General features: G+C 44.5%; 1 protein-coding gene across 1 annotated transcript; it reads left to right on the top strand.

The window, feature by feature from the left end:
- Positions 1-101,514: 101,514 nt before the first annotated feature.
- Positions 101,515-139,635, top strand: BRD7 (bromodomain containing 7). The gene is made up of 17 exons (XM_065898713.1): positions 101,515-101,813; positions 102,241-102,449; positions 115,055-115,184; positions 115,535-115,592; positions 118,269-118,413; positions 122,183-122,293; positions 126,744-126,928; positions 127,919-128,042; positions 128,703-128,778; positions 131,264-131,371; positions 132,130-132,265; positions 134,384-134,495; positions 136,074-136,130; positions 138,167-138,278; positions 138,577-138,720; positions 138,937-139,080; positions 139,407-139,635. Exons 1-17 carry the CDS (start codon positions 101,765-101,767, stop codon positions 139,460-139,462), a joined length of 1,956 nt encoding a protein of 651 aa, XP_065754785.1. The 5' UTR covers positions 101,515-101,764; the 3' UTR covers positions 139,463-139,635.
- Positions 139,636-144,179: the final 4,544 nt, after the last annotated feature.

Below are 144,179 nucleotides of genomic sequence, written 5' to 3'. Positions count from 1 at the left end.
CCGGGGCTACAAACCCAAGCTTCGGGACCCTGAGGTGTATTGAGCTGATACCTCTCTCCCTCTTTTCCTCTGCACACACACGCGCGTGTGCACACACACACACACTCACACACACACACACACGGCCTGAAGCAATCCCTAAGATGCCCATCAGCCCCAAAACCCACTCACATCCACTTGCCTGTGGTTGGAACCCATAGACGCAGAGATGGGAAAGTCCATACTTGGCACCAACCAGGGTTATTTCTCTGGCACTCTTACCAAGTTCTGCAGGCCAAAAAAATCAGTAAAAATATTAAAACCAGCTAACATTTATTGAGCACTTCCGGTGTGCCTGGCACTATACTAGACACCATCTATTTACCATTTCACCCTCCTATCAACCCTAGGAGATGTGGACAGGTATTGTGGCCACGTCCCAAATGAGAAAACGGACATTAAAGTGACTCTGCCTGGGTCAGGTCGCACCCAGGCAGCCTTGCTCACTGGCTAAGCTCTAACCACTGCACATTATGCCATTTGGGCCAGGCCAGCTTTCTGGAGGAGACAGGACACAGCTAATTAATTTAATACGTGCACAGAAAGAAACTGAAACTTAGAATGAGCTTCCCTGGGCTTCCCTGGGTTTCCCTGGCTTTCCCGGGGCTTCCCTGGTGGCGCAGTGGTTGAGAGTCCGCCTGCCGATGCAGGGGGCACGGGTTCGTGCCCCGGTCCAGGAAGATCCCACATGCCGCGGAGCGGCTGGGCCCGTGAGCCATGGCCACTGAGCCTGCGCGTCCGGAGCCTGTGCTCCGCAACGGAAGAGACCACAACAGGGAGAGGCCCCCGTACCGCAAAAAAAAAAAAAAAAAAAAAAAAAGAATGAGCTTCCCTTACTTTTGCTCCTTGGCCTCCTGACTATGGGGTCAGTTCTTGATGGGAATTCCATCTCAGTGTTAAGACACACAACTCTGCTTAATCTCATTCCCCAAGACACATCAGCCTAATGAAATCTTCTCTTTCTATAAATGAACATGTCGAGGAAACAGCTGAGAGTAAATAGAGTTGCAGTGTCTCCTGTTTAGACGCCATTGACTTTCAAATCAGCTTGCTTCTCCAGCCCCCATGGCAGAAACAGAGTCAAAATGCAAATGTAGCATAAACGACTCTATAATAAATGCTCATTCAACATTTATTCTTTCTCAAATCATCTCTTAAAGCCCTTTCATGCTAATGTCTAGGAGATGTGACATTAGAAAAAGTGCTTTGACATGCTAAGGGGCTCCAAGATTAACAAAAAAAAGAAAGGACAAGATAAAGCTTTTGGAAGACCTATTTCAGAGGAATTATTCCTGCCTTTGAAAGTGTTCCAAGGTTGCTGCACATTTCAGCTTGTTGGCATACATGTAAATGAAGTGCTACAAAAGTCCTCGGCTAAATTCCACTTGAATGAAAGCTCCCCGCCGCCGGCACAGCGACAGGGAGGGTGGCCAGACTTCAGGATGAGCCCTGAAGGGGGCTGGAGGGGGCTTTCTTGCCCTGAAGGCAGAAGGAAGGCAGGCTCTAGCCCAAGCCGTGGATAAAAATGTCAGGGTCCAGCTCGGTTGGCATGGCCAGCTCCTGACTGCTTCGTTGAGGAAGCCACATTTGCGTCTTTTATCAAACAAACGATCCAACCCACCAGCTTTGCCTCTCCCTTGTGTTTCTTGAGTGACTTCTGTAACCAATCCGGGCTGCTCTTAAATGGAGATAAAAAGAGAGCCCACTTAGAGAGGAGGCAGTGGCATAACTCACCAGGAGTGCTCTGTGGAGTGTCTGACACTTAGTAAGAGCTCAAGGAATTGTTTGTGGTTGATGTCATTACGCTGACTTGCAAAGCCCTGCTGAAGGACACATTGGAGGCAGAAGAAAGAGAAAAGAGCAGGGAAGGAGAAGTAGGAGTGTCACCGACAAAGTCACCAAGACCCAGAGAGGCTCTGTGACTGTTCCAGGGTCCCCCAGAGTGATGGGGTCACAGCCAAGTCTGCCATGTGGTCTGTCTTGCTGCCCCTCCCCCAAGCCCAGCTTGGGCCCATCCTTCCGGCACAGCCCTCACACTTGCTGAATTTCATCTCCTAGAGTCACAGCGTCTTCTAAGCAGTTCCACTGAGGATTAGACTTTGAATTAAGGGCCTATGTGACAATCCTGGACACCACATTTCAGAGCAAGTTGGATGCGCTGCGAACATCATTCTTAATTACTGGGGTATCTTAGAGTTTCCTGGAGTGGAAGGGAAGGAGTTTTCACTGAGCATCGGCTTTAGGCTGTATTGTGTCCCCCAAATTCATATGCTGAAGCCTTAACCCCCAGGACCTCAGAATGTGACTGTATTTGGAGACAGGGCCTTCAAAGGGGTGATTAAGTAAAAATGAGGTCATTAGGGTGGGCCCTAATCCATATGACAGTGTTCGTATAAGAGGGATATTTGGACACAAACATACGCAGAGGGAAGCCATGTGAAGACGCAGGGAGAAAGCAGCCGTCTATAAGCCAAGGAGAGAGGCCTCAGGAGAAACCAACCCTGCTGATCTCAGACTTCCAGCCTCCAGAACTGTGAGAGAATAAAGTTCTGTTGTTTAAGCACCCAGTCTGTGGTCCTTTGTATGACAGCCTTAGTAGACTTGTATAGCATCTTCGAAATAGGTTGTATCGTTAACGTAGGCAACAGCCCATCGATATTGACATTTACTCTCATTTTAAATACTTCTACATTATTCCAGGTGGACAAACTGCTCTAACCATCCTAAAATGTCAGTGGCTTACCACAGAAAAAGTGTATTTCCTACTCACAGGGTAGCCCATGGGGCCGTCTGTGGGTGGGGTCCCCCTGTGCAGCTCTCCTTCCGTGGTGACGGGGGCCAACCAGGCTCCTCCCGTCTTTAGTGGCAGATGGAGAAAGATGAGGAAGGATCATGCCTGGGAGGGCTTAGGGAGAAGCTTGCAGTGGGGGCATCACCTCTGCCCACAGGCTGGAACTCAGTCCCACAGGTGGCCCTAACCACCCAGGAGGCAAGGAAGTGTGGGCGAGCTGAGTTCCCAGGAGGTAAAAGGGAACCATTTAGACCAACTAGCAAGTCTCTGTTTCAAGGAAAACAGATTGAGAGATTAAGTGACCTGTCAGAAGAAACAGAGCAAGTTGGCTACAGAGCGAGCCCCAGGACCTGCTCATCGGAGACCTCATCACTTTCACCACCACCATCCTCAGATCCTCAGCAATAACAACAGGCTTTTACTGAGCGCGTACTATGTGTTGGATGCTGTTTGGGCACTGAGACTCAGCGCTGTTTAAGACTCAAGCACGCTGTCACTTAGGGGAAACAAGCTATACTTTGCTGGGAAAGAAAACACCAACCAGACCCAACTCTGGTTAGGACAAAGTGAGTACTACAGATGGCCAAGCTCCCAGAAGCCTTTGGGAAGCTAGAGACAGGGGTGCTCACTGAAGGATGAGGAGCTGATCTGTGCAGGAAGAGGACTCAGGAGGATGGATAGAATAAGGCTGGGCATTCCAGAGAGGGAAAGTGATATGTGAGGGCACAAATACCAGGGGCCCCCTGAGGAGGGTTTGTGGGGTGAGAGTTAGGCTGGCAAAGTAGGAGATACCTGGTGGCCAGGGTCTCGAAGTTCAGGGCTAAGTTGTGCGGAACAGTGGAGAGGTTTGGGGCAGGAGTGTAGAAGATGTTGTTGCCACCCAGCCCATCACTCTGGGTCTTTCCAGCTGCCAGCACCCACATGTCTTTCTCTGATGGACAGAGTCCCACACGTCTACTCCACCCACAGGACAGCAGTGCTGGGAAATTACCACAACCCAGGAACAAGCTCTCGAGCTCTGTCAGAAGGGAGTCGGTGTATCAATACCCCAGCTCCCTCATGCCCAGGGAGGCGGGGTGATTCGGAGGTGGGGTAACTCATAGGTGCATGTTCTACACTGGCTCCCAGGGCTCCGCGGCAGGGTATGCCCCAGTTGGCCTCAATGGTAACAAGCTCAAGAACGTGGCTGCCTTCCCTCTCTCATCTCACTATCCTGCCCCTTTGCTGATGCTTCCTGGGATCATCTTCCAGACGAACTTTTGGCAACCAAGCTGACACAGGTATCATGTGATTCTGTCATAACTAGAGTAGAAATTGCTGGCACGTATCCAGCAGGTGACAACCTACCAACCTCATCCCTCATCACAGGAGCCCAATGTGGCTGCAGAGGTATGATCGGAGGAGGGGATCCTGAGACTTTTTTTTAATACTAATAAGCCAAGAGCTTTACTGATGCAGGAGACACTTTACAATGAACCCAAGAGAGCCCACCGTCTCTGGGATGACGGGATGTCTGTACAAACTCTCAGGGGGGTTCCACTTAAAAAAAAACACAAGCTCGGGCTTCCCTGGTAGCGCAGTGGTTGAGAGTCTGCCTGCCGATGCAGGGGACACGGGTTTATGCCCCGGTCCGGGAAGATCCCACATGCCGCAGAGCGGCTGGGCCCGTGGGCCATGGCTGCTGGGCCTGCGCGACCGGAGCCTGTGCTCCGCGGCGGGAGGGGCCACAGCAGTGAGAGGCCCGCGTACTGCAAACAAAACAAAACAAAACAAAACAAGCTCTCCCTTTTACCACAGCTCTTGGATTGGCACCTGCCCACATCGTCCCTGCCCCATTTTAAATAGGCAGTGCACCCAGGTACAACTGACAAGCACTGGCCAGGCACTCCGGAAGACAGTCACAATGTCAGAGGGGACCCTGGGGCCTTCCCAGCCCCCTGCCTGCCCATCTGCTCAGAGCTACCCATTTCCAACTCTCCCAGAGAACGTCACCATGACTTAGTACCTCTGGGGGGCACCCGCCTGGTCTCTCCAGCCTGGAACCTGTCATCTATCCAGCAGCTTCTAGAGGCCCAGGGGTCAACCATGTCCACAGCCTTCTCCTCTCCTCCCACTCTGGACCCCTGGAGCATCTTGAGTCTCATCCCACCTCTCTCCCACAAGATTCTCCAAACACTCAAGTGCGAGCCAGCACACACTTTACATGCAAAGTCTTAGGTCTGCCAAGAGTCTCACCTGGGAAAGACTTCTCAGGGCAACCCTGCAAGGTGTCTCTGGAGCTTTCATCACCCCTGACTCTCAGTCATGTTGAACTGGCCCAGCCTGAGACGGTCACTCTCCCTGGATGGGACCAGCCCTCCTCTGGGCATGGGGTGGCTGGCAACACAGGAGCTGCTCAGGGGTTCCCTCTTGGGAAAGCTTGATATGGGCTGGGGCACGGGGACCGTGAGCAAGTAGAGCTTCAGAGGAGCGCTTCCCCTTCCTGATATAGATACTGTGAAGTCAAAAACAGGTCAAAAACTGTCAAAGGCACATGGAATCAGCTACTAAACTGTGAAACCCAAGCCACAGTTTTGTTTTACAGTGGAAAAATTGCAAGTGGTTTATCAAGAGGGGAAATCACATTTTTTATTAAAAAAAAAAAACCAAAAAACTATATGCCCAGGAGTGGTTGGCTGGATTCCCCAGTGTCCCAGGATAAAGCAATACGACAGAGCTCGCTTGCCTTGGGACCATGAGTGAATGGCTCATGTGGATTAAATCCCCCATCCTGAGATTTTTTTTTTTTGCTTTCTGTTACATCTATTGTCTTTGTCAGGGCTTCCCAGAAGCAGACCCTGAGACCAGGATTTGAAACACGGAGTTCATCTGGGATGCGATGCCAGGAAGCACCGGTGAGGGTCGGGGGATGGGAAGCAGAGAGGGGGAGGAAGCCAATCGGGGGCGTAATGATCACCCCTGTGCCTGCCGCAGCCACCGGGGCTCACTCCCCCCTGGGGACTGCAGAAAGATCACCCCAGGCGTCCCACCAGAGGGGTGAGAAACTGTCAGTCATTGGCTGAAATCTGATCCCAAGGATGTTGATTCCATCCCACTTCCTTTTTTTCTTTTTTCTTTAAATTTCTTTATTATTTATTTATTTGGTTGCTCCAGGTCTTAGTTGCAGCAGGCAGGCTCCTTAGTTATGGCTCATGGGCAACTTAGTTGTGGCATGTGAACTCTTAGTTGCGGCATGCATGTGGGATCTGGTTCCCTGACCAGGGATCAAACCCAGGTCCGCTGCATTGGGAGCTCGGAGTCTCAACCGCTGTGCCACCAGGGAAGTCTCTCTCCCACACTTTCGTGAGGTAAATCCCAGCAGCCAGAGGAAGCATCCAGAAAGAGCCACAGGTGATGACACAGGGTCATCTTGAACATGTGCAGCGTTGGGGGATTCAGAGCTGAGCACCAGCCATATCTGTCACACCTGTGGGGTTAAGGACAGGCTTCTGTTCTCCCTACAGGCTCATCCAGCTCTGTAACTGCTGCCAGTACATGGGATGTGTGTACAAACTTTTTACTATTAACACGTGAAATCTGAGGCCGCCCCCTCGAATAAAAGCTCAATTCTGCAGAGGTGGGCTTGGGGAAGGGCTTGGATTAGGGGTGGGTAGGGATGGGACAAAGAATCCTGCACTGCGTAAGGTAGAAGTAACCTAAGGGACGAGGATCAGACCAAGACATGCGGGCCCCTCAGGCAGGCCAAGAGAATGTGAACATCTATCCGCTCTTGCTTAGCAGAGAAGTAGCACTCTGTGTCAGCCAACCTCAGCCTCTCTCTCCTCGGCCATTCCTTCAAGCAATTCAGCTCTGGCCCCAAACTTGCACCTTTGTTCAGCCAAACACAACCCTAAAGTTAACAGAACTGTCCACCTTAGAAAGCAATTTGGGGACCATCACTTGTTACTCAAGCGTGCTCCTTAGGACCTTCTGTGACCCCCAACTGGCTTAACAGAGAATTTCTTCCACCCGTATTCAGTACACTCCCAGATGATGGGGCCTCCCAAATATAACTTTTCCCAGCTTGCTTCATTTCCAGTGACTCCCCTCCCCACCCCCTGCCACTTACCCAAGCCCTGTTAGGAATCATCTTGTCTTCATTTTATAATAGAGGAAACAAAGACCCAGAGAAGTTAAGGAATTTGTCTAAGGCCACACAGCAGGTTAGAGGCAGGCCAGGCCCCCCAACTCTGCACTCAGTACTCCTACCAAAGAACCCATTCAATGCCCTACACCTGGCTACATATGGCCAGCATGCCCCTCATCGGCACTTTTGGCCTCCAGGGCCCCAGAGCCGGCTGTTGGGAGCTCTGGTGAAAGAGATCAAAAGTGGGTACCAGATTCTGAGGCTGAGGCCCTCACGGCCAACACTGAGCATTTCCGCCCATGGTACCACCAACCCCGCTAATACATATTTTATGGGGCTGTTCTCCCTTCCTTGCAAACGATGTCATTAATCTGTTCCCTGGCTGTGTGGAATAACATCCCTCAAGAACAGACCGCTTTCTGAATATTTTATCATTTCTCATTCCTTCTCCCCAAACTAATATATTTTACAGTCTACCTCCTGCAGGAGAACTATATTGTTTTCTCCCAGTGCCCGAGAACTTAGACACAGAATCGTGCATAAATTAAAAAAATACATATATATGCCTCGCTCTTGATGATGAAAGTGAGAACCAATCAGTTATCAAGCTGTGAAGGAAGCCGAGAGAAAGATTTGCATATGGTACAAAAAAAAAAAAAAAAGAGGAATAAAACAGACTTCACCCCCAAGAGGGACCAAGTGAAAAAGAGGCAGGCATCTCTTCTCTAACAGGTAACCTCAGAGTTTCCGTGCCATCCTGCCTGCATCTGGCAAATCTCAGCAGTGGGAGAGCAAAGAGTTATTTTGTCAGCAAGGTCAAAAACTTCCTACTTGGAGATCCGAACTGAAGAGACCGAAGGTCTTGAAAAGTTTTACGGCGCCATTTTTATCAGCCTGCAATATTTACTGCAACGAGGATTTGAACATTCGTGTGGCCCTTCTGTTTCCTTGTTTATTATTCTGTTTTAATTTTTTTAAAAATGGTTTGTGAGATGGTGACCCCCATTTACAAACGAGGGCAGACAGACTTAGAAAGGGGAATACACTGGCATACAAGTAAAAGAGTTAAGGAAAAAAAGTTATTTAACAGTTTGTCCCAAGGCCATTTTAAAGAGAAATTTTTGTTTAGGAAAATATCTTGCTGGGGTAGTTTGTGTGCAAAGGTGGGACCTTGGCACGCATGCACGGAAGATGGTGCTAAATTCAATCACTCTATGTAAGGATTTAGAAGGGATTGAGGGTGAGCTGGAGAAAAAGTGGGGCTGATGTGGCAGAAGCCCAGATAGAGTGAAAAACTTCTACAGGGGCCATGGCTAAGGGGCTTTTCCAGATAAGGATGACTAATATTGATTTCAACTTGTCAGTTTCTGTAATGTACCCTTCCTCCTCCTGAAAATGCCAGCCAGCAAAGTCGGCCGTGCAAAGGAATGACTTGTGTGAGTGGCATTTGGGGGGATGTGGGGAAAGAGTTAGGGTCCACTTCAGGGCTAGTACAGGGCCAAGAAAAGAAACAGCCCCGGGGGAGAGAGGCGAGTGAGAGCAGAGGTTGGGGAGCAAGGAGTCAGGACTAGAAGTAAAAGCACGGGCACCTAGGAATTTGCAGGAATCTCAGGAGGGCGTGGTTGCCCACCCACCCCGCCTCCAGGATGTGAATGCAGGATTGGAGTCTATGTTATATCCATCTTGTAAACGGGGTGCCCTCTGCTGACATGTGGGTTTCACGGAGGTGAATAAAGCAGAGTCTCAGCTCAAAGGAGCTTACAGTTTACAGTTTAAAAACAGAGGCAGGTGCAAGGCCAAGAGATATCATCCATGCAGGTGAGAGGACTTGGCCGGGGACTCCACGCTGGTAGGAAGCAGAGTGAGGGTAGAAACTGCCCCCAGACTCCCGAAGCAGTACCCCTGCCCTCACCCATCTCCCTCTCCCCAGTGAAGGCGGCCTAGGTCCAGTCTTGGCCCTTAAAAGCCTTTTGTATCTAAAGGCTTTTATGAATTATTATGATCTTAATATTTATTTTATTGTCAATGAATTCCACGTGAAATAGGTCAGGACACCTGTTCTCCAGGCCCAGCTCTCCAATCAGTTGACCTCGCGGTAAACAATGAGACTGCTGCCCCCATCCACCTCAAGTGGTCCTGGTCAAAGTGGTCTGACCTGCTGCCCTCTCTTCTGTGGCCCTTGTGAGTCCGTGGCTTCAGCGACAGTCACAGCTCTTGCAAGAGCCCCTGGCCAGTGTCCCAGAGCTTCGACCACATGGATCGCAATCCCTCCTCCCGGGTACACACACCTTCCCAGCACTGGCCTAAGCCACATGGCAGTGTCCTCCCAGTTTGTCTCTGGGGTCTGTAGGGGCAGACAGCAGCCACGGACCCATCTCCGAATGGACATGTGGGAAACACTGAGCAGATGCAAGTTGTCCTCATTATTATGGAAGATCACAAAAATCTTCACAACAGGTGCCCTTTGTTAAGCATTCATTCTGCAGCAGGCTGTAGGTGTCCTCATTTGATCCTCACCGTAAGAATTAAATTAATGATGGTAGGTACCATCATTATCTCCATTTTATGAATAAAGAAATGGAGCCTCAGAGAGGTTAACCAGTTGTCCAAGGTCCCATAACCGGCCAGAGCTGGGATTTACACCCCAGCTGTCTGACTACAGATCTCTCACGCTCTTCGACACACTGAATTATAAACACTCCCTGGGGTCCTTCACCTGAAAGAACACAATAAACATGGGTTGGGCTCACTTGTCCTGAAGTGTTGTCCCTCTACTAGGGGCAGGGTCTCTGTCGCCTCCCCAAGGTGAATGCATCAGAGCTCCAGATGGAAGGACAGATGGGATGAAAGGAGTAGGTCCCAGCGGTACGGCCAGGTCACCGGCTGGATTGGCTTCCTGGTTTCCCAAGGCCGAGGTCAGCGTGAAGAGGCTGGTGCGTGAGGGAGAAGGGAAAGGAAAAGGAGCGGGGAGAAGCAGGCAGATCTGGTGAGGAGCGCCTCAGTCCCCCACCCCCAGATGGCCCGTGCGGACCCCTGTGCCGAGGCCCCCCTCTCACACCGTCTGAGTTATCCAGGCGAGGAGGCCGCAGGAGCCCAGGAGGTCTATGATGTCTGGGGGTTTCATGACCGCTTAGGTGGACCGAAAGAGAAAAGAATTTCGTTCCACCCGCTTATCTCCTAACCTTATAACTCAGGATTAGCAGATCAAAGGCGGATTTGGCACAGCTGAGGGACAGCAGTGGCTTCAGGGAATAGTTTGGGCTCCATCCTTCATGATCAAATGAGCTTAAGTCATTGATAAATAAACGGCGTTTTGAATTCCTCTAATTGGGCGTGCGGGTCATGCCTGAGCCACACCAGCCCGGCCGTCCGGGCAGAGTTAATGAGCTAGAGAGGGTCGTGGGAGGAGCCAGCCGGTGGCCACGAGGAGGGGTTCCAGGGAGCACCCAAGACACGGGCAGGGGTCCCAGGACCGCCCTCCTCAAGAAGCCCAAGAGTAAAGGGCATGCATTCTGGAGCCAGGAGAGATGGGTTCAAACTCCCAGCACTGCCACCAACAAGCTAGGTGAGCTAGGGGCGTGGGGGAGGGGAGGGTCCCGTGACCTGTCTGCACCTCCATTTCCTCAGCTGTAAGATGGGGAAATGACCCATTTAACAACCACCCTGTGTTGAGGAAGGCGGCACTCAACCCAGAGCCCATGCCCCGAAGCACGGCTGGGGACCAGCCCTGGAGGGTATATGCAGCAAGGAGCGGGGCGTGGAGTCGGAGCACAAGGCCCAGAGCTAAAGCCGGTTCCCCCACTGCCTGGCTGAGACACTTCATTACTCTGTGCCTCTGTTTCCTTTTCTGTAAAAAGGTTGTCGTGGGTTAAAGAGGAGTTACTGCATGTAAGCGCCTGAACGCTCAACCAATGGTTGCTGATACAGTCTCAACGCTGTCTGCTCAGCGATATTGGTGACCTTGTGCCTGTTGATCCCAGATCCTAGCCTTGCTCCATATCACGGGAACTACATTTCCCAGACTCCTTGGCCATCTGGCTTCTGTGTTGGTCTGGCCAATGGGAGGCACTGCAGAGAGTGAGAGGCGGGAAAAGCCAAGTTATTTCGCCCCTCCTCCCCCACCTCTGTGTTTCCTGTGGTTTCTCCAACAGAGACTGTGCTGGGCCTCTGGTCCCACCCCCATCAGACAGTCCCCGCCCAGATTCTAGTTCCCACCCCAGCTCCCAGGCTCTGCCCCCATCCCTGGGGTAGCAGCAGCTTCCTGCTGCTGCTAGGCTCCTGGCTTTCTTATTTTTCTCTGCTTGGCTTCTCAGCTCTTACATCTCTTGTGTAATCAACTCCCTCTATTGAATTCTGTCTCGTTGAAAGACCTTGAGAGAATTTTGACTTGTATGGACCTTGGTCACCCATGCAGGGTTAATTCAGCAACCGCTCTTGGTCAGACCCTAAACATGAGACATTTCAAACCAAAGCCCTGCCTCCCACTCAGTCTGTCACCAATCTGCCAAATGGGGCAGGGGACTCACCAGACCAGCAGTGAGCCCATCTGGTCACTAAGCACCTTCATATCCGTGAGAGCTTGTGAGTGGAGCTTGAATGACTGTTCCTGCTGACAGATAGGCAGATGGAGGTCTGGGGAGATAAAGTGGTGGAATAACGTGAACTGGAACAGAAGGAGCCTGGAATAGAGTCAGCACACTGGGGACTGCCCCTGGGGCACCAAGTGGCCTTGAGTAATGCCCTCCTCTCCCTGGGCTTCGGTTTCTCCACCTGAGAAATGAACAGCGTAAAAGGGGTGATCTCCACTGTTCCTTCCATTTCCACATCTAGTAGCTTCTGATTATTCATCAAAAGGAAAGAACATAGGAAAAACACCTCTGAGCTGTGGGGTGACTCTTAACCTAAAGAAGCTACCAGGTCAGGACTCAAAATGTACAGAGAGCACTGCTTTGGGTCCGGCAGTCTTGGGTCTGAGTCCGGCTCTGCTGTAACTCACTAGGTGGCCTAGAGCAAGTCAGTCTCCTCTCTGAGCCTCAATTTCCCCATTACAAACATGAAGCCCATAGCAGTACCTACCCCAAGGGCTGTGTGGATTTAAAAACTGATGTGCACGAAAGCACTCAGCACAGAGTAGGCGCGCTCAGTAAATGCCAGCCACGCTGCGGCTGAAAGTTAGTTGAAAGCAAGGCGGGGTGGGGGACGTGGAAACTTGACAGGAAAAGATGTTAATCACCTAGGATTCACCGACAATCTACCCTGAAATGGACACTCTACCTGCTGGGGACATCGCCCAGGAGGAAGCTGGGAGTGATGAAAGCTGGGCACCCCTAGTAGCCAGATTATGTTTTGCAGCAACAGAGGAATTTCAAAAGGCTGACAAAGGTTACGTCCTCTCACACAGAGCCTCTGACATATGCTTGCCCCTCTCCCCAGGGTTTAGCCTTACCCAGAGCCAACACCTGGAAAGGGAGGGCGTGAGCTCCCCGTGGGAGGTGGCCACACAGGTGTCAGGAGGGTGGTCTGCTTTAGCTGCCGCACAACAGACAGCCTGGAGCGACGAGACCCCAGCCCCGCCCCCAGTGGAGGCCTGGCTTAGGCCAGTGCCCTGTGCTGGGCACGGTTTGGGTTAGCATTGCCTAGGACCACCAGGCAAAGGAGAGGGTCCTGGAGTGGACAGGTGGGTGACTAGCCTGCTTCTTTCAAGCTCCCAGCTCACTCACGTGCTCTGGCTAAAAATAATACCTCCCCAGGTGACCTGCTGTTGCTGGCATGGCTGGACCATGCATAAAACATTGGCCGGTTGGGTTTCCTCCTCTGAATGGCTTCATTCAGAGAATGCAGGGGTGAAAGGCTTATGGGAGGGATCACTTGGCTTCCTGGAGGGACAGAGCGCCCCAACCTCTGCCTGGGCCCCCAGCCTCCCTGCTCTGTTCCTGGCACCTTGGCCCCCAGTGGCAGCCAGCACAGAGGGCTACCAGGTGGGGCCTGGCCGGAAGCAACTCCCTTCTCCTAATATCCCCCCGCCTCAAGGCCTTTTTCTAGACCCCCTTAATGGAGAAAGAGGACCAGCCCTGGGTTTGAATCCTGTTTCTTCCACATTCCAGCCATGTCAAGTATTTGCGTGTGCCTTACCTGGCAGGTAAGGAGATGCACTCAGAGAGGTTGAGTGAGTTGCACGAAGACACACAGCCAGCTGTTTGACTCAGAGTCATTTACTGCTGTGTCCTTCAGTCATGGTCCAAGGGCAGAGTGGTTCAAAGGAATGGGTCATGGAGGAAAGAAACATCCAGGGGAAGCTTGTCTGAGCTCTGTGCTTCCTGAAAAGGATGGAGTTAGGGCTTTCTCATAAAAATGGTTCACTGGCTCCTTTCTCTCTCCCTCTCTCTCTCCTTTTCTTTATTTTTTCCTTTCTTTATTTCCTCTCTTTATTCACTCAACAAACATTTCCTTATAAATCTTTTCTTAACAATAAAAAGCTTACGCTCATAATAAAAAACCTTGAAGTTTCTAAAAAAGTAGAGTTAAAAGAATAAAAATATCCCATAATCCCTCTGTTCCAGTTATCTAATCACTATATAACAAACCACCCCAAATTACTGGCGGAGAACAACCATTTAATTATGATCACAGATTCTGTGAGTCAGGAATTTGGACAGGGTACAGTGGGGATGACTTGTCTCTTCTCCGTGATGTCTGAAGCCTCAGCTAGGAAGACCCAAACAGCTGGGGACTAGAATCATCTAGAAGCTTCTTCATTTGCACGTCAGGCTCCTGGACTGGGATGAATCAAGTGCCTAGTCATGGCCTCTCCACGTGGCTCAGGCTTCCTCACAATATGGAAGCCTCAGGGTTGTTGTACTTCTTACTTAGATGCTCAGGGCTCCAAGAGAGAAGCTTCTAGCAAGTGAAGGGAAACTGTATGGCCTTTTGAGACCTAGTCTTGGAAGTTACGTAGTGTCACTTCTGCCGTTTTCTAATTGGCGAAAGCAGTCACAAGTCCACCCACGTTCGTGGGGGAGAAGTCTCAGGTTCCTCTTCTCAGAGGGAGGAGGTCAAAGAACTTGAGGTCATGTTTTAAAATCACCCTCACTGAGATACCAGACACTGATATCACAATGTATTTATTTCCTTCTGGGTACTTTGCTGTGGGTAGGTGAATTAACACTGGACAATTTTGTAACCTAATTTCTTTTTTCAACTTAACATTGGAATATGAGCATGTTCCCTTGTCATTAGAAACTCTTTATAAACATTTTAATTTTTCAGGCTCTTAAACAAATGCACCTTCATGGTTGAAATTTTTTTAATTGTGAGCAGTCTAAAAGAAAAAAACTAAAAATCACCACTATCTCACCTACTACGTGTACAGTTTTATCATGGTCTGTTCAGGCTGCTATAACAAAATACCACTGGGGCTTCCCTGGTGGCGCAGTGGTTGGGAGTCCGCCTGCCGATGCAGGGGACGCGGGTTCGTGCCCCGGTCCGGGAAGATCCCACGTGCCGCGGAGCGGCTGGGCCCGTGAGCCATGGCCGCTGAGCCTGCGCGTCCGGAGCCTGTGCTCCGCAGCGGGAGAGGCCACAGCAGTGAGAGGCCCGCGTACCGCAAAAAAAAACAAACAAACCACTGACTAGAGAGCATATAAACAACAGAATTTTATTGCATGGTTCTGCAGGCTGGGAAGTCCAAGATCAAGGAGCCACAGCACAGTCACCCTCTGGTGAAGTCCTGCTTCCTTGTTCATAGTCTGCATCTTCTCGCTGTGTCCTCACCTGATCTAAGGAGCAAGGGATCTCTCTAATGTCCCTTTTATAAGGCACTAATCCCATTCATGAGGCCTCCATTCTCATGTCTTAAGCATCTCCCAAAAGCCTACTTCCTTCTACCATCAACTTTTGGGGGTTAGGATTTCAACATATGAATTTTGAAGGGATACATTCAGACCATAGGGAGTTTTAATCCCGGTTTATTTCCACTTAACATTGTAGGATAATCAAGTTCCCACATCTTTCTTTTGCAGCATCATTTTAACGGCTCCTTCTCATTCCACTGTAATCTAGAATTGACTTAAAAGATTCCCACTGGACCGGAGGCTGTTTCCAATTTTGCACTACTGAAAAGGTCAGCGCTGACATTTTGAGCAGTAACCAGGCACTGTGATGGGTACATTACAAATGTCGTCTTCTCAACTGCCCCGGGATCATGATCCCCTTTTTACAGCTATTAGGAGCAATAAGACCTAATATTTACTGAGCACCTGTTACGGGCCCAGCATTCTTCTGAGCGCTTTATTGGCTGACTCACTTGAAATCCTCACTACAACTTACGAGTTAGGTGCCCCCCCTTCACACCACAGACAAGAAAACTGAAGTACAGAAAGATTAGTAACTTGCCCCACGATGCCACAACTCGTAGTAACTGGCAGAACCTTGGCCCAAACCAGATCTGAAAGCACTGCACTGAAGACGTCAGGACTGGCTTCTGCCTGGGAGGGGCCCGCCCTCGCCCTGAGCCAGGAGGAGAGAGGGTTGGAGCCCCGCCTACCCCAGTGTAGGAGGAGAGGACAGAGACTTGACCCTTCCTGGGCATCTGGAAAGAGGCTGGGAAGTGTGAGCGTGTGGAGGGCTGTGTCCAGCTCAGCGTTTTTGCACCTTTGGTGGCCTTAAGGGTCAAGAGCCAGGCGCAGGACCACCTGCCCGGAACTGAGTGTGACTTGGATGGGCCCAGCCGGTTCTCTCCACTCCATGGGAACTTGGGGCTGTGACGTTCACTCCCAAGACCCTTCCAACAGCCCACCCTACATCCACCGCAGCAGCAAGGCCTTTCGGATCGCCCAGTCCTTTGCACCCCCGTTGCCACCGTCCTGGTCCAAGCCACTGTCTTCTCTCACCTGGACCACTGGAAAGGCCTCTTAGCTGGCCTTCCGGCTTCCCTCCTGGCCCCCTGTGCCCCAGGTTCCACATAGCAGCCCGGTGATCTTTATTAAAGTACTGATCTCATCAAGCTACCACCTGACTAAAACATTTTAATGCTTCCTGTTGATCTTAAGTGAAATGCAAAATTCCTCACCTTGGCCTCCAGGGCGTCCGGAGACCTGGCCCCTCCCCACCTCTCCAGTACCACCTCCCGCTGTCTGCTGTCGCTCTGCCGTCAGCCTCACTGGTCTTAGCTCAGGCCCTTGGCTCATAAGGCTTCCTCCTGTCACAAGGCCTCTGCACGTGCTCTTCCCTCTACCGAGAAAGCTTGTCCCTCCCTCCTGTACCCCCGGAGCTTCCTCGTCATTCAGGTCTCAGCTCAAGCACCCCCAAAGTCCTCCAGAGTGACTTTCCCTGTCTTCCCATCTGGTGAAGACCTCCAATCATAGACTCAGTTCTGAGGTCACGTTTGCTTTGTCTCCCATCACCCTCTGCACTGTACGCTCCACGAGGGCAGGGACCACACCTGCTCTACTCCCCCGTGTACACCTGCTCTACTCCCCCGTGTACACCTGCTCTACTCCCCCGTGTACACCTGCTCTACTCCCCCGTGTACACCTGCTCTACTCCCCCGTGTACACCTGCTCTACTCCCCCGTGTACACCTGCTCTACTCCTCCGTGTACACCTGCTCTACTCCCCCGTGTACACCTGCTCTACTCCTCCGTGTACACCTGCTCTACTCCCCCGTGTACACCTGCTCTACTCCCCCGTGTACACCTGCTCTACTCCCCCGTGTACACCTGCAGGGCCTGGTAGGTGCTCCCAGAGATGTGTGACATCCACGTCAGACTTTCAGAAACAGCTAATAGCTACGGAGCCCCAAGGGTGGGCCACACTCAGTTCTCTTGCCTTATATTAATCCATTTAATCCTCACACATGAAGCAGATAGTATTATTCCCATCCCCAGTGGGGCTCAGCAAAGTTGTCACTTGCCCAAAATTCGCAAGTTGCCGAGGCTAGGGACAGCAGCGGAACTGGCAGGATATGGCTTTAGAGCCCCGCGTGGAGCCTCTGGACTCAGAGGTCATCTCCACTGAGCCCGCCCCCAGGAGGCAGACAGCTCAGGGCTTGGCATCGCGTGGAAACCCAGCGCCACCCGCCTTCAGCCAGCCAGCCACCGGAGCCAAGGGACCGATGACTTTGACAACGTGACTATGGGCCCGGGGCGGCCAACCCACCAGGAAAGACATCAGCCCACACATAGGACGAGCCCTTCTTGTTTGCTTTGTATCTGGTTCCTGCTCGGCAACGCCTGCCAGGAGCTGCCAGGGCTGTGCTTTTTTTATCTAATGGTTAAAATTCTTAGAAGTGTTATGCTCTGCTTTGCTTGGCAGTGCCTCAGAACATACCTCTGATGTGGCAGGTAACTGGATAGGGTCTTGGTCACAGCGATTTGCTGAACATGGGGTTTTGTGCAAGAAAACACATTAGAGCACTCAGGGGTGTCACTCAGGAACACTGCCAGCCATGATCGGAATTTTGTGTATCAGAGAGGAGGGTTCAGGGTGGGAGCCCCAGAAGAGGGAGGCTTGTGTGAAGGATGCAGGATCCCTAAAGTGCTCAGTAAAGAGGACCCCAGGACTCACCCCAACATTACTCAGCCTGGGCCCGAGGGTGAGAACAGAAGCTTGATGTCAGATGGGCTAGTGGTTAGGTCTAGCCTTGCTGCCCTGGCTGTGTGACCTTGTAAAAGACAATTAACCTCTCTGAGCCTCATTTTCCTCTAAAGTAAAATGAATAAAATTGAAGGATTTATCTCCTAGGAGTCCTGCAAAATGCACACACGGTATCAATTGTTTGGTCACTGCTATGTTCTCCAGACCTGGAGCAATGCCCGACACGTAGTAGGAACTCCGTAGAAATTTCTTGTGTAGACTTGAATGGCTCACAGCTGTATCCCCAGTACCTAGAACAGTGTGTGGCATGTAGTAGGTGCTAAAATTGTTTGTTGAATTGGCTTAATTGTTCGTAGCTGTGCCCAAATACCAAGCCCAGCACATGGCATGTAATAATTACTCAAAAAGTGTTTTTTTGAATGAATGATGAACGTAAAGCATCTGGCATAGGATATAGTGCTTAATTTATGTTAACTTTCTCTGTTCACTCAACAAATTTTTGTTCACTCAACACGTTCGTCGGGGCCTTGTACGTGGGTTTTTCTGACACCACTTCTCTGATTCTCCCACACCAACTAAGTGTCCAACAATTCAATTTAATTCTGATACTAACTACCCGAGCCAACATCAAGATCCACCAGTTTAGGAATCAGTCCCACGAGACTTCTCTCCCTTCAGATGTCAGCCACAAATGGGGTCCCGAGGTGACCCACTTCTGCCCAGGCAACTGCAAATTCAGGGATGCTCACAACTCCCTCCTCAGGTTCTATCATTCAGTAGAATGACTCAGGACTCAGGAGAGGGCTTTACTTAGGATTACTGGTTTATTATAAAGGATACAACTCGGGAACAACCAAATAGAAGACACGAATAGGGAAGTATGGGGGTGGGATGGGTGTGCCACCCTCCTAGCACCTCAATGTTTTCGCCAACCAAGAGTGTTTATAGGGCTTCCTGGTGGCACAGTGGTTAAGAATCCGCCTGCCAATGCAGGGGACACGGGTTCGAGCCCTGGTCCGGGAAGATCCCACATGCCATGGAGCAACTAAGCCCGCGCCCACAACTACTGAAGGCTGCGCACCTAGAGCCTGTGCTCCGCAACAAGAGAAGCCAGTGCAATGAGAAGCCCGCGCACCGCAACGAAGAGTAGCCCCCGCTCGCCGCAACTAGAGAAAGCCTGCCCGCAGCAACAAAGACCCAACGTGGCCAAAAATAAATAAATTAAAGAGTGTTTATAACCCAATCTCCAGCCCCTCCCCAGAGGTCAGGAGTAGGGCTGAGAGTTCCCACATCTAATCACTATTTGGTCTTTCTGGTGACCAGCCCCCATCCTGAAGCTTTTTAGGGGCCCACTCTGAGTCACCTCATTAGCATAAACTTCGGTGTGGTCACAAAGGGCTCATTAGGAATAAGAAAAGACACTCCTATCACTCAGGAGAAAACAAGGGTTTTTTTAGGAGCTCCATGCCAGGAACCAGGGAAAAAGACCGAATATATTCCTTAAACCACAGCCTGCTACACACATGTCACCATCCTGGGCACTGGGTGAACTAGCCAGACAGAGCCCTGGCTTCCCACAGCTCACAGGCCTTCAGATTTTACCCCCAACTCCCACCTCACCGTAAGTTTCACGTCAATAGCAAGTCTTTGCCAAGGCCCAGCCCAGCGCTGGCACTGAGGGAGGGGCAAGAGAAAGAGACCTGGTCTCCGCCTTTCATGAGCTCACACTCCTTGGCTGGAGAGAAAAGACTGACACAAGGGGAATCATTAGGAGAGGGGAGCAGAAAACAGAAGAAGGCAGATCATGGATGGTGTCAGTACAGAATCTCTCAGAATCAGAAGACAAATATGGATCCTGGGATGGGCTGCAGGCCCAACAGTGCTGGGCAGTCTCCAGGAAGCCCATGGAAAGATGTATCTTGTTATGGGGCAGTTGCCATGGTGTGGTGTCAAGCTGACATTTTAATGCTTTTATTGAAAAGAAAGAATTGCAAACACTGTGGGCCTAACCAGCGTGTTCCCAGCAACTGTGGGCAAAAAGAAGTGTGTGTGTGTGTGTGTTAGGGTGGGTGGGTGACAAAGAAAGAAACAGAGAGAAAGAGAAAAAGAGAGACACAGAGACTAAAAGACAAAGACATCAGCTTCCCATCAACACCCATTGCAAATGGGGCTCTTTGGGAAGCAAAGCTGAGATGAAGTTAGAAACAAAATCTTTATTAGAGCCGATAAGCCTACAAAAAGATGCTCAATAACATTAGCCTTCAGGGAAATGCAAATCAAAACCACAACGAAATACCCCTTCACCCACTAAAGTGGCCACAATTAAAAAGACAAACGATAACAAGTGCTGGCAAAGGTGTGGGGAAATGGGAGCCCTTGTGCACCACTGGTGAGAATGTGAAATGGTCCATCCCCTGTGGAAAACAGTCTGGAGGTTCCTCAAAACATTAAGCATAGGGCTTCCCTGGTGGCGCAGTGGTTGAGAGTACGCCTGCCGATGCAGGGGACACGAGTTCGTGCCCCGGTCCGGGAAGATCCCACATGCCGCGGAGCGGCTGGGCCCGTGAGCCATGGCCGCTGAGCCTGCGCGTCTGGAGCCTGTGCTCCGCAACGGGAGAGGCCACAGCAGTGAGAGGCCCGCGTACCGCAAAAAAAAAAAAAAAAAAAAAAAAGATTAAGCATAGAATAACCATAAGAACCAGTAATTCTATTCCTATGTACAGCTGACCCTTGAACAAAGTGAACCCTCTACACCACCGAAACATCTGCTTTATAGCTTTACAGTTGGCCCTCCGTATCCATGGTTCCGCATCCGTGAACTCAACCAACCTCGAATCGTGTAGTACTGTAGTATATATTTATTGAAAAAAATCCACGTAGGAGTGGACCACACAGTTCAAACTGGTGGTGTTCAAGAGTCAACGTATATATGCAAGATAAGTAAAAATTTATGTCCTAACGAAAACCCGTGCACAAATATTATGGCAGCATTCTTCAGAAATGACAAAAAGTGGAAATGACGCAAATGTCCACGAACTGATGAATGGATGGGTGAAGCGTGGCAGAAGCCCTGTTCTCTCCCCATCTTACAGATGAACAAACTGAGGGGTGGGGCTAGAATTCAGGAATCCGACTCCTAATCCAGGGTCTGTGCCTCCACCTGTCAGGCAGGAGCAGTGCTCGTCCCACGGCTTACCTGACTGGCAGTGGAGATGACCCCAAGAAGTGAAGCCCGGATGATTACGCCGGCCTTGGGGGAGGGGTGCCGCTGAGGTGGGGAGTCTCTGCAGAAGGAACTGTGCAGCCAGAGCCCTCGGTAGAGACTACTTGCCCCCAGATGCAGCCTGGGTTTCCCCCTCTTCCCCCACCTACTTTATGAGTTCAGATCTGGTCCATGGGTTCCAGGAACAGCAGCAGCCACTGAGGGGCAACTGGATGGCCTGGGGAGGCACCTTCTGTCTTTTCCCACCACGGAGGCAGGGACCACCAGCCCAGCGAAAGTCCCACGTCCTCTCTTCCTGTGGTCCTGGGGTGCCCATCCAACAAGATCAGGGCAGCATCCAGGGAGCCAGGAAGGGCTCCACTGAAGAGAGTCCAGCCCTTGGGACAACCCCACCCTGAGACCTCTGAAGCGCCCTGCTGGATGCTGGGGCCCCACCCCAGTCCAGGATCTCTGGATGCTGGCCCTGCTGAAGAGGCACCCAAGTGTCACACACTCCTGAGACGGTGTGCGGGGTCAGGAGACCCGGGTTCAAGTCTCCAGCTTGCCTCCCGACCCCCTCTCCCAGCTGAACAATGACAGAGTTTGAGGCTCTCTGTTGCCTTTAGAGCGAAGATGCTCTAGGATTCCAAGTGGGATCAACAGGGAGGCCCTGGCAGTGGCCAGCCTCAGAGAAGTCCACGTAGGCCAGCTTCAGTGAGCTCTCCAGGCTGATGGTTCACCTCTCAGCTTAGCAGGACCTGGCCCCAATTTTATCAGTTACCCCTGAGACTCCAGGCTCTGGGAACTTCCACATGGCTCAGACTCACAGAAGACAGGACACATTGATGTCCAGGAATACCCACCGACATTAACCCTGGGCTAACAGAGGGCTCCTCTGATGTTGCTACCCCAAAGGGCAGAGAGGGATGCTACTGAAGGGAAAGGGAAGAGATTCTATAAGAGGAAGAGGAGATGGAGAAGAAGAGCCTGAGCCTGCTCACAGTAGGAGGCAATGAGAACCAGAGACCCCAAGATACCTGCCCCCAATGCCAACCTCTCCCACTCCTGTCCTCCTAGCAGACATTGCTAGTCAACCATCACTCTCAACCTCTCTTCTGCAATCTTCCAGACCTTCATAATCAATTGATCACATGCAACTCTTGAGATGAGACCTCTACCGGCTTTGGGAGCAGGGAGGCTGTCTCTTCAACAGGAGGTAGATTCTGAAGTCCTCCCACAAAAGGTAAACCGCATAGCGTCAAAGATCATCCTTGAAAATCGCCTAAATCTCAAACAAAGTATAGGAGCACTCAGACTCTTAATGAATCCAACTCAGGAAGCTTTTCCTCCAGCCTGGCCACAGGTCACTGCATGGATGGCTGAATACCAAATGAGGGGCTTGAATGTTGTCGAGAGGCCGGGATGTATGAAAATGCCTGTCTTTAAAAGCCAGACTCACTCAGGGCAGTGGGAGAGGCACCCAGGACTGAGCTCAATGGAGGGGATGGCAAAAATGGAGCTCCGCTTCCTCCTGTTCTCTCCCACATAAATGTGTACCCACTGATCACACAAAACCTCCTGTCCCAGAGGAGCTGTTAGTTTTCTCTGCTACAACCTGCAAACACAGAATTGGGAGAGCCCACTGGTTGTGTGACAGAGTGGCGGAATTAGTTAAATGCTTATATGATCAAATCCACTTAATTTGCCATCCCTGCAGTGGGGACATTTGTCCCCATCAAGCCAGGAAGGAGGAGGAAGTGACTAATATCTTCTGAGCACCTGCTGGGCACTTTTACACGTTCCATGTCCTTTAAAACTTAACACTGGGGTAGATGTGTACTGTTCTTGAAGGAGGGATTCCCCAATCTGACCCCTGAGTAACCCATCACCTTACAAGACATGGTGAGAAACTGAGCCCACCTCCAACTACAGAAGCGGAAAGTTCAGGTGCTTGCTTTCAGAGGCTCCCTTGCAGCAAAGGTGCAAGTATGGGACTTCAACTCTCTCTCAGGCAACCTAACAGCGTACATCTCCAGACATAAAGATGCAAAGCATCAGAGTCTCTGTTGGGTGGGGAGGTAACAGCAACAGCAGCAGGGGCATCGAATTTGCAGAGGCAACGAGGGAGTGAAGCGATGAGTTCCTCAAATCAAGGAAAATACAACAGCCCACCAGGAAAAAGATCAATGGAAATGAATGGACAGTCACAGAAGAGGGAAGCAAAAGGCCAATACCTTGGTGTGAAGATACGCGATAAGGAAATGAAAGCGATGAGATGTTACTTCCCATCAGTTTAACAACAATGTTAAAGTCTGAAAATGTGAACTGGCATCCCCTCAGGGTTTTGTAAGACAGATGCCAATATGTAGGAAAGCTGACAACGTACGTACCCTACACCCCGCAACTCCTCATCTAGGTGTATCCATATCCTGAGTAGAGAGTTCCAACCCTAGCGTACTATTGGAGATACTCATCCTCTCAGGCCTGGGGGCAGCAATGGCAGGGAGAGGACCCACTTGAGCCCGCTGCGAGCTGCAACACAACCAGCCCACTCCAGGGCTCAAAACTCTGTCCTCTTTACTCAAGTGTGATGTATACATACTAGCATATTCCAATTATGCTGCGTGAGGTGAAAAAGCTGGGGAATTATTGCTTATACATGTGCACAAGGAAAGAGATGTGCAAAGGTGGTCATGGTAACATTGTTATAACAGTGGGGGGAGGGGGGGATAGAAAAAGTTTACCTCTCTGTAGTGGATTCTGTTGTGAGCTGCCCGGATGCCCCTTCAGTACTGAGGCACTCATGCCCCCATCTCCTGGGAGTGTTGGCTACTAATGGCTCATAACTGAGTTCTCCTCTACGAATGGCCTTTAATAGAAGGGAGCTGCCTTGCTCAAGGTTACACACCCTCCCCAGGGAAGCCCTCTTCCAAGAACAGGTCAGCCCAGAGTATAGCGGCCCGTCTCCTTTGCCTCACTTCAGCACATTTGAGAAGGGCTGTCCCAGCTCCAGCACTCCCTATAGGATCGATTGAGGCTTCTGTTGCAACTGCTTTGCAGCCCAAGTTCTCCTCCACCCAAGCCTGCTTCCCACAGTCCGTCACAGATATTGGTCTTGAGAGCACACCCTAATAAACCACCTGTGTACAAATCTCTGTCTCAAATCTGTTTCCCTGGAAACCCACCTGTAACAGAGGCGGTCCAAGGATGGACAAACAGTGTAAAATGAGATTTTAGAGCTGGATCACCCTACTGTCCAGCTAGCAGTGAAGACCCCATCACTCAGGACAGGAGGAATACAGAAAGCACCTGGCAAGTGGAAGCAGTCCAGTTGTTAAATTTTCATGGGGAGTGAATTGGGATAGGATCAAGGTAGAAGAGAATGTGCTGGTTGATACAACATCTCAGGCATTTGAGAGAGACTGTGGATGGCTATTGTTAGTGCTATAAATGCACTGGAGCCAGACAATGAAAGGCTGAAGGTAATTAATTACCGTCTTAAGGTGGAATATAAGACTCTCATCTCCTGCAGCAAGAGGGCATAAAAAGTTCAGGATAAAGCCTAGGACTTGCCTATAAAAATAGCAGTGCTCCACTTTGCTTTACACCAGAAACTAACACAACATCGTAGATCAACTAGCCTTCAATTTAATATATATATATATATATATATATATATATATATATATATATATAGCACTCCACAGAAAGTGAAATTCTCAACCCCAACAAATCCACTTATGCCAAAACTAGCACCTTGGTTGGGAAAGAGCAGGACCTTGGCATTTGGGATGGAGTCAATGTGCTCAAGGATCTTGAAATCTTAGATCCTCCTGAACCCTCTAGCCCTACAAAAGTGGTCCCTCCTTTCTTAAGAGCCACTGTTTTGGGGGCTTCCCCTGGTGGCACAGTGGTTAAGAATCCTCCTGCTAATGCAGGAGACGTGGGTTCAAGCCCTGGTCCGGGAAGATCCCACATGCTGCGGAGCAACTGGGCCCGTGCGTCACAACTACTGAGCCTACACGTCACAGCTACTGAGCCTGCTCTCTAGAGCCCGCATGCCACAACTACTGAAGCCCACGAGCCACAACGACTGAGCCCACGTGTTGCAAATACTGAAGGCCGCCCTCCTGGAGCTCATGCTCCGCAACAACAGAAGCCACCACAATGAGTAGCCCACGCTCGCCGCAGCTAGGGAAAGCCCGCAGGCAGCAGCGAAGACCCAACACAGACAAAAATAAATTAAATAAATAATTTTTTTTAAAAAGCCACTGCTTCCCTTTGCTTAAAGATAGTGCAGAGGCTTCTACTTTGTAAGACAGGACTTATTCTTACCTCTCCCGTGGCAGACGGTAAAGGAAGGAATCAGAACGCTCACAGACTTCGGCATCCTAGAGTGGATATGCTACGTAAGGCTGAAATACCTACCAGTGGCTATGTTCCATGGAAAGCCTAGAGGACACTCCATTTGCCAATGCGATAAGGGGTAACGTGGTGAGGTGGCACCAGCCTCACTAAGAAGCTTACTCTCTGGGCAGCCCTATATAGAAGCTAAGTAGAAGGCTGTTAGAGAACTGACTCCCTCATAACAATGTGGATGATAAGATCCTGAATTAACCATCAAAAACAGAACGAGTGCAATTATTGTTAATGAAAAGCAAAACCGAAGTGGCAATCCGAGGACATGATCCAAAGAAAGATTATGGAAATCATTAATGGAATAAGACATCCCCAGAGGCAAGATAGACAGCAATTAGCAGGATAATACTCAACCTATACAACCCAAAGAAATCGAGGATGGATTATCAGAAGGCCAAGGGTAGCAATATTAATAAAAGTCATAATTCCTTGGCCAATTTCTGGACCTGAGCCAGTTCTCACACCCAGAAACCACTGACTAAAGGAGAAGCCAGGTTGCCATGAGGAAGAGCCCTCAATGCCATGGCAAGTGTATATGGAAATAATTCCCCCAGTTTTTCTCCAAAAGTATCTACAGTCATTTATGTGGATAACCGGACACTAGAGAAAGAGGAATACTCCTACATTTCAGCAACTTCCAGATACAGGCTCTGAATTAACCCTGATACTCAAGAAACTGAAGTGGTACCATGCCCCCACCGCTAGAGAAGGACATATAGGGGCCAGGAATAAATGATATCCTGGCCCATATTTGATTCACAGTGGGTTCACTGAATCCCTAGACCCATCCAATGGTCATTTCCCCAGCCCCAAATGTGGAATGCAAATGGACATTCATGGTGGTTGTTACAACCCCCCACGTTGGCCTATGGGATAAGAGCTGTCACAGTGGTGAAGGCCAAGTGAGAAGCCTCTGACACCACCCTCCCCTTCTAGCCAAGGATAGTAAATCAAAAACATATCGCAGCACAGGGAGAACAGCAGAGGTCAGTGCCACCCTTAAAAGCCTATTCCCATTTAATTCTCTAGTCTGGCTCCTAAGTAACAGATGGATCCTGGAAGATGACAGTGAACAACGGTAAACTCAAGCAAGCAGTAGCCTCCGTTGCAGCTGCCGACTGGTGTGCAATCCTTGCTAAACACAGCCCCCAGGACCGTACATGGCATGCAGCCACACGTCTGACAAATGCGTTCTTTTGCCTTCCTTTCAGGAAAAGGATCCGAAATGTTTCCCATTCGTGGAAGAAAAGCAACAGTATACATTGACAGTCTTCCCAGGGCTAAGTGAATTCTCCCGCTCTCTGTCATAATATAGTCCAAAGAGATCCAGACTGGCTGGACATCAGACAGAACATCGCAACGGTCTACTATACCAGCGACATCATGCTAATGGGATGAACAAGCAGTAGTGGGTATTTTGGAGGACTTCATAAGATAAACGTATTTCAGAGAAAGAGACACAACCCTATGTAAATTCAGGGTATTACCACATTAGTGAAGTTTTTAAGAACCCAGTGATCTGGGACATTTCCTCCAAAGTTAAAAAAGTAAATGATTGCAACTTGCACCACCCACCACAAAGGATAATGTCTGGCAGGCTGCTTCGTGTTCTGGAGGCAGCATATTCCATACCTATTGGAGGCAGCTTCAATCCATATACCACATGATATGTAAGGCTGCTAGCTTTGAGATGGACCCAGAGAAGGAAAACGCTTTGCAGCAGGTCCAGGCTTTAGTGTAAACAGCCCTGCTACTTGGGTCATATGATCCAGTAAACATGATGGTATTAGAGGTATTTATGGTATTAGAGGCATATTTGGGAAAAGATACCATGTGGAGTTCATGGCAAGCCTCTTAGAAGAGCAAGAATGTACCATTTACAACAGAAAGTTGTTTATAAAACAGCTCCTGGAGTGCTCCCAAGCCCTGGTTAGAGATGGACCATCTGACCTTGGGATGGAACTCAGTTCCATCAGACCCACTAAGTCAAAAGGTTAGCCAGGCCCAAGAACAATGTATTCTATGATAGAAGTGGAGCACCTAGGATCAGGAACAAGCAAGGCCTGAAAGCACAGGAAGCTGCATGACTGGGTAACCCACGCTTTCATGTGATCCACCGCCGTTGCACTGGTCCTTCTCCTCCAGCTGCCACCAATGGTTTCCTGGTTGGAGAAGACTCTTGACCAGATGACGGAAGAGGGAAAAGCCCAAGCTTGTTCACAGATGGGTCATTTCAGGACGTGGTATAAGCCAAAAAATGGACTATTGCTCCTCTACAGCCTTGAAAGACAGAGATGAGGGGAAATATTCGCAGTGGCAGAGCTTTGGGGGGTGTGCCTGGTCATTCCATTGGTGCAGGAAGAGAAGTAGCCCGAGGTTAGCCTTTATATGAATGTGTGGGCAGTCGTGAGTGGCTTGGCTGTTTGGTCAGAGGCCTGGGAGGAGAAAGAACAGAAGATCAATGTCAAGGAGGTCTACAGAAGAGGGATGTGATAGAGGTATGAGAGTGAGTATGAAGTGTAAAGCTGTTTGTAGCATTAGAGAGCGTCTACCACAGAAGAGGACTAAACAACAACTTGATCAGTCAATGTCAGCCACTCACTGTTGTCGGCCACCCAATGCTGGTCAAATGGGGTCATAAATGGAGTAGCCATAGTGACAGGGATAGAGGCTATTTGGGGGCCAAAAAACATGAGCTTCCACTGTCCAGTGTGGATCTAGCTACTGCCACTTCAGAATGTCTCGTCTGCCAGCAACAGAAACCAATGGTGGGACCTCAATATGACACTATTGCTTGAAAAGATGAACCAGTCATTTGGTGACGAGTTGCCTTCACTGGACCTCTCTACCCTGAAGGAGTCAGCAAATCTTCTTGGCTGAAATCAATACACATCCTGAATACGGATTTGCCTTTCCTGCCTGCTGGGTGGCAGTCAGCAACACTAGTCCAGGATTTGCGGATTGGTTTGATCTACCAACATGGGATCTTATATAACATTGCCTCAGATCAAAAAACCCACTTTACAGCAAAGGAGGTGCAGCAATGGGCAAGTGAGCACAGGATCCCTATCACATTCTGCACTACTCAGAAGCTGCTGGCCTGAGACGTGTAGCTGAGTTGTCAGCTTGGAGATGACATCCTGGAAGGATGGCGTACCGTCCTTCAGGATGAGTATAAACTCTAAAGTAATGATTACTATGCATGGAATTCCCAATAGATTAAGTTGATGAGTCCAGGAACCACAGATGAAGGTAGGAATGGCCTCATTACCATCATTTCCCATAACCTCACTGGGGAATTTGGCGTTCCCATTTCCTCAACTTTAGATTTTGTGGATCTGGAAGTTCTGATTCCCAGCGAGGGTATGCTCCCACCAGGGGACACAGTGAGAATCCCATTTAAGTTATGGCTGTCACATGGTTCCTCAGTTTCCTCATGCCAGGAGGACAACAGATAAGAAGATGTGGTACTACACTGGCAAGGGAATTTCACTGATAGCAGGAGGATGTAGGGCTGCCATTACATAATGAGAGCAGAGAACCCAGGTAATCTACTCAGTGTCTCTTAGTAATTCCCTGCCCAATGCTGACAGCTAATGGGCAAATACAGTAATTATGGCCTGAGAAGAAATGATGACCAAGGGTTCAGCCCCTCAGGGATGAGAATCAGGGTCACTCCAGCAGGAAAGCCACCTAGACCAGCACTGGGTCTAACAGAGGATGAAATGAACATAGAATGGATATAAAATGAACATGAATGGATAGTAGAAATGGGAGATGATGAGATCCTGATTTGGCCTCAAGGGGCCAGGGCTACAGTTTGCCCAACTGACTTCTTTTTGTAGTTTTCCCTGGAAAAAGAGACCAACCAGAATCCTGGAGGAACTGCCCCCAGATGTGGTGAATATGAAACAAATGGATCCAAGCAGCACAATGGGTAGACTGTAGTGGATGCTGTTGTCAGCTGCCCAGATCCCCCTAAGGACAGAGACGTTCACTCCCTTGGCTGCCACGAGTGTTGGTTGCAGATGGTCCACAGAAGAGTCCTCTCTAGGGTTTGACTTTTGGCAAATGGAGCTGCCTCACCCTTTCCTGAAAGCAGCCTTCATCCAATCCCTGGGCAATGAGCAGTACAAAAGCCTGGAACCTTGTTTTGATAGGTCGTCCCAGCTCCAGCACTCCCAGTAGAGATCAGTTGAGGTCTCTGCCCAAGTACATCACAGTTTAACCTCTCTCTGGTCAACTCTGATGCCCTCCCTCCTTCACAGGTGGTCCTCCAGGGAACACTTCTAAATAAACCCACTGCTCAGAAATCTGGCTCCAAGTCTGCTTCCTGGGAAAGCAAACCAAGTGGATTAAATGGGAAAAATATATTCTCTGTGATTTATTCATAAATGGAATTTCATACAGATCCTACAAGGAATGAACCAGAACTAGATAGATCAACAAAAATCTTAAAATTTTTCAAAAGTATAAACCTACGTGAAAAAGCAAGATACTAAAAGATATGAACATGTAAAAAATTTTAGACACAAGGGACAACGTTATATACTATTTATTGCTGGACAAAACTGTAATAAAGATATAAAAACATGGGCTGGCTCACGAAATTCATCAGAGTGGAAGTTTCTGGGGAAGGGAGGAAAAGAATGAATACAAAAGGGTTTCTGAAAGGACTTTCATGGGTTTTTTGTTTGTGTGTTTATTTGTTTTGCTTTTTTTGTGGGGTTTTTTGTCTGCATTGGGTCTTCATTGCTGCATGCAGGCTTTCTCTAGTGGCAGGGGCTACTCTTCTTCACCGTGCGCAGGCTTCTCATTGAGGTGGCTTCTCTTGTTGTGGAGCACGGGCTGTAGGTGCGCAGGCTTCAGTAGCTGTAGCACGTGGGCTCAGCAGTTGTGGCACTCGGCCCCTAGAGCATGCAGGCTTCAGTAGTTGTGGCACATGGGCTCAGTAGTTGTGGCTCGCGGGATCTAGAGCACAGGCTCAGTAGTTGTGGTGCACGGGCTTAGTTGCTCCACGGCATGTGGAATCTTCCTGGACCAGGGCTCGAAACTGTGTCCTCTGCATTGGCAGGCAGATTCTTAACCACTGCACCACCAGGGAAGTGCAGGACTTTCGTGTTTTAAGTGATATATTGTACCTTTTATTTTTTAAAAACAATTTGAAGCAGAGATGACAAAATTTTGTCATATGTTAGTTCTGGGTTGTGGGCATATTGATAATTGTTATATATATTCACTATAACTTTCTGTATTACATTTTTCTGAGCTTAAAAAAATTGCAATATAGTACGATCAACCTTCTGAAAGACGCGTGACGGTGTGCAGTTTTCTCATAATAGAACTAGTGATCCTTGTCTCTGGGGCATCAAGAGAGAAGGAATCCATCAGGTAGAAACCTAGGAACAGCCTTCCAGCACCAGGGATCATTGAAGCCAAGCAAAATGCTCCAAGACCAAAACAGCAGGGCCATTTGGTGTGCCCAGAAGAGAAGGCATGAGGAAAACAGTGGCAAATGAGGCTGGGAAGCCAGAAAGGGGCAGATTGGGCAGAGCCTTAAACACACACATAGGAGCTCTAGATCCAAGTCAACCTCGGTTCTCCCAGGAGCTTCTGCCCTGATCCGGGGACCTCACACAGACACACTGGAGACTCTACGGAGAGGAATAAGCACTAAACTGTACAAAATGTGACCACATCTGGCCCAGGTTGTGCATTTTCCTGGATCTGAGGCCCTATAATAAAGACACAAAATAACACACTCTATCAACATAATGAACCACTTTGGGCCATGACCTTGTAGTCAGGCCAAGCTGGGTTCACAGCCGGGCCCCTCGATCAACCACCCAACTGGCCTTGAACAAGACAGTGACCTCTCTGAGCCTCTGTTTCCTCATCTGTAAACTATGGATGACGATAGGCCTTCCTGTGGGGTGGCTGGGAAGATGCAGTGAGGTGGCCCATGCAGCGTGCTTGACACAGTGTCTGGCACAGAGCAAGCCCTCCAGGGATGTCAACTTCCATAACATCAGGAAGGACCTCCCAGGGCCCCCTGCCAGATGCCCACCCTGAGGAAAAGTCACTCTGCCTTGGGAATTAGTGAGAAAAGGAGCCCTTTCTAGACAGTCCCCAAATTCCTCACTCCTCAAACAGGAGGGGATAAAAGAGTTCCTTAATTGGTACCACAAAGACTTTTCCATGGAGAAAGAAATAGAACTTCTAAATTAAAGGCAGATTTCTCGGCAGGAGGGGCAGCTGGCCTGGAGTCGGAGCCCAGCTGCTAAGCCATTTTCCAGGAGGGAGGCCAGGGTGGAGAGAGTGCTGTCTGGGGAGCATATGCACCCCACCCAAACTCGTCTAAGTGTCCCCATGTTTGTTATCTGATGGGCACCATATTGGATGGGTGGCGCTGCCAGTGTTGCATGGCTGTACCTCCAGCTGCAGCTTGGCCTGGCTGGTTCATTGTGATGGGGCCCCAGGGAACAAGACAGTGCCTCAGAGACTCCAATCCAGTAGGTGGGCAGAGCTCTGCCTCAGGAAGCTATAACCCCAGCCAGACCTACTAAGGCATTGGGTGGAGGAGGAGTCTTGGCACATCAAAGTGGGCTCCCCTGGGAGCAAGTACCAATCATAGACCCACTGAGAGGTCTCCTGATGCACGTCTGGGCCTCTTAAATTGCCTCTAGCCTAAGAAAGGACTGGGGGACCCAAAGACAGGTGTAGATTTCAGGACGATCAGGAGCCCAGTTAGGGCTAGATAAGCATTCAGTCATTCACTTACCATGCATTCAGGCATTCACTTGTCAAGAAGCATTTGGGAGGCATACGACATGCCCCAGGGCCCAGAGACTCAGCAGTGAAATGGACTGGCCTCCTGGAGGTCTCATTGAAATAATGCATAATACCTGACTTGCTTGCAAGCTGTGGTAGGACTGTGTCTCCCCACCCCTTCCCATCTCAGGCCACCTCCGCCCCTGGGCCTGGTGAGGGTCTATACCAGATGGTCCCAGCTAGTGGGAGGACAGGCCTCCAGGGGCCAAAGTCAGGCATATTTCAGACCAAATCCTCACCTCGCAGAGTGGAAATGCTGGGCCTCAAGTCCCCCCTTGGTCCCTAATGAAATCACTGATTCAGGCAAGGATTATCAATTGATGTGTTAAAACCATTAGGTGAACAGTGGATGCATAAATGGACATCCAAATTATGCATAGAAAGACCCCACAGATTTCTTTCTGGCTCAGGAGGAAGAAACAGAACTAGAAGGGTTAAGCTGTGCCCGCCCTGACCCAAGAGTTAGTCTTGCACCAACAGTGGGACCATCAGAAATCATGTATCAAGTGATACAGGTGGAAACTCTCAGCATCTCCCATGATATGCTCCAGCCAAAAGATGTTTACCTGGGTCTATCAAACTTAGATTTGACTTCCAATTCACAGGATGAAAAGTGGATAAAGGAACAAACTAAATGGTGACAAAAGGAAGCCACCACACTAATCCAGACAGCAGACCCTTCTGCCAGATAAAAGAGCCATAGTCTTCAACCAGCCACAATAAAGGTCACTGAGCTAGATGGAAAGCAATGGAAGGGACATGTGCTTAGAGGCACTGAAAGTCCTAGACAAGATTCTGCTTTGGAAAAACGAGCTAAAAGACATTGCTAAGACAACCGCTCCCCTCACTAAATATGGGCCAGGTATAAGATGATATTTAGAAATAATTATTTATTTTGTTAAGTGGGATTGTGTTATTTTGGCTCAATAGGAAATGCTCTGATTTTTTAAAGATGCACACTTGAATAACAAAATGACTCCAGAATGTTCATAGCTGCTTGTGGTAGACAGAATTCCAAGATGGCCCCCAAGAGTCCCATATCCTGGAATACATGTCCTGAGTGTGAATATGATGGGATATTACTCCTGTGATAGGTTATGTTATGTGACAAAGGTGAAGAGATTTTTCAGCTGTCCCTAAGCAGCTGACTTTAATCAAAGTAGAGGTTATCCTGGATGGGCCTGACCTAATCAGATGAGCTCTTTAAAAGAGGGTCTAGAGATCAGAGATGGAAGAAGTCAGAGAGATTTGAAGCAGCAGCAGACGTACCCCTGTTGGCTTCGAAGAAGCACACTGCCACGTTGTGGAGAGAGTCAGGCAGCAGGGAACAGAAGGTGACCTCTGAGAGCTGAGAACTTCAGTCCAACAACCACAAAGGAACTGAATTCCACCAACAATTCTATAAACTTAGTAGAGGATCCTGGGGTTAGGATGAGACCCCAGCCCTGGCAGACACCTTAATTCTAGCCAGGTGAGACCCTGAGCAGAGGACATAGAAACTGTGAGATAATACATTTGCGCTGTTTTAAGTCATGAAGTTTACGGCAATTTGTGATAGAGCTATTGAAAACTAGTATATTTCTTTATTCATAATCGCCAAAAGCCAGAAATATCCATCAGCCAGAGACTAGATAAACAAACTGTGATACATTCACACAATGAAATAATACTCAGCAATAAAAAGAAATGAACTACTGATACAGGTAACAATTTGGATGAATCTCAAAAACATTATGTTTAGCAAAAGTAGCAAGACACAAAAAGATTGTGAGTCTATGTTTATATTCCATGATTTCATTTACATGATATTTAAGAGCAGGCAAAAACTAATCTCTGGCGATAGAAATCAGAACTATGGTTGCCCATGCGTGGGAGGGAGAAGATTCACTGACGAGAAGCATAATGAACTTTCTGGGGTGGTGAAAATGTTTTATATTTTCATTAGGATATAGGTTTTATATCCCAATGTATGTTACTCATTTGTGAAAACTCATCAAACTGTATACTTAAGATCATATATTTTACTGTATGTAAATTATTCCTCAACTTCAAAATAATAATTCTATCTTAGGTGTTTAGAGGTTGGCAGATGGTTCTTCCTGAATCTGGGGGCAAGAAAGCAGTGGGTGGAGGGGATAATTCTTCATCATGCTCACTCTCACATGTTTGCACACACACACACAGATGGCAGCACTCCAGGCTGAGTAAGGTTCCCCTTTGGCCTTTGCCTCGTTTAATGTGGAGAAGGCAGCTGCCTCCCAGCGCCCAGGTCACTGCTCTGTGTGTCCGCCTGTCAAGATAAGAAGGCAAAGGCAGAGGCTGCTAATTACCTGGCCTTTCAAGTGGTCCCGCGACCTCACATCTGGCTCCATCTCCAACATCCAGCTTGAGCCAATAAAAGCCACATAAAATCACGAAGGGCTAATTTGGTGGTCAGGGCTCTGACAGGCTGCACATGAGGAGGTGTAGGGGCAGGACAAGGACGTGGCTGGGAGCATGGGGCAGGAGAGAAGACACACCGAGCAGGCCAGCGGGGCAGAGAAGGTGAGAACACCATCCTGTCCCCATGGCAAACCGCTTCTGCTCTGGCCAAGCCTGGAGCAGGTCTGGGGCGAATATTTGCAGCTTGGATATGTTTTACTGAGCCCCCAGGGAGGGAGGCACTGCCTTGCATGCCAGCCAGCAGCCAGAGCCAGAGCCACCTTGCAAAGTTCACGCCAGACTGCGGGTGTGGAGATGCCAAACATACGCCCCAGAGTTCCAGTGGTCCTGTTTCCCACGGAAAACATGCTGGGCCCCCAATAGGTCTGTGGGAGAAGAACCTGTCCCAAATATTGCCTGGGGGAGACCTACCCCAGGAACCCTCTGGGACTGGGCAGAATGGACAATCATCTAACATTTGAGGGAATTTTGAAAAGCCCTCATCCTACTGCCCTGTCGCTTTGTCTGAAGTCCCACCATCGAAGGGAGACATTTCTTGGAGTTACAGAAGCTTTGGGGTCTTCCTTATTAAAATGCAAGTCCTGGGGAGATGTCGCTCCTTTAGTCTCACACCTTGGGGAGTGACATTCTTACGTCTTGGAGGAGAAAGGCAGCAGGTGGAGGAGAAATATCAGTGAGATCTCTCAGAGATGGGCCTCAGTTTCCCCATCTGAGACCTTGGAACCAGACGACCTCTAAGATTAAAGAGAAAAGGTGAGTCTGCCCTCCCTACTCCTTATCTCTGCCTCCTCCATCAAAGATTGCAAACGGGCAGCCCTGCGAGCCAGATTCAGCCAGCAGACCTGTTTGGTTTGGCCTGCAGAGTGTTTGTAGAGAATTGGGGCCAACATTTAAAAATGGACAGATTTCACATTTTTAAAATGCCAGTGCTTCTTTGGGGAAACGGGAAGCTCTGAGGGCACTAAGCCCATATTCCCACAAGGCAACAATTGTTCTACGCTAAGGCCAGCTGCCCCATTTAGGTAGGACCTGTTGTCTCCGGTTCGCCTCAGTCCTCACCACTCCTCAATGTTTGCCCCCAGTTGCCTTGGCCCATTTCCTTGATCCCTAGCAGGCATCCGAGTCGGCAAGCCCATTCTGGATGGGGCTGGCTGGCAGTGCCTCACAGCACAGTGGACGAGTGACCCCTGGCTCCGCGCTCTCCACGGGCCCATAAGCACAGTTCGGCTCCCTCTTTGGAAAGCTGGAAGAGAACTGGGGAGAGTGTGATGCTGAGAGCCCTTTGCAGGCAATGCCGTGGGATTATTCTGCTGAACATAAAAGGCCAAAGGCAGCAGGGCCACTGATGTGTTTTTGCAAGTTCCAGCAAATTAAAAAAATGTGTGTGCAGAATTCAACTGGGGGCCAGGGCCTGGCTTTCATGAAAGAATAAATTGTTGGCCAAGACAAAGCAGCAGATTAACTTTTACAGAATATTTTTCTCTCCAGGATGCAGCTCCCACAAGCAGGCTCTTCGTGTCTGTGACGAGAGATGCCGCTTCAACCTTTATCTGCAGCCAGTCGAGCCGCCAAGGCCAGAGGCAAGCCTGTAGTAGGACTTTAAATGGCTTGGCAGCAAATGTCAAAAGTGTTTGATCTGCTTTTAGAAAAATCACCTTTCAAGGCACTGGAAGATACTTGACACTTTGCAAAGAGATTAGAAACTTTTCAGCTGACTTGGAAAAGGGACCAGGAGGGTTTGATTCCAGTGGAAGCAGGAGGGGGTCCCAGTGGTGCCTAGGGTCAGTAAGCCTGAAGCCGGTGGCTTCACTTTAAAGGGAAGAGTCAGCTCCCAGCATGGCTGCAGCTGCCAACACCTGCCCTTGCCCTCTCGGATGGTCCCCGAGAGCTTGCCTTTCTACGCTCTCAGGGAGAGGAGATGGCTGCAGGCAGGGTGGATGTTCAAAGTATCAACTGGTAAGCTGTGGACATCAGCATTCAGCCGACTGCCAATAGGCTGCCCCACTGTCCCAGCCCACTAGCTGGTCTGGAGGCCACAATAGACATGCAGAACTTGGGCCAGCTGATCAGAACAAGGATACTGGATCAGTCAACACAGGTGACTTGAGGCATGCTGAGAGGCATCATGCAACTGTCACCACTGCCCGCTCTTCCTTCCCCAGGTTCTCATGACTGTCCTTCCCTTTCACACCCACTGTCCCTCCACTGCCCTGAATCTACATTGACAACCTCTTGCATTACTACAACTGCTTTGCAACTGATCCCCATCCTCTGCCCTCCTTCACCCTGTGCGAGGCCACTAGCTGGATCTTCCTAAAGCATTCTGCTGCTCTTAACTCACCTACTAGACCAAAATCTTCGCATTCAAACTTCCAGTCTTCCCCTAATAACAGTGACTATTGTGGCTTGCTATATTTCAGTTATATGTCAGGTGTTTTGCATGGTTTAACTAATTTAATACAACCCCTTTCTTATTGGCCTCATTTTAGAGCTGAGAAAATTGAGGCTTAAAGATTAACTGGTTTACCTGAGGTCATAGAGCTAGTAAGTGGGACTCAAACTTGAGTCTCCCAGACCTGAAACCATGCACAGTACCATCAGGCCATACTCATGCTCCCTCTTATAAAAAACATTGCCAGAAAAGCCCCATCTTCTAAAATCATGGTGAAGATCAGCGAAATCTCTAATAGGCTGCACCCACACACCACCAGTTATCCATCTCCTCAGTGAGTGGATCTGCATTATTACAGGAAATGATGCTATGAAAATGTGGCCTAATAGTAGGAACTATGGGATAAGAAAGAGTTATTCTGGAAAAAAGGATCCTTCTGACATCACATGAGGATCCCCCCATGTCAAGTCAGCCCCTTTCAGAAAGCTATCATGCTGTCAGAAGACAGTAGGAAAGAATCTAAGATGGGCAACCTCCTGTGCCTAAGTTTCCTTCTGTATAAAGGAATTACAGCACTGCCTGTTTTACTAGTCAGGATAGGCTAGGTGGTGCTGCACAGACGAACAAGCCCAAAATTTCAGGGGTTTGCCACAACCAAGGTTTATTTCTTGTACACATTATACATGTGTTGTCAGCAAAGAACTGTGCTCTACTGCAGTACCCATCCTTCAGGGACCCAGGGAAACAAGGATTCCCTAATCTACAACCTGCAACCAGCATCTCAAGGCAAGTCTTCAGAGTTCTCTGCAGCAGGTGTAGAGAAGGCTAGAGAGTAAAGCACCAGCAGTTAAATGCTTCAGCTTGGTAATGACACATGTCACTTCTGCCTACATTTCATTGGGCAGAACTTGACACAGGATTCTGCCTAATTCCACAAAGTTTTGGAATCATAATCCTGTCTACCAAGAAGCAGATAAGAGGTGGATTTGAATGAACATTAGCTATGTCCACCACACCTGCCTCTCAGGTTGCTGTCAGCATCAAATGAGCTTCCCAGGAAAGGTGATTGGGGAACCAGCTTAAGCCATGATTCTGATCCCAGATAGATACAAGTTCAAGTCCTGGTTCCAGGAAGCTGCATATGATCTTGATAAAACTACTAAACCCCTCAGTTTCCAGTTCTTCATCTGTGAAATGGGAATATTAATCCCTACCTCATAGAGTATTATGAAAATGAAATAAGATAATGCATGAAGTGCTCTGAGCACAGTACTTAGTAAGTTCTCAATCAATGGCTGGTGGTATAGATGAAATGAAGTTGGCCATGAGTTGATAATTTTTGATCCTAGTTGATAAATTCATAGGGATCCATTAAAATACCCTCCCCACTTTTGTGTATACTTAAATTTTTCAATAATAAATTTTTTTTAAAAAACCCAGGAAAGGTTGAGTAATGTTACAGAAATGGAGGAGTAAGGAACTCTAAAGAAGCAATCATTAGGGCTTCCCTGGTGGCGCAGTGGTTGAGAGTCCACCTGCCAATGCAGGGGACAAGGATTCATGCCCCGGTCTGGGAGGATGCCACGGAGAGGCTGGGCCCATGAGCCATGGCCACTGAGCCTGTGCGTCCAGAGCCTGTGCTCCACAACAGGAGAGGCCACAGCAGTGAGAGACCCACGTACCGCACAAAAAAAAAAAAAAAAAAAGAAGCAATCATTAAACTGGCCAAAAAAAAAAAAATTATGGCAACTAGGGGAGTGCTTAATAAACAGTCTGCTAATTTTTAATAAGAGAATATATAGTATTTTGCTTACCTGCCTATCATCCCCCATTCTCTAGATCAGTGGCAGCCATGGGGATGGCAGTCTGCATTCCTGGTGTGGCTTGCTGGAGCTGGAGGGCAATACAGAGCTTGTTCTCAAAAAGTTGTAATGGTGTGTTTTGACTTGTCTGGAAGTTCCCTGAGGGATTAGAACAGAAGCTGACCTTTGTTTGTCTCCCTCAGACTGGAGTGGCTTTCTATGTGGCATCTGTAGAAGGCATTACACTGCCTATAGCCACCTGGGTGTGACAGACAAGCAAGCAGTAGACAGACGCATAAGTCTGGGAAGGAAGAGGCTAAGGAGAAACATTCTTGGGGCAATACGGATTTCAAAGGACTATCACATATACCAGGGAATCTGGAGTGCAACGTGCATGCCCATGGCTGGATACTCAGAAAAGATATGATAGGATTCTAAGCTTCCACCTTTGGCTGACCTTTGGGATCTGCACAAACAGGAGGTGAAATCTAAGGCAGAACTCTGTATACCTGGCATAGCATTGAAGGAGTAACCCAGCTTAGAGCCAATCTGCAAAGACCAGAAGAGTATATTTCTTCTTTTTTGCTCCAGGCATTTATGGAAATCTTCCAGGTCACTGGCTAACCTCTGAGATAAAGGAACAGAGACTTCAGTGACCACACATAACAAGGAATACAGTATTTGCAAAAGTAGTTTGGAAAAGTCATTAAACGAACTATGGCTGCAGCCCACAAAAGTCAACAATAGCAATCCCTGGGGAAAATCCGATTTCAAGAGTTACCATATTATAATATTCAAAATGTCCACTTTTAACAACAACAACAAAATACAAAGAGACAGGAAAGTATGGCCCATGCACAGGGGAAAAGAAACGATATTGCCAGAAACTGTCCCTGAGGAAGCCCAGATATTAGACTTACTAGACAAAGACTTTAAGTCAACTATTTTAAATATGCTCAATGAGCTAAAGGAAACCATGGACCAAGAACTAAAGAAAACCAGAAGAACGTTATATATGAACAAATAGAGAACATCGATAAAGAGATAGAAAATATTAAAAAGAAACCAAATAGAAATTCTGGAGCTGAAAAGAACAATAGCTGAAGTGAAAACTTCACTAGAGAGATTCAACAGCAGATTGGATCAGACAGATGAAGGAATCAGCAAACTTGAAGATAAGGCAATCAAAATTATCCAGGCTATTATGGAATAAATTGTGTCCCCTCAAATTTCTTATGTTGAAACCTTAACCCTCAATGACACTGTATTTGGAGATAGGGCCTTAGGAGGTAATTGAGATTAAATGTGGTCATAAGGGTGGGACTCTAATCTGATAGAATTTGTATCCTTAAGGAGAGGGAGATCTTTCTCTCCACATGCACACAAAGAAGAGATTATGTGAGCACACAGTGAGAAGGTGGCCACCTACAAGCCAAAGAAGAGGCCTCAGAATGAAATTCTCCTTGCTGATACCTTGGTCTTGGACTTCTCGGCCTTCAGAACTGTGAGAAAGAAATATCTGTTGTTTAAGCCACCTACTGTATGGTATTCTGTTATGGCAGTGAACAGATTAATACACAGTTTGAGAAATAGAAAGAAGAATTAACAGAACCTGAAGGTATACTATCAAGCATACCAAAATGCACATCATAAAAGTCTCAGATGAAGAAAGAGGATGGAAAGAATATTTGAAAAAATAATGGCCAAAAATTTCTCAAATCTGATGAAATACATGAATATACACATCCAAGAATCTCAGTGAATTCCAATGAACAGTCAAAAAGACCTACAACAAGACGTATTATAATCAAACTGTTGAAACCCAAAGACAAGAGTTTTGAAAGCAGCAAGGGAGAAACAACTTGTGACAAGCACAAATGACCTTCAACAAGATTAACACTTGATTTCTCATCAGAAACTATGGAGGCCAGGAGACAGTGAAATGATACATTTAAAGTGCTGGAAGAAAATTGTCAACCAAGAATTTTATATCTAGCAAAATTTTCCTTCAAAAATGGAGAAACCACAGTGATACCATGCAAAGTGGCAGAGGAGGAAGCACTAGGGCTCAGTCCTTAAGCCAAACAACCAGTAAACTGAGGGAAAATATTGTCAAAGTCAACTACCTCAGACCTCGGAGTCCTGAAGGGACACTTATAAAAGTCAGGGCTTGCTTGATGAAGGGAGAGGCTATTGCTCTTTGGTAAGAGGCCAGCATGTATAAAATACCTACCATCCTCTATCACAAAGCCCTGCCATAGTGTGGGGATACTGGCTCACATTTCTGGAGCATCTGACTGGTGCCAGGATGAGCAGTGTGGTCCTTATTCTCCAGAAGTTGGGGTAGGGCATTTTGGTCAGTCTGGTAGATCCCTGAGGTACCAGCACAGATATTTGCTTTTGCTTTGGCTCTCTTAGTTTCAGTGCCTATTGGGAGGACCTATTGTAGATTTAGAGATATAATCTTTCTTTTTTCCATTTTTGCAGTCAGATGTTAAGGAAATCTTTGTCAGCTCATTGGCTGACCATAGATAATGGAACAGAAACTTCAGTGACCATGCACAAAAAGGAACACATTTTGCCAAACTAGTTTGGAAATGTCACAAATAAAACAAAAGTGATGGCTCTAGTAAACTAGTAAAAATCAGCAATCCCTGAGGAGTGGGAAAATTAGATTTCCAGATGTATCACAGTATAATATTCAGAATGTCCAGTTCTCAACAAAAATTTACAAAACATACAAAGAAAGAATAAAGTAAGGCCCATCAGCAGGAAAAAAAGAATTTGATAGAAACCATCCTTGAAGAAGCCCAGACGTTGTAATTACTAGTCAATAATATTAAATCAACTATGAGTAAAAGGATATCATGGACAAAAAAACTAAAGAAAATCAGGAAAACAATGTATGATCAAAATGAGAATATCAGCAAAAAGATAAATGGCAAAAAGGAACTAAATAGAAATTCTGGACCTGAAAAGTAAAAAGAGCTGAAATGAAAAGTGCAAGAGGAATTCAACATCAGATTTGAGCAGGCATATGGAAGAATCAGCAAACTCAAAGATAAGACAATTGGAATTATCCAATCTGAGTGCAAAGGAAAAAAAGAAAGAGAAAAATGAAAAGAACCTGAGGGAGCTGTGATATATCATCAAGCATACCAACATGCACATTACAGGAGTCTCAGATAGAGAAGAAAAAAAGAAAGGCACATAAAAAGTATTTGAAGAAATAATGGCCAGAAACTTCCCAAATCTGATGAAAGACATGAATATATATCACCAAGAAGCTCAATAAACTCCAAGTAAGATACAGTCAAAAAAGATCCACAACAAGACATATTATAATCAAACTGTTGAAACCCAAAGCAAAGAGAAAATTTGAAAACAGCAAGGAAGAAGCAACTTGTGACAAGCACAAGAGATCCTCAATAAGGTTAACACCTGATTTCTGATCTGAAACCATGGAGGCCAGAGGACAGTGGAATGACATATTTAAAGTGCTGGAAGAAAAAAAAAAGTGTCAACCAAGATTTTTATATACAGCAAAACTATCCCTCAAGAATGAAGGAAAAAATCAAGACATCTCCATAGAAATAAAATCCGAGGGAGTTATCAATAGATTTGCCATATGAGAAATGCTAAAGGAAGTCCTTCAGTCTAAAATGAAAGGACACGAGACCATAATTAAAGTCATAAGAAAAAATAAATAACACTGGTATAGGTAACTATGTATGTAAATATAAAAGTCAAATGTTACTGTACTTTTGGTTTGTAACTCTTTTTTTCCCATGTGATATAAAAGGAAAATGCATAAAACAACAATTATAAATCTATGCCAGTGGAAAAACATATATAAAGATGTATTCTGTGACAATTACAAAATTTAAAATGAGGAACAGGTATATACAGAAACAGAGTATGTATACTTTTGAGACCAAGTTAGCACTGTTCAAGCTAGCTTGTTAATAAGCTTAAAAGATGCTAATTGTAATCCCAAAAGTAGTAACTAATAAAATAAATTAAATGTGTAGAGCAAAGGAAAGAAGGGAATCAAAATGGTTTACTACCAAAAAATAAACTAAATACCCCAAAAAAAGCAATAATGGAGGAATGAAGAACAAAAAAAAACATAAAACACATTGAAAAATAGCTAAATGGTAGATGTAAATGCTTCTTTATCAGTAATTGCATTAAATGTAAATGGTTTAAACTCTTCTATTAAAAGACAGAGCTTGGCAGATTGGATTTAAAAAACATGACCCATCTATATGTTGTGTACAAGAGACTCGCTTTAGATGTAACAACACAAAAAGATTGAAAGTAAAAGAATGGAAAAAGATATTCCATGCAAATAGTAACCAAAAGAGAGCTGAGGTGGCTATGTTATTGTCAGACAAAATGGACTCTAAGTCAAAAAAGCTACAAGAGACATAGAAGGACAGTATATACTGATAAAAGTTTTAATTAAGCGAGAAAATAGAACAATTATAAACCTACATGAACCTAACAAAAAGACCCAAAAAGATAAAGCAAAAATTGTCAGAACTGAAGAGAGAAGTATACAGTTCTACAATACCCTAATTGGAAACTTCAATACCCCAATTTTAATAAAAGATAGAGGGACTTCCCCGGTGTTCCAGTGGTTAAGAATCCATCTTCCAATGTGGAGATGCGGGTTTGACAGAAAATCAGTAAGGAAACAAAGGACTTGAACAACCCTATAAACCAATTAGACCTGTTAGACATATATAGAACACTACACCCAACAACAACAGAATAAACATTCTTTTCAAGTACACAGGGAACATTTTCCAGGACAGACTAAATGTTAGTCCACAAAGCAAGAATTAACAAAAATTTTTAAAGATTTATATCACACAAAGTATCTTTTCTTATCACAATGGAATGAAGCTAGAAATCAATAACAGAAAATTCACAAATATGTGGAAATTAAACAACAAACTCTTAGATAGCCAATGGGTAGAAGAAGAAATCATCAGGGAAATTAGAATGTACCTTAAGACAAATGAAAATGAAAACACAAAATACCAAACTTATGGGATGCAGTGAAAGCAGTATTAAGAGGGAAATTTATAGCTGTAAACATATACATTAAAAAAGAAGAAAGATCTCAAATCAATAACCCAATTTTACACTATATGGGACTAGAATAAGAAGCATGAACTACACTCAAGATAGCAGAAGGAAGGAAATAATAAAGACTAGATTGGAGGGCTTTCCTGGTGACGCAGTGGTTGAGAGTCCGCCTGCCGATGCAGGGGACACAGATTCGTGCCCCGGTCTGGGAAGATCCCACATGCCACAGAGCAGCTAGGTCCGTGAGCCATGGCCACTGAGCCTGCGCATCCGGAGCCTGTGCTCCGCAACGGGAGAGGCCACAACAGTGAGAGGCCCGTGTACCACAAAAAAAAAAAAAAAGATTAGATTGGAGATATATAGAATCTATTTATCTGTAAATATATATTAAAGATAGAATAGAGAAAATCAACTAAACAAAAAGTCGGTTCTTTGGAAAGATCAACAAAATTGATGAACTTTAACCTACATGACTAAAAAAGAAAGAAAACTCAATTAAATCAAAAATGAAAGTGGGGGCATTATTACCTATTTTACAAAAAGAAAACAGATTATAAGAGAATACTATGAACAATTATATGCCAGCAAATTGAATACTCTAGATGAAATAGACAAACCCTAGAAACACACAAACTACCAAAACTGACTCAAAAAGAAATATAAAATTTGAACATATCTATAACAAGTAAGGAGATTGAATTAGTAATCAAAACATCTCAGCAAAGAAAAGCCCAGGACCAAACAGCTTCACTAGTGAATTCTACCAAACTTTTTTTTTTTAAGAAGATATTGGGGTAGGAGTTAATTAATTAATTAATTAATTTTTGCTGTGTTGGGTCTTCATTTCTGTGCGAGGGCTTTCTCTAGTTGTGGCAAGCGGGGGCCACTCTTCATTGCGGTGCGCGGGCCTCTCACTGTCGCGGCCTCTCTTGTTGCGGAGCACAGGCTCCAGACGCGCAGGCTCAGTAGTTGTGGCTCACGGGCCTAGTTGCTCCTCGGCATGTAGGATCCTCCCAGACCAGGGCTCGAACCCATGTCCCCTGCATTAGCAGGCAGATTCTCAACCACTGTGCCACCAGGGAAGCCCTCTACCAAACAATTAAAGAAGAATTAACACCAATTCTTCTCACAGTCTTCCCAAAAAATTGAAGAGGAAGGAATAATTCCTGCTCATTCTATGAGATCAGAACTACTCTGATACCAGACAAAGACAGTATAAGAAAACTGCAGGTCAATATCTCTTATGTATATAGATGCAAAATCCTAAACAAAACACTAAGAAACTAAATTCAGCAGCATATTAAAAGAACCATACACCATAAACAAGTGGGATTTATCTCTGGGATGCACAGATGGCTCAACACAAGAAAATCCATTAATGTAATATACCACATTAATAGAATGAGGAGAAAAAACATATCATCTCAATTGATGCAGAAAAAGCATTTGCAAAAACCAACATCCTTCAAATAAAATAGAACTACCTCAACATGATAAAAACTATATATGAGAAGCCCACAGCTAACATCTTATTGAATGGTGAAAGACTGAAGGAATTTCCCCTAAGATCAGGAGTAAGACAAGAGACCTGCTTTTATCATTTCTGTGCAACACAGTATTGGAAGTTACAGCCAGATCAATTAGGCCAGAAAAAGAATTATAGGGCATCCAAGTTGGAAAGGAAGAAATAAAATTATCTCTCATTCACAGATGACATGATCTTATATATAGGAAACCTTAAAGAATCTATGCAGGGGGAAAAAAAGTTAGAGCTAATAAACAAATTCAGCAAAGTTGCAGGATATAAAATCACACACAAACAATATTTCTATGCACTAGCAATGAACAATCAAAATATTAATAAAATAATTCCATTTACAATAGCAAACAAAAAATACTTAGGAATAAATTTAACCAACAAAGTGAGAGATTTGTACGCTGAAAGCTACAAAACATTGCTGAAAGAATAGAGATGTCCTAATAAATGGAAACACACCTGCGTTCATGGATTGGAAGACTTAATGTTAAGACGGCAATACTACCCAAATCAATTTACAGATTCAGTGCAATCCTTATCAAAATCCCAACAGTGTTTTTTTGCAGAAATAGAAAACTGCATCCTAAAATTCATATGGAATTTCAAGGGACCCTAAATTTTCAAAACAATCTTGAGAAAGAACAAAGTTAGAGAATTTGCCCTTCCTAATTTCAAAACATACTATAGCTACAATAACCAAAACACTGTGGTACTGACATAGGGTCGACATATAAATCAATAGAATAGAATAAGGAGACCATAAATAAACCCTCACGTATATAGTCAGTTGAGTTATGACAATGGTGCGAACACGCTTCATGGGAAGAGGACCATCTTTTGAATAAATTGTGCTGGGAAAACTGTATGTCCACCATGCAAAAGAATGATGTTGGACCCTTACCTTATACCATATACAAAAATCAACTCAAAATGGATCAAAGAGCTAAAATTATAAAACTATTAGAGGGAAGCACAGGAGGAAATCTTTACAGCCTTGAATTTGGCAATGGTTTCTTAAGCACATCACTAAAAGCACAGGCCACAAAAGAAAAAAACAGATAAAATGGACCTCACCAAAATTAAAACTTGTGTGCAATGAAAGTACTATCAAGAGAGTGAAAAAAAAAAAACCAACCCAAAACTCAACAAGAAGACAATAACCAAATTCAAAAATAGGAAAAGGACTTGACATTTCTCCAAAAAAGATATACAAATGACCAACAGAACATAAAAAGATGCTCAACAACACTAGTCATTAGGGAAATGCAAATCTAAACCAAATACCATTTTACACCCACCAAGATGGCTTTTTTAAAAAATTTAAAACAGAGGAAACAACAAGTATTGGTGAGGATGTAGAGAAAATTCTCAAACGTTGCTGGTGGACATGTAAAATGGTGCAGCAACTGAGGAAAACAGTTTAATGGCTCCTCAAAAAGTTATACATAGAATTACTATATAATCCAGCAATTCCACTTCTAGATAGATAACACAAAATAATTGAAGGCAGGGACTCAAACAGATACTTGGCACATCAATATTCCTAGTGGCATATGTATAAAATAGATAACTAGTAAGACCCTGCTGTATAAAAAATAAAATAAAATTCAAAAAAATATATTTGTAGTGGCAGTATTCTCAATAGCCCAAAGGTGGAAATAATTCAATTATCCATCAACTGATGAATGAATGAACAAAATGAGATCGATACATACAATGAAATATTATTCAGCCAAAAGGGAATGAAATTCTGATATATGCTACATAATGAATGAACCTTGAAAACCTTATGCTAAGTGAAATAAGCCAGGCAAAAAAGGACAAATATTGCATGATTCCACTTAAATGAGGTATCTAGAATAGGCAAATTCATAGAGCCAGAAAGAACAGAGGTTACCAGGGGCTGGAGCAGGGGTTGGAGGAGGAATGGAGAGTTATTGCTTAATGGGTACAAAGTTTCTGTTTGAAATGATGAAAAAGTTCTGAAAATATCAATAGATACTGATGATGGTTATACAGCACTGTGAATATAGTTAATGCCTTCTGAATTGTACACTTTAAAAAGGTTATAATGGTAAATTTATGTTATATATATTTTATCACAATAAAAATAAATAAATAAAAAGTCAATCCAAAAAAAAGGAGAAATTAAGAGATTCCCAGATAAGCAAATGCTGAGGGAGTTTGTCACCAGGAGACCAGACCTACAAGAAATGCTAAAGGTAGTCCTTTAGGCTGAAATGAAAGGACACTAGTCAGTAACTCAAATCCACATTAAGAAATAAGGAATCTCAGTAAATATAACTACATAAGTAAATATACAAGCTAGTGTTATTATATTTTTTGTTTCTAACTCCTCTTTTTGTTTCCTATATGATTTAAAATATAAATGCATAAAACAATAACTAAAAATCTATGTTAATAGGCATACATGTATAAAGATGCAAATTTGACAATAATAACAAAAAAGGGAGGGGACAGAGATGTATAGGAACAGAGGTTGTGTGTGCTATTAAAATTAATTTGAAATCAGCTCAAACTAAATTGTTATAAAGTTAGGATATTTATTAATTGTAATCCTCATGGTAAACACAGGGGTAATACTTATGACCTTGTATTTGGCAGTGGAGTCTGAGATATGACACCAAAAGTGCAGGCAACAAAAGAATACAATAGATAAACTGAATTTCACCAAATTTTAAAACTTTTGTGCATCAAAGGACACTATCAGGAGAGTGAAAAGACAGAGCACAAAATGGGGAGAAATTATTTGCAAACTGTATATCTGAGAAGAGATTAATATCAAGAATATTCAAAGAAATCCTACGGCTCAACAACAGAAAAGAAAGCAACCCAGCTCAAAAATGGACAAAGGGCTTGAACAGACATTTTCTCAAAGAAGACATACAAATGGCCAATAAGCACATAAAAAGATTTCAACATCACTAGTCATTAGGGAAATGCAAATCAAAACTACACTGAGACAGTACTTTACGCTCACTAGAGAGCTATGTTAAAAAAACAAACAGACAAAACAAAACAAAAAACAGAAAATAACAAGTGTTGGTGAGGATTTGGGGAAATCGGAACACACAAACTTTGCGGGTGGGAATGTAAAATGGTTCAGCCACTGTGGAGAACAGTTTGGCAGCTCTTCAAAAATTAAACATAGAGGGCTTCCCTGGTGGCGCAGTGGTTGAGAGTCCGCCTGCCGATGCAGGGGACGCGGGTTCGTGCCCCGGTCCGGGAAGATCCCACATGCCGCGGAGCGGCTGGGCCCGTGAGCCATGGCCGCTGAGCCTAAGCGTCCGGAGCCTGTGCTCCGCAACGGGAGAGGCCACAACAGTGAGAGGCCCGCGTACCGCAAAAAAACAAAAAAAAATTAAACATAGAATCACCATACGAATGACCAGTTTCACTCCTGGGTATAAAACCAAAGGAATTGAAAACAGAAACTCAAACAAATACGTGTACATTCATGTCCATAGCAGCATTACTCACAATAGCCAAAGGGTATAAACAACCCAAATGTCCATTGACAAGCAAATGGACAAGCAAATCGATAAGCAAATTATGGTATACACAAACAGTATTATTCAGCTATAAAAAGGAATGAAGCACTGACACATGCTACAACATGGATGAACCTTGAAAATACCATGTGAAGTGACAGAACCGGACACAAAAGGGCACATATTATATGATTGCATTTATATGAAATATCCAGAATAGGTAAATCCATAGAGGCAGAAAGCTGATTGGTCATTTCTAGGGACAGTGGGAAAGAAAGAATAGGAAGTTGTTGTTTAAGGGATACAGAGTTTCCATTTGGGAAGATGAAAAAGTTTTGCAGACGGATGGTGATGATGGCTGTACAACATTGTGAGTGTACTAAATGCAACTGAGTTGTTCACTTTAAAATGGTTAATTTATGTTATGTAAATTTCACTTAAAAAAAAAAAAAACCTGGGAGGCAAACTCTGTTGTTCTTTATTTATTGGTGAGAAATCTAATCCCCCACTAGGCAAATAACTTGTTCAAGGTCACACAGGCCTTTCTTAGCAGCCAAGGTCAAGAATCAGCTTCTGAATCTAAGGGCAAGCCATGGCTGCCCCAACCTCAGGAGAGGTGACAGTAAAATCAGGAGGATGGGGGAGAGTGAGACACAATTTGTAGACTCCATCTAGATTTTACCAGCCTGGTGGGTTGTTGGTTCTGAGGTTTTTTTAAAATATTTTCCAAGGGCACACTTACCTTTTCAAGGGCACATGTGTATTTCTTGTGCAGGAGCCGAAGTACTGAATGAATTTTGTAAATGTAGCCATAACCCCAGCAATGGCTCCCATAGGAGCTGGCGGGCCACCAGCATGGGGGATCTCACACACTGTGGCAAAGTCACCCCGCCACTCCCAGGCCTCACCACCCACATGTCCCTCAGGTTATTGTTGCTGTGGGGACCATAAAGTCAGCATTTTATAGCATTCGCCCTTTTTTTTTTTTTTCCTACATCAGTCACTGCTCTATATTTTTGCTATTTGTGACCAGACTATTAAAGAGATTTAAAGGTTTTCATATGCACTGGCATATTTTTAAGTTTTTTGAAGACATGTTTGAAATACTGAAAACTAGAACAGCAAAATGAACATCCATAAAAATCCCTCTGGATTTAATATATTTGCTTCAACCAAATTTTGTATTTTTGCTGAACCATTTGAAAGTAGATTGCAGACATCATGACAGTAATACTTCAGCTTGCATTGTTAAAAAATGAGACTATTTTCCCATAATACCATTACCTAGTCTAACAACACCAACAATAATTCTGTAGTAGCATCTAATTACCAGTCCATATCCAAATCCTCATTTGTTCCAAAAATGTCTTTTATCGTTGTTTAAACTAGGACCCTGTCAAAGGTCATACCTGAATTTGGTTGTTATGTCTCTTAGGTCTTTTTTAGTTTAGAACAATCCCTTTTATTTTGTCTTTTTTTTTTTTAACCTATGACATTGACTTTGTTAAAGATACTAAACCCTTTATCTTAAGGAATGTGGCACATTCTGTATTTGTCAATCTGATTGTTTCCTTGTGTTATCATTTAATTTGTCCCTCTGTTCTCTATATTTTCTATAAATCAGAGTTAGGACTAAAGAGTTGATTAGAAGCGTGTTCAACATCATTGACAAGAACACCTCAAAGGTAAAGCTCATACTTCATCACGGCATCCCTTCAGGAGAAACAAGAGTTCCCACATTAGTGATGCTCAGTTTGATTCCTGGGTAAGGTGGCAACAGACGGATCTTGCCATTATACAATTACATATTTCCCTTTGCAAGTGGACTTGAGGGTCGGTACCCTGACATTGTGCAAAACTCCAGTTCTCAGTCAACTTTTTACCTAATGCTTCCAACATCCATTGTTGATGCTTACCTAAATCAATTATTTCATTGATAGTTGCGAAACGACCAGTTTCTAATTGTCTCATTCCTCCATTTATTAGCCAGAATTGTTCCATAAAGAGATTTCCCTCCTCAACTGGGGCTATTTGGCCACAATGAAACACAGTTCCTAAAGAAGAAGCAGGATAAGTGTTCAAACATAGTGAATAATCTTGACAGAAAATTCAGAGGCAGAGACGAGACACCAGCAGTGGCTCAGTGGGCAGAGCCAGACCTGGCACTGTTGAGGGGAGGGGAGTATGCGGGAGGTGGGTGCACCCAAGACCCACCAGCATCCTTCATCTGTTTGATAGACATCTACAGCTCCAGGTGAATTGGTAGATGGAACAATGGTCAAGGCAACAAATTGTCAGAAGTAGCCACTGATTTTCCTTTCTTTCTCTTTTGTTTAATATCTCATGGATTGATTTTTTCTTCACTATTGAATAGTTTGGCGGCACTTTAAGCTCACTCAGCTGTTTTCAGAATTTGGTGGGCTTTTGGTTTCTTTAAATTCTACTCTCATACAACATTTTTCAAAAGCACTCGTCAGTCTTTTTGTTCAGCTTTAAAGTTTTAGGCTTCAAAATCATTTTCAGGCAGTCTTGGCTGCCCCAGTGGCTTTACAGTGTTGTCATAAATTTTTTAATTTGTCTCTAGTGCCAAAATGAAAGGTCAAAATGAGCATTTTCTTTAATAACTTTGGTTACACCCAATGGTGATTATTTTTATAGATTTGTAAAACTTATTTCAGGGACTACTATCTGCAATCTATTTTTGCCTTTAAATTTTTTAAATGCATTTAAATCAAATACTGCTTACTTTATATATTCAGCAATATGTCTCACACTTTTATTCCATATTGACTTTGTATTTAAGTGGTTTCCATAAAGAAAAACAAAACTTCCAACAGTGACAAGGGCGTGAACAATTCCTTTATTGGTTATTCCTGAAAACAACCTTAATATTTCAAATGTTATCCTAAGACTGGAATGTGAAATAAAGAGGTGAGAAATCGCTGCATAAGTCATTTCCAAGTTCCATTTGTCAGAGGCGTGCCTGTAGCTCCCACCCTGTGCGTGTTCCTCACTGCTGAATGGTGCTGTGACTACAATTGGACAAATCATTGTCAGAAAAGCACTGAGTCCTTCATTTAGCTATTCTTTGTTTCAAGCAGCAAAGTCACTATTGTGAAAAAAATCACTCAAAATGGGACTTACTAAGGGTACCCTGCAGTGCATTGTGAGGCCTGCAGCAGCTTTCCTGGACCTCCTATTTGTGCCAGCTAATTTACATGGGGTCAGGGTTGGGACTGAAGAGCTTTCTAGGAGAGAGCCAGGATCCAGGTTTGGGCATATTCAGGCCGTTAACTGGCTGAGAGGCTTGTGGCAGATGTCAAATCCTGAGACAAGAAGGGTCTCTCTCTCTCTCTGTCTCTCTCTGCCCCCGCCCCAACTCCTTCCTACCCAGAATCTAATGTCCTTCCTATTTTGAAACAACATCCCTTGTTCCTGGACTCTGCCCTTTACGTCAAAGGGCTCCAACCTTCTATTGATTCTATGAGCAACCAACGTTCTTCCCTTCCATTCCTCATCTGCTTAAGTTTGTCATCGCCCATTTCTGTTGTATGAAACCAGAACGCAGACTGAACTGGGACCCCGAAAATATAAATCCTCCTGAAGGAAAGAAAACTCTGTTGTTATAAGCCAAACTTGGCAACTGAGCCTGAGAGCGGGAGAGGAAAAATGGTTCTTACCCTGCTGGCTCTTATTCAAGCTCCTTCAAAGCCAGCCATTGTGGCAACAAGAGCTGAGACACCAGGGGCTCAAGCATCTCTGCTGCGGGTCCCTCTGACTCAGTCCAGGGGCTGATTCCCCTACACATTTCCTGTGGAACATGAGGCCAGCAGTTCACTGGGTGGCAGCCAAGGGGGGCCAGGAAAGGGGGGCCCAGACCAGCACCAGATAGTGGCCTGAAGACACAGGATACCCTTGAGGGCAGCTGCCTGAGTAGAACAGGGGGAGCGTGGCTTTCGCAGAGGGCCCAGGAGAGGAGGAAGTAGTGGCTCAGAGGCTATGGCACGAGAAGATTGAGCCACTAGGCGGTGTGAGTTGACGGTGAAGGAGAGAGGCTCTGGAGACAGCATTCACAGAGTTTAATATCAGCATGGCCACTTCCCAACTATGTATCCTTGAACAAGTAACTTCCCCTCTCCGTGTCTCCATTTCCTCATGTGTAAAATGGGATGATATTGGGTTGGCCAAAAAGTCCGTTCGGGTTTTCACAAGATGGTACAGAAAAACCCGAACGATCTTTTTGGCCAACCCAATATTAAATGTACTTGCGTCAAAGGGTTGTTGTGGGGATTAAATCAACTAATTCTTCTTCAGTGCTTGTACCACATACCTAGCAAGTCCTCAGTAAATGTTGTCATTAGGAGTGATTGATAAATGCACTCTTTTAGTATCTATGGTTCTATGGAGGAAGGCGGGAAGGGAGGAGCTAGCCAATCAGGGAAAGCCCACTAGATGTGTTAGGGTGACATCATTTGAACCCACAGGCTGGTGAAGCTTAAGGATATTCAGAACACCTGAAAACTCAGCTGGTTGCAACACTAATGCAGTCTAGAGCAAACGGAACTCTCACGCACTGGGATGGGAACATAAATTGTTTGGCAGCATCTAACTAGAGCTAAACATTTGCTCCTCTAGGACTCAAATATTATACACCTACATATACACCCAACAGAGATTCATGCATGTGGCCACCAAGAGACCCATGTAAGAATGTTCATAGAAGCGTTATGCACAATAGTCCCAAAAACGGAAGCTACCTAAATGCCCAGCAACAGTGGAACGGATAAATTCAACTGTGATCTCTATCTATCTATCAATAGGTAGATAGATATCACAGTTGAATTTATTTATTTAAATTAAATTACTAATTTATTTATTTATATATGTGAGACTATGTATATATAGTATATATAGTATTGTATACAGTCTCACATATATAGTGAGGAAATACACACACACACACACACACACACACATATATATACACTTCTTCAGTAATGAAAAGAAGCAAACTAAAACTATGCCCAACCAACAACATGGATGAGTCTCAAACATAATGTTGAGTAAAAGACACCGAGAAAGCACCAAAGAATGCTCACTGATGATTCCATTTATAGAAAGTTCAAGTTCACAACCAGGCAAAACTGATTTATGCTATTAGAAGCCAGGAGAGTGGGAGGTATCTGGCTGGGAGGGGACGTGAAAGGAGTTTCTGGGGTGCAGGTGCAGTTCTATTTCTTGATCTGGGTGCTAATGGGTATGCTCACTTTGTGAAAATTTATCATACTCTGATGATTTGTGTATTATCCTGTATGTACATTACACGTCAATAAAGATTTACTTTTTTTAAATGGCTGGAAAACGTTGCTTTTAATTAGTTCATGTTCAAGCAGCTTATTTGCTTCTCCCCATTAAATGTCAGGCATAGAGAAAGGAGAAGATGGCGAAAGAGTAAGACGCGGAGATCACCTTCCTCACCACAGATACATCAGAAATACATCTACAGGTGGAACTGCTCCTATAGAACACCTACTGAACGCTGGCAGAAGACCTCAGACCTCCCAAAAGGCAAGAAACTCCCCACGTACCTGGGTAGGGCAAAAGAAAAAAGAATAAACAGAGACAAAAGAATAGGGACGGGACCTGCACCAGTGGGAGGGAGCTGTGAAGGAGGAAAGGTTTCCACACACTAGAAGCCCCTTCGCGGGCAGAGACCGTGGGTGGTGGAGGGGGAAGCTTCAGAGCTACGGAGGAAAGTGCAGCAACAGGGGTGCAGAGGGCAAAGCGGAGAGATTCCCGCACAGAGGATCGGTGCCGACCAGCACTCCCCGGCCCGAGAGGCTTGTCTGCTCACCCGCCGGGACGGGCGGGGGCTGGGAGCTGAGGCTTGGGCTTCGGTCGGAGCGCAGGGAGAGGACTGGGGTTGGTGGCATGAACACAGCCTGAAGGGGGGCTAGTATGCCACGACTAGCCGGAAGGGAGTCCGGGAAGAAGTCTGGACCTGCCGAAGAGGCAAGAGACTTTGTCTTGCCTCTTTGTTTCCTGGTGCGCGAGGAGAGGGGATAAAAAGCGCCGCTTAAAGGAGCTCCAGAGATGGGCGCAAGCCGCGGCTAACAGTGTGGACCCCAGAGACGGGCATGAGACGTGAAGGCTGCTGCTGCCGCCACCAAGAAGACTGTGTGCGAGCACAGGTCACTATCCACACCTCCCCTCCCGGGAGCCTGTGCAGCCCGCCACTGCCAGGGTCCCGTGGTCCAGGGACAACTTCCCCCGGAGAACGCATGGTGCGCCTCAGGCTGGTGCAACGTCACGCCGGCCTCTGCCGCCGCAGGCTCACCCCGCATCCGTACCCCTCCCTCCCCCCGGCCTAAGTGAGCCAGAGCCCCCGAATCAGCGGCTCCTTTAACTGGGTCCTGTCTGAGCAAAGAACAGACACCCTCAGGCGACCTACATGCAGAGGTGGGGCCAAATCCAAAGCTGAACCCCGGGAGGTGTGTGAACAAAGAAGAGAAAGGGAAATCTCTCCCAGCAGCCTCAGAAGCAGCGGATTAAATCTCCACAATAAACCTGATGTACCCTGCATCTGTGAAATACATGAATAGACAACGAATCATCCCAAATTGAGGAGGTGGACTTTGGGAGCAAGATATGTTATTTTTTCCCCTTCTCCTCTTTTTGTGAGTGTGTATGTGTATGCTTCTGTGTGAGATTTTGTCTGTGTAGCTTTGCTTTCACCATTTGTCCTAGGATTTTGTCAATCCATTCTATTTTTCTTTTTTTTTTACTTTGAAATTTTTTCATAATAATTATTTTTTATTTTAATAACTTTATTTTATTTTATCTTATTTTATCCTCATTCTTTCTTTCTTTCTTTCTATTTTTTTCTCCCTTTTATTCTGAGCCGTGTGGGTGAAAAGCTCTTGGTGCTCCAGTCAGGCGTCAGAGCCATGCCACTGAGGTAGGAGAGCCAACTTCAGGACACTGGTCCACAAGAGACCCCTCAGCTCCACATAATATCAAACAGCGAAAATCTCCCAGAGATCTCCATCTCAACACCAAGACCCAGCTTCACTCAACGACCAGCAAGCTACAGTGCTGGACACCCTATGCCAAACAACTAGCAAGACAGGAACACAGCCCCATCCATTAGCAGAGAAGCTGCCTAAAATCATAATAAGGCCACAGACACCCCAAAACACACCACCAGACGTGGACCTGCCCACCAGAAAGACAAGATCCAGCCTTATCCACCAGAACACAAGCACTAGTCCCCTCCACCAGGAAGCCTACACAACCCACTGAACCAACCTTAGCCACTGGGGACAGACACCAAAAACAACGGGAACTATGAACCTGCAGCCTGCAAAAAGGAGACCCCAAACACAGTAAGATGAACAAAATGAGAAGACAGAAAAACACACAGCAGATGAAGGAGCAAGGTAAAAACCCACCAGACCTAACAAATGAAGAGGAAATAGGCAGTCTACCTGAAAAAGAATTCAGAATAATGATAGTAAAGATGATCCAAAATCTTGGAAACAGAATAGAGAAAATGCAAGAAACATTTAACAAGGACCTAAAAGAACTAAAGAGGAAACAAGCACTGTTGAACAACACAATAAATGAAATTAAAAATACTCTAGAAGGGCTCAATAGCAGAATAACTGCAGCAGAAGAATGGATAAGTGACCTGGAAGATAAAACAGTGGAAATAACTACTGCAGAGCAGAATAAAGAAAAAAGAATGAAAAAAATTCAGGACACTCTCAGGGACCTCTGGGACAACATTAAATGCAACAACATTCGAATTTTAGGGGTCCCAGAAGAAGAAGAGAAAATGAAAGGGACTGAGAAAATATTTGAAGAGATTATAGTTGAAAACTTCCCTAATATGGGAAAGGAAACAGTTAATCAAGTCCAGGAAGCACAGAGAGTCCCATATAGGATAAATCCAAGGGGAAACACACCAAGACACATATTAATCAAACTATCAAAAATTAAATACAAAGAACACATATTAAAAGCGGCAAGGGAAAAACAACAAATAACACACAAGGGAATCCTCATAAGGTTAACAGCTGATCTTCCAGCAGAAACTCTGCAAGCCAGAAGGGAGTGGCAGGACATATTTAAAGTGATGAAGGAGAAAAAGCTACCAAGATTACTCTACCCAGCAAGGATCTCATTCAGATTTCATGGAGAAATTAAAACCTTTACAGACAAGCAAAAGCTGAGAGAGTTCAGCACCACCAAACCAGCTTTACAACAAATGCTAAAGGAACTTCTCTAGGCAAGAAACACAAAAGAAGGAAAAGACCTACAATAACAAACCCAAAACAATTAAGAAAATGGGAATAGGAACATACATATCGATAATTACCTTAAATGAAAATGGATTAAATGCTCCCACCAAAAGACAGAGATTGGCTGAATGGATACAAAAACAAGACCCATATATATGCTGTCTACAAGAGACCCACTTCAGACCTAGGGACACATAAAAACTGAAAGTGAGGGGATGGAAAAAAATATTCCATGCAAGTGGAAATCAGAAGAAAGCTGGAGTAGCAATTCTCAGGTCAGACAAAATAGACTTTAAAATAAAGACTATTACAAGAGACAAAGAAGGACACTACATAATGATCAAAGGATCGATCCAAGAAGAAGATATAACAATTGTAAATATTTATGCACCCAACATAGGAGCACCTCAGTACATAAGGCAAATACTAACAGCCATAAAAGGGGAAATCGACAGTAACAATCATAGTAGGGGACTTTAACACCTCACTTTCACCAATGAACAGATCATCCAAGATGAAAATAAATAAGGAAACACAAGCTTTAAATGATACATTAAAGAAGATGGACTTAATTAATATTTATAGGACATTCCATCCAAAAACAACAGAATGCACATTTTTCTCAAGTGTTCATGGAACATTCTCCAGGATAGATCATATCTTGGTCACAAATCAAGCCTTGGTAAATTTAAGAAAATTGAAATCGTATCAAGTATCTTTTCCAACCACAACTCTATGAGGCTAGATATCAATTACAGGAAAAGATCTGTAAAAAAATACAGACACATGGAGGCTAAACAATACACTACTTAATAACCAAGAGATCACTGAGGAAATCAAAGAGGAAACCAAAAAATACCTAGAAACAAATGACAATGAAAACACGATGACCCAAAACCTATGGGATGCAGCAAAAGCAGTTCTAACAGGGAAGTTTATAGCAATACAATCCTACCTTAAGAAGCAGGAAACATCTCAAATAAACAACCTAACCTTGCACCTAAAGCAATTAGAGAAAGAAGAACAAAAAAACCCCAAAGTTAGCAGAAGGAAAGAAATCATAAAGATCAGATCAGAAATAAATGAAAAAGAAATGAAGGAAACGATAGCAAAGATCAATAAAACTAAAAGCTGGTTCTTTGAGAAGATAAACAAAATTGATAAACCATTAGCCAGACTCATCAAGAAAAAAAGGGAGAAGACTCAAATCAATAGACTTAGAAATGAAAAAGGAGAAGTAACAACTGACACTGCAGAAATACAAAGGATCATGAGAGATTACTACAAGCAACTCCATGCCAATAAAATGGACAACCTGGAAGAAATGGACAAATTCTTAGAAATGCACAACCTGCCGAGACTGAACCAGGAAGAAATAGAAAATATGAACAGACCAATCACAAGCACTGAAATTGAAACTGTAATTTAAAATCTTCCAACAAACAAAAGCCCAGGACCAGACGGCTTCACAGGCGAATTCTATCAAACATTTAGAGAAGAGCTAACACCTATCCTTCTCAAACTCTTCCAAAACATAGCAGAGGGAGGAACACTCCCAAACTCATTCTATGAGGCCACCATCACCCCGATACCAAAACCAGACAAAGATGTCACAAAGAAAGAAAACTACAGGCCAATATCTCTGATGAACTTAGATGCAAAAATCCTCAACAAAATACTAGCAAACAGAATCCAACAGCACATTAAAATGATCATACACCATGATCAAGTGGGGCTTATCCCAGGAATGCAAGGATTCTTCAATATACGCAAATCAATCAACGTGATACACCATATTAACACATCGAAGGAGAAAAACCATATGGTCATCTCAATACATGCAGGGAAAGCTTTTGACAAAATTCAACACCCATTTATGATAAAAACCCTGCAGAAAGTAGGCATAGAGGGAACTTTCCTCAACATAATAAAGGCCATATATGACAAACCTACAGCCAAGATCGTCCTCAATGGTGAAAAACTGAAACCATTTCCACTAAGATCAGGAACAAGACAAGGTTGCCCACTCTCACCACTATTATTCAACATAGTTTTGGAAGTTTTAGCCACAGCAATCAGAGAAGAAAAAGAAATAAAATGAATCCAAATCGGAAAAGAAGAAGTAAAGCTGTCACTCTTTGCAGATGACATGATACTATACATACAGAATCCTAAATATGCTACCAGAAAACTACTAGAGCTAATCAATGAATTTGGTAAAGTAGCAGGATACAAAATTAATGCACAGAAATCTCTGGCATTCCTATACACTAAGGATGAAAAATCTGAAAGTGAAATTAAGAAAACACTCCCATTTACCATTACAACAAAAAGAATAAAATATCTAGGAATAAACCTACCTAAGGAGACAAAAGACCTGTATGTAGAAAATTATAAGACAGTGATGAAAGAAATTAAAGATGATACAAATAGATGGAGAGACATACCATGTTCTTGGATTGGAAGAATCAGCATTGTGGAAATGACTCTACTACCCAAAGCAATCTACAGATTCAATGCAATCCCTATCAAACTACCACTGACATTTTTCACAGAAATAGCACAAAAAATTTCACAATTTGTGTGGAAGCACAAAAGACCCCAAATAGCCAAAGCAATTTGAGAACAAAAAATGGAGCTGGAGGAATCAGGCTCCCTGACCTCAGACTATACTACAAAGCTAAAGTAATCAAGACAGTATGGTACTGGCACAGAAACAGAAATATAGACCAGTGGAACAGAATAGAAAGCCCAGAGATAAATCCATGCACATATGGTCACCTTATCTTTGATAAACGAGGCAAGAATATACAGTGGAGAAAAGACAGCCTCGTCAATAAGTGGTGCTGGGAAAATTGGACAGTTACATGTAAAAGTATGAAATTAGAACACTCCCTAACACCATACACAAAAATAAACTCAAAATGGATTAAAGACCTAAATGTAAGGCCAGAAACTACCAAACTCTTAGAGGAAAACATAGGCAGAACACTCTATGACATAAATCACAGCAAGATCCTTTTTGACCCACCTCCTAGAGAAATGGAAATCAAAACAATAATAAACAAATGGGACCTATTGAAACTTCAAAGCTTTTGCACAGCAAAGGAAACCATAAACAAGACCAAAAGACAAGCCTCAGAATGGGAGAAAATATTTGCAAATGAAGCAACTGACAAAGGATTAATCTCCAAAATTTACAAGCAGCTCATGCAGCTCAATAACAAAAAACAAACAATCCAATCCAAAAATGGGCAGAAGACCTAAATAGACACTTCTCCAAAGAAGATTTACAGATTGCCAACAAACACATGAAGGAATGCTCAACATCATTAATCATTAGAGAAATGCAAATCAAAACTACAATGAGATATCATCTCACACTGGTCAGAATGGCCATCATCAAAAAATCTAGAAACAGTAAATGCTGGAGAGGGTGTGAAGAAAAGGGAACACTCTTGCACTGTTGGTGGGAATGTAAATTGGTACAGCCACTATGGAGAACAGTATGGAGGGTCCTTAAAAAACTAAAAATAGAATTACCATACGACCCAGCAAACCCACTACTGGGCATATACCCTGAGAAAACCATAATTCAAAAAGAGTCATGTACCAAAATGTTCATTGCAGCTCTATTTACAATAGCCAGGACATGGAAGCAACCTAAGTGTCCATCAACAGATGAATGGATAAAGAAGATGTGGCACATATATACAATGGAATATTACTCAGCCGTAGAAAGAAATGAAATTGAGTTATTTGTAGTGAGGTGGATGGACCTAGAGTCTGTCATACAGAGTGAAGTAAGTCAGAAAGAGAAAAACAAATACCGTATGCTAACACATATATATGGAATCTAAGAAGAAAAAAAAGAAAAGGTCATGAATAACCTAGGGGTAAGACCGGAATAAAGACACAGACCTACTAGAGAATGGACTTGAGGATATGGGGAGGGGGAAGGGTAAGCTCTGACAAAGTGAGAGAGTGGCATGGACATATGTACACTACCAAACGTAAGGTAGGTAGCTAGTGGGAAGCAGCCGCATAGCACAGGGAGATCAGCTCGGTGCTTTTTGACCACCTGGAGGGGTGGGATGGGGGGGAGGGGGACGCAAGAGGGAAGATATGTGGGAGCATATGTATATGTATAACTGATTCACTTTGTTATAAAGCAGAAACTAACACACCGTTGTAAAGCAATTATACTCCAAGATGTTAAAAAAAAAAATGTCAGGCACAGCACTAAGCACAGAGGGGATCCAAGGTGGCGCAGACACAGCCCTGACTCCTCAACACGGCACATGTGATTGAGCCTCTGCCCTCTCTGGTCCAAGTCCTTCCCTCGTCGCAGGCCTGGGTCTCAGGTTGCTGATTCCACAGAGGAGTTTTCCACCATGGGCTTGAGTATCGGAACTGTCAGAGCAGGCCCCTTATCCAGAGACACCCCCAAGTTTCCTATCAGCTCCTTCCCCTTCCTGCTCTGCACCCTCCTACCTCCCATTTACTGTGTGCCAGGCGCTGTGCTAAGTACTTTACATGGACGAGCCCCCACTTGAACTTCCTGGACCTTCTTCTGCTGGGCCCAGCCCTCCCCACACACCCCCAGGAAGAGAGATTGGAGTGGAATTCAACTTGGCTTTAAACAGATGTGGTTTCATGCGCTGGTTCTACCTTGTCCTAGCCACGTGACTTGGGCAAGTCATTCCACCTACCTGAGCCTTTGTTCCCTCATCTGGTAAAGAAAATTCCACTGGTACCTACTTCACAGGGTCGTTGGGGTCACCAAGGGGGCTAATACATGTAAAATCCTTAGCACAGCACCTGGCACACACTAAATGGTAGTGACAATGGTCCAAATGTCCCAGATATACACTAATTTAAATTTCACAGGGAAAGGTCTCAAACAACAGATGTAAACAGCCCAAATGTCACAGTGAAAGAAAGTCCTAGCCAGAGGATGAGGGCAGAGGCACGGGCCCCCTTGCCTCCTCCTTGCCCTCTGAATCAATGACTTGGAGAATTCTGTTAGGAGGACATGGGGAAACAGGAATTCATGGGCATTGCTGACAGGAGAATAGACTGTGTAGCCAATCTGAGAGCAACTGGAGGGATTCAGCAACGTTAGGTCTACTTATGACCTGGTTCAGGGGTCTACAAACTTGCAGGCCAAATCTGACCAGACCCTGTCTTTGTAAATAAGTATTTACTAGAACGTAACTATGCACATTCACTTACATATGGCCTATGGCTGCCTTAGTGCTACAACGGCAGAGTTGGGTAATTGCAACAGAGCTGTATGGACCAAAAAGTCAAAAATATCTACTATCTCACTCTTTATGGAAAATTTGCCAATAGATACAAGTTTATGTGTAACTGAATCACTTTTCTGTACACCTGAAAGTAACACAACATTGCTAATCAACTATACTCCAATATAAAATAAAATTTTAAAATAAATAAATTAAAAAAAAAAAGAAAGAAAATTTGCAAACCCTGACCTAGGACGCGTTGACCCCACTCCTGCAGGGAGAAATCCTGCTGATCTGCACGAGATGCTCACTGTTACATTGCCGATTGGGGGTCCATCTCTAGGGACTCAAAAAGTAAAATGTAGGCAATACACAATGTGGAATAAAATTAAAAGCAAAGAACCAGATATACATACAGCAGTATGGGTGGTTCTCAATATTGGGCTGAGTGATAGAAAACCAAAAAATGAGAAATAGAATAATGAAAATAGCTAACTTTTTTTTTTTTTTTTTTGCGGTACGCGGGCTTCTCACTGTTGTGGCCTCTCCCATTGTGGAGCACAGACTCTGGATGTGCAGGCTCAGCGGCCATGGCTCACGGGCCCAGCCACTCCGCGGCATGTGGGACCTTCCCAGACCGGGGCACGAACCTGTGTCCCCTGCATCGGCAGGCAGACTCTCAACCACTGCGCCACCAGGGAAGCCCAACATTTTTTGAGCATTTAGCATATGCCAGGCAGTGTTCTTGTGGGGCCTTTAGGGACTTTCCACCCCCTCACTTGTTCCCGTAAACCAATTCTTCTCCCTATCGTGCGCCACTCCTTCTCCCTATCGAAACCAATTCTTCTCCCTATCGTGCGCCACTCCTTCTCCCTATCGAAACCAATTCTTGGAGTTTTTCAGTTGACGGGGACTTGCCAGACAGCGGGTAATTTTCCAGTTGCCCGTAACAGGTATACGCCCTAACCGCCACAATGAACAGACAACTATAACGGCCAGAAGGTGGGACAAAAGTTCCTAAGCCAATGAATTCAAAAGTCACCACATTTACCCAATCATTGTGAGAATATACCCGCCCTATGAGTAAATAAACCTATAAAAAGTATGTGATTCCGCTTTTAGGGGTTCCCCATCGGCCTCCTGCGTGAGGTTCAGGGAACCCCGGTGCATCGGCTCCTAATAAACCTCTTGCGTGTTGCAGCGGCTCTCGACTCTTGGCGGTTCTTGGGCGAGTTGGAATCTCTCGCAGACCGCTTGGGTCTAACATTTGGGGGCTCGTCCGGGATCCCCACTCGCCCCCGGGTCACAAGAACATCGGGAGTCGGAGGTATCAGGTAGGCTCGAGCCCAATTGTCTGTTTGTTTGTCGTTTGTTTGTTGCTAGCCGCCATTAGGAAAAAGCCGTGCGAACCGGCTTGCTGTGGAATCTGTATTGGACTCCTGGCTAGGCAGACGTGCCGAAAGCTGGTGTCCACGGGCCCCGGGGGACGCCCTGGTGGTCCATCTGGAAGGAGAAACAAATTTTGTCTCCCCTTCATCTGGTTCTGGCAGGTTATATAAGCTGCCATCTGAATTTGAGTTGGTTTCGGGTTTAAGTTCGCGGCGGCTGGTTCTGGCAGGTTATATAAGCTGCCATCTGAATTTGAGTTGGTTTCGGGTTTAAGTTCGCGGCGGCAATATCAATGTGTGTCTTTTGAAATTTTATTGTTTTTCTGTACTATTATCTTTCTTTTGACGGACGACAATGGGACGAACTATGACGACTCCTCTTTCTCTTACCCTAAGCCACTGGACCGAAATTAGGGCTAGGGCCCACAACCTTTCGGTAGAAGTAAGGAAAGGAAAATGGCAAACGCTGTGTACCTCTGAGTGGCCTACATTTCAGACAGGGTGGCCACCCGAAGGATCTTTTTTGTTAGATAAGGTTGGGCTAGTCAAGTCTAGGGTCTTTAACACAGGATCCCACGGACACCCAGACCAGATACCATATATCCTGGTCTGGGAAGATCTAGTTCTCTCCCCGCCTCCGTGGGTCTGGCCCTTTGTTTCCTCAACAGGCACGTCTGCATGCGCTCCAGCACAATCGGAGATATTGGCCCTGAAGAAAACCCCAGACACGGAAAAGTCATCTGCTGCCCCGGACCCGCCAAAGGCGATATATCCTCACCTGCAGTCTGATTTGCTTCTTCTAGATTCCCCACCTCCTTATCCTCCGGCCCTAAATCCCATGTCGCCCCTAGGACCCCCAGCTTCACAACCCTCCGCACCAGTAGGGCCACCTGTTATGGCGGAAAGGGGGGGGTCCCTCGGCGGGCACCAGAAGCCGGAGGGCTGTTTCCCCAGATTCTACTGCTTTACCCCTTAGAGAATATGGCCCCCCCGATAACCACGGGAATAGGCCCCTTCAATACTGGCCCTTTTCCTCTGCAGATCTTTATAATTGGAAGATGCATAACCCTACTTTCTCTGAAAACCCACAGGCTCTTACTGCTCTAATAGAGTCTCTTGTCTTCTCCCACCAACCCACCTGGGATGATTGTCAACAGCTCCTCCAGACTCTCCTCACAACTGAGGAGAGGCAACGGGTTCTCCTGGAGGCTAGAAAGAATGTGTTAGGTGCCAATGGACAACCTACCCAGTTGCCTAATGAGATTGATGCCGGTTTTCCACTCGTCAGGCCGAATTGGGACTTTAATACCCTGGAAGGTAAGGAGCACCTGAAAATGTATCGCCAGGCTCTGGTGGCGGGTCTCCATGGAGCGGCCAGGCGCCCCACGAATTTGGCTAAGGTAAGAGAGGTAACTCAGGGGCCCCAGGAATCGCCAACCGTGTTCCTAGAACGTTTAATGGAGGCTTTTAGACGATTCACTCCTTATGATCCAACCTCTGAGGAACATAAGGCCACCATAGCAATGGCCTTTATTGACCAGGCGGCCCCTGATATTAGAAAGAAGTTACAAAGGCTGGATGGCCTACAAGGTTTCTCCCTTCAGGACTTAGTAAAAGAGGCAGATAAGGTATATAATAAGAGGGAGACAGAAGAAGAAAGAGAAGAAAGAAAGCAGAAGGAACAAGAGGCTCGTGAGGTAAGATGAGATAAGAGGCAAGAAAGACATTTGAGTAAGATACTGGCCACTGTAGTCAGAGGAGGAAACAGTAGAGACAGAAATAGACAGGAAGGGCGAACAACTGATAGAAGGCGGCCATTAGACAAGGACCAATGTGCCTACCGTAAAGAAAAAGGTCATTGGGCAAGAGAATGCCCTAAAAAAAGGAACGGGGGAAGGATCACTAAGCCTTTTCATCTGTACGTGGCCGAGAATAAAGGTATTGCAAAGGGAGTACTAACTCAGAAACTGGGCCCCTGGAATCGCCCGGTTGCGTACCTATCAAAGAAGTTGGATCCTGTGGCAGCAGGATGGCCCGCCTGTTTAAAAATAATCGCCGCGGTGGCCGCTTTGGTCAAAGATGCTGACAAACTGACTTTGGGGCAGAACCTAACGATAACAGCCCCCCATGCATTAGAAAGTGTAATTCGCCAGCCACCCGACAGATGGCTAACAAATGCCAGGATGACTCATTACCAAGCCCTGCTGTTAAACTCAGATCGTATTAAGTTTACCTCAGCCACAGGACTCAACCCGGCCACCTTGCTACCCGACCCTGACCTGGAAAGCACTACCGTCATCCATGATTGTCAGGAAGTACTGGCTGCAGCACACCGTAGCAGACCAGACTTGATGGATCAGCCCCTCCCCAACGCCGACGTTACCTGGTTTACTGACAGAAGCAGTTTCCTAGAGGAAGGTAAGCGTCGGGCGGGAGCAGCCGTGGTAGACGGGAAAGAGGTCATCTGGGCAGCCACATTACCGCAAGGGACATCGGCCCAACGGGCTGAACTAATCGCCATGACTAGAGCATTGGAACTAGCAGAAAACAAAAAGGTAAACATCTATACGGACAGTAGATACGCATTTGCTACCGCCCAGGTCCATGGGGCCATTTACCAACAAAGAGGGTTGCTCACCTCGGCGGGCAAAGAAATTAAAAACAAAGAAGAAATAGTGGCACTGCTAGCTGCCCTCATGCTCCCCACTAAAGTCAGCATCATTCATTGCCCCGGACACCAGAAGGACAATACCCCGGTGACAAGAGGCAACAACATGGCAGATAGGGTGGCACGAGAAGTGGCTCTATGGGAAATCATACTAGAACTATCAGATGAGAGTCCTGGGAAACCAAATGATAGGGGAACAATTACCCCAGCCATAACTAAAGGAACATTATCTCCTCAACAAGCAAAATCCATGCTACAACAGATTCACAGATGGACACACTTGGGAACCAAGAAGATGGTATCCCTATTACATAAGACAGGTTATGATACCTCTGGATTAACCAAAATAGCTGAGCAGATTGCACGAGAGTGCATTCCATGCCAACAGGTAAACTCCCATAAAGGAAAACTTGAGGTCGGAAAAAGGCTCAGAGGAGACCGCCCAGGAGCCTATTGGGAGGTCGACTTCACTGAAATATGCCCTGGAAGGTACGGTAACAGGTATCTTCTAGTTTTTATAGATACCTTCTCAGGATGGGTAGAAGCTTTCCCGACGAAGAAGGAGACAGCTACTGTGGTGGCCAAAAAGATCTTAGAAGAAATTTTCCCCCGGTTCGGGGCACCAAAGGTAATAGGATCAGATAATGGTCCCGCCTTCGTCGCCCAGGTAAGTCAGGGTGTGGCCAAATACCTGGCGACTGATTGGAAATTACATTGTGCCTATAGACCCCAGAGTTCAGGACAGGTAGAGAGAATGAATAGAACTCTAAAAGAGACCCTAACTAAATTGTCCATAGAGACTGGCGGTACAGATTGGACGGTGCTCCTTCCCTTAGCCCTGTTCCGGGCTAGAAATACCCCCTCCCGCTATTATCTTACTCCATTTGAAATACTATACGGGGCCCCACCTCCTCTTTTTACGCTAAGGAAAATATTAAGTCCTGACTGTCAGAATAACACTGACTTATATGCTAGGCTGTTGGGACTCCAGTTGGTCCAAAAGGAGGTGTGGTCCCAGCTGGCAGAGGCTTACCGACCAGGAACACCAGCAGAGGCTCATCCCTTCCAAGTCGGAGATTCCGTGTACGTCCATCGGCACCGAACCCAGACTCTAGAGCCTCGGTGGAAAGGACCATACATCGTCCTGCTCACCACCCCCACGGCTATAAAGGTAGACGGCATCGCTGCGTGGATCCACGCTTCACACGTGAAGGCCGCACCAGCATCTGCAACATCGGAATGGCGAGCCCAAAAGACCAGCAACCCGCTCAAGCTCAAGCTTCTGCGATCATCAGATTTATAACTTTAACTTTGTTACCCCTACTGACTGTGAGTAATTTTAGTCCTCACCTGCCCCAGCGTTTAACCTGGCAGGTAATTTCCCAGACTGGAGATGTAATATGGTCTGTTAGCAATATCGCTCCCCCATGGACCTGGTGGCCAAACCTTTTTCCTGATGTTTGTAAACTGGCCATAGGGGCTCCCGGTTGGGATTTAGAAGACTATTATGATCAACATAATGTTCCAAAAATTTTATCAACTAGAGCTGATTCCTCCGGAAAGGGTTGCAAAAACGGGATTCGGAGGACTGGGCTCAGAGCTCCTGCTTTCTACATATGCCCCGGGTTCCATCGCCACAGGTCCCTTAATTATAAATATGGAGGAACTGAAAACTTTTATTGCAAAAGCTGGGGATATGAAACCACAGGAGACACCTATTGGAAGCCCACCTCTGGCTGGGACTTTATTAAGGTGACAGCCAATTATACACACCCAACCAACCCCTTAACTTATAGGCCTGAATGTACTAAATGGTGCCATCCCCTTAAGATTTCTTTTAGTGAACCAGGAAAAAAAGATAAAAAACTGGATAAATGGCCATTCATGGGGAATCAGGTTTTATAAAGAAGGATATGATGATGGATTACTAATGACCATCAAACTAAAAATTGAAACCCCTACTCCAGTTCCTATAGGCCCCAACCCTGAGATAGGGCACTCTTTGCTACCTTTGGCCCCTCCCACAGCGTTACCAGAGATAAGAAACCAAACTTTTGAGCCAAAAGGAATGACAATCAAGCCCAAGACCCCCCGGGACCGAATGCTCTCATTGGTCCAGGCGGCTTTTGAGGTTTTAAATGCCACAAACCCGGAGGCTACCAAATCATGTTGGCTTTGCTATGCTGCTCCTCCCCCTTATTATGATGCTATAGGATATAATTCTAATTATAATAATGTTAACACTCCAGATCAATGTCGATGAAAACAAGAAGGAAATAGTAAATTGACCCTGGCCTCAGTATTAGGAAACGGTACATGTGTAGGAACGCCCCCCTCGTCCCACCGACATCTTTGTGCCAATTTAAGCCTCCCACAGGGCTCAGGGTATCTCCTCCCTCCTCCGGATGGATGGTGGGCATATAACACAGGATTGACCCCCTGCATTTCTTTAGAGGTCCTTAAAGCTTCAACCGATTTTTGTGTGTTAGTTCAGCTGGTCCCCAGACTCATTTATCATTCAGATTCATCCTTTCTAGATAAATATGAGGGCAGAGGAAGGTTTAAGAGGGAACCCATAACACTCACCCTGGCTGTACTCCTAGGACTAGAAATGGCAGCCGGGGTAGGAACGGGTACAACAGCCCTCATCCAACAACCCCACTATTATGATGCCTTAAGGCAAGCTGTAGATGTTGACCTCCGGGCGTTAGAAAGTTCCATAACTCAGTTAAAAGAATCCCTCACCTCGCTTTCAGAGGTGGTAATGCAAAACAGGAGGGGATTAGATCTGCTGTTCCTTAAGGAGGGCGGACTATGTGCTGCACTAAAAGAAGAATGCTGTTTTTATATTGATCATTCTGGGGCTATTACCAAAACTATGGACAAACTTAGGGAGCGCCTGGACAAAAGACAACAGGAAAGGGAAAATCAAAAAGGATGGTTTCAATCATGGTTTGATAAATCTCCCTGGCTTACTACTTTAGTTTCCACCTTGTTAGGGCCCCTCATTATTTTATTGTTGCTCTTAACTTTTGGACCATACATTCTGAATCGCCTGATAGCCTTTATTAGAGAACGCATTAGTACGGTACAAGTTTTAATGCTAAGGCAACAATACCAAAACTCGCAAAAAGAAACTGAAATTCCATGATTGAAATTAGTTACAAAAAAAAAGGGGGGGAATGTGGGGCCTTTAGGGACTTTCCACCCCCTCACTTGTTCCCGTAAACCAATTCTTCTCCCTATCGTGCGCCACTCCTTCTCCCTATCGAAACCAATTCTTCTCCCTATCGTGCGCCACTCCTTCTCCCTATCGAAACCAATTCTTGGAGTTTTTCAGTTGACGGGGACTTGCCAGACAGCGGGTAATTTTCCAGTTGCCCGTAACAGGTATACGCCCTAACCGCCACAATGAACAGACAACTATAACGGCCAGAAGGTGGGACAAAAGTTCCTAAGCCAATGAATTCAAAAGTCACCACATTTACCCAATCATTGTGAGAATATACCCGCCCTATGAGTAAATAAACCTATAAAAAGTATGTGATTCCGCTTTTAGGGGTTCCCCATCGGCCTCCTGCGTGAGGTTCAGGGAACCCCGGTGCATCGGCTCCTAATAAACCTCTTGCGTGTTGCAGCGGCTCTCGACTCTTGGCGGTTCTTGGGCGAGTTGGAATCTCTCGCAGACCGCTTGGGTCTAACATTCTGAGTGCTCCGTATTACCTCATTTAATCTTCCAGATAGTTCTATGACGTGGGAACAAATATACCATCCCATTTCACAGATGGAGACATTGAGCCACCAAATGGCTAGTGAGAGACAAAGCTGGGGTTTTGAACTCAGGCAATTTGAGTCCAGAGCCTGTACTCTTAACTGCTACACTGTACAGAACACAGTACTTCTCTCTATATTAAAATTACGTACACCAAAAAGGTAAATTTTATGTGTATTTAACCACAATTAAGAATAAAAAAAGAAACACACATCCACATACAAAGCAACATTATGTGTTCAGGATGTTTACGCAACACGCTGAGAAGGCTGCCTCCCTGCTGGCAGAATGGGGGAAGGGATGAAAGTGACGTGACGCGGTGCGGGGGAGGGGGTATAAAACACAGACAAATGGTAGTAGCCTGCTACGAACTGAGACTCCATTCGGCGCACCTGAGATCCATACTGTCTTCAGCTTTAAGATGTTTAAAGAGAATTCTAGCACTCTCAGTCTAGCATGAGGGTCCGATCGCAGACCGTGCCCGGTGCTGCCAGCCGCCTGGTCCCCCACCCTCCTCGCCCTCACCTGCGGCCTGGCAGCTCGGTGGGCTGTCCCGGCAGCCACCAGCAGTGCGGGAACTGGGGCTGGCACAGGGGGCCTGGCGGGGCACGGCGGGCTGGCTGACTTATCGCGCCGGACAGAACAAACAGCGTGGGGCCTGACACGGGCCTTCCCCGTGGCCGCAGCGGGGCAGCCAGCTTTTTTTCCTGACCATCTTTGAGCTCGAGATCAGACACAGGGAAAGATTAAAACAAATATGAATTTAATCAAGGGATTCTGCTGTCCTGGGGTGGAAACAGGAGCCTGCTGACATAAAGAGGGGCTGAAGCGCTGGGGAGCCAGAGTCAAATCAAAGCTGCTTGCTTACCACTAACCGCTCAGATGATCCATATCATAACAAGAAAAACAATTATTTATTCTTTTTGATGTTGCAGCTCAGCAGCAACTTGCTTTTTGAAGAGAGCAAGGTCAAAACCAAGTTATTGTTTTTGCCTGAAACTTTGACAAGAGCTCTGAGTTCTTCCGTGTGACCTACTTAGATGAGGGATGTGGGAAACTTGGAGATGTTCATTTCTTCTGGGCCACGGATTAGGGCCTCCTTTCTTCTCCTGCCCTCCCTCCTCCTCTCCGTTCCTCGAGCCCCTCTCTTCCCGTTAAGGACCTGAATAAGATGTCCTGGGGAACACAGAGGCCGCCAAGCAAAAGTTGTCTCCTCCAGGAGAGTCTGAAGCCAAGCTCTCTGGATGCACTCCTCCGGGCCAGGCCAGAGAAAAGTCACCCTTCCACTGCCTGAGTCACTCCCCAGACACTACTACATCCCCAAAGGCCAGGGACACGACCAGGAACAAATCAGATGCGGCCCCTGTTCGAAGAGGGTTCACCTCGCATGAGAGCAACGTGATTAAACAACAGGTTATAATCCAGGGGATTACATCACCACAGGGGTTCCTGAGAAAACAGGCTCCTGTAATCCAGACCAGGGATCCAGAGGCACCCGCTCCGTGGAAATGGCATTTAAGCTAAACCTCAAGGATGAATCGAGGTTGGCCAGGGGAGGTGGGAGGAAGTGTTGGGGGCAGAGAGAAAGCAAGCGTTAGGCTAGCAGGTGAAAGAAAGTGAGTCCAAGGAACTGAAGGCACTTCTGCCCTGTGGGCATGGGCCTCCAGGTGTTAAGGGGAGGGGAGAGCCTGGGGCCTGGAGGTTGGACAGGGACCAGCTCCTGGGATGGGGGCGGTGGGGAGCTTGTTAGACCACAGCAAGGAGTTTGAGTTTCCTCTTCACCGAGATGCGGAGCCACAGCCGAGGCCTTTCAGCGGGCAGCAATGTGGCCAAGGTTGCTTCAGAAGGGGGGGTTGCAGGGTCACAAGACTGGAGATGAGAGGTGATGCTGGCAGGGGCCAGAGAGGTGTCAGGGGAGGTGGGGAGAAGTGGAGAGCTTTGGGAAGGATGCACAGAGGACCAAAACAAGACCCTGTGTGACCGCCGGAGAGAGGGGTTGGCTGCAGTGTCTGCCTTCGTTGCCTGAGAGGAGGCATGCTGGGCGGGGAGGCGGGGGAGGGGTGATAAATTACATTTTGAGCTTCGGCCCAGGTGGAGGCATCTGGTCGGACGCTTGGGTCTGGAGCTCAGGAGACAGGGGCCTGGGCATGCAGATTTAAGAGGACACAGCACCTGTAGACCGCATCGTCCCTGTCTGCCCTTCAGCCTTTAGCTGGTGCCTCCTTGGATCTGGACTTTGAAGTTGAAACCCTAGTGAGTCCCTCACACTGTGCCAAGCCCTGAGGGGAATCAAAAAGCACCATCAGACACAACTCCCACCCCATCAGATTAGTCTCGTTCAGAAGCCAAGAGGCATGGCACACCGTGTCCCAGGATGGGCTCCCCCGAAGCAGAGCCTGAGACAAGAATATGACTAACAGGGAAGTGGTCCCAGGAAGCCCCGGTAGGGACGTGGGGAAGCGAGGCGAGAGGAGAAGCCAGCCAATACGAGAGGGGTTACTGAGCAGGTGACTGCTGCTGTGGGCGAAATGGGTTCCATCCCGACCAGACCCCTGGGACCTGCCTGAGGGGTGTCCCACCCAAGGCGTAATGAAGCTGAGAGATTCATCCACCATTTGCCAACAGTCCTCCATTAAGGCTGCTCCTGGGACACTTCGGACCCGTCCCACGTGGGGCCAGTCACCCTCTGGCATTCAGAGAATGAGTTCAGATAGTTGCACAGTTCTTTGTGGTGAGAAGCCAGAAGTGGGAGCTGTGAGTAGCAGGGCATCCACCATGTCTGCTGCAGGCAGCAAATCACCAAAATGAGTGAGTTCCCAATAAATGAATGGATTTTTGCTATTTAAAAAAAAAAAAAACTACAGAGAGCATTTTCTCCAGACTCCCAACCACAAGAAGGAAATATAAGAAGGCATAAGAAAAAGCAAGAAATAAATATAATTGACCCCATTTCCACCCCATCGAGGGCCAGACAGAAGCCCAGAGAAGGGACACATCTGAAAATATTCAAGAGAAACACCTCCATATCCAGAGAACAACAAAATGGTTTTATTGAATGTGTTAAAGACGTTTACTACATTTCTTGCTCGAGGGAAGCAGGTAATGTTTCTTTCAACGCAGGAGTAGTATGCTGGAGGAGAACGGGGTCCAGAAGCTGGTGAGGGGACCCTGGAGGCTGGCATGTTGGATGCTTCATTCTTTTATTTTTTAGAAAAGTGAATTTTTTTTAATAAAAATGCAAAATTCAAGGTTTTTTTTAACTGTTAGATTTAACAGATATACAATTACTCTGGCAAATTGCTAGCAAAGTTTCTCAATGCTTATTCTTAATGCTATACTTATCTCCCCATGCACCAGTAACTGGCACCTGTCTAAGGACCATATGTTGAAGAGTACATATTGCTAAAGAGGTTGTATTATCTCATTTAGCCCTCGTAGAAATCCTACGATGTAGTTAATATTTCCATTCTACAGATGAGGAAACCGAGGCACAAAGCAGTTATCTTGCTAATGAGGCCAAATTAGATCCTTCAGCAGTCAATTAGCTTTGCAAAGAGGAAAATCTCTATTTTATAGCCGTGGAAGTGTAGCTCACCTAGTCATTGTAAAATTAAGAGTAGCTTAAGAAAAACAGGATGCTGCATTCTTTGCTCACAACTCTCCAGTGGCCCCCATGGCAGACCTTACCATTTCCACATCCGCTGTGGCCCAACTGGCAACTTCCAGCCCCTGTGCAACCAGAGACCCGGCCAGAAGTGCCAGAGAATTACCATCCCCTAGGGAATAGCCCCCCACCCGGAACAATGGACAGGGAGTTGGTGGGTGGTTACCCCAGCCCTTCTCCCCATGAGGTAACACAGAGGCCTGTGCTTCACGCCATTTCCAGCCGTCCCAGTGGTACTGAGCTCTAGGGGCTTGCCTTGGAAGCTGGCTTCCGGCCACCTTCCTTCCCTGCCTCACGTACAGAGGTGTGCTGAAGCCAGCTCAGACCAGCCCATGAGAACCCATTTCCCCCATCTCTTCCCATCTCCTCATTCAGGTACATCATGCCAGTAGCTTGAAATCAACCATGGTGGAAACATTTACACCATGAAAATTGGCAGACACTGGAAATCAGGGTGGTTTTTTTTTTTTCCAGAGAGCCAGTTTACTAGCACAGCATGACTCCCCTATCAGTGTTTCTTGGCATTACCTCCCAGATAAATTAACTTGCGCCCAAACCCTTGCTCAGGTTCTGCTCCTGGGGAAACGAAAATGAAGACAGCTCCCCTGAGTCTGGAGACCGAGAATGGCCATCTGGGTCACACGGTGGTGTCACAGAGGCAGGAGGCCTTTTTCCAGTCCTTACATTATACTCCAGCCTCTTCTCCTGCAGGCCCTCCTTCCCTGCTACCCACACACCCAGCACAACCACATCCGGCCCCCTCCCTCCCAACACCCTCAGTGGACATCTGTTGTTTATACTCACTCAGTAACCATTCTCTTTCTGCTACTGACAGTGCCCTGGTTTTCTTTAGGGAAGGTGCTGATTTGTTTCCATGGTCCCAATTCTTCTCCCCTCTCCACATCTAAACCCTTCACCTTCGGACTTCATAGTTTATCTCATCAAAGAAGCAAAGTGTATATTCCCACCCCTGGAATCTGGGCAGAGTCCTGTGACTTGCTCTGGGCAATGAAATGAGGCAGAACGGATGGTGTGTCCAGTCCAAGCCTAGGCCTTATGAGGGATCACTGTTTCTCATCTTGTGACTTTGCTGTCACCCCGAGGAGGGCATTCTGGGCTGCTCAGCTGGTTCCAGGAGGAGAAGAAGAGAATATGGGAACAGAGGCATCCCACCTAACTGCCTCAGATAAGCCCAGCCCGAAGCAGAGCCTCCAGCCAAACCACAGACATGCGAGCAATAAACATTTCCTGTTGCAGGCTACCAGGTTCTGTGGTTGTTTGATACGATAGGGAACCATCCCCACCCATTCTCAGTCCACGTGGTTCAGGGGGAGAGAGAGCTGACCCTATCTCCCAGCTCCAGAAAGGACAGGTACCAATCAGTACACTCTGTGCCCCGGCACCCTGGCCTCAGTTGCTACTTCACAAAAGGGCATGTGATCCAAGCCAGGCCAATAAGACCCAACCCTGGGACATTTTCTGGGACTCCTGCAAAAGAGGCACTTGCTTCCCACTGGGGTTGCATAGGTGCTGGGATGTCAACCAGTTGCTGTGAGCAGACTTCTTGCCACTACAAAGGAAGTGGCTTCTGGAGAATGGAGCCATTGTGTGCTTGTGAACTAGCTCTCCTCCCACAAAGAAAAAAGAAGAAGAAGAAGGAAAGAAAGCCCTGGTTTGCAGCATTTGCCAGTTTCCATGATATAAATACTCTCACCATAGCCAATTTCATGCTACCAATGATTTAACAACACTGCCCAAAATTCCTGAATGTTTTACAGTTGGCTCCAGCACACGCCTGGAATGGAACCTATACCATGGAAAACAGAGCCAAAAGATGGAGAGATAGACAGTATCCTGGTGATATTATTTGAGCCTCTGGATCAAGCCGTGCCTGAAATTCATTAGCACCCTTAGACTTTACTCTCATGTGAGCCAACAACTTCCTTTTGTTTTTTAAGCCAGTCTGATTTGGTTTTCTTTTATTCGCAGCTGAAAGAAGACTGATTAATACACACCCCCTCATGCTCCTCCATGCTTCCATACCTTGAGAAATAATAATAAATAATTTAAAAAATAATAACAGTAACAAAGCAAGACTTTATTGAGCACCAACTATGTGCCAAGCACTTTATAGAAAAGTTCAACCTTACAAGACAGACATCATTGTGTCCACTTCTTAGATAAGCAAACTGAGGCATGGAGAGGAACTTGCCTTAAGGTCATCCACTTGAGCCATTCTGCCTCATGGGGGCCCCCAAAGCTCCAGACTCACTTCCTCTCGGCCGTAGGTCTACTGGAAGATAGAATTCCCTTTCCCTAACTCACAAAAATAGTGGGCCTGAACTTCATTGCCCCAGATTGGGACAATGGGCATACTTGAACCATTTCCTGTGATCGTGGGATGGATATATGAGTTAGCTTAGGCCAGGGTCACAATCTATGCCCTAGGTCTGGGTGTGAGGTCAGTCCCACCCACACTCTACAGACTGATTTTGGAGGAGGAGTGGTTTCCCCAAGGAAAATGGGAACATTCTTACCAGAAGAAGCAAGAATGATTGCTGAACATAAAAGCAACAAATTCCCATGATATCCATATCCATTCTAGGCCACCATCCAAATCTAGACGGCCATTATTTCTCACACGGTCTCTGGACAACTCTCAACTTCATCCTCCCCATCTTAACTGTCCTCTACACAGCTCTGCATCTTTCCACTTCACTCCAAAAGAAAAAAACAAACACACACTTCAATGGCTCTCTGTTGTCTAACCCATAAAAAATCCAAGGCCCTAGACCTGAAACTCAAGACCTTCCCTGCTCTGACCCCAACAAAACTCTCCAGCCTCATTGCCTCCAGGTTTCCTTTCCCCACTTACCTGACATTTCATCCAAACCAAACTAGCTGCTGTTCTTCTAATCTATGTTTTCTCTCCTCTGAGCCTTTATAGCTCATGCATTGCCCTTCCCCTGGAATGCTCACCTGTTCCCCTCTTCGTTTCTCTGAGACCCTGAAATCAAGCCCATCAGGAGGGTTCATATTCTGCTGAATCCATGCCAACTCCAATTCTCCAGCCCAGCCACTCTTGCTTCTGACTCCCAGCCCTTCATCATCTGGTCCTCCTCAGCGTTCGTCTCCTGGTGTAGCTTCTCTGTTGAGGAAGCTATGAGTTCCTGTGAGTGACAGTAGCGTGAGCATGAGATCAGGCCTCCTAGGCAATCAAGCCAGCCTTGCCATTGATCAGGACTCTTTCAATTGCAAGAAACCCAAGTCAAACGCTTTAAGTGCAAACAGCGATTGGCTCAGCCATACACACACGCAAAATGGGGATACCTGCACAGCTGGATTCAGGGTTTCATTCTCTCTCCCCCCTTCCTGTGTTGTTTCTCCTTTCCCTAACCAGATGGCCTCATTTCCTCCTACTGTAGCTTCCTTTATGCAGCTGGACAAGGTGGTCTCTAGGGATTCCAGCTTACAGCATCCTTAGAACTTGGGTCTCAGAAGATGGAAAACCATCTTTCCTGACAATTCTGGCAGCAAAATTCGGGGGAGGACTCTGGCCTGGTTTGGGTCCTATGACCCCCTTAAGCCAGTCGATCACTCTGGCCTGAGGAGTAAGGTTCTCTGATTGGCCAGGCCTGTGTCACATGGGCCCAGCAGGTGCCACACCCGCTCTAGAACTACACGGAATAGGCCCCCAGGAAAGAGGGCCTGTTGTCAGAAGACAAGGAGAGAGAGAAAAAAGACAGTTGACTTACCCCAATAACCCAACAACACCCAAGCAGGAGAACTGGTTCACAGTGTGGATTGTCAACTGGGTTGTTGCTGACAATGATGGCTGAAGAGATTTAGATGGGGACAACAACAGTAGTTCAGATTTGTTGAGTACCAGTGTGTGGGCACTATTCTAAGCACTTTACATATCATAAATCATTTATTCGTCATAACAATCCTATGAGCTAAGTACAGTTATTAGTCCCATTTTACAGATAAGAAAAGTGAGGCACAAAAAGGGTAAGTCATTTTCCCAAGGTCCCCCAGTTAAAAAGTTGAGGAGCCAGGATTCAAACTTCAGGAATGTGGTCCCAGAGCCTGTGACCCCCCCCCATGTGCTTTACTGTCCACAAGGGGAGCTTGGTGGTGTCAGGTGTGCACCATACACACAGGAGAGCAGGAGAAATCCACCCCCACACAGTTAGAACCTGTAATCTGCCCAAATTCTCCTTCATTAAAATAGCCCAGGGGCCTGGCAGGCCACTTCTGCCTGGCTCTGCCCCAAGGGAGGAAGAGCGATGTGACATGCCAGCCCTTGCCACAGCACCACCCCCCTCCCCCTCCAGCGAGCCTGCACCCCTCCGTATCCAGAGGTTCTCCACCTCTCAGCACCCCAAGCTCCTCACTCAGCAACAGGCGCAGTAGGGAGATGAGGCACCTGAAGTACTGGGAGGCTACGGGGACACAGGAGGCTACAGAGGCCCCAGTGTCAAGAAAAAAAACCAGAGCCCCACAGACATCATGGGAGAGGGATGGGGAAGAGACAGGCAGACAGACAGACAGACAAAGTGGGAGACACACAGGGAAAGAGCAAAGGCAGAAAGTAAGAGAAAGAGATAGGACTACCGCCTCCCTCGTCCACCTGTCAACACATCTAACTCTCCCCTCACTGGGGCTGAGAACAAGATGGGGAAAAAGGAAGACCTTTTAACACTAGCAGGTGAACGTTGGGCGGCTACTTTTCTTTAGTTTCAACTCTCCTCAAGTCTCAGACGCACAGCAAGAGCCTCCAGAGGAGGAGTGAGTAAAGACACGCCCATGGGGGGATGCCCCTCACTTGACCACACCCTGGGCAAGGGACCTGATGCTCAGGGAGCCCCAGGAACACCTCTCGGCCAAGGCTCCAGAGGCCAAAGCCCATGGACAGTGCGGAGGGAATGTGCCAGACCCTGTCCAACTCTCTCATCAGGTTCTGAACTCCCTTCTGACCCCACGTCACACAAGTCCCTCATTCTCACAGAATATCTGAGTCCTCCTGTGGAACATGGACTTGAGGGCTTGCTTGTCCCTAACCTGCCGTGTGACCTTGATTAAGCCCCTCCCCTCCCAGGACCTCAGTCTGCCACCTGTATAGTGAGGTCCCTTTTAGGGCTGGCGTTCTGGGGGGCCTGTGAGTCTGTCGGCCTTCACCAACCTTCAAAGCCAGTGATGCCTTCACAAGGAGGGCATCCCCCAAATGTCCACCCGGCCCCTCCCCTGGAAGCCCCCTTACACAGTCCAGTTTTCTGCCTCTTTCCTTCCCCGCCTATCAAATCTTAGCTGTCCCATTCCCACAAGGCCTTGCCTAGGAGCTGACCAACCATCCACAGGGACTAAATGGGAGGGGAGGCAGGAGCCGAGTGTAGCCCGGTGCACCCCCCTGCTGGAGAACACGGCGGCTGCACAGGACAGGCCTGGCCTTTTGGCTGATGGTGGGCATTTAAGACAGTACGTGCCGTGGAAGGACGTCTATAGGCTCCCCCACCCCTCTGAGTCCCCTAGAACAGCGGTCCCCAACCTTTCTGGCACCAGGGACGGGTTTCCTGGAAGACAATTTTTCCACGTGGTGGTCGGGGGCAGGGGTTCAGGCGGCAATGCGACGGGGAGTACAGATGAAGCTTCGCTTGCTTCCCCGCCGCTCACCTCCTGCTGTGCGGCCCGGTTCCTTGGTTCCTAACAGGCCGAGGACCGCTACTGGTCCGCAGCCCGGGGGTTGGGGACCCCCGGCCTAGAACAGGGCTGATCCCTAGCTGAGAGAGTGTGTGCGGGCAGAATCGCAGGTCAGAAAACCCCTCCCCGGGTCCTGAGAGACAAACCTTGAAACCTTAAAGAAGGGCGAGCGGGAAGGGAGGCTCCGTGGGCACCTTGCCGTTCTTCTCACGGATGACGGGCGTTGGCGGCCAGCGAGGGCGCTCGGACCCTTATGTGATGGAACGACGCATCACACAACACAGCCTGTGCCAAATGTCAGGCACGTGGCACAGCTCCCCGCCCCCATTCCCAAAAACCAAAGGCATCCCTTCCAGAGAAGAAAGAGGAGGAAGCCTCATCATTAACAGCGCTGGCGGCAAGGTAAAGGCACCCGCCCAGCGCACCCTCGCCCATAATTACGCCAGCCAGTCTTTCATCCCCACGCGCACGCGGAAAGTTTATTGTTGTATTGAGGCCTTTTTTCAGTCTTCTCTGCCTTTTATGCAAGGGGAAGGGTGCTGAGGGGTCAAAGCATCCTCCCCCAGCTCCTCTCCTTGCTTCAGTCCTTTTAGAAAAACACCCAAAGCCATAATTTGTCTTAGAATTTCTTTTGAAACAGCTACAAGAAAGACTAACGACTGCTCCTTTCCCTCTGTTTCTGATTCCAGCCATCCCTTTATCTGGCTTTCATTAGAGCCTCGGCCGCGCCTCTTTTGTGGGAGAGACTTGAGGGAGCCGAGGCAGTTTCCCAGCCTCTGTGATGTTGCTAAAGATTAAAAAGGAGCTTTGAAGCTGCACCAGTTCTCTCTGCGCCCCCTCGGTACAGGACCTCAGAAAGACCCAAGCCATCTGGCAAACCTGACATAAAGACAAAATAAAGTGATTGAAACAGTCTCTTCAAAGCCACAATGGCAGATTTGTTGATTTGGGCGTTATCTTTCATGCGAGGCTCTCAGAAGTCACCAGAACACCTAGGTAATCTCAGGCAGGCCTGACTGCAGTGGATGGAGCCTTCCAGGCCGAGGCTCAGAGACGGGCCTGGCCATGCCGGGCGGGACTGAGGGATGGATGGAAGGCCGCTGGAGGTGGGCCCTGCGCCCCCAGGGAGACTCCACAGTTGGATCCAGAGCCAGGCCCTGGCAATGGTTTCCAGTTAAGCCTGCTCATCCGGGCCCCCCTCTGGTGTCCCACCTCAGGAGGGGCGCCTGCCACCGGCCAGACAGAGTCAGGACAGGACGGGAAGCTGATGCGAGGCTGTCCTTAGCAGGAGGGGAGTGGCAGGGAGATGAAAGGCCGCTGCCCTAATTGCAACCGACAGCCCGTTAGTAACGCCCTGGCAGCTTCCACATCAGAACCTGCTTCACACAGCTCCTGGCTGGGTGAAACCCGGGCAGATGGCTGTCTGCCAGGGCCCTTGGGAGGGTCTCCATTGGCCGACTGAGCCTGGGACAAGCGAAAATCTGGAGGAACAGAACCAAAGGCAACTCTGACCCAATGCTGCATTAACACCCTGGCTGACATCCACGTAATCCAGAGGCTGGCCCTCTTGGGACCTCAGATGGCCCTCCTGCAAAAGGGACAGGGCCTACCCTCACAGGCAGAATTTCTCTTATCCTGTTGGGTAGCAGTGCCCAGAGACCAAAGCCTTGGTCATGGGTGTTCCACTGGCCCAGATGGGGAGCCTGGAGGAGCTGGCACCACAGCCAGTAGTACAACTGAATAGACACCCCCATCCACACTGACTTTCAGTCCAGGAATTTGGGAGATATCACCCCGCATACCCATTACTGATGCAACTTCAGACAAATCATTCCTCTCTCAGTGCCTCGGTTATCCTAGTAAAACCTGAGAATTGGAGCTCACCAGAGACATTCAGGTGCTGGGAAGAATGGGGTTCTATGAACATTCCTCAGGGGGCCAAGGTCGGGTCGAGAGAAAGCTGAGCGGGCAGTCCTCTGGGTCCCTGCTTCCCTGCTTTTATCTGTTCAACACATTAGGCTTCAGGTAAAATCTCCAGGCTTGTTTCAAGGTCCTGCTGATAAAAACACACATATAATTTAGAAGTCGCAGCTCTAGAGGGTCTCTGCTCCTTCCTTCTGACCTCCTTGAAGCTGTGATTCTAACTGGACCCTGATGAACTCAACTAAGAGCTACACTTCATTCTACCCAGTTTTAGAAAAATGATGAATTCGCAAAGTCTGACCATTGATCAACAACCAAGAATCTATGGAAGACCTACTCTGTACTTCCACCCAGGAGAATGTAGCACCTGCCTGTCTCCAGAAAAGATATCTAAGGGATGTCCACACTCACAGGGGGATGCAATAAACTGCCCTCTGTTTTCGAAACCACAAAGAGAGGGCCACTGGTCACGGGTCTGGGGGACAACTCGCCCATCCCCATCTTTCTTGACCTCCTCCTTCTGACTAGATGCAGGACTTGGGTCCCAGCTCCTCCTCCACTGCCCTGCCCTTTGCAGAGGGCCCAAGAGGAAATTTCTCATCAGAGCTGGCCCCCAACCACCCTTCCTTCTTCCTAGAAGCCCAGCTGGCCCTGGCGCCAGGATGGAGGCTCACAGCAGAGACTTCCTGGCATCTCGGCAGTGATGTGCCAGCATAAGATTAGGCTGTGTGTCCTCTCGAAGAGAGGGAGGAAGTCCAGCTCCCGGAAAGGCAGGGCCACAGAAGAGCACATGAGGGAGGGGGCAGCTGCCCAAAAACCCCATATGGGAGTCTTCCAAGTAGACAAAACATCTCTCCTTTTCTAACCATGCCTCCTCATCTTCTTTGTCTGGTGAACTCCTACTCATACTTCAAAACCCATATCCAATGTCGCTCATTCTTTGAAGCCCTTCTCTCCCTCATTTCACATGCCACTTCATACACACCAGTCTTAGGTAGCTCTGAAATTAAATGACAGTAATTTTTCCACAAAGAGGTCCTATGTCTGGAAATCAAAGAACCTCAGTTCAAATCTCAACTCCCTTATTTATCAGCTGTGAGACCTTGGACAGGTCTCTGAGCCCCAAGTTCTTCATCTGTAAAGTGGAGAAAATAAAACTTTTCCTCTAGGGTGGTTTTGAGGATTAAATAAGGTAATATACATTAAAGAGCCTGAAATTGTGTCCAGTGCATACAGGTATGCAAGAAAAGTGAGCTTCATTCCTTCCCTAGCAGAGGGTGAGCATCTCAAGGGCAGAAACCAGGTCTTCATTCATTCATTCATTCATCATTCAGCCATCATCACTGAGCTCCTGACAAGGAGCAAGCCCTGAGCCAAAAGCTAGGTTCTCCAGCAGGTCGCAAGACAGACACTGGCCGGATGCCCATCAATCTCACAGTTGGTCTTCTCCTCCATGTATCTCCAGCACCCACTTTGGCTGACGCTGTCCCACCCTTCCCAGGTGGTTGGCTAAGGGCAGGCCTGCAGAGTCCAGGATGAAAGCTGCCTGCCCACTAGGATTGTCCACAGACATTTCTCCGACACTAGACATCCGTTGCAGACAGATCCTTGTCTGAACACTCTTGGAAGAGAGAGATGAAGAGATGCCATCACCCCACTCTCAGGGAGCTCCTGGTCCGATGCGGGAGACACTCACTTCATCCCTGGGGAGTTTTCAGCCTAATGGAAGAGACAAATACATAGTTCTCGACCTTGAAAACGCCCAATCTGATGAGAGAGTCACATTTTCCTTGGGGAACTCCTAGTCTGAGAGCTGAGAGCAGACTCTCATTTTTCCCAATGGCAGAGACATATTTATCCCTGGACTGTAGAACTCCAAGTCTGATGCAGGAGACACATGGCTCCTAATCTTGGCCCAGTGTATCACTGATGGGGATGAGATTGTTCCTGTCACAGGAGGGCACCTCCTCTGATGGGAAAGGCAGTCTGTGCCCACAGATAGCTTGAGAGTCAGATAAAACAACATGCACGGAAAAAAGAGATCAATCTAGAGTCCCTTTGAAAAGCTAGCCGTGCAGTGTCTCTGTTTGTCTGTAGCCTCAGAAGTGATATTCCTGGCTCTGCACATGCACCATATGCTAATCCACAGGGCTGGACACAGATGACGCAGAATGGTCTGCCTCACAAGCATCCAGCCAAGACCCCTCGCCAGAATCCCAGCCAGAGCTGGCCTGAGGCCCCCATCGCTGGCATCTTATGCCAGGCTTGCCACGGGAGCCTTTCTCAAGATCAGGGACATCTGGGCTGGCCCAGCTCCCAGAGGCCACCGACATGAAAAGAGAGGGGTCGGCGGAAACGCCATCTGCACATCATAAAGCCTCTTGGTGGTTCCCAGAGGCTGTCTCCAGCTGTGGCTGTGCTGCCCGGAAAAGCAGAGGAAGGTACCAAGTGACCACGAGGGGGAGAGGGGGAAGGATGGCCAAGAGGAGAAAGCTGGGCTGCATTTCTTCCACCCAGCACCTGACACGCTTTGTAAATGAATGTCACCTGTTTGTCTCCCTGTCACTGCCCGGGACCACAGGTCATGCTTATCCTTCGAAGGTGACTTGGTGACATGCGCAGTGTACAGTAGTGGTCATGCACTCCGATTTTAGAGTTGTACTGCCTCGGTTCAAATCCCAGATCCACTCTCTAGGCGAGTGAATGGACTTTGCTGAGCCTGTTTTCATACCTGTACATTAAAGATAATAATCATCACACCCATAATCATGGAGTTGCTAGAAGAATTGCAAGAAATAATACACGTATTGAGCTGTACGCTTTATATTCGGGCACTTGTTATACTCTGATAAAATTTCATTATGAAAGAGGTAACGTGGGCTTCCCTGGTGGCGCGGTGGTTGGGAGTCCGCCTGCCGATGCGGGGGGCGCGGGTTCGTGCCCCGGTCCGGGAGGATCCTGCGTGCCGTGGAGCGACTGGGCCTGTGGGCCATGGCCGCTGGGCCTGCGCGTCCAGAGCCTGTGCTCCGCGACGGGAGAGGCCGCGACGGTGAGAGGCCCACGTACCACAAAAAAAAAAAAAAAAAAAAAAAAAAAGAGGTAACGTGTGTCCCGTGCCTGCTTTAAAGAAGTACTCAGTCACTACTGACTCTTATTATCATTGTCTTCCCTCCCAGATACTGTCCTGAGGCTCAGGAAGCGGGCACCTAAAAGGGGTGGAGCTGTTGGGGATATTTCATTGGCCACCCACCCCCAAGGCCTCGCCCCCAGCACCAAGGCTACAGCTGATTGGACAAGAGGTGGGACCTGGTCCAAGGGAAGCTAGATATTGGCAGTTGAGCAGAGCCTGTCAGATTCTCCGTGGAGAATTTGAACTGGGGTCAGTCTGTTAGGTCGTGTGGATCAATGGTCCTCTGAAGAACAGAGGAAGAAGACAGAGAGGAGGAGAAAGATACAGAAAATTGAGAACAGCAGAGATGAGAGAAACAAAAGGTTCGTAAGAGACAGGAAGAGATGGGGGGAGCCCCCGGTTTGGGGTTCTCACGTGATTTCCCAGTAGACAAATTTGTTCCGTACCTCCTGACTTTGGAGCCTGTGAGATGGATCCTGCCAAGAAGCACAAACACATGTGCACAAACACAAGAAGAGTACACACATGTGCACATACCACACACACACACCATACCCCATCCTACCAACGTTCACGCACTCCTTTTTACTTTTTCTTGACAATTCCCTCCCACATCTGAGCAACGTCCAGAATGGTAAATCTCAAAGGAGACTCATTTTGTTGAGTGGGTACAAAAGCTGAGAGACGGAGATCAATCATTCTGGACAATAGAATTTTTGGAGAAGGCAGAGAGAGAAGAGAGGAGGTGGCTGGCTGTAGGAGAGAAAATACCGGTGCACAGAGAGATCTCATGGGGAATTTCATAAAGTGTCTGAACTGTGGTGTGTGATCCTAATAGCAAAACTTCATTAAAATCACCTCACTTGAGTAGCACGGACATATATATACTACCAAATGTACAATGGATGGCTAGTGGGAAGCAGCCGCATAGCACAGGGAGATCAGCTCGGTGCTTTGTGACCACCTAGAGGGGTGGGATGGGAGGGTGGGAGGGAGGCTCAAGAGGGAGGGGAGATGGGGACATATGTATACATAGAGCTGATTCACTTTGTTGTACAGCAGAGACTAACACAATATTGTAAAGCAATTGTACTCCAAAAAAGATGTAAAAAAAAAAAAATCACCTCACTTGCCAACTCGGTCCTGCTCACCTCCATGTCGGCTCCATTCTTGAAGGATCTGCCCCCCATGACTGGCAAGACAGCTGCTGCGGCATCTCCTAGAGCTGCATCATCCCTTAACCGTAGCCAACAGGTGTCTTGGTTTGGGTTCCCCCAGAAGCAGACCCCGAGAAAAGGATTTGAATACGAGTCATTTATTAGGAAGTGATCACAGGAAATGCTGGTAGGGGAATGAGAAAGTGAGCCAGGGAGGGAAAAGAAGCCAATAAAGGATGTATTACTGAGCTAGTTATCTCTGCAGGCGTCCAGAGCCTAATCTTACTGAGGAGTTGTGAGAAACAGGGTAAAGCATGCATCTGAAAGGGAATTGCAGCATTTATCTACCAGCTCCCATCAGCCATTGGTTGAGGGCTGCTCCAGGGCTGGGCCTAGGACTCCTTACATTTTACACACGAGGCATGCCACTCTCCTCACCCGAATCCCAGCCCTGGCAGCTCCCTAGTAGAACTGACTCTGGTACTTTGGCCTGCTGCACACACGAGCACAGTGGGCTCCAGCAGCCTGAGAGAGCCCTCAGGCAGAGTCCCAAACACTGGCAGTTGGAAGTTCAGCCAGCGTTCATGGAAATGGCAGATGCCAGGGGGCTATGGTGGAGGCACAGACAGCAGCTACACCGACAAAAGTCTCATTGTATCTCAAAGGTTCTGATTGGGTCATATGTTCATCCCTGGACCAATCACTGAGGCCAGAGTGATGTGCTATGCTAATTATATTAGGCATGGGGTGGGGTGGGAGGGGGGAGGTCGGGGGGCAGGCACATGAGAAGGTGGTGAGGAGGTGTTCCCTCTGTATTTCATTTAAATGGGTGAGGGTGGACCACAGCAGCCCTCAGCAATAAGGTTGATGGATGCTAGGTGGCCAGAAAAACAAATCACGCAAAGGACCACTCCTCAATCGCCAAGTTAATTGGAAGGTGAGAAGGTTATGTTTGGCTTGTCAAAAGCCCTTCTGGTCGAACATTTGAGCTGGCCACTTGCGCTTATCAGAGTATAAAGCATTAATTGAGTGCTGATTTGTGCCAGACACTGTGCCAGGCTCTGAGGGGGCACACACAAAAAGGTGTCACTTCTATTCTCTGAAAACTCCTGGGCAAGGGTAGCAGTCAGGGAGGAAAAGACAATGACTACTGTTTCAACTACCATCTCATCATATCTGTTCATGAGATGCCCCTGATTGCAATACACACAGTTTTTGTGAACCACCAAGCAAAACTAAAAGCCACCAATTAAATTATGTTACACCACGGATTGTAATTCCTTCCAATTTCAGAAATAGGAAATGTTTAAAAAACCCATCTTAGAACTGATGGATTACAGTAATATTTTTATAGTTCATACAGGGTTTTTCCCAGGCATTATCCCATTAGATGCTTTCTACAAACCTATCAGGGGTAATAACGCTGCTATTTCCATTCCATGAAAATGCACTCAGAGAGGTCAAGTGACTTGCCCAAGGTCGTTAAGCTACTAAATGGTCAGAACAAGACTCCACCCCAGGTCTGTAGCTGCAGAACCAGGATACCAACAACCCTGCCTAGCAAACTTCTTTGAATCCTGGTTCTTCTTTTTCCCAGATGTCGACTCCTCCCACCTCTGCTTCCGTGCTGCTCAAAACTGACAGGCAGCCCAACGAGCACCACCTCTTTCTGCTACCACCCACCCACTTGCCCAAGCTTGAGATATTTCCAGTCCTAGAACGCTTACTCCTGAGAATATCTTCAATTAGAACTTCTTATTAAAGGTTTTTATGATAGTTTCCTCACGCATATGCCTAAGTGGTCCCAGGCTGAGAACCAGGGCTGGGAGGAAGGTAGAATAGGCAAGGTCCCAGGACAGATGGTCATGCCGCACAATTACCACCAGAGGGCAGCTCTGCCTGGAGACAATGGTAAACAGGAGGTTAACACTAGAGGGCTGTCAGTGACTCCCATCCCTGCCTCAGAATAGCAAATAATAATACTTACTGCCAACCCTTACTAAGCCCAGCCCTGTCCTAAGCACTTTCCGTGCATCAACTCACTGAATTATCACCAATGTGGTTGGTACATTTATTACCCCGTCCTACAGATGAGGAAACTGAGGCTTTGAAAAAGTTAAGTAATGGGTCCAAGGTCATACAACTAGAAAGGCGTAAGTCATGTATCTGTTCTACTAAAATCTGAGCTTCCTGAGCTCAGGCGCTGTGTCTTGTTCTTGTCTGAGGCCCCACAGACTCTAACACAATCACTATTTGCTTAATGAATTCTGTTAAAGTGAGAGCCTAGGGGCTCAGGGGCTGTTGCTGCATTCCCCCCCTCCCCCCACCCCCGCACTCATCCCTGCCCCTGAAGGAGATCACTAGGCTTAGTTCAGGTACTACCTCATCTAGGTGTGCTGTCTCTTGGACAATGATTCTTAGAGCTTGTCCTGGCTCTGTTGTGCCAGAATCTCAGGATCCACAACTCACCAGTAAAAGAGAGAGTTTTACATTTTGCAGTGGCTTGGCAACTCTGAAGTCTCATCCTGTAGGTTGCTATCTTTGCCACTTCCAAGAGTTGCTGGCTATGCAGTTGTGGGGGCGGGGGAAGAGCACAGGTAATATGAATTTGTTCAGCAATCCCCACTGGGCTCCCGCTGGGAGCCAAACGCCAGGTAAGTGGCTTGAGGGAGACAGCAGTAAGTGTGACACAATCCCTAGTCCCCTCTTGGAAGAAAAAATCAGCCACAGCCAGAAGGAAGAAGACAGAAGGAAGTCCTGCCTACCCTAAGAGAGAACCCCAACTCTCTAATCATTTGGGCAACAAAAATGTATTATGCAGAGGCTAAGGTGCAGGGGATATAGCGGTAAACACAAAAGAAACATAGAACAGCTCTTGCCCTCATGAAGCTCTCTGTCTAATGGGGAGACTGATAATAAATAAATATGCACTTGCAAACGTGATGTATTTAAAGGAAACAGGAAATGCAGAGTGGTAGGAAAGAAACTATTGATAAAGGAGGCTCATGTCAGCAGGGTTTAGGGGGTTACCTTTCTGAGAATGATAAGAAGGAACCCGCTGTATGAAGAATGTGGGAACAGCTTTCCAGAATAAGAGAACAGCATGTGTGAAGGCCATGCATTTAGAAGCATGTGGCATGTTTAAGACTAAAATCAGGGATATTGGGCTTCCCTGGTGGCGCAGTGGTTGAGAGTCCGCCTGCTGATGCAGGGGACACGGGTTCGTGCCCCGGTCCCGGACGATCCCACATGCCGCGGAGCGGCTGGACCCGTGAGCCATGGCCGCTGAGCCTGCGCGTCCGGAGTCTGTGCTCCGCAACAGGAGAGGCCACAACAGTGAGAGGCCCGCGTACCACAAAAAAGAAAAGAAAAGAAAAGAAAATTAGGGATATTATATCTGGAGTACAACGGGTCAAAATGGATTACAGCACAAGACTGGGTCAGAGAGGAGGGCCCAGGACAAAAGCTCAGGTTTTTATAATTCAGAGATACATGCACCCCTATCTATGTTCATAGCAGCACTATTCACAATAGCCAAAACACGGAAACAACCTAAATGTCCATCGATGGATAAATGGATAAAGAAGATGTGGTACACATATACCCTGGAATACTACTCAGCCATAAAAAAGCACAAAATAATGCCATTTGCAGCAACGTGAATGCAACTCGAGATTATCATACCAAGTGGAGTAAGTCAGAAAGAGAAAGACAAATACCAAATGATATCACTTATATGTGGAATCTAAAATATGGCATACATGAACCTATCTACAAAACAGAAACAGACTCATAGATACAGAGAACAGACTTGTGGTTGCCAAGGGGGGCGGGAGAGAGAGGGATGGACTGGAGTTTGGGGTTTGTAGATGCAAACGATTACATTTAGAAGGGATAAACCACAAGGTCCTACCGTATAGAACAGGGAACTATACCCAATGTCCTGTGATAAACCATAATGGAAAAGAATATAAAAAAAGAATGTCTATACGTGTATAACTGAGTCACTTCACTGCACAGCAGAGATTGCCACAACATTGTAAATCAACTAGACTTCAATTTTTAAAAAGCTCAGGTTTTATTTTATTTTATTTTTTATTTTCTTGGCTGTGCTGCATGGCATGCAAGATCTTAGTTCCCCAACCGGGGAATCAAATCCGTGCCCCATGCTCCAGCGGAAGCTCAGAGTCCTAACCACTGGATGGCCAGGAATTCCCCCAAAGCTCAGGTTTTATCTGAGTGTGAAGGAAGGCCACCGAAGGGTTAGGAACAGGGTGAGGTTATGGTCCAAGCTAATCTGTGTTTGTAAGGTCACTCTGGCTGTCATGGGGAGAGTGGATGGAGAGTGAAGCAGAGTGGAAGCTGGGAAACATGGCGGCTCATGCTAAGTCAATGTCAAGGACACATAGATGAGGGGGTTATTCCCTCCTAATGGGGACATATGGGAAGGCTTTGAGGAGGGGATTTTTCCCCAAGTGAAAGCTCAAGAGGCAAAAGAAAAAGGAGAAGGCTGCATTCCCCCTTCCAAGCTTTTTCCTCCTGAATAAAGGGAAAACTTGTTTTTCCTTTTTCTGCCTCAGAAACTAGAAAGAGATGAGCATTCATCAATAAGTACCTTCCAAATCACCTACACGGAGGATTAAACAACAATTATAACAAACCATCGGCAGTTTCAAGTGAGAATAACCCAATGACATTATCAAATTTGGCATAAATAGACCCGGCTGAGCCTCACAAATTTTGTCCTGGGGCTGACAATGTCAGCAATTCCAAGTCTGATCCCCGCTGGCCTCTGAAAGACAAGATCACAGGAGAGAGAGAGGCAGAAAAAGCCTCCCTGGTTGCATTTCCCTGAGCAAATGGGCACATTTGCCTCCGGGATGAGCAGGGCAGTGTCAACGAAGCCGATCAGAATGTGATTAGTCAGGAAGAGTCTTTCTGCCAGCCCTTCATCGGTGACCAGCCTCACGAGAGCCAAGAGCTCACATTTTGTGAAGCCTGTTGTGTTCATTAAATACCGTATGTTTCTGTTCAACCAGGTATTGCCTGCCAGCCAAGTTTGCACAGCAACCTGCCTCCAGGCTGCATCCATCTCAGGACAGGTACCAGTCCCCCCTGTTGTCTACATCCTCCTCTCACTGGACCCTCACAACAGTGGTCCCCTCAAGGCAGGGAGAGAAACTGAGTTTCGAAACTGTTTTGTTTTTGTTTCTACTAAATTGCTTTGCCCATCCAGCATCCATTCTCCAATCCTGTGGTAACAGCTCCCTAATTTTTCTTGGGGATCTCAACTTAGGCCACATGGTTTAGGTGGCACCGGCCTCCCACCCAAGTTCCAGGGTGGACTTACGATCTAGACTTGGCTTGTCATTCAAATCCACCACTCAGGGCCACCTCCCCCCCAACCCTGCCCCGTCATGGTAATTGGTTCAGAGTGGACACATGATCTAAATCAGTTCGATCAGATAACCCCATGACTTTTTGCTGGACCCCTGGGGGAAGGAGCTTTCTCTTTTCTCTGAATTGGGATCTCTGAGGATGTCAGCGTGGAGCTGCTGGAGGCCATTAGAGCCTGTCTGAGAATAGGACCAGTGCAGAGCCAAGAGATAGAGAAAGCATGAATTTTTGACATCATTTGAGCTTCTGAATGGAGCCATACCTAAAGCACAACCTCATTAGGGGTGGGTTTCTGACACTGTCAAAAAAAAAGCATTCTGACTTTCACATGAAGGCTACAACACAAGGATGAAGACCAGGCATTCTGATTTCTAGTCCAGTGCTCTTACCCTATATCATGTTCCAGGTGACTTTATCCAACCACATATCCAAACTTGAATAATCTGTATGGTTTTACGGTTTACTAAAAGATAAATGTTTTTAAAACAAAAACATCTGACCACAACATTGTTTAATCTAACTGAATCACAGAGCCTTGGGAGGATCCCTGGAGATCATATCATTGAGTGGTTTTCAAAGATTTTTAGCAACTTCTTATTTCAAATGAAATATGAAGCAGAGCTCTTGTGTGTAAGAAATAAAAGCAGTGTCTCTTTAGTGCAAATGTATTTTATCTTTTAAGTTAAAAGTTTTAACATTTACTTTTTTAATAATCAATGACCTAGGGGCTTCCCTGGTGGCACAGTGGTTAAGAATCTGCCTGCCAATGCAGGGGACACGGGTTCGAGCCCTGGTCTGGGAAGATCCCACATGCCGCGGAGCAACTAAGCCCACGTGCCACAACGACCGAGCCTGCACTCTAGAGCCCGTGAGCCACAACTACTGAAGCCTGTGTGCCTAGAGCCCGTGCTCCGCAATAAGAGAAGCCACCGCAACAAAGAGTAGCCCCCCTAAAGAAAACCTGCACGCAGCAACAAAGACCCAAGGCAGCCAAAAGTAAATAAATAAAAAAATAAAGAAATTTAAAAAAAATAATCAGTGACCTAAATTTCAATGTGTTTGTTTCCAAGGTGTAAAAATTGGTTAAATAGGGAATCAATAGAGAAAAATCAATGAAACCAAAAGCTAGTTCTTTGAAAAAAAATAAATAAAATCAATAAGCCTCTAGTCAGGCTAAGAAAAAAAGAGACACAAATTACTAGTGTCAGAAATGAAAGGGGGGGTGGGAGGAATTGGGAGATTGGGATTGACACATATACACTATTGATACTATGTATAAAATAGACAACTAATGAGAACATACTGTATAGCACAGGGAACTCTACTTAATGTACTGTGGTGACCTAAACGGGAAAGAAATCCAAAAAAGAGGGGAATATGTATATGTATGGCTGATTCATTTTGCTGTACAGTAGAAACATAATATTGTAGAGCAACTATACTCCAATAAAAGTTAATTTAAAAAAAACAAAAAAGGAATGAAAGAGGGGATATCGTTACAGCTTGTACAGGCATTAAAAGGATAATAAAGGAATACAATGTACAACTATATGCCCACAAACCTGATAACCTGGATGAAATGGACCAATCGCTTGAAAGATGAAATTTGCCAAACTCACAAAAGAAGAAATAGACCATCTGAATAGGTCCATATCTATTAAAGAAATTGAATCAATAATTAATAACCTTCCAAAGGAGAAAGCATCGGGCCCAAATGGGTTCACTGCTGAAATCTACCAGAAATTTAAGAAAGAAAATACACAAATTCTCTATAATCTCTTTTAGAGGATAGAAGCAGAGGGAGTATTTCCTAACTCATTCTATGAGGCCAGCATTAGCCCAATACCAGCACCAGTCAAAAACATTATAAGGGGCTTCCCTGGTGCGCAGTGGTTGAGAGTCCACCTGCCGATGCAGGGGACACGGGTTCGTGCCCCGGTCCAGGAAGATCCCACATGCCGCGGAGTGGCTGGGCCCGTGAGCCATGGCTGCTGAGCCTGCGCGTCCGGAGCCTGTGCTCCGCAACGGGAGAGGCCACAACAGTGAGAGGCCCACGTACCGCAATAAATAAATAAATAAATAAAAAGAACAGCTACCAAAAAAATCTACAGCTAACATCATACCTAATGGTGAGAAACTCGAAGCTTTCCCTCTAAGATCAGGTACGAGGCAAGGATGTCCCTTCTCACCACTCCTTTTCAACATTATACTGGAAATTTGAACCAATGCAACAAGACAAGACAAGAAAATACAGATTTGGAAGAAGAAATTGTCTTTGTTCACAGATTACATGATCATCTGTGTAGAAAATCTGAAAGAATTGTTTAAAAAGCTGGAACTAATAAGTGATCATAGCAGGTTGCAGGAATTAAGGTCAATATATAAAAGGCAATCCTTTTCCTATATACTATCAATGAACAAGTGGAATTTGAAATTAAAAATACAATACCATTTATACTAGCACCGCCCCTAGAAAAATGAACTACTTAGGTATAAATCTAACAAAATATGTACAAGACCCATATGAGGAAAACTACAAAACTCTGATGAAAGGGATCAAAAAAGAACTAAATTAATGGAGAGATATTCCATGCTCACAGATAGGAAGACTCAATATTATCAAGATGTCAGTTGTTCCCAACTTGATGTATAGATTCAATGCAATCCCAGTCAAAATTGCAGCAAATTATTTTGTGGATATTGACAAACTGATTCTAAAGTTTATATGGAGAGGCAAAAGACCCAGAGTAGCCAACACAATACTAAAGAAGAACAAAGCTGGAAAACACAAAGAGACCTCCCTGGTGGTCCAGTTACTACTGGACCAGAATCCACCTTCCAATGCAGGAGATGCAGGTTCAATCCCTGGTCAGGGAACTAAGATCCCGCGTGCTGTGGGCCAACAAAGCCCGCACGCCACAACTACTGAGCTCGCGTGCTTCAACTAGGGAGCCTGCATGCTGCAAACTACAGAGCCCACACGCTCTGGAACCCGCACTCCACAACTACAGAGCCCTGGAGCCTGCATGCCACAACTACAGAGCCCTGGAGCCTGCACGTCACAACGAGAGAGAGAAAACACGCAAGCCACAACTAGAGAGAAGCCCGAACGCTGCAACGAAAGATCCCACGTGCTGCAGCTAAGACCCAACACAGCCAAAATAAATAAATAAATATTTCTTAAAAAATAGTTGGAAGACACACTACTCAACTTCAAGACTTACTATAAAGCCACAGTAATCAAGACAGTGTGGTGTTGATGAAAGTACAGACAAATAGATCGGTGGAACAGAATTGATAACACAGAAACAGATGCCTATAAATATAATCTACTAACAGGAGTAAAGGCAGTATAATGGAGAAAAGAATCTTTTCAACAAATGGTCCTGGAACAACTGAACGTCCATATGTAAAAAAATGAATCAGGACAGAAACCTTACACCCTTCGCAAAGGTTAACTCATGTTTCCTATTTGATCGAGGGCTCCAGGTTTATCTTTATCATGGCAGAATCTGAGTCCAAATGACTTTGCGGTTGTCTGCAATGGGCGCCGTGGCTTGGACTTACTGCACTTGAGCAAGCAGCTCCGAGGCCACAAGGGCAGAGGCAGCCCAGGATAGCTACGTGGACAGCTGTCATCTGCCACCTCTCTTTTGTTCACTCAGAGGCAGGCGGCTGGGGCCTCATGAACAACCCTGGAAGCTGCACCATCGACAGCCTGTCACAGTGAATCACCTCAGGCCGCTGCATCCCCAAAGAGCTGCTCATCGACCCAGCCTCAGTCCCCTCTGGGGCTCTCCCAGCAGCACAAACAGGCTGGTGCCAGGTAGGCCCATCCCTGCTGCCAAACTGGGGCACATGCTCCAGCTGCTGGGGGTCTGGGCTCGGGAAATGCCACCTCCCCCTTTTCCCCTGGGGACAGAGTGCAGGGCACCCCCAGAGCATCTGGGAGAACAGCAGTTTCCTGCTCCATTATATTTACTTGGGAAGGCTTTCACTGTGCAAGAAGCCTTTTCACTTACCCTGACCCTCATGCCAACAACACAGGCAGCACAGGGCAGGTTCTGCCCATTCCTCACAGGAGAAAACTGAGGCTCAGACAAAGGAAGACAAGAGAAGAAGTAGTAGCCTGAGGACAACTGGTCATGGGAGATCTTTGCCCTGCCTCACTGCTGCATTAGGGGGCTTTGGGGAACACAGCAGGGCAGAGGGGAAGGTCGTGGGAGCCCCTGATGTTCAGGCCTTTCAGTGTGTCTAGATCAGGGGGTCGGCTCCCAGTAAGCCTTTTTCATCTGGCAGCTATAAGGGGATTCCTGTAAAGGGTCCCCACCAGCTCTCCCAGAACTGTCCCAACCAAGGGAAACCACACTCTATCCCAGGGTCAGGTGTCTGGGACAGCAGCTGTGTCCCAGGGCGCCTTCTCCACAGAGGCGCCAAGGTCAGAAAGAAGGCCCAGCTGTGGTGGGAGCCTGGCACACCTCAAGGTAATGAGTCTGCTCAGGGCCTGGCCTGCCCCGGCCTCAGTCCCACTGGGCAGCTGCAGAGAGGCCTGGGCCTGAGAGAGCCGGTCAGAGGCCATTTCCTGGGAATGCCACACCCCCCAGTGGCCAGCCTTCCCCAGTGCCTCTCTCCCCCTCCTCATTCTCAGATTCCCCCAGAGGCCACCAGTTACCTCCTGTCCCCAACTAAAAGACCCTCGGGGAGGACAGAGACGGGGGAATCATCTCACAAAACAGTGGTAATTATTCATTCCTTCATCCAACAAATATTTGAGGGCCTGCGCTGAGCCTGGCACTGTGCTAGGTGCAGAGGACACAGTGTAAGGGAGACAGACCCAGTCCCTGTCCCCAAGGAGCTGGGAGTCCAGTGGGGAGAGTGGACAAAGGCACACACAGACAGGTAACTGACACGTAACTCCACGAAGAGGAGCAAAGCCACGGGGGGCTGAGGAGTCAGAAGCGCTGCTGAGGCAGTCACCCTGGAGCCCAGGATGGTCTGAGGGCAGGAGCCAGGCCAGGAGCTGAGGGGAGAGCATTCCAGGCACAGGGAAGAGCAGAGGCTGTGGTCCTGGGTGTGTCAGAACAAGTGAGGAGGCCGGTGTGGCCCAGCCACGGTGACAGGGGCGAGAAGTGGGGCTGGAGAGATAATGAGGCCAGATCAGGCCCTGAAAGCCAAGGTAAGGGTTTGGCTTTGACTCTGAGGAAGATGGAGAGGCACGAGACAGTTTTGAGCAGCAGAGTGACATTATCTGAATCACGTTTTTAAAGCATCATAGAATATTTTAAAATTAGCACTTCCCTGGTGGCGCAGTGGTTAAGAATCCGCCTGCCAATACAGGGGACACGGGTTCGAGCCCTGGTCCGGGAAGATCCCACAGGCCGCGGAGCCACTAAGCCCATGCGCCAAAACTACTGAGCCTGTGCTCTAGAGCCCACGAGCCACAACTACTGAGCCTGCGGGCCACAACTACTGGAGCCCACACGCCTAGAGCCCGTGCTCCGCAACAAGAGAAGCCACCACAATGAGAAGCCCGCACACACAACAGAGTAGCCACCGCTAACCGCAACTAGAGAAAGCCCGCACGCAGCAATGAAGACCCAATGCAGCCAAAAGTAAATAAATAAATAAATTTATTTTAAAAAATTAATGCTAGCAGCTGACATTTACTGAGCACTTACTCTACACCAGGTCTCACTCTCGGTGTTTTGATTCTGACTTCCACCCTCTAGCTGTGTAACATAGATAGCTCCTGTCTGGTCCTGATGCTGCCTCTGTAAGATGGACACGCTATCTCCTCTTCTGGGTGTTGCAGGGAGGACACTGAGGAAGGGTCCAGGCTGGTGAGTGCACAGCAGATGTTCAACAGGCGTCACAGCAGTTATTCATGCCCAAAGCATCAGGGGCTGTGTTCTAGGAATCTGGTGAAATGCATCAGGCCAGTCCACCTTGGAAGGAGAAAGCATCCATTCAGCCTCCACGACGGAGGTGCAGCAATCCAGGCTGCCAGGGAAGTGACAGAGGCCCACAGATGTAGGAAGGTGCTGGGTGGGACTAAGCAAGGTACAGAGCCAGACTTGTCCTCTCCCACTGTGCTCCTCCTTTTCCACCAATAAGGATGCACGAGAGAGAAGCTCCCTCTCCTTATGAGGGGTGACCAGCTGCTGGCAAGGAGCCTCCCCTTGCAGCCCAGGTCAGAACCAGGCCCCTACACAGGTCTCATAAAACCTGAAGTTTGGGGACTTCCCTGGTGGTCCAGTGGTTAAGCATCCCCCTTCCAATGCAGGGGACGCGGGTTCGATCCCTGGTCGGGGAACTAAGATTCCCACATGCCGCGGGGCAACTAAGCCCACGCGCTCCAGAGCCTGTTTGCCACAACTAGACAGAAGCCCTCGCACCACAAGGAAAGAGCCCACATACCACAACTAAGACCCGACACAGCCAAAAAAATAAATAAATACTAAAAAAAAAAAAAACAACTGAAGTTTGGTCATTAGAGAGCTGATCCATCAAGTCAAGCAGTCATTTTTTTTTTTTTTTTTTTTTTTGCGGTGTGCGGGCCTCTCACTGCTGTGGCCTTTCCCATTGCGGAGCACAGGCTCCGGACGCGCAGGCTCAGTGGCCATGGGTCATGGGCCCAGCCGCTCCGCAGCATGTGGGATCCTCCCGGACTGGGGCACGAACCCGTGTCCCCTGTATCGGCAGGCAGACTCTCAACCACTGCGCCACCAGGGAAGCCCAAGCAGTCACCTTTTATTGGTCAACTTCCCCTTGTTCCATAACAGCAAAACTATTTCCGTTCTTCAACTTACCTTCTGATCCTTTTGAAGGCACGAACATCCATTTCTACACGTTTATGTGAGTATATGCATCTTCTTCTGGAATTGTTTTCATCTAACGCTACTCCAAACATGCGGGAAGGGACTTTGGAGATTATCTGACCCTCTTTTTGAAGAGCAGTATGACCTAATGGTGAGAATGTGGGGTTTGGAGGTAGGCAGACAAGGATTCAGATCCCAGACAGGCGAGCTGTGTGACCTCGCATAAACCACCTGACTTCTGCAGGCCTCAGTTTCCTCACCTGTGGGACAGGGATAAGAGTGCTCTCCTCACCCACCTAGAAGAGGTTGAAAGGAGATGGCAGCGTGGGCAACACTCCAGCCAAGTCCCCTGCACAGGCAATTGCTCAGTTTCTGTCATTTCAGTCCTTCTTATTGACATACGTAAGAGGCTCAGAAGGCTTATTTGTATAAACTTTTTATACAAATACCATATAACAAATTACACTACGACTTGGTGGTTTAAGTAGACATACGTTTATTATCTTACAGTTCCTGTGGGTCATGAGTCTGAGCATAGTTTCCCTGGGTCTTCTGCTTTGGGGTCTCTCCAAGTCTGTAATCAAGGTGTGAGCCAGGGCAGAGGTCTCATCTGAATGCTCCACTGAGGAAGGATTCACTTTGAAGCTCGGGTGGTTGTTGGCAGGACCAATGGCTCAAGGGCTGCTGGACTGACAGCCTCAGCTCTTGGGGGTGTTGGTTAGAGGCTGCCCTCCATTCCTTGCACGTGAGCCTATCCAAAATGACAGCTTGCTTCACCGAAGCGTGCAAGCCAAGAAGACAACAGAGCCGGCTAACAAGACGAAAGCCACAATCTTCTGGAACCAGATCACAGAAGTGACATCTCATCACTTTTGCCATATTCTGTGGTCAGAAGTAAGTCTCTAGGCCAGTCCACGGTCAATTGGAGGAAGTGACACCAGGAGGCAGGAATTTTTAGGGGTCATTTTAGACTCTGCCTGACTCTACAATGTTCACTTCAACTAGAATTTTCTGGTGCCTTTTAGGTGCCAGGCACTATCCTTGGGCTGGGAATAAAAAAGTAGATGAGTTGAGGTTTCTGTCTCCCAGGAACTTTCTTCTGTGAAGTGTTCTCTGCTTCAGGTTCTTACTCACTTTTCACTGCTGGGAATACTTTGGGACCTAGGTAAGATCTCTGTTGAGAAAAGGAGGGAAATTACTAACTCCCTAATGTAAATGAGTTAACTGGACCCTTTCCCTCCATCACAGGGCGCTCAGAGGGAAGACACACACACACACAAACACACACAGAGTGAGCTAGTTCTGAGGGGCCTTTGCAGAGTAGTGGTCACTGTGCTGGGTGCTATGGACATAAAGGTCCTGTGCTCCCCAGACCAAACCCTGCCCTGGGGGAGCATACTGGGTGATGAGGAGAAGGCCGTAAAACTCACAGGTTCAGCCTGGAATGAGGCCAGACCCATAAGGGGAGCTGGCATAGCAGTTCTCCTTAAAGCAAAAACAGTTATAGCCAGTAGTTGAAAAGCTGAAACGAAGCTTTGCTCTATACTTAGGGGGCTTTGGTGGCTTGATTTCAGAGCAACAGAGGTTCCCTTCGCCAACACCTCTCTTGCTCCACTCTGATATCCACCTCACAGATGACAGAGAGGCGTGTTACAGAGAGCTAACAGACACAAACTCTTAGCCTTTGTGAAAAAGCAGCTCCCCTCCTCTAAAGGAACCTCATCTTCACTGACTAATCACTGGGGTCTGGTGGGGACTGCCAGTCATAGACTCTTAACTCCTCTTGGCCATAGGGGTGGACTTGGTATCCAAGCTGGATCACTTGGTATCCAAGCTGGATGAATCTCCCATTCCCTTGCCTATAAAACATGTGACCCAAGCCAAGCCAGTCAGAGCCCTCCCCTGAAATTTTTTCCTGGGTGAAGCTGATAGGGAAGAAAGAGACCCATTTCCCAATTGGTCAGGATACAGCTGCTGGTAACAGTGTTTTCAGCCATGTAGGGGGAAAAAACTGGAGCCCAAAAAAATGGAGCCCAAGGGATGAGACAAAGAAAGAGAGAGAGACGTCACAGCATCAAATCCCTGGTTCCCATCTTTCTTCAGGTGACCTTTACTCCTGTCCTTCCTGGACATGTGACCCAATACATCTTTTTTATTTACTTGAAATAATTCAAACTGGATTTCTGTCATTATCCAACCATAGGGCTCTGAATTACAAGTCTACCATTTCACCACTGCAGTTCAGGTTAAAGCTACAGATCTTCCTGGGAGAAGCAATCCCAAGGTCCAAACTCTTACTCAAGTATAAATGATTAACGTCAGCTCCTTTCTTGAGAGCAAACTGTGATTACAGGTTTATCTGAAAACAAACAGGGCACTGTAACTCTAAAGGTAGAGACAATCAAGACCTCCTTCATCAGGTTCACAAGCTTATGATTCAGATTCAGAAAACCTGGATTTGAAGCCTGGCTCTACCGCTAACTGGCAACTTACTTAATTTCTCTGGGTATCCATTTCCTCATCTGTAAAATGGGAATAAGAATATTTCTGCCCTTCCTACCTTACAAGGTTGTCATGTAGAAGAATATCAACATCATTTTGTTTCCCTGCAGCCATAATCCCTGGATGTGCTATCTTAAACACACCTTAACATTTTATTCAGGTAAATGCCAGTGAGCAAAAATGTGAATAATTCATCTCACCAGTAAGGCTCAGCATCTAAGGATAAAAGTGAATGAGAAGAAGGGCTTAAAACAGGATTGAGGAGTGGACATCCATCTACAGAGCAATAGTGTTAGTCCGGACCCCCACTTGGTGTGGATCCAGATATATTTTCAACATTTTTTCAATCTAATTTCTAAATTTTCTTTCTTTTTAATTCAAAATAATTAAACATGCACATGAGAACCTTTTCAAGCCATACAGAGAAGCATAAAACTAAACCAATCCACTCCACCTCCAGTCCTATTCACCTGAGATAACCACTGTTAACAGTTCTTGTGTATCCATCACAGCCTTTTAATCCAGATGACAACATTTATTTCCATACATGCATCTTACCAAATACACTCTGCTCCGTACTTTGTTGATGTTGTTTTAATTAAGGTCTTGGAGGCCTTTATATATCATCACGTAAGTTTTCTGTTGTTGTTTTTTAAGTTACAATCCTTCAGTTACCAAGGTGCTGGATTTGCTGGATCTGGCATCCAGTTCAGGGTTCAACAAATACTGCTAAAGGGAAGATAGAAGCTAGGGAAAGTGGGAAAAAAGGGAGGATTCAGGAAAGGAGGAAGGGTGATGAAAAGAAAAAGGAAGAAAGGAAGGAGGGGGCGAGGAGGAGGGAGAGAGGGAGGGAAGGCATCAAGGGAGGCAAGAAAGAGAGAGAGATGAAGAGGAAGGAAGGGAGAGTGACGGAGAAAAAAGAGAGTGTCAGAGCGGTGGGTCCCACCCTGGCCCCGCCCCCGGGCCGGACTCCGCCCCCGGGCCGCAGGCTGCAGCGCTACCTCCAGCCGCCAGGGGCCGCCACGCGCAGCCGGCCGCTCTCTGCGGGCGCGGCAGGCCCTCTCTCCCGCCTCCGCCGGCCGCTCGCCGACCCGCAGCCGCTCTCGGACTCCGGCTGGGTCTCGCGCGCTCGGGCGCTGCTGGGTCTCTTCGTGAGAGGCCTCGCGCCGTTCGGCGCGTGCCGTACCCCTGCCTCGAGGCGCGGGGTCTCGTGGGCCCCGCTCCCGCCCTCCGCTCGCCTGGCCCGGACCGGAAGCGGCGCCGCACGGCCTGGGCCTGGCGAGGGGGGCGGGCACCGGGGCCCGGTCCGACATGGGCAAGAAGCACAAGAAGCACAAGTCGGACAAACACCTATACGAGGGTAAGGAGTGGGCCGCGGTGGAGGGTGGCGAGCCCGCGGCGGCTCGGTGGGGTTTTCGTGCCTTCGAGACTACCTTCGAGCGTTCGAGGCGGGCCGGGGGCCACGCCTCCCGCGGGCAGGACCGGACCCGCGAAGGGGACGCGACCCGTCTGAGCCGCGCAGACCCCAGGCTAGGGCGGCATTCGAACCCGGGACCCCCGGTCCGGGCGGGTCTCTTGTTGAGAGGTGTGAGGCGGCCCGGGAACGTTCGGGGCGTCCACTCGGCGAGTGCCCGTCATTCAACAGGTGCTTCGTGGGGCGCCCACTGCGTGCCCCGGGCCGCCTCGGCCTGTGCGCCTCCTTCTCTCCCGTCTAGCGGTCACTCTTCGTTGTGGATACTGCCCCGCGAGGGCCTCCTTTAATTGAAACCCTTTCCTTTCATTTTAAGAGTATGTAGAGAAGCCCTTGAAGCTGGTCCTCAAAGTGGGAGGGAACGAAGTCACCGAACTCTCCACGGGCAGCTCCGGGCACGACTCCAGCCTCTTAGAAGACAAAAACGATCATGACAAACACAAGGACCGAAAGCGGAAAAAGAGAAAGAAAGGAGAGAAGCAGGTTCCAGGGGAGGAAAAGGGGAGGAAACGGAGACGAATAAAGGTAAAGGTCGTTGCGTTGCTTCAGCTTTGCAGGTGGTACCAGTTTCTGAGGGTTGCCGCCTCCCGCTGTCAGCCTTGCTTTATTTTCTTTGTGTCTAGTGAGATGCTGAAACGCTTGTAAAATCGGACTTGTCTTGAGCAGGAGCAGGGCAGAATAGGAACATGAATCATCTGAGTTTCAACAGCTCTGTCTTTAATTATACTCTTAGTTGTACTCACACATCAGGTGAGTGAGCAGCTAAGTCCTGATTTTCAGGAGCTGCTTCCTACCACTTAGGAAAGGTAAAAGTCATGCTCAAGAAAGCCTCAGTGTTTGAGGTTTGTGGAAAATAGTCATTTCAAAAGTAAATGGGGGGCTTCCCTGGTGGCGCAGTGGTTGGGAGTCCGCCTGCCGATGCAGGGGACATGGGTTCGTGCCCCGGTCCGTGAAGATCCCACAGGCTGCGGAGCGGCTGGGCCCGTGAGCCATGGCCGCTGAGCCTGCGCGTCCGGAGCCTGTGTTCCGCAACGGGAGAGACCACAACAGTGAGAGGCCCGCGTACCGCAAAAAAAAAAAAAAAAGTAAATGGGATCTATTGGGATTCAAGTTTTGTTCTGAAATAAATACTATAATGCCAAATACATAATGAACAACGTTCATATTTTAGAACAAAGTTTGAGTCTATTGATGAGATAATTTGATCAGAGACCTTTAAGGCATATGACACCAGTGATGAAAATAAGCATTTTCTTAACCATTTGCAGCTAATAGAACGTAAAAAAGAAAGTAGCTGCCATCTCTATATAAATAGTAGTAATAATTAACTTTCCTTCCAAGGATGATCACATACATACCTGGAATTGTCCTAGACTTCTTCGGCACTTCCCAAATTTAACCTGTCACGAAGTGACTTGTTGAATCAGTTACTGGATCTTGAAGCTAGATTTCTGTAGGTTTAGTCTTATTATTTTTTTTATATTTATATATACAACAGAAATGTTCTAGTCCATGTGATTAAACACATGGGTAAGTCACTAAATCTTAGAGATTCTCTTTTTGGAATTTCTTAATTATATGCCTTTCTGCCCCAGTGTTTATTGCCTTTTGTCTAGATTGTGCCAATATATAGAACTGTCTAATGTTTTTTTCCCCTAAACTATAAAAGCCATATATGCCTATGATTTTTTTTTTTAAGAAATTCAAGTAATACAGAAGTGAACAAAATGGAAGGGAAAAAGTTTTGCTCACTCAGGTACCTCATTTAATCTTCCTCTTCAGAGGTAACAAGTTTTGTTTCGTTTTTTTAAAATTATTTACTGTTAGGAGTAAGGTAATTCATGAGTAGGTTTGACATACATACACTACCATGTGTGAAATAGATAGCTAGTGGGAACCTGCGGTACAGGGAGCTCAGCTCGTTGCTCCGTGATGACCTAGATGGGGGGAAGGGGGGGAGGGAGGGGATATATATATATATACATATAGCTGAGTCACTTCGTTGTACAGCAGAAACTAACACAGCATTGTAAAGCAGTTATACTCCAATTGAAAAAAATTACATTAAAAAAAATGTAAAGAGTACTACAAGGCTTTTAACATAAAAGCGGTGTCCTGCTCCATCCTGGAGTTTTACTTCCCAAACTTTTTTTTTCTTTGGATGTTTATCTCCATTTCTAAATGTAGGTTTATATTGCTGTTTACTGATTTATGTGTACATCTTTTACTGACATCCTGTTGCAAAAGATGAGAATTTAAATTAGCCTCCTTATATTGCTTCACGCCCCCAATTTCCCTTCCTGCATTCTCCCAGTGTAGATACAGCTCAATATTCAGTGTTTATTTCTAATTATTCTTCACTGGAGACAAATGGAATATACAAATACAGATCTGATCTTGACCAATTAATTAATTGCTTTCGTTTGTTTAGTTATCATGTACTAATTCTTCCCAAACTTCTAACAGATTTGTAAAACCCATCTGATTTCTGTTTTTCACATGGTCAGACACTTTCCCTTTTTTGGAAACATCCATCTTGCAGCCCTCTGTCCCCTCCTGCTCTAATCTGGACTAGCTGTTCTCTAGGCCTCCTTTGCATTCTTTCTGGATCCCATGTCTTCTTCTTGATTTACTCCTTTGTTCTGGTGGAGTCTTAACTCTACGAACTTCCTAAGAAAGCATTCATAGGAGGTAGATTTTTGTAAGTTCTTACATGTTTGAACATCTTTATTCTACTCCCATATACTCTCCTCATGTAGATTGATGGTTTGACTCAGCATGGAACTCCAAATTGGAAATTACTTTCTCCCAGAATTTTGAAAGCATTGCGTGTTGTTTTCTGGCTTCTGGATTTGCTGTTGAGAAGTCTGTTGCCTTCTGATACTTAGTCCTTTGTACATGACCAGTATGTGCTCTCTCAAAATGTTTAGAATCTTCCCCTTTATCTTCAGTAGTCTGTTGCACAACGGATATTCTTGCCTTCAGGTCTGAGATGTTTGCTTGAAGTATTTCTGTGATAGCTTCCTTCCCTCCATTCTCTCTCTTCTCTCTTTCTAGAACCCCTGCCATTTAGATGTTGGACTTCTGGACTGATCCTCTAATTTTCTTATGTTTTTTTCTCCTCTTTTTCCTCTTTGTTCTTTGTGTTCTACCTTCAAAGAGAGTTCCTAAACTTTGTCTTCTGGCTCTGCTCTTGAATTTTATTTCAGACCTTGTATTTTGAATTTCCAAGAACTTTTTCATGTTTTCTAACTGTCCTTGTTTTAATAACATCCTGTTCTTGTTTTTACATGCAGGATCTTTTATTTCTCTGAAATATTAATTGATGAGTTTTTTTGATATTTTTCTTCTAAGTTTTTTTTTTGTTCCTTGCACTGTCTCTATTTCCCCTCAAGTTCTTCATTTTATCTGGTCTCTTCCTTTTGTGTTAAAAGCATCAGTTAGTTATCTGTTGAGCGTTTGTAATCTATCTGTATTTAAATGTGAAGCACAAAAAGGCTGATTATATGCTTTGTGCCTAGACAAAGTTTGTCAGCTGATGGACTTCACTGTGGGCATCACTAAACAGAGACCTGATCATTTTGATTGGGAGCCGCCAAAGTTTTGTGCTTTTCCAGGTTTCTGGGGTTAGAACTTTTCTCAGAGGTGTCTCCCTCCTTGCATGCAGGAGGTATCTTCTCTGATCTGCAGACTCCTCTCCCAAGTGTGTTGATATCTTTCACCCACTGTCGTCTCTTCTGTACTCTTTTCCCGCCATCATCTCGTTTAACTGGAAGTTGAACCCCTTTTAACCACTTTTGGGTTTAGTTCTGGCAGTTTCTACCATTATGCCAGCTGATATACTCCTACTCCTCTTTTCTTGTTTTATCAATTATCTCATCTTTTTATTAACTACATTGTATTTGGTTATATTACTGTACCATATTTTATTTTATATAACTTGTGAATGTTACAAATAATACTGCATTGAACCTCATTGTTCACATCGCTTTGTATACTTTTATAAGGATATCTTCAGGATAGGTTCCTGGAAGTCTCCCCCTCTGCCCTTTCTTGACGGTGGCTCTAAGTATCATTAGCCACCTATATATTTTTATTTCATTGCAAATTAACATGCTTTCGCATCCACAGTTTCATTTGGAAATAACACCCAAAGTAGGGCAGGGAGGTGGATGATTTCCATTGTACAGAAGGTAAAGTGGAAACTCAGAATTGAAATGAATTTGCCCAAGGTCCCACTTCCCCAGGACTCAGGGCTAGGGACTGTGGGATACTTCTGGGGTGTCACTGGTTCTGTAGAGCCTGTTTGGGTTATCTCTTTTCTCCAGGCTGGACTGGGGAGGGGGAAGAGGGGTTCCTTTGCTAGGGAGACTCCAGAAGGACACCTTTCTCTGAGCTGTACTCTGGATCTCCGGGGAGTTTTAGGAACAGCAGTTGCTTCTGGTCTTTTCTTGGGGAAAGTCAGCCATGTGACACCTGTGGGCCTGAAAGGGGCTAGAGTATGTGTGGTTCTGAGGGACTGGTGACTCTTCTGTTAGTTCATGTAGCAGGAAGGGGGAAGGGCACAAGAAAAAGATAAAACATGTCCTTTCCCTTTTAAAGTGTTTTTCTAAAAGGCATTCATAACTTCTGCTTATATTTCATTAGCCAGAACTTAATCACTTAGCCACCCTTGCTGCTAGGGAGGCTGGGAAATGTCTTAGTTTAGGGAAAGGGTTGGGGGCATTAAATCCTAATAAAAATCAGGAATCTTTTACTTAGGAAAATAAGGAGAAGATAAAGTTTTGGGAAAGCACAGATGTTTACAACATAAAACCCTGTAATTTCTCAAAGATGTCATATAAAGTTAAGTAATATTCTTCTTTTGAGTAGGAAGGCTCTGATTATACTAGTTTAAAATGCCCCAACAGATAGGATCAGTATTGTTTCTCCTTGTAGAGCAGTGGTATTTAATACCAGCCACAGCATTAAAAGCACACCATGCTTTAGTTTTGTTTTTTTTTTTTTTGGGGGGGGGGCTGGTTTTTTGTTTTTTTAAGATTTTTTTGATGTGGACCATTTTTTAACGTCTTTATTGAATTTTTTACAATATTGCTTCTGTTTTATGTTTTGTTTTTTTGGCCACGAGGCATGTGGGATCTTAGCTCCCTGACCAGGGATCGAACCCGTACGCCCTGCATTGGAAGGCGATGTCTTAACCACTGGACTGCCAGGGAAGTCCCCATGCTTTAGTTTTAATCATACCATAATCTGCACAACACCGGTGTGTTGGCTTTTTTTTTTCTTAAACATTTGAATGCCAAGCAGGTGGCAAAGTATTTGCCTGCTGGCATAACTCTAGTCTTTAGAAATCAGAGTACAGTGATGTTAACTCTACAGCCAACATGGGGTCAACTATGTATTCTGAGCTATTACTGCAGTGTAGTAGAAATATTCTTTTCATATCATACTATTACATAAAGGATCATATGTATAAAGCCATGAGTATTATACTTTATGGGCTACTTCAGATATTTTCAAAGGTAACCTGACAACCCACTTTCCATTTATATGCTGACTTGAGAAGCTGATACCTGAACAGAATGGTACATTACTGCAGAAGTAAGGAAGCTTGCACACCGTGTGGAGAACTAAGAACAATAGCATGAAAGTGGGCAAATGTGAGGGTGTGTACAAGGGACATAAAGTAGTTCTGTTTTTGAAGCACAGAATACGTGAAGAGGAGTATGGGATAAGATCTGAGAGGCAGTTGAGCTGGCAGAGTAGGGAGTTTGAACTTGAATATGTAAGCAGTAGAGAGTCAAAAACTTTCTGAGTGGAAGAATGATAAAATGTTGAGCCTTAGTAACGGTAATCTGTTAACAGTATCTAGCAGATATTGAAGAGAGTAGAGACTGGGTGTAAGGAGACCTACTTAGAAGGCTTTTTATTGAAGTAGCTCAGATGAGAGGTCTAAATTCTTTCAGTGAAACTCAGACCTGTTCTTCAGAAAAGCATAATCCTAACCCGAATTCTGTCTCAACAGCTTTGCGAGTCAGCTTCAGGTTTAGATGCTCAAAGAAGTTAGGCTAGTCCCGTTGCTCGGGATGTTATCAAAATAAAATGACAGGTGTTTTTCTTTAAATTTTTTAAAATCATGAGCATTAAATATATAGGATATTATTCACAATGCTAGAGTTAAGTAAAATTTTGTTTTATTGATTTATTTTTTATTTATGTAACATTAGTTGATAACATTATATCAGTTTCATGTGTACAGCATTATATTTCTACTTTTGTATACAGTACAGCATGCCCACCACCAAAAGTTTAGTTTCCATCCATCACCATACAGTTGATTCTTTTTACCCATTTCACCCTCCTCCCGTTCCCCTCTGGTAACCACTACTCTGTGCTTTGTATCTATGTGTTCAGGGTTTTTTTGTTTGATTTGTTCATTTATTTTGTTTTCTTGTTTGTTTTTTGTATTCCACATATGGGTGGAATCATAACAATATTTGTCTTTCTCCATCTGACTTGTTTCACTTAGCATAATATCCTCAAGGTCCATCCATATTGTTGCAAATGGCAAGATTTCGTCTTTTTTTATGGCTGAATAATATTTCATCGTGTATGTATACATATGTATATATACACACACGTGTGTGTGTATATATGCATCCTTTTTTTTCCATTCGTCCATTGATAGGCACTCAGATTGTTTCCATATCTTGGCTATTATAAATAATGCTGCACTGAACATAGGAGTGCATATATCTTTTCAAATTAAGTAAAACTTTTAAATTTTTATTTATTTACTTTTTTCGGCCGCGCCGGGCGGCATGTGGAATGTGGGATCTTAGTTCCCCGACCAGGGATCGAACCCACGTCCCCTACAGTGGAAGCGTGGTGTCTTAACCACTGGACACCAGGGAAGTCCCAGTGTAAGTAAGACTTTTAATGAAAATTTAAAACTTATTCATATACAATAAATTCCTGTTTTTATTAAACACTATACTAGGTCCCAAGGGGCATACATACTATAAAAACTAACATTTGAGTGTTTACTATATGCTAGGCATTGTTCTGATTTCTTTATATTTACTCTTTTAATACTTAATAGCTTTATGGGGTAGGTACTGTTAGTATCTCATTTTGTTGCTGAGTTAACTGTAAAGTAGCTTACAACTAGAGAGGAGAAATGAATGACTGTAATTGTTGAGCAGTGTGGGAATTCTCTCAAAACACAATTCATTGACTTCTTTTGTATGAATCTGCCATACCCAAGGTCTCAGGGCTGCTATGGCTTATTTGGGCTGGCAGAAAATCCTCTCCGCTTTTTCCCATTTTGCTGTTCCCTCCTGAGGTGGTCCTCTTTCTTTTTTTTTTTTTTAAATAAATTTATTTATTTATTTTTTTGGGCTGCATTGCGTCTTCATTGCTGCGCGCAGGCTTTCTCTAGTTGCAGCAAGCAGGGGCTACTCTTCGTTGTGGTGCGCAGGCTTCTCATTGCGGTGGCTTCTCTTGTTGCTGGCACAGCTCTAGGCTTACGGGCTTCAGTAGTTGTGGCTTGCGGGCTCTAGAGCGCAGGCTCAGTAGCTGTGGCGCACAAGCTCAGTTGCTCCACGGCATGTGGGATCTTCCCGGACCAGGGCTCGAACCCGTGTCCTCTGCCTTGACAGGCGGATTCTCAACCACTGCCCCACCAGGGAAGCCCTCTGAGGTGGTCCTCTTAATCACAGAAGATCTTCCCAGAGAAGAAAGGACTCTGACTAAGGGCATAAGAGTAGTGTTGGTCCTCTGATAGAAGGATTATTTATTTTTTTGTTTATTCAACAAATATCTACCAGAAACCTATGATGCACTGGACTCAAATGATAAATAAAATATAGTTCCTGCTCTGCAGGAGCTCAGAGTTGGGCTGGGAAATCAGACACAAAAGGATAAATAAACTTCATGGCCTGGTAAGTTCTAATAGAGGTATGAATAAAGTGTTCTGGGAGTCCAGAGGAAAGTGTTTCTCATTATGCCTTGGGGAAGTAGGGGAAAGCATCATAGAGGTAAGAGCTAAATTATGTGGCAGATGCAACGGAGGGCCAAAGATGAGGTGTAGCTTCAAAGTAATAAAACTGATTTTTTCAGTTGAATTCTAAAATCAGCTGTTAAAACAAAGCAAAGTTCTGAAATTGTTTTGTACACTGGAAGCATTATTTGAATATAGACATAGATATCTATGTATGTATACCTCTCCTACAAAAGTGACCAATGTGAAGGATAGTACCTAGAACTTCAGCTGTTACTTCTCATGCTTTCACGTTACCATTTCACGCTGTCTCTTGTGATGAATTAATTCTACAAATATTATGTATTAGGCATTATTGAGCTTGGGGGTACAGAGCTGAATAAGACTTGGGCCTCTGCCCACCAGGAACTCCAGAAAGAGGCAAATGTGTCTATGACATGCAATGAGTGTTATAATATTAATAATATGAGCAAAGATTTACTTCAGAGGTGTTATGAATTAATAAAATAACTTGCCATTGAGTCATGGATAAATGAGAATCTAGTCTGACATAAATGCAATGTGTTTGTAGTTATGGAAATAGCCACTGTTTTTCTCTCCTGCCTCAGACCTTCATACACACAGGATATTTACTCTCCCTGGAATTCTGTTCCCACCCCCAACCCGGCTAAATTTTCTCTCCTTCAGATCTCAACTCAGATGTTACTTCTTTATAGAAGCTTTCCCATACTTCTCCAGTCTAAATTAGATTCACCCAGCAGTTATCCTCTCCTTGAAATCTGTTTGGGTTTCTTTTACTAAGTTGTTTGATGTCTGTGGCTTTTTACCCTGTTGGCTTCCTAAGGGCAGGGCTGTGTTTGTTTATCCACCAGTAAATATCCACACAGTAGAACCTCATTTATTTATTGAATGCATGAATGAATGAGTGTTCACCATGTGCTAGGTAGGCACTGTGCTAAACATTCACATACACTATCTTATTTAATCCTCAAAACACTCTTCTGAGGTAGGTATTGTTGTGTCTATTTTAGGGATGAGGAAATCAGTCCCCCCACAAAAATTATGTACTTGATCCATGATCTCATAGCTAATAAGTGGCAAAGCCAGAATTTGAACCCATTTTATAAACTGAAATTATAAACCCTCCTACCTGAAGTTAAATGGCTTTAGTATTTTTGTTCAGTTTTCTCTATGTAATTAGAAAAATAAACCGCTCTTAACCAGAACTGTGTTAAGTTCCGGTTTTACGTTATCTATTACAAGTGACGTTAACAGTAGGGTTCTATAGTATTTTGAAATCATAAAAAAAAAATTGGAAGGTAGGAATCAGAATGTTAGGTGGAGAGAGAACTATAGAGATCAGAGCCTCTTGTTTTACAGGTAAAACAAAGACTAAAACAGTGGAATAACTTGTTCAGGTTTACATTCTGGTAAATTAGAAGCTAGATCTCCTAATATCTAGTCTGGCAATAACATGTTACAATATCTCCTTTCACTTTAGGGTAGTTTCCAAGTATATGTTTTTTATATTCTTTTTTTCTTTTGGACTCTGGCCCAGAAGGCAGTATTCTCTTGCCATACCAAATAGTAAAGTGGTCACTGTAGACCAGTCTAACTAGATAAAGTTACCAGATAGGGGTAGTACAGAGACATTATACCTTCCTTTGGTACTTTTTCAGCTTTTCTGTTTCATGGTCATTTCACCATCTCATAAACTCTAAAATAAGAATCAGCAGTTGAATCTCTATCTTGCAGGTGATAAAGAGGCCTAGTGAGAGTAAACGAGTGCCTAAGAAGGTCAGAGTGTGTTAAGGATGAAGCTAGAGCAAGAACTTGAGCCTCTAGACCATGTGTCAGCAAACTAGAGCAAGCACCACCTGATTCTGTAAATAAAGTTTTATTAGAACATAGCCACACCCATTCATTTACATATTGTCTGTGGCTGCTTTCCTGCTATACCAGCAAAGGTTAGTAGTTGCGACAGACATCATGGACCACAAAGCATAAATTATGCTACCTGGCCGTTCACAAAAAAAAAAAAGTTTGCCAACCCCTACTCCAGACTTCTTGTACTATGGCCTTAGTTCTTTCCACCTAGGAGAGTGCTTACTGCCTTTTCAGGCTGTCCTCTATCCACAATTTATGTTTAATAGGAAGAGATCTTGTCTCTGAGGGTCTTTTTTCCATTGAACAGTTGTTCTAAACCTGCCAACCTATAAAAGATTCACACTAGTTTTTCTGGGGAAAAGATACAAAACTTTCCTGAGTCAAAAATTGCTGCTCAGGGCTTCCCTGGTGGCGCAGTGGTTGAGAGTCCGCCTGCCGATGCAGGGGACACGGGTTCGTGCCCCGGTCCGGGAAGATCCCACGTGCCGCGGAGCGGCTGGGCCCGTGAGCCATGGCCACTGAGGCTGCGTGTCCAGAGCCTGTGCTCCGCAATGGGAGAGGCCACAACAGTGAGGGGCCCGCGTACCACAAAAAAAAAAAAAAAAAATTGCTGCTCCAAAATATGAGGCCATAAAAAAGATAGCAGTCAACTTAATGGAAACTGACATCAAGTGCACAATGAGTACAGTTTATAACATTGTTCTCTGGAGCTTCAGTCAGTCATATATTCTGTATTAGATGCTTTGGGCTCTGAGAATAGAATGTGAAGTTCTGTATCAGTGATACTCAAAGTGTGATCACTGCACTGGCAACACCCACATAGCCTAGAAACTTGTTAGTAATGCAGATTCAGAGGCTCTACTCTAGACCTACTGGATCGGTAATTCTGGGGACAGGGCCTAGTCATTGGTGTTTTCTTTGTTTGTTTGTTTTTTGTTTGTTTTTTGGTGGTACGCGGGCCTCTCACTGTTGTGGCCTCTCCCGTCGCGGAGCACAGGCTCCGGACGCACAGGCTCAGTGACCACGGCTCACGGGCCCAGCCGCTCCGCGGCATGTGGGATCTTCCTGGACCGGAGCACGAACCCGTGTCCCCTGCATCGGCAGGCGGACTCTCAACCACTGCGCCACCAGGGAAGCCCGTCATTGGTGTTTTAACAAGACCTTCAGGTGATTCTGATGCACACTGAAGCTTGAGAACCATAGTGAGACCTCAGAGTTTGCATTTCTAGCAGTTTCCCAGATGATGCTGATGTTGCTGGTCTGGGAACCACACTTTGAGAACCACTGCTCTAGATACTAGAACAAGAAATTTGGACATAGGCCAAGAAAATTAAGATCCCATTGAGAATCTTGAGCATAAAATAGACATTTTGGGACAATTTTACTATAAAATTTAATTTTTAAAATTCAAAGAACAGAGAATTAAAAAAACAAAAACTACCACCTGGATATCAACCATTCAGCTTTAACAAATCGTAACATTTTGCCTTTTGCTCGTATTTTTGGGTTTTGTTTTTTTTAAGAAATTAGAGTATAGACACAGATGAAGCTTTCTGTGTACCCTGCCAGAATCCATTCCTCTTCCTCATTCCCTACAGAGGACCATGAATTTGGTGTGCATCACATGAAAACTTGTTTTTATAATTTTACTCCTTCTGCATACGTTTGTAAAATACACTAATATATTTTCAAAACTTGTGTAACTAATCTTGTAATAATTCTCAACTTTTTCCTCCAGAAATTATGTTTCTGAATATAATACCTGCTGATACAGTGTAACTTCAGACTATTAATATTACTTGCTATGTAAATATGCCATAATTTATTAATCCATTTTCCTTTTAGCGGGTTGTTCCTAATTTTTTACTATTTCACAGAGTCCTGTAATAAACTTGCCACATGTGTACATGTACACTTGTGAAAGGAAGTTTCTCTAGGGTATATGCCCAGGAGTAGAATAGCTGAGAAGTAGGATAAAGGTAGCTTCAGCTTCATTAGATATTGTTTATTGTTCTCCTAATGGTTGTACCTATTTACTCACCCATCTGCAAGGTATGAGAGCCCCATTTCTCCACATTTTTATCAAAACTTGACATTTTTAGACATTTTAATTTTTACCAATCATAGAGATGTGAAATGCCTTCCAGTTTTTAAATTCATAATTCCCAGAGTTCCAGGAAGCCTGAAGCTAGTTTTCATGTTTCTTAACATTTCCAGTTTTTTTTCTGGGAATTACTTATGATACCCTTTACCCATTTTCTATTGGGTTATTTACCTTTTTACATGAATCTGTAGGTGCTCTTTATGTAATCTTTGCTAATACTTTGAGTTATTTGTGTTTCTCAGTCAATAGGCTAGTCTTTTAGCTTTATAGATAAGAAAATCCCTCCTCTCGAGTCATAAAGATTCTTTTACTTTATCTCAAGTTTAAAATTAAGTCTAATTTATCTGAAATTTACTTTTACATGTGGTATGAGGTGGAGATCTAATTTCATATTCTTTTTAAATGTAGATAACCAGTTGTCCCAGCACTACCCTTTTGTTATTGATTTGTAATGCCAATCTGTGATACATCGAAGACTTTTCTATGTGCATGGGTCTGTTTCTGGGCTCTTTGATACGTTCTATAGGTCCGTTTGTCCCTGTGTCAGACCCACATTGTCTTGATTATCACTTTATACAAATACTTAATATCTGATAAGACATTTTATTGTGACCTTTTTCAAAACTGTTCTGAATATTCTTGATGACTCACTCTTCAAGGTATATTATACAATTGGCTTATCAAATTTCATGAAAAATCCTGTCTCACAATTTTGATAGGCATTACATTTTATTTATAGATTACTTTGGAGCAAATTGACTATCTTTCAGTTCATGAACATGGTATATCTCCTTTATTCAGATCTTCCACAGTGGCCTTTCAGTAATTTTTCATAATTTTTCCTAAAAGGTATTGCTCATCTTTTATTAGATTTACTCCTGGGTATATTATCTTGCTTTTGTGAATAGTATTATTTTTCTAATTGGTTGTTTCTACCATATAGAAGCACTTTTTTTTTCCCCTTTGTGAACATATTATTCTCTCATTTTCCAGTAGATGGCAGTAAAATACATTAAGATTTCATTATTAATAACCTTTTCAGTGGTGTCTTCTTTTTTTCCACTGAAATTAAAATGATTTGTTTTAGAGGTATTGATTCTGGAGTATTTCTAAATTATCTCCCTTTGTTCCATTTAGGAAGATAAAAAGAAGCGAGATCGAGACCGCGTGGACAATGAGGCAGAAAAAGACCTCCAGTGTCAGGCCCCTGTAGGATTAGACTTGCCTCCTGAGAAGCCTCTTGCAAGCTCTTTAGCCAAACAAGAAGGTTGGAATAACTCTGAATTAACTGTCCTAAATGAGGAGGCTGAAATTATTTTAAAGATGGTAGCCAGGGAAAGTGACTGGGTTTTTAGCTTTTAAGTTAAAGTTTAAAAGCTGTTAAATTAAATTTTTTTTAAGTTTTCTTATTTATATCACTGCTTAAGAGCTTTAAATTAGCTTCAGTTTTAAACTTGATATTCTCATACTTTACCATATTTGAAAGATAAATGGAATTTCTCTGAGATATTTAATGATGGGCATGAGATAAGTCATATATAGAAAGAAAATAAGCTAAACAATACTCTCTAGAATCTTCCTTTTTAAAGCACTCTTTTCCTTTCTTCTTTACTTTAGAAGTAGAACAGACACCCCTTCAAGAAGCTTTGAATCAACTGATGAGACAACTGCAGAGGTGAATGTTTTTTCCAACATTTTTATAACATGGAAATTGAAATGGGAAATACAGGATCCAAACCACGTCTTTTTATTATTATTATTTGTTAAAGCCATATTTTATGGCCTGTATCCAAATGTACTTGATTTTAAAGTGGATGATAAATATTTTGCCTGGCAATAGAAGTACTCCAAGAGGCTGACTTCTAGATGTTCTCTTTGGTTTGTTTTAAATGGCAGCTTGCAGAGTGTTACTTAATACTCTTAATGGAAAATTTCTCCTTAATCTAAAGTAACTTCTGATGTTAAAGCTTTAAACCAGGATTAAACAGTATAGATATTTCCATTTGCTAATACGTAAACACACCTTCTGTATGTTTGTGCAGTGCTTATCACTGCTGTCAATATTCAACAATTACCAAGTCTGGGAGAAGAGACAAAATGCCATAAATAAGATTTGTGACCCTCTCTTAAATGCAGAAATTTGTTCTAAAAATTACAATATCTTGATAACACTAATGTTAAGTTCTTAGAAAAGAATAACATGATCGTCATTAAAATATTTGTTTTGATACCTCTCTTTACTCAGAATTTGAATTCTCAGCTCAAAGACATTTACATTATTGGCAGAGGATTCATGGGTATAGGGCATGCATTCTCACAGTGAGTTTTCTTCTTACCATGTTGGCCTTATATGTCAACCCCAGAACATATCATAAATAATTTTTTAAGGTAAAGCCTCTACTGCTATCTGTATTCAACACCAATTCAGCTTTGCAGTGAAAATCAGAAATTAGTGGCCTCTCTTCCTTTTTGGTGTTACAGAACAATTGAGATATTTACATCTCAAGTCTTTACACTTGAGTAAATCATTCAATCATTCATTACTTGTCCCAAAGGAGTGAACAGGTAAGTATTAAGCATTCCAACTCAATTAGAATGTATGACTATAAAGCATTTTGGCTACCTTTTAATTTTGTTTCTTACAACGTAAGACCGGAATGTAGGGTAATGACGTCTCCTTAAAAGAAATCTACTTATCAGGGTCTCTCTTAGTCTAAGGATGTTCACATTGCTCAGAACATTTTGGAAATTAGAATCCAGAGCCACATTTTTTTGGAATAGCCTCAGTGATTCTTCATCCTTGAGGCTCAGCGCAAATGCTGGTAAAGAATATAGTTGACCAAGTTTAATAATAGCATTTTTGGTCAAACCAAGTGGGACTCTATATTAAAATGACTGATTCTAGGAGGTATAGATAATTTGCTCTGAAGAGGCCCTCCAGAGATGCTTCATGGTGTTATTCACAGTAGCTTTCATGGATAATATGCATTTGGATGTATAAGTTCCAGACTGGACTTTTTTGCTTATTCTCGGTACTTTTTAATCTCACTGCTTAGGCATCCTGCTGGGAAGAACAAAGGCAGATTCACACACACCTAAATTCAGATTCCATCTCTGTATTTTATCAGATTTATGACCTAGAACAAATCATTTGACCTCTGAGCCTCAGTATTCTCATCTCTAAGTGAGGATACCACCTCCTTGATGGATTTTGTGAGGATTAGATATAAAATACTTCAATTCCCTACCACTGGCCCTGGCATGTGCTAAATACATCTTTTAAATTGTTGCTATGCTTATTTTTAAATAATAATAAATATATTTATTTAATAATAACCATTTTTATTGATGTGATTATTTGGAGTAAGAAAGCTTTGATATGCCAGATTTCCAGAGGAAAATAACAGTCTAATGAACTAATCTTATAGAGCAGTGGTTCTCAACCCTGTCTATCCTGGAAATACCAAATTCAACCCTAGAAAAACCATTGCCTGGACCACCCTCCTATAAGAGATTCTCATATAGTGGGTCTAGGGTAAGCCTCCCACCCCACTGGATTTTTTTTAAAGCTCCTCTAATGATTCTCATGCACAGCCAGAGTTAAGAACCTATGATGGAAAGCACTGGGTCTCAAGTATGGGGGTATTATGAGGACCTTTTTAATGTCAGTTTTTTGAGACCCCCCCCCACCTACACACACAGTAGAAGTTGTATCCATTGATTAAGAAAATATATATAGTCATCCCTTGGTATCCACAGGGGATTGATTCCAGGAGCCCCCGTAGATACCAGAATCCAAGGATGCTCAGGTCCCTTATATAAAATGACAGCAGTCCAGTGAATACAGTCAGCCCTCCATATCCACATTGAGAAACCCACGGATACAGAGGGCCAGGGCTGTACTCGTGAGGAAGCAACAGCTCTGTGGCCCAAGAGTCCAAGCCTAATTAGAAACCAATATGGAAGATTGCAGGTGTGCATTCATTGTTATTATATCTGCTTTTTCCTCTATGATTGATAAAAATACATAGTACTAATCTTCCAGAGTACAAGATATCGGTTAGTTAATCTAGATTTCTTATTGTTTCATCTTTCCCTGTGTTGGAGATGCTATGGATTAATTAAACTGCATATTTAAAAGATTCTCTGTCTTAAGGGTACAATTTATATGTAAAGCATCTTAACCTTATTAAATAGTTAGTAGTCTTTAAAATCGTTACTTCAGTTTTCAGTGAAAAACGCATTAGCCTACTACAAATTCTACATCTGAAGGGTTTCCTCTGACTCATGCTCCTTGACCAGTAGATTTGTTTGTGGTAGAAATAAAATTGCCTTTTTCCTGTCTTCACAGGAAAGACCCAAGTGCTTTCTTTTCATTTCCTGTGACTGATTTTATTGCTCCCGGCTACTCCATGATCATTAAACACCCAATGGATTTTAGTACCATGAAAGAAAAGATCAAGAACAATGATTACCAGTCCATAGAAGAACTAAAGGTAACTCTAGTTACTTACCTCGTGTTGGAGAAATAGACTGAGCTGTGCTACAAAGTAACATATCTATTCAATTGAGAGTCAAACTTTTGGATCCTATATGTACAAAAATCCTGGCAGAAATCTGCACGTCTGGTATTCAGAATCTTTCTCAAGTTTATTTTGATACCTAAAATCTGTATTTTTTTGTCTTAGAAAACATCTTTGAGCTTGGTGATTAAAACACCAGACAAAATAAGCCATCTGCTGTCTTTTATTATTTTGTGGGTTTTGGTAAAATTTTTAATTTCATGCTTTCTATAAAATATTTTCTCAACCTTTAAAATGAAAAGATGTTTGATTTTTAATTTCAGATCAATGCAGGTAAAATGGATTTTTTTAAATTAAAGTATAGTTGATTAACAATATTGTATTAGTTTCAGGTGTACAGCAGAGTGCTTCAGTTATATATTTTTTCAGATTATTTTCCGTTACAGGTTATTAACAAGATATTGAATAGTCAGTATTTTAATGGAAGTTGATTTAGAGTAGTTTCTTTTTCTGTTTCTAGACATCTTCCTAATAGAGAATAAATTGGCTTGTCTAGAAATACTAAACAGAAGTTTAATTACATTTTCTTGGGGCTTCCCTGGTGGCGCAGTGGTTAAGAATCTGCCTGCCAGTTCAGGAGACACGGGTTCAAGCCCTGGTCTGGGAAGATCCCACATACTGCAGAGCAGCTAAGCCCGTGAGCCATAACTACTGAGCCTGTGCTCTAGACCCCACGAGCCACGACTACTGAACCCGCGTGCCACAACTACTGAAACCTACACGCCTAGAGCCTATGGTCCGCAACAAGCCACCGCAACGAAGAGTAGCCCCCGCTCACCACAACTAGAGGGAGCCTGCGTGCAGCAATGAAGACCCAACGCAGCCAAAAATAAAAATAAATAAATAAATAAGTTTAATTACATTTTCTAGTTTGATGAAAGTCAGTTGCTCCCTGCGTTCACTTCGGCTATACTTGTTTAGCATATTTTCTTCAACTTTGAGAAGAGAGAAATTTATAAATTACAAATAAAGAACCTATAAGCTACCAAGATGATACATATGCCTAATGTTATAGTTGAAGTTTTTTCCATCTTTAAATAGCCTTGGTATATATGTTGGTTTCAGAGTTATACTTTACATTTTAGTCATCCGAAGAAAAGGAACCATGTGTTTTCTTTTTTAATTTGCTCTGTACCAAACCATTACGAACTTAACTGGTTTAGATAATATCTATTCTATCTTTGTTTTTTCTGGTTGAACATTGTAGCGTTCACCTGACCTAAGGGCTAGACCCTAATCAGTTACAGAAGGAAAATAAGACAGTAAACGTAAACGTTTACTTGGTCTCTTTTTTTTTTTCATCCACGTTGATCGGTTGAAATTTATAACACTACCATTTAGTTCTGTCTTTACTATCAAGTTGAATGTATAGATAATATTTCACTCTGAAAAACCTGAATTGTATTCTCTTGTATTCAAAGAAATGGAAACTTTTCTCAACTTTTCATCTGGTGAAAATTAGTCTAGAACTGTTTATTTCAGCATATTTCGGACCTTATATATTGCTTAATGGAAAATTTTTCACAGTTTTTTTTTCTTTTTGTGAATAGTTTTCCTTGGATCTTTTCCTTATGATGACATGAGGGAGTAGAAGTATGCCCCCTAAGTGTTTTTGAGATATGGTCAAGATTTATCATAATTGAAATGAACAAGTATTTTTAACTTTTTGGAGTTTTCTACATTACTACACTTTTTTCTCAGGAAAATTCAATAGCCCAATGTAGTATTTATTAGCTTATCCAGCTCATTAGGTTGTTCAAGGTTTTTTTTTATTATTACATGAAAAGTATGCAGAAAGGTCATTCAGCTTTATGAATGATGAAGTGCCATTACACAAAAGTCCAGTAAAACCTAGCACGTGGCAGTTAAGATTCATGGAATCTACAAATTGCCTTAACAGATCAGACCTGTAATCAGAATAGTCCAGTACTCTCTTGCCAGTTAGAGACCAATGGTCATTTAGTGTAATAGTCATCTAGTGTCTCCCCTCATTTGCTTCTCCTACCCCTAAATATATATTTAATAATTCTTAATGGAATGGAAGCTTTTCAGAATATCTGTAAAAGGGTTCTTAACCTGGGGTCCTCTGGGTAGCCATGGATGAGCCTTTAGGGGGACGAGGAACCTTATAAAATGACATGAAAATTTTGTGTTCACCTTTGTATTACATGTATGTACTTGAGGAGTGGATCCATAGCTTTCATCAGATTCTTAGGGATCCAGGACCTAGCAAAATCCTAACTGATTAGAGACTTGGCCAAGAACTGAGGAGCCACATATACTTCGTTTCATCTCCTTTAAATTTAATATCAAATTTATTGTGACCCTTGAACAGTCTTCTCATATGCTTTTAAATAATATTCAGTCTACCTATCTTCATTACATTAAGTGTTCTAAGCTGTCATCACTAGTTATTAAATAATGGGGCTTGAATGTTTCGTTTTAAATTCAGAGGAGGAGTTTGGGACTCAGATTATTTTTTGTTGGGTTTTTATCATTTTAACTTAGTAAGGCCTTGGCATAATCGCCCTCACATTTATACAATGTAAAAATTACTTAACCGTGAAAATATGCAGTGGGATTGAGTTCCCCAGCACATGTGCATACTTTGAAATTTAAACCAAAAGTACAGTTTTGATAATTTGCCTACTGCAGTTACATGTTGTAACTCTTTGAGGTTGTATGGTTTATTTCAGGTTGGCATGATTTTGCAACATTCTGCAAATTATGTTTGGCTTATAACAGTGTCCAAACACTTAAAAGAAAATTAGTGTAAATGTTTTGCCATTTTTGCTCAGTTAATTTGAATCTGGTAGGAAATATTGTGATAATTTAATATTGTCCCAGTTTTCAGTCAGGATCTGAAGTAAAATATTTAACTCGTAACTGGAGAATTAAGATGTTTGTTTTAAAACTAAGAATATTTTTTAATTAAATGAAGTACACAGTTCAGATTATTAAATATAAGATAGAAGTATTTTCTTCTAATTCTTTTTTTGTGCAATAAGATTGTACTGAAGAAACCCATTTTAAAATTTTATCTTGGGATCTAAAATTTATATAGTTACTATAGAATGTTTAAGAATTTGGAAAGGAATGTAGTAGGATACTTAAATTAATTTAGCAGTATTCGTTTTGTTAGTGCGTTTTATTTTTTTAATTTTTTTTTAAGTTTAAGTTTTTATTTTTTCTTTCCTTTTTTTTTGGCTGCGTTGGGTCTTTCTTGCGTGTGGGCTTTCTCTAGTTGCGGCGAGCAGGGGCTACTCTTCGTTGCCGTGTGCGGGATTCTCATTGTGGTGGCTTCTCTTGTTGAGCAGCACGGGCTCTAGGTGTGTGGGCTTCAGTAGTTGTGGCGCACGGGCTTAGTTGCTCCGCGCCATGTGGGATCTTCCCGTACCAGGGCTCGAACCCATGTCCCCTGCATTAGCGGGTGGATTCTTAACCACTGTGCCACCAGGGAAGCCCTGTTAGTGAATTTTAAAACTTAATAAATTGCTGTTAATGTTGCTTAGTAAACAGTAAAAGGATGGGAGCGGGTTTTGTTGGTTTGTTTTTGTTTCGGGGTGTTTTTTTTGGTGGTGGTGGTTGTTTTTAATTTCCTGAAGACCTGCATGATTTCAAACAGGACAGGAGGGTACTTTGTTTCATTTTAATGTATTTCTCCCTAATATTTTCTCTGCAGGATAACTTCAAACTAATGTGTACTAATGCTATGATTTACAACAAACCAGAGACCATTTATTATAAAGCTGCAAAGAAGCTATTACACTCAGGGATGAAAATTCTTAGCCAGGTAAAGGAAATCCTTTGTCATAAATAATAATTGTTATAAAAATCTATATCCGTTTGTTTTTTGGTTATAGTGATACAGGTCTAATACAGTACTGCTTTTATTTTATAGGCAGATGATATTAAAAGTAGGAAATATTAAATGAAAAAAAATTTTTAACATAGAAACGAAAATTAAAGCAGGAAGATTCTCATTTGGAATTGATAGAAATAAATATTGGCAGTCACTTGTAATTATTTACCTAAAAGGCTCTTGAGTTGGTATTCACCAGATAGACTTATATTGGCTGTGAAACAAACATCAACATGAATTCCAGGACAGGATAGATTACATGAATTATGAGACCTTTTAGAAGGAAAGCTTTCTATTTCCCTTTGTAGGGATGGAATCTAATGTTCTGGTGAAGCACAGGAACTCCTTTGAGTAGAAAGAAACAAAATACACAAATGAACGATAATTTGGAATTGTCTCAAAGCCACCTCCCCACAGGAGCAGACTTTCCTTTGAAGGATAAGAACTGTTGCACATAGTAAGGCATTTGACATGGGAGAAACGTGTGCAGAGACGCAGACACATCATCATCATCATCATCAAGCTTCATGAGGGAGCTTAAACTTATTCAAAACAGAGATACTGTAGATAGTGGCAGAAAGTGACGGGAGTCTCGTCTCAGAGCGATGGCTGATGAATGACCTTGAAGGGCAAATTGAGGTGAACATGTGCATCTGCTGGGAGAAGAGGAGAGCTCACAAGATAAATCACGTCTTTCGAGGTTTTACTCACAACGCTGCATAGGATGGAAAATTAACTGAGGCAAACCTGGCACCTTATCACAGCGGGAAGTCAGAAGACTGAGTTCTAGTTTTAGCTCTTTTCCACTAACTTTTGGACCTTGGCCCACCCTGGGCCCTTTAACCACCCTGGGCCTCAGTGTTCTTATCTGTAGAGAAGAAGGTTTAATCTGAGATCTCAAAGATAATTGCTAGCATTAATGTGCTGATTTTAGAAAGAACTAGAGTAAGGAGGAGATCAAGAAGAACAAGATGTGAGAGGGATTTTGCAAAGAGAAATGAGTGGGTATGAGGAGAAAGAAATCAGAATCAAGGGCTCGGGTTCAAATTCAAGGGAGTTAGAGAATAGTAGAAATGAGTCATGTGTAGATGCACATGGTTTTCCAATTTTTATGGTGATCATTTGTATCACAGTTTTACATTTAAAGAATTGCCTTGGTGCGCAGACGTCTTAGTGTCTGTGTGCTTGGCTCTGAAAGATTCTTGTATCCACTTAACGGAGGAAAGAAAAACATTTGGATTGATGTTCATTCTTGCACTCCTAAAATTTAGACAACATCAATTCCCACCCTTTCCTAGAGACTTGGGAAACTGTAATGTAAGCCAGTTACCCATCTTTGGCAAAATATGCAGAGGAAAGGGGAATATAAAATGTTTATCCCATTCTTTGCAGAAAAACTCAGAATCCAGAACCATATTCCAGTTTTAAAAACCTGCAAAATACTTGCTATTTTTGTATTTGAAGTAAAAGTGCACCCAACAAATGCAGTATTTAGTCACTCCAAAATATGTACATTGAATTTTTAGGATAAAGTTTAATTCGCAAACATAACATATCCAAGTAAAATTTTCAACTTTGATCTACCACTGTTTTCTCATCTTTAAATAATGTAGTTAATATAACATGTAAACGACTCCAGTATCTCTTGTATTTTATTGGGGATGGGATGGCTGGAAGCACAGGAAAGAAAACCTTTCTCTTCCACTTTCCCTTTTCTCTCTCTGTTGTCTTCCCTTTTTTCAGATCTCTTCCTGTTGAGGAGCCCTACGCATCCTGTGTTATAGCTTCCTGTTGACTGTTCTCTCCACCCTAGATGGGAGAGACCCTTACAGTAGTGATTTTTAAATGTTTAAATTTAGACCTTCTGAATTACTCTTTTAATAGCACATCTCCCAAGAGAGCCCAGTACACCCTTCCGTGAATGGTGTCTTTTCAAAGATAACTGTTTTTGAATTCAGTGTAAAGATTGTAGAGCAGTCATTCATCATTTTTTCAGTTACACACAAGTAGTGACTATTAGGTGACTATTAGTAGATGTGTTATTTTTATAAAAAGTGGACATATGCAGAATAATTCTTTTGATTTCCCAAATACTAAATGTTGCATTATAGTATAAACAGTACTATTCATAGCATAGTGGCTTTGGATCAGACTAATCAAGGTTCAGGTCCTGGCTGTGTTATTGAGACTGTGTGATCTTACGCGGGCCACGTAACCTTTCTCAGCCTTTTTCCCATCACGTAAAATGGCATAACAGTAGTACTTACCTTATAAAATTATACCTGCTACGTGAGTGAGCACTCAGTAGGTGTTAGCTGTTACTAATGGCAAAGAATCAAACCCTTTGGACATTTGTAAAATTGAGAATTAATAAACAGTATGCTGATTTGGAGACATTTTAGTTACCAAAAAAGAAAGACATTGCTTTCAAATTAAAATTAATTAAACTCAGTTTTTTTCCATGACTTGTGTTGAAATTTAGAAAATTTCTCTAATTGAATTATTTTAATTTTATGCATATTATATTTTTCTAAAAATCTGAAAACATTATTAAATGTAGGTTCTGCTTTATAAAACTCTAGAATGGAAATTAAAAGGTTACTGAGAACTTTGTGATCTAAGCCCATTCATTTAACCAGCATTTATTGAGTGCCTACTATGTGCCAACCTCCGTTTCAGGTGCTAGAAATAGATGAGTTAAGAAATGGCTTAAGTGACATGCACAAGGGGAAACACAAATGGCCAGTAAATGCACACAGAAAGAATCACACACTAGTATTTTTTAAGTGTGTATTAAAATAAAACCTGTTTTTAAAAATCAAATTAGTAATTTTTTTTTAATGGTACTAATCAGTTTGCCAGGGATTCAGAGAAAATTTCAAACACTGGTGAAACTTTCAAATACTATTAATTGTTACAGTTTTTCTAGAAAGCAGTTTGGTAGTACACATCAGAAGCCTTAAAAATACTCATTCCCTTTGACCTAGTATTTTTACTCCTAGTATTTATTCTAAAGAGATAGAGATTCCTGGAGACTTTTATTTATAATAGGAGAAACTTGGAAATAAGCTAAATGTCCAGTAAGGGTCGTTAATTAAACCATGAGACGCACATGGGATGAAATATTATACAGTTGTTAAGAATACTTTATGATACAGAAGGGAGATACTTGCAGCTTATTAACTGAAAAAAAAAAAACTTTGCTTGTTACAAAATGTTCATTATAATTCCAATTTGCTAATATGTGTAATGCTTAGAAAAAACTAGAATGTTAAACCTGTTAACACTTTTCCTCTCTGGATAATAAATTAACAAGGTATTTATTTTCTCCTCTACCCATGTCTTTGTCTACCATAAAATATATTGCTTAAATAGTTTTAAGATTATTTTAAAATTATAGTCCAGTAAAAATAGGGTTCACTTCTTGAGGCTCTCAGTCTGTACTGCTAATACAGCAGAGTATGATGAGGAAAGTCCCCATCGTGAGAGACAAGAGGCCTGGTCTGTGGTCACTGGTTCTGTGACTTTAGGTGAGTCATTTAGCATTTCTGGGCTACACTGTTCTTATTTGAATGATCTCTGGTCCCTTCCAGTTCTAGTTTCTATTATTCCACAGAAGTCTTCCCTGCTGTTGCTGTGCAGCCCTGAGGAGACTGCAGTCCATATTTTATCCAGTGACAACACTCAGAAATAAAACGCAGAATAGTCACTGGGAACAAATCTGCCTCTTTAACATTTGTCCAGAAACCTCAAGTCCTTAACCACCATGAAAATTTCACAGCGTATCAACGCAGTGGAAAATTCAGCATGTTTCACAAAACAGAAACAATACTTCTTTGGTTAGAACATTATGCACTCTAAAAAAGAAACTAGGCTAGCAGCCTTGTTATTCTCCTTGAGGCATGTTTTCACACAGAGAAAAATGCCAGAATCATCATTGATTATCCCAGGATACTAGAATGTAAGGGATCTTCAGATGTTCACATGCTCTAGGTTTTAAATACCTGATAATTCTTAAATTTCAGAAGATAAAACCATTCTGTTAAACATAAAACTTTAACATCCTATTAAACTAAATTTTACTTTTTAAATTTAGTACTGCAAAGAATACTTAGTATTTATTCACACTTTCTCTTCTGTGAACTTTTTGATGATGCAGCAAAGTTATAGAGCATTCTCTTACGTTGGAAATTATCTGCATTGAAGGAATAGACTTTATTGTCCTGGTTCCTAAATATTCTACTCTGTTGGTATGATTACATTTAATTGTTTTTCTTCCCTAGTTAATAACAGGATAAGTGCAAACTCTTGTGGAGGAAAAATGCATTACTTTCAAAATGAATGACAAACATTCAATAAGAATATTCTTGAATATTTTTAGGAGAGAATTCAGAGCCTGAAGCAGAGCATAGACTTCATGGCAGACTTGCAAAAAAGTCGAAAGCAGAAAGATAGAACAGACACCTCGCAGAGTGGGGAGGACGGCGGCTGCTGGCCAAGAGAGAGGGAAGACTCTGGAGACACTGAGGCACAAGGCTTCAAGAGTCCCAAGAAGGAAAATAAAAAGTAAAGAATCTTTGGAATATTAAGGTTAAGCTGTCTTTTTCACACCAGTATCGGGAGAAAATACTGATTGGGGGCCTGCCTTGGGTCCATGGTTGGTTGGGTTTTGTCCTGAAAGTCCATTTTGATGATTTGATACCCTTCTTCTCATGCAAAGCATTATATGGAATTGTCCAAACACAGTTCAGAAAATAGTTCTGAATGTCTATTCTGTATGAAAGTAGTTTTAAAACCAGTAAATTACCTTTAGGGACTCATAATTGTCTGTGAATTTATTTTAGTAGAACTCTTTGTTTAAGAAAAAAGTGTATTCATTATTTCATTCCACAAAGGAGTTGAGACCGTACTTAAGGCTAAGCACAGTTAAAGCTACCTTCTAAACAGATGGGCTATCACTGAGATGTGTGCATGTTTTCCACTCAGTGCCAGCTGGTAGGAGCAGTAATGAGCCACTGGTCCTACTGGGCAGCAGCTGGCATGGCCGGACGCAGTCGTGTATATCCTGCTCACACCACTGCCTACTCTGATGCCCAGCACCTCGCTGTCAACTCCAGAAGGGTTTAGTTAGCAGTGTGCGATTTCTGCTGTCATAATGCAAAGAAAGTAAACTTGTGACAAGTTTTTGTTATATTTCTAAGATTTATACATTTTAAATGTACATTTATTTTAATTTTAAATATTGAACTTAATAAATACAAATTGTGTGCCCCTCCCCCTTTAAAACATATTTGAGGTGGAGTTTCATTTTTGTGAATCTTCTAAGAAAAACGTTTAGAGCAAGTAACACTGGACACAAAAAGGGAGGGAACTAGCCAACTACTTGGTTTGCCTTACTGTTGGTGTGTTATTAGGGCCCCTTACCAGGTCATTAAGGAACAAAGTTTTAATTGGTGTCAGTAGTGCAAATTTCTCCACTTTAGTTGTATTCATATTTGGAATTACATTTTAATGTTTTCATCTTATCTTTTACTTAGTACTAATGTGTGTTTTCAGGAAAGACAAAGATGTACTTGAAGATAAATTTAAAAGCAATAATGTAGAAAGAGAGCAGGAGCAGATTGACCGCATTGTTAAGGAATCTGGAGGAAAGCTGACCAGGCGGCTTGTTAATAGTCAGGTGATCAAGCTTTTCCTTTCGTTTCATTACCTACTGATTCGGGTTGTCTGAAACTTACAGTTTTTAAGTTGCTTGTGTCCTTTTAATCCATATCTGCCATAGAGTTCTTAAGGAGAACACTCACAAAAAGAAAAAGTAATAATATACTTGGTTTGTAAAGTATATAGTATTATCCTGTTACTGGATAAAGGGATTTGGGTTTGTTCGTTTTTTTAAGTGATGTTAATGTGTTCTAAAGTTGGAAAATGAACCACAGACTTAAAGCTTACAAAGAAAACATTTATGTACTGGTCTTTTCAAGTCATATTGTATAGCACGTTGGTTCTAAAACCAAATGAATTAATACATGACTTTGGGCAAGTCACTCCCCTTCCCTGGCCTTCAGTATCCTTTTTTAATAGAGTGAACAGAACTCGGTGACCTTAAGGACCCACCCACACAGCTCTTCAAAATTCTGAGATTTCTCTAACCTTCATTTCTTTAACCCATCAACACCTGTGTGCATGGAGACAGGTGTGAAAGTTGATATCTGAGTATAGTGATGATCGCTACCTGTAATATTAGCTTGACTAAACTAAGGTAAGGTTTTCTGATGAGCAGCATATGTACATATGGTATATAAAACTGTTCATGCCATTTGAATACTTTGGGTCATTGCAGTGTGAATTTGAAAGGAGGAAACCAGATGGAACAACAACATTGGGACTTCTCCATCCTGTGGATCCTGTTGTAGGAGGTAAGTTCACAGAATTAGACTATGCATGAACTTTGAACTTGATGCTAATTTGGAAAAGAGCAGTAACCCGGGTTAACATTTTAAAGCAACAAGTCTGAATATTGATAAACCTAACTGTATCATCATCCATAAAGAACTTGGCTAGGCATCGTGTACTTCATACTAACAGCTAGCCTAACTTTATTTCATCCCAAATAAGTACTACAGTTCAAGTTTTCTTTAAAATATAAAGTGCCTGGAATATCATACCCACCATTAACAAAGCCAAAATATTAGGCAGTCATTTCTAGCCCTGGTTTTGAGAGACTCTGGTATAAAGGCTCAGTTATTTCTTGAAGTATCTCAAAACCCTCAGACTATGGCATAATAAATTTAACTTGACTTTTTAATTTCAGGGAATAAAATGAATATATATGCCATGTAGTACCTTAATGGGAATGGAATAATATATAGTTAATGACATATCTTTCACTGTGGTTGATAGAAAGTTTACAAAGGTTGGGGATCACTATTTTAGAAACTCAAGTCATACTTACATTTTCTCAAATGATATTTTAATGGAAGTAGTATAGGGAATATTTTAAACCTTGATGTAAGAATGGGAAATTTATGTCATTCATCTGAGGGGGGAGAATCATGTGATAAGCATGAGAATATTTTATAAATACCTGTTCTCGTACTACCATTAGGAGAGAGTTAATTGGAGATAACAAAAATGAACAATGACAAAATTCCTGCGCTTCAGGAAATAGTCTCCATTATTTATTGTTCGCCATGAGCAAGACACTGTCTTAGGAGCTTGAGGTGGAGCTAGGTGTAAAAAGGGAGCAAAACAGGAAGAGACAAGTCCCCCTTACGTTCTGTGGAGTGGGGAAAGGAGGACACAAAAAGAATCATGTAAAGAGATGGCAACTTGTCCACCATGAATCAGTACATCAGAGGAACAGAGCGGCAGAGTAGTAACAGGATATATCTATCTCGTGTCTGGGGGTCAGAGAGGGCTTCCTTAAGAGATGTTTAGGTTGATCCCAAAATGGTGGGTAAGGGATTGGGGAATAACAGGTAAAAAAAACACCTTGAAGCAGAGAAGAGCTTGGTGCATTTGACGCAAGCCTGTCAGTGTTCTCTTTGAGCATTGCATTCCACTCTTGAAATGCTGAAGGAGAACATTAATAGCCTCCTTACTTAGAAGAAAAGGAACTGGTGCTACGTTTTCAAAACAAAACTCATTTTTTACTTTTATATGAACTTTCCGTACGAACTTTTTAGGGTCTTGTGTCAAAGAAGATGCCACAGGGGAGAAAAAGAAAAAAGAAAATGCCACAGGATTGAGAGCATAGCTCTCTGTAGTATAGCCGTGATGAAAATTTGGTGATGCAGCTAAGTTGATTTAGGTCACACCTTAAGATCTGCCCCTTTCTTTGTACTTGGGGTCTGGTCTCTGCTCTTGGTCTGGTTTTCTGGATTTCCCGCTTCTGTAGTCATTATCAAATGTGGCCAACGCTGACCTGACTCCTCACACACACACACAGCAGCTCCCCCAGGAGGCCAGTTTACTGGTTTAAGGCAGAAGATGTCCCTGGCTCAGCTCCATCCTCCTGGTTGGAGGCACTAGTACCAATTAGGACATCAAATTCCGGAAGATCTGATTTAGGTGTTTGAAGTTTCTCACAAGTGCGTTTATTTTATCACACTGATCACATGTGGCAGTAGACTCTATTCCAGGGTGGTCGTGCTACAAAAATCATCTTGTCTCTTTTTCAAGAGAAAGTGTCCTTTCTGTTGGAATTTGTTAGAGACCACGTTTTCTCCTGATACCATCCTTCTCAGTTCTTATGCTTGTATCACAGACTTCTAGCATCATTACAGGGGTTCGTTCCTGGTTTACAGACCTCACATCTTTAAAGACTATTCTTCCCTGCAGTGCAAGTCTGCCTCAGATTAATTCAGATTCACTTATCCTGAATATATTATGAGTTCTTGTCTTTAATCATGTATTTTCCCTTAGTCTTTTACTTGACCTTTTCTACTGGTTTACTTGCATCATCTTAACATTAAAAGATCCGACCTTCAGGACTTCCCTGGCGGTCCAGTGCTTAAGACTCCACACTCCCAATGCAGGGGGCACAGGTTTGATCCCTGGTGGGGGAACTAAGATCCCACATGCTGCGGGGTGCGGCCAAAAGAAAAATTTTTCAAAAGTCCATGTTTAGAAAACTTTAAACATGTTTTTTAAAGTGAAGTGCAACATGATTATAAAGAATTCCAGGATGCAGTAGAGTATAATGAAAAGGACCAGATTTTGGTCCACGTACGTTCCTGCCTTTCTAAGCTCAGATTTTCTTATGTTAAAAATGGGTAGAGCAAGGGCTGCCCAGAGTCACGTGGATGGCATGAAGCAGTGTGCGCACAGACGCTGAGTGAGAGCACCATCTGGATCACTGCCACATGAGCTGCCTCCACCGTGCTCACTCTTATGTTTTAGAACCAGGCTACTGCCCTGTGAGACTGGGAATGACGACTGGAAGACTTCAGTCTGGAGTGAATACTTTGCAGGGGTTCAAAGAAGATAAAAGGAACAAGGTAACTCCAGGTAAGGCTCCCACATGGTAGTCAAGTTTTTTCTCTTCTTTCTCAAGGAGCTGAGGAAAAGAAGCACTCTCTTTATGGTATTTTTGCAACATTAATTAGCTATTTTATTAAGAAACTGAAAAATCAGTATTTTTTTTTCTAAATTTATTTATTTTTGGCTGCGTTGGGTCTTTGTTGCTGTGCGTGGGCTTTCTCTAGTTGTAGCGAGCGGGGGCTACTCTTCGTTGTGGTGCGCGGGCTTCTCATTGCGGTGGCTTCTCTTGTTGCGGAGCACGGGCTCTAGGCGTGCGGGCTTCAGTAGTTGTGGCATGTGGGCTCAGTAGTTGTGGCTTGCGGGCTCTAGAGCACAGGCTCAGTAATTCTGGCGCACGGGCTTAGTTGCTCCGCAGCATGTGAGATCTTCCCGGACCAGGGCTCAAACCCGTGTCCCCTGCGTTGGTAGGTGGATTCTTAACCACTGTGCCACCAGGGAAGCCCCTGAAAAAATCAGTATTAGTATTCAAAATGAGTTTTGTTATTTCTTTTTTTTCCTCTCTGCTTTGTGGGCAAAGATTCACCTGAGTTGTGACTTCACAAATACATGTTTGGAGAAAACGTTTACCCTAAATTTGTATGCCAGTCAATGAAGTAGCAAAGTTAGAAGGGAATGATCTTTAATAAACAAAAATATAGATTGACATACAAGTTAAAGAATGGTATTGTGGTTTGTGTGTGTGTGTGTGTGTGTGTGTGTGTGTGTGTGTGTGTTTTTATCAACAGTGTTATACTTGAATTATGGACCCTACAGTTCTTATGCACCACATTATGACTCCACATTTGCAAACATCAGCAAGGACGATTCTGATTTAATCTATTCAACCTATGGGGAAGACTCTGACCTCCCGAGTGATTTCAGGTGAGTCACCAGTTCGTCAGTATTCTGAGTGCTATGTTGTCCTAAAATACTGATATATATAAGTGATCTATTGATAGACTTACAGAGTTATTCAAATGGTAGAAAATGTGTTCAGTAATTTTTTTAATTGACAGTAATTAAATAGACCCCTAGTTATCATCGTTCTTTAATAGAGACCATATATTTTAAAGAAAGAATGTATCTCCCTAATATTTTCTGATGTTGGCATCTGTAGTATTTTAATTCTTACAAAAATATCTTTTTAAAGATGCTTACTAAAATTCAGGAGCTTGTTGCTTCAAAATGTTGACGTGCCACCTGCTTTACTGTAACAGTTTTGTGTGTCAGTGAGTTGTTCCAAATTTGATCAGTTTGGGAAGCCACAACCCATTTTCCCCAAGATCAGAGGTAGGACATGATTCGATTCCTAATGCAACCCACATCCAAGCCTGTTTGACCCGTCACGTACCAGTAGACCATTGCAGTTACACTCAACTATCCTTTATTGCTTCTGTGGGAAGATAACTTTGTGTTCTTATTTAGGATGTTGGGTACTTTGCATCCCATCAACATAATGAAATGTCCTGATTTACTGGGATTCTGGCTTGGGGTGAGACACTGAACTTGGGTTATTCCTCCTTGGCCCTGGCACTTTGTTAACTTCGTCATATGTAAGAATTTAACCCAATAGATTAACCAGTCTCCTGGTGTTCTGACAAAGGGGGGATTGTTCACTTTTATATATGTATGGTGGTAGTGGCGGCAGTGTTTTTATAAGGCAGGGGTCCTTAGTCAGTGACTGTGGTTTAAGATCAAGCCATTTGTATATCCTTTAGACCTCTTCTCACCAGCTTGAATAAATTCTTTCTGGGTTATTCATCCATGCATTCCACATACAGGCATTGCAGGTGCCTTATTTTCCAGGCATTCGTCTAGATACTGGGGATTCCCCTGGGAAACAATGCTGACAAAGACCCATGCCCTCCTGTCAGGTGGTAACAGGTGTTTTGAAGAAAAGTAAAGACGTAAAGGAAGATAGTGCTAGGATTGGGAGAGGGGTGCTGTTTTAAATAGGGTAGTCAAGGAAGGCTTTGCTAAGTGAACATTGAGCAAAACTGAAGGAAGTAAAGAAGCAAGCGTTGCTGCCATCTGAAAGAAGAACATTCCAGCCAGTGGAATAGCTGTGCCAAAGGCCTGAGGTGGGAACCTGCCTGACACATTTAGAGACCAAGAAGAGCAGTAAGGGACAGGAAGAGTCGGGGAAATAACTGGTGGGAGTAGATCTTTGTAAGGACTTGGCATTTTATTCTAAGTGAGGTGAGAAAATATTGGTGGCTTTTGAGCAGAGTAGTGACCAAGTCTGGCTTATAATTTTAAAAGGAGCACTATGGCTGCTCTGTGGAAAACAGATTGCAGGGGGGCAAGGGAAGAAACAGAGGAACAGCTGTCATAATCCAGATGAGAACTGGACCGTGGGAGTGGTGGCTGAGGTGCTGAGAAGGGATCAGTAGTCAGCCAGTAGGATTTCTTGACTCACTGAAGTGAGGTGTGAGAGAGCAAAGTCAAGGAGGACTCCAGGGTTTTAGACCAAGCCTAAAAGGATGACATTGCTCTTTACTGAGAAGGGGAAGATTTTAGAAGGACTACTTCGGGAGGAAGATCCAGCAACTCAATTTTGGACATTTTGAGCCTATTAGACCTCCAAATGGAGCTGTCCAAAGAGTGTGGTCCAAACTGGAGGTGTGACTTTTAGAGTCTTTTAGTATATGTGAGAGTCCTGAGGTGAATACGATCACCTTAGGGAAGAAGTGAAGGGGAGAAGCAAAGAATTCCACAGGCTGAGCCCTGATCCCCTCCACCACTGAGGTCTTGTTTTTCTTTGAAGTTTTCCCCAGGAGCATTTCCTTTTCATGGTGTTCTTGGTATTGTTTAATTCTCTTGTGATGATAACTTGATCACTGGTAAATATGTAAATACAGTGTTGTGTCCAGATGGAAAGTTTCACATCATGGGGTATAAATTTAAGGGCATCTAATGAAACAGTTGGCTATGATAGGAAGGTTACGCCAGTGGAGATGATTTGTATGAAAGTGACTTTCCCAACACACTCTCTTTCAGCATCCATGAGTTTTTGGCCACATGCCAAGATTATCCATATGTTATGGCAGATAGTTTACTGGATGTTTTAACAAAAGGAGGACATTCTAGAACCCTGCAGGAGTTGGAGATGGTAAGAATGCTGCTAAAGAAACAATGAGTTATCATTGGCCCTCGGGTGTTAGTCATCAGTGTTATGAAACCATGGGATTTACCAGTGTGACAGCTGAACTCCATTCCGCTGAAAAGACAGCCCAGCCCGGGTGGAGACCATGGGTGGAGGACAATGAACGGAAACGCGTAACTCGGCTACCAGGGTCTGTGAGGGCCAGAGGGTTGTCTTTATCTCCTCATCTTGGAAACGTAGGAATCAAAAACGGGGTTATAACTCAGAAGTCAGCTCATGTTCTGTGCCCCAACAAAAAAGGAAGTCTTGCTCGCTGGCTTGACATTAAGTTGACTAAAATGATAGGGAATGTCCTTTTCCTTATTACATAGTAATAATACAGTGGTGGAGCCTCAAGTAAAAAAGTAACAAGCTTCCTCATTGCTGTATTGTATTAACACTTGTAAACTAGCTCCAGTTCAGTTGGACATAGTTCATAATCTGGGATAATTCAGAGACTTGGCTCAAAGATTAAAACCAGAAAGTGTTCCTTCAGTGTAGAGGAGAGTTGGTCTCCAGAATGTCCTTGTCACCATAGTTAGAGGAACCCTGTATCTCCTGGGGGTCATAACTCTTTCTGGTGGCTGTGACTGTAGTTGCCTTGTCCTCTGCCCTCGCTGTACCTGTGGCTGCTGGTCCTTGGGTGACCTGTCAGCAAAGCTGAGTCAGCGCCTGAAGTTCAGTGAGAACTGCTGTACAGTCTTATATCTTAGCACATAAACTGCATTCTTCACATGACCTAAAAAACATTCAGCTTTACATCAATTCAAAAATATTTTTACTATACCCTTCCCAGCAATTAACCTGAACTAATTAAAAGTCTTGAATTAAAATTGCATGTCTTTCATTTTGTTGATATGGCGATATATTTCAAATTTAAAGTTCCTCTGCCCTTTGATCCAGCAGTTCCTCTTAGAATTTATACTAGCAAATTAAGATAGAAGTTATATATAAGCAATACAGTGTTTATAATTTTTTAAAACTGGGAATCAGTTAAATCACAGTATAACCTTTCAAGAAAAGATAAGAGATCATGACTGATTCTTTTGCATGATCCATGTATTGTTCATATATGCAGTATCTCTGAAGACTAGGATTATGGGAAGTTTTCATGTTCTCTATAGCATTTGAATACTTTACATTCTCTGCTGTCTGCAAGTGTTGCCTCTTTTTATGCAGAATACACCCTGGAGTACTCCTATCTTCTCTTTGTCAGAGATTTCAGCCACCTATTGCTGAAAATAAGGCTCCATTTATTTAGGTCCTTGTATGCTATTTACCAAGTATCTTCTTAAACATGTACGTTGCTTCTTGATTGGTCATAGAACTGTCAGTCTTAAAGTCACCAGTAATATGTACTCTGGACTCACAAAATACTCTCAAAATGCTAGTAATTATATCTAATTCATTTTTGGTTTAAAAAATTGTATTTTGATAATTCTTATTCCTTTTATCTTGCCGTGAAACTCTTGATGTTTTTCTATTTTCCTTGATATTTGCCTTTTTATATGTCTTTTAATAAAGTGTTTTTCTTTATCCTTATAGTCATCTCCTGAAGATGAAGGCCAAACTAGGATGCTTGACACAGCAAAAGAAATGGAGGTGATTATATTTTTTACTCTTCATAAGAAATATTTAAATGGCGAATAAGCTAGAAAGCCTAAATGATAAAGCTTTTATTTTAAAAGAAAAATATTTATCGAGTGTCTCCTGAGATCGAAGAACTTTTTTTGCCTGTGGGGAATGTAGTAGCAGCGAGTGCAGTAGATAAGCACGCATGTAAACAAGGGAGCCAAAGCCAATTACTGTACAGAGTAAATGTACATGTTGTGGGAACGCAGGTTGGGGAAACCAGCTGCTTTGGACAGCTGAGGAGATCCTCACAGAGGGACTTCCGGATGAACTGGGTCTAGAAGGATGAACAGGGTTCCTGCAGCACAGGGCCAGGTGTGTGAAGTGGGTAGAACTTCATGTGTAATGACCTGAATAGATCTGAGCAGGCAAGGCACATGTGCAGAGCACCCAGAAAGTGAGTGACCACAGGGTACCTGGAGAGAGGAGGAAAGGTATTGAGGACCAAATGATGACGAGTCATATATGCAGTGCTTAAGAAGTTGAGATTTTAGAAGTTAGACTGCTGTGATCAAATGTGGAGGCGAGAGAGGGGCTGGAGGGAGGGGACCAGTGAAAAGCTATGGGACTTTACACTAGTTAACTTTTTGCTTAGATAACAATACAATGGAAGAGAATGAAGGTGTACAATAAAGAGAAATACAGTAGAACTAAAATTGACAGGACCTGCACGAGGTAGATACTAGTATTGTTAGCTCATATTCGACATACAGGAAAAGGAGCACACCTTTGCCAGGGGAAGAAATTTCACTTGGTTTCAGGGCTGGTGAGTGTGATTTGAGACATCAGTGGAGGTGTGGACCTGGAAGTCATTGGTGTCAAGGTAGAATTATTGTAGGTATTAGGTGACTGAGATTGTCCAGGCAGAACACGTAGGCTGGGAAAAGGCCAAAGAACAGAACCTTGGAGAGACCAGTAGTTAAGGTGGGAAAACCACGGAAGACTAATGCAGGAAAGAGTCCAGCAGTGTCAGATGCTGCACAGAAGCCCAGTAAGAGGAGACCAGCAGGTGTCATTTGTAACCTTAATCAGAGTAATTTCAGTAAAATGGTGGGGACAAGATAAAGGTACCGTGAGTTAAATGACTGGAGGAAAACTGGGACATTGAAGATCAGAGAGATGTAAGCTCTTTGAAGGGAAAGAAAACTTGAAGATGTGAGATCAAGTAAAGACAGATGCAAATGTAGATGGTACTGACAAAATCCTGTCATTTTCCAAGAAAGGTCATGTACTTGGTGAGCAGGCAAGAATGAAAGAAAGCTTCAGAATGGGAAAGAAAGCTGGGTAAGAAGTTTATTGATGAGAGAAGTAAGGGCCCAGCCGAAATGGCAAACCATAAGTATCAATATGTACCGATACGGTTTTCTCCGCCACGCACTTTTAGCCCGTATGTCGGTAGAGAAATAGATGTTCAGACTGTCCGAGCTGAGAGTGCAATACCAAAGTATAAAAGGAACCATTAACTTTTGTTTACTCATTGTCAGGATTGATCTGTTCCTAAAAAGCAGTGTTGGGGTTATGGAAAACTCTGAGTCTTGTGATTCCAAAAATAAAACTCCACCCTTTTTAGGATTTTGTTTCTCCCGTGCAATACTACAGCCTGGCTTTGGGGCCTGGAGGAGACCCGGGAAGTATCTTACTATGATCAAGATCTACCACAGGGGAGTGCAAGTGTATAGACTGAAACACTGCCTGTGAGCCTCAGAAACTGCAGCCGTGTCACAGTCACCAAAAGCGCTTCACAGTGTCGGCAGTAACGAGGCTTATCTTTAGAGTGGTGATGAAACAAGTGATGCAGATTGTGTAAGACACACCATTCCATTACCAAGAAGTGTGATTTATGGACACTTCTGCCAGGATTTGGGAATGGCATTTTAAAGGTTTTTATAGGCATCAGAATTATAACTCTACAGCTTGGCTTACAAACACAAGCCATCTTCTTAATTTCTCATTCTAGCACTGTCAGGGCTTAGCAAGCTCAATTAATCTTTTTTTTTTTAAAGCAGATTACAGAAATCGAACCAACAGGGCATTTAGACTCCAATAATCAAGACAGGCTTACAGCACTGAAAGCAGTAGCAAACTTTGGAGCTCCAGTTGAAGTTTTTGACTCGGAAGGTAAGTGTCTCCAGAGGGTTTGAAGGAAATACTTCATGACACAGGCAGTCAAGATTTAATGTCACAGTAGCACAGACTAGCATAGCCATTCACTACAGGAACATCTTGGCTGGCCATGCTTCAGTGGAATCGTAAGCATGTGTGTGGTGGTGCTTTCATTTGAGGGGGTCACTCCTTTGAGGAGAGAAGACTAACCAATAAACAGCAAAGCCCCAGAGCGCAGAACTCGTTTACTGCACAAGGCCAGACGCAAGTATGTCCGTGTTGTCCTTAGTAAGTCATTCTTCTTACCACACAGAAGCTGAAGTGTTCCAGAGGAAACTTGACGAGACCACCAAACTGCTCAGAGAGCTCCAGGAAGCCCAGAATGAGCGTTTGAGCACCAGACCCCCTCCCAACGTGATCTGCCTCTTGGGTCCCTCATACAGAGAAATGCATCTTGGTATGTTGTACCTCTGGTAGGAGAATAAGGGTGCTTAAAGGGAAAATTTCTGAGTAGTGATACCACAGTAAAGTAACACTGAAGTGAGTACCATGGACAGTTTATTTTTTGCCACTTATATATTTATTGGGCTTTTGTTTTTTTTCTTTTTTAAGTTATCTAAAGGAACCACATTTCAGTACCCTGAACTGTCTTTATGTTGATTTTTCTTTCCAGCTGAACAAGTGACCAATAACCTTAAAGAACTTGCACAGCAAGTAACTCCGGGTGATATTGTAAGCATGTACGGAGTCCGAAAAGCAATGGGGATTTCCATCCCCTCCCCGGTGGTTGAAAACACCTTTGTAGATTTAACAGAAGGTACGTGCCCTGTGTCCCCGGGAGAGTGGAGGGCTAGTAAGTGTGAGTAAAAGTAAACATTGGTCTTCCCCCTCCAAGTAACATCTGAAAGGTTTTGTCTCTGCTGTTAACATATGAACTATTTAGTTTTCTTTCCATCTTGTCTAAGGAATAAAGATTTCACACATTTGCCAAAAAAAAAAAAAAAAAAGCCACAGTGATGCACCTAGTCTTTAACCTTGAACATAGTAAAGAAGGGCTATCAACAGTTACCCTTTTTTTACCGTCACATACCTTTTCTAATTAAAAGGAAAAAAGTACTGAATGAAGGGGGTTTTTTCTTCCAGATTTTGAAGAACCGAAAAAGACTGATGTTACCGAGTGTGGACCTGATGGGATTTGAAGCTAACTGGTATTTGATTATATATTATGTATATATTTTTTTCATTCTTAACTTGGAAATGCTTTTTCAGAAGATATTAAATATTTGTAAATTGTGTTTTTAATTAAACTTTGGAGCAATTAATTTTAATGTTCCAGAGATTGGACTTCTATTAGGTAATAAAGCTGAACCTGGGACTGTGAGCTGTATTGTGCATATCAGCTAAGTTACCCCGTCACCTTTCCCTGGGGCCAAATCTGAGGATGAAATGATAGAGAAAAGCTCAAAAAATAGAACAGCCTTTTTATGACCATCCATTAAAAGAAGTTCCCCAAATAACTGAAATCCCTCATTTTGCCACATTTGCCGTACTTCTCATTAAGGAAATCATAACCAAATGGTTCCTGACTTACCAGATTTCACCTTGATGATTTATTCAAAAAGTGGCCTTGTGAGGAATGAATGATTTTGACCTGTTGCCATACTGAGCAGAGAGTGGGTGGGAGTGGACCTGGGCAAAGTTCTTGCAGAGCAGTGATAGTGCTGCTTCCTTATGTTTCACAGGCAGGACCATGACTGAGAAACTCTTCTTTAAAATCCCCATCCAATGAGATTTTCCATTGTTATGCCATAAAAACAAATACACTTAAAATAACTTTAGAATTTACTAGTGTGTCCCCTGTATACCTGTTGGGAATGATGTCCTTATGTAGAAGGATTAGGGGCTTCCCACCACCACAGAAACAAAACAAACAGAACATATCAGGAGTTTCATAGCACTGACTTGTCTAGTGTTCCTTTTTGGTTTGTTTTTGCCATTTGTCAGAGGGTTATTTGGAACTACAGTAAAAGGATAAGCCAAGTAAGATAACCAACTAAATCATCCATGAATACATAAGGAAATCACCAAGCTTAAAGGAAAGTTTACGTTTCTATTTACTGTTTCTCACAGGTTACCTATGCTTCTGCCATACACCCTAAACTAATACTCATCTACTTTTACCTGAAATGCAAAGGTCAAGTGCCCGAGCAGTCTGATTACTTAAGTAGGAGACGACGATGTGGTCCTCTTCTATAACCAGGCACTAGACTGTAGCCTAGTTCAGTGAACAAATTAAGCTTAAGACCCTACTCAGACTGCATGGAGCCCTTCTATAAAACATCCGGGCAGGAAGCTATTTTATTATTTTCTTGACTTTGAAAACTAACAAACACTTAACAAGTAGGGTGAAGGAAAATTGAATCTCTCAAGAGAGTTAAGATGACCTAATCTTTCAAAAACATACTTGAAATCATATGCCAAGAGAATTAAAGAATCAGTCCAAATATGTATTTATCAAGTCTTTTTAGAGTTTGTCTCTCAAACATAATTCAGGCAGTAACCGACTCAAACTTTAGATCTACTTAGCTAATAAGGTAAGTTCCCGAAGACCAAGAAAACATTTAAATTCAGAACACCGTAGGAATCAGGCTCCCTGACTTCAGACTATACTACGAAGCTACAGTAATCAAGACAGTATGGTACTGCCACAAAAACAGAAATATAGATCAGTGGAACAGCTTAGAAAGCCCAGAGATAAACCCACGCACATATGGTCACCTTACCTTTGATAAAGGAGGGAAGAACATACAGTGGAGAAAAGAGCCTCTTTAGTAAGTGGTGCTGGGAAAACTGGACCGGTACATGTAAAAGTATGAAATTAGAACACTCCCTAACACCATACACAAAAATAAGCTCAAAATGGATTAAAGACCTAAATGTAAGGCCAGAAACTATCAAACTTAGAGGAAAACATAGGCAGAACACTCTATGACATAAACCACAGTAAGATCCTTTTTGACCCACCTCCTAGAGAAAGGGAAATAAAAACAAAAATAAACAAATGGGACCTAATGAAACTTCAAAGCTTTTGCACAGCAAAGGAAACCATAAACAAGACCAAAAGACAGCCCTCACAATGGGGGAAAATATTTGCAAACGAAGCAACTGACAGACAAAGGATTCATCTCCAAAATTTACAAGCAGCTCATGCAGCTCAATAACAAAAAAAAAACCAACCCAATCCAAAAATGGGCAGAAGACCTAAATAGACATTTCTCCAAAGAAGATGATATACAGATGATTGCCAACAAACACATGAAAGAATGCTCAACATCGTTCATCATTAGAGAAATGCAAATCAAAATTACAGTGAGATATCATCACACTGGTCAGAATGGCCATCAAAAAATCTAGAAACAGTAAATGCTGGAGAGGGTATGGAGAAAAGGCAACACTCTGGCACTGCTGGTGGGAATGTAAATTGATACAGCCACTACGGAGAACAGTATGGAGGGTTCTTAAAAAACTAAGAATTACCATACGACACAGCAATCTCACTACTGGGCATATACCCTGAGAAAACCATAATTCAAAAAGAGTCATGTACCACAATGTTCATTGCAGCTCTATTTACAATAGCCAGGACATGGAAGCAACCTAAGTGTCCATCATCAGATGAATGGATAAAGAAGATGTGGCACATATATACAATGGAATATTACTCAGCCATAAAAAGAAACGAAATTGAGTGATTTGTAGTGAGGTGGATGGACCTAGAGTCTCATACAGAGTGAAGTAAGTCAGAAAGAGAAAAACAAATACCATATGCTAACACATATATATGGAATCGAAGAAAAAAAGGTCATGAAGACCCTAGGGGTAAGACGGGAATAAAGACACAGACCTACTAGAGAATGGACTTGAGGATATGGGGAGGGGGAAGGGTAAACTGGGACAAAGTGAGAGAGTGGCATGGACATAAATACACCACCAAACGTAAGGTAGGTAGCTAGTGGGAAGCAGCCGCATAGCACAGGGAGATCAGCTCGGTGCTTTGTGACCACCTGGAGGGGTGGGATAGGGAGGGTGGGAGGGAGGGAGACCCAAGAGGGAAGAGAGATGGGAACGTATGTATAACTGATTCACTTTTTGTTATAAAGCAGAAACTAACACCCCATTGTAAAGCAATTATACTCCAATAAAGATGTTAAAAAAAAAAAACTGACAAAAAAAAAACCTTAGGACATCAGGTTTTCCAAATTGCTAATTTAATCTCTGAAAAGCTAAACAAAGGAGAAACACTGGTGCTTTATAAAAATGAAATTATAACATTTTGAAACAAATGTTACAGGTCTATAAATATTCAGTATATAGAATAACCCCTAGTCATTTGCATGTACTTTCTCAAAGCATATTTCTGTACATATACACAATGTATACAGTGGTTAATGATCTTGTCTTTTAGGAAATGTTCTTAATAAGTAAACCAGAAAACTTCAGGTGTGATTTTCACTAGCATCAGTGAGGCCACCTCAGTAGAAATCTGAAGCAGGTCCCTGACCCATAGAGAACGTCAGTGTTAGGAAAGATACTTGTCATAAAGCAAAATGACACCTGTGAAGAAATGACTTGGTAATTGGAAAACAAATTTTTGAAAAATAACTAAGTGATTTTTTATGGTCAGTTACACACTATGATCTGATCATCAAAAACTCAAAACTTAGGGACTTCTCTGGTGGCGCAGTGGTTTAGAGTCCGCCTGCCGATGCAGGGGACGCGGGTTCGTGCCCCAGTCTGGGAGGATCCCACATGCCGCAGAGCGGCTGGGCCCGTGAGCCATGGCTGCTGAGCCTGCGCGTCCGGAGCCTGTGCTCCGCAACGGGAGAGGCCACAACAGTGAGAGGCCCGCGTACCGCAAAAACAAAACAAAACAAAACCTCAAAACAATATTCTTATCTGAGCACAGTGAAAGAAAAATACATACATGGTAACCAATTATTTTTTAAAACTCCCAACTGGGATTTCTTTGCCAGAGGAAGAAAGTAATTTGCATATTGCAAGAGCAGACGTATGCCCACCTCAGAGAGGCCCAGCACACTGATGTGTGTCTACACCATTTCCGTGACAGAACCTTCCTGACTTCCCAGGAGAGCCCTATTGAGCAGCCCTGGTCACTCCTGATTTTAAGGGTATAGATTTCAGCATAGTACTTAGATGAAGAATTGGTGTGTAAAAAAGGCAATTTAAGTACGGCTTATTTCCCTTACCAGCGTTTTCACAATGAAATTCCTTTAGGCCAGCAAGTTCTTGTGATTTATTCCTACCTATTCCAGTTTCATGCGGAGCATCAGAGCTGCCACTAGCCCACCCAGCTCCCAACAAGACACGGCACCAGCAGGCAACAGCTTGGGCTTCAGTCCCCTCCCTGCCCGTGGCTGGGGTGCCAGCTCACCCCACAGCCCTCCGTCCCAGGCAGACCTGGCTGCTCAGTCACCTGTCTGCAACGTTGTGTAATCTTCTGAAGCCTCGCGTATGCAAGGTTTTCTGTATAATTTCAGGGGAGTTCATGGATGACTTCTGGCTAAGAATTCCTGCTAGATAGTGAAATTCAGCTGTATTTATCAGAAACCCCAGGGATACCGTGGTTATGAGGCAATGACGTCAGTTCAGAAAACGGAAAGGGCAGTCTGGTTATTATTATTCCTCACCTTGAAACAACATAGGTAGACTTCTTTCCATTCTTTAGAGCTAAAGTGCCGTAAGACACCACCTCACAGACCTGGCGTTTTCCCTTGCCTTGATTCATTCAGTTGAGAACAAGGACATCTGAGCGCCTGTGAGAGGGCTGGCCTCCCAGATACAGGAACCTCTACACGTGCTGATGCTGAGTAGATGCTCTTAGTTTTGAAGCTCTTC

Source organism: Phocoena phocoena, chromosome 20, assembly GCF_963924675.1.
Source record: "Phocoena phocoena chromosome 20, mPhoPho1.1, whole genome shotgun sequence".
NCBI lineage: Eukaryota > Metazoa > Chordata > Mammalia > Artiodactyla > Phocoenidae > Phocoena > Phocoena phocoena.
This window is presented reverse-complemented; position numbering and strand designations above follow the sequence as displayed.

Bases quoted from the DNA above. Each gene is read 5' to 3' on its own strand.
- BRD7 (XM_065898713.1), top strand. From the start codon at position 101,765: ATGGGCAAGAAGCACAAGAAGCACAAGTCGGACAAACACCTATACGAG. The intron at 101,814-102,240 runs GTAAGGAGTGGG...TTTCATTTTAAG, and splicing joins GGACAAACACCTATACGAGG to AGTATGTAGAGAAGCCCTTG. The intron at 128,043-128,702 runs GTGATCAAGCTT...GGGTCATTGCAG, and splicing joins GGCGGCTTGTTAATAGTCAG to TGTGAATTTGAAAGGAGGAA.